At 40.5% G+C, this 116712-nt stretch overlaps 1 protein-coding gene across 2 annotated transcripts; it reads right to left on the bottom strand.

Annotated features, from left to right (window-relative positions):
- Nucleotides 1-5204: 5204 nt before the first annotated feature.
- On the bottom strand, nt 5205-72304 carry sema3bl (sema domain, immunoglobulin domain (Ig), short basic domain, secreted, (semaphorin) 3bl). Of its 2 annotated transcripts, none has more exons than XM_035158676.2 (16): nt 72005-72304; nt 52128-52288; nt 44680-44739; nt 34248-34367; nt 25507-25597; nt 22773-22889; nt 22078-22220; nt 20196-20310; nt 20006-20075; nt 19404-19548; nt 14399-14630; nt 14161-14252; nt 13956-13997; nt 13628-13853; nt 11364-11494; nt 5205-9598 (listed from the first exon to the last, which is right to left on the bottom strand). In XM_035158676.2, exons 1-16 carry the CDS (start codon nt 72102-72104, stop codon nt 9086-9088), a joined length of 2358 nt encoding a protein of 785 aa, XP_035014567.1. In that variant the 5' UTR covers nt 72105-72304; the 3' UTR covers nt 5205-9085. The 2 variants fall into 2 exon arrangements, with proteins under 2 accessions (XP_035014567.1, XP_035014568.1); XM_035158677.2 differs by having other exon boundaries at nt 11364-11491.
- Nucleotides 72305-116712: the final 44408 nt, after the last annotated feature.

Here is a 116712-nt window from a genome sequence, read left to right as displayed (position 1 = left end):
TTAGGCATGCCTGTCATTGTACTTACTTACTTACTTACTTACTTACACACACACACACACACACAGAGTCTCTGAGCTCCACTTCACCAACTCGCATAAAAAAAAAAAAGCAGTGGTTGGTAAGAAATATAACAATTATTTTAGCAATGGCCTCTTTGCCTAATTGTCTAAAATGTCCTATTATCATGGTGAATTCAATGCTGTGTTTAAAGGTGCAATTTAGGTTTGGCTCCACTACATAGTCAACATCAATATAACAACGGTTCACCGACCAGTTTAGAAGAAGAGCTGCAAGTCCATACATTACATATTTATCACACAGACAGTTTATAAAGATGGACGACACGACTGCTCCCCAAAAGTGAAACCAAAGCATCTCGATTGCCACCTGGTGGCTGGCTGCAGTATAGGTCATAAAACCTGCCTCCTCCATGTTAGCAATGGGACGTGGGCCAAACTATAAACTCACGTCAAATACATTTTTGCAAAAGATGTCATGTTAGGTAGTTGTTATCACACTGATGTATGTTCAAGTGTTCATCTTTCCAGTGTCTGGGATATTTTGGCATCACTGTTTCTATACAGTCCATATTTATTTGGAGTCAATGTTTCAGCATAAGACTGTCAATTGTAAATATTGTTTTGCTGTTTCTATCACTTCTTCTTCTAAAGTTAGAAGAACACACAACATTTTGCAGAAGTAAGTCAGTCCCACTGTTTAACCCACAGATATAAAGAATTATGGATTAAAACGTGCTTAAATTGCCTTTTTTTTTTTACTGAAGAAGCAAATAGTTGTGGCACTGTCATCTCACAACCTGGAACTGAGCTGAGGTAAGCCAAAGAGCAATTATTCAACATATGTAGTGGAAATTACAGCAGTATAGGAGAGGGCAGGGTCTGCAGTCAGTCAGTGTGAGGCTGATACTTTACAGAACACAGACATAAAAAGAAAACCTCATGTCTCCAATCAGGATCAATGAGTTCAGCAGACTTCTCCAGTGGGTACGATAACCAGAACAAAACAGAAAAACTGAACAAGAGGGAAATTGTTTGTAGTCGGACATAAAGTTAACAGGCTGACTGGGAGAACGGCCTCCGAACAATAACACTCCTGGGAGGTGCTGTAATGAAACCGAAATCTGAGGTTAGAAAGCTGCTTTATCCAACAACGTTGAACGTTAAAAGTATCTGAATTACATCTACACGAAGACTGGACACAGGGTTGTGGCTTCACGCATCTCGAGATCCCAGCAGACACGGGAATGCAACAAAATGTTTGGCCTTTGCAAAGGAAACAGAGGAGGTGGACGACAACAGTCATGTTTTGTGTGTGCATGTGAGTGGGTTGCTATAGAATCAACAGCGTTTTAAAAAACACTTTAAAAACACATTCTTACACTCCTCTTATCAGACCATGTCATTGGAAAAATTCCCACAGTGCATCAACTGCTAAACAATGAAAATGGCGTCATTACAGTAATTTAGTTCCCTTCATGTCAGGCCATTATGTCTATTAAATGTATGCGTGTAGACTTATTTAATTCCCTTAAACCTTTGAATGAGACTTATTCTGAGATCTTGTTGGCCGTGTTTATATCAGATTGTCTAATGACTGTAAACTGCTCAAGTGTGTTTCCATATGGTTTCTCACAGTTTGGACAGCCACACAAGGATTGTATGCGACACACTATATGCCTAAACCTGCAAGTATAGCCCCAAGAGAGATTACACACATGTATCTATTGCATATACTCTATGTATTGATTTACAATAACAACAAAAATTTAACTAGAGCTTTATTGTGGTATGAATCTTCTTATCATTAGTTGGAGTATCTGTGTGCACATCAACAAACCCCACAAACACAAAAAGATGTTTCAAATTACAATACAAGAGGAGCTTGCACACTTGAATCACAGCTTTCACAACTTTCCCAAGGGCAGTAATTGTAGAGACCAGTCACTTAAGTTTTGTGAAATACTGGATCTTTGTAATACAAATTAGTTTTTTCAGATAATTTCCAAGCGGAATATTTACAGTTTTCCTCAGTGTTGGCCATCACCATGTCTATAGTGCATTTTACCACACTACAGAAGGCTAAAATCTGTTACATGTGGTTGTGCTGGCCGTTCGTCAGTCAGCCAATCAGAGGAGAGGCTCAGAGATCACAGGCCTCTACCACGAAGCTGGATTTGTGGTTATCGGGGTAACTTCAGGTTTACTTCAGGGTTTTCAGTCCTACGAAGCTTGTTCACTTCTTATCTGGCTAAATCCCCATGGTAACTCATGCCGAACAGCTAACCTGCTCCGTAGCAGGTTAAGCTGGAGATAAGAGATAATCCCTTAAAAAGGAAATGATCAATCAATTCCTGACATTACTGATGTGGATTCTCAGACGGTCTCTAGGGAGGACAAGGGTCTTCAGAGACCCACAAAATCCTTTTGCCTACTCTGATGAGTATCTTAATGAAAGATATAGATCCTCATCGGAGGGAATGATAAACCTTTGTTGCTGAACATAACAAACCTGACACGTAGGAGCAATGTGCTCACAGTAATACAGACTGTCTGCATCGCCCTACACTCTGATCGTAAGCAGGAAAGCCTTGGTTGACTTAAAGAGTTGATAACCAGCTTCGTGTGACTGCTGAGCCTGACTGCGTTTCTTAGGTTAAATCAAGCTGGATTAGAGAAATATATCTGGGGTATGTTGAACTCACTTTGTAGTGCAGGCCTCAGGTCCAAAGAGAAGCGTGGATGACAATCAGGCAGTAAAGTAGCTCTAGTAGAAGCTTTTTTTACAAAGAAATATAAACAAAAAACAAACAAACAAAAAAACAAAACATATAATCAAACCACCAGGAACAGGTAAATGCACATATAAAACACACAACCGACAGATACTATTTAAATTCTAAGTAAAACAGGAACTAAGAGTCACTCTGAGAGGCAGATATAACACAGACATATGGCAAACTTCTTATGGAAACAAAAAGATTGAATAAAAAATAGGAAAAGTATAAAATATGGAACATTTAAAAGTAAAGATTCACTGAGTGTTTGAGACATGTGAGAAAAAAATAAAAGCAGTGCGGGGTGAGTGTTTGTTTTCTCAGAAAAAGTGAATTTACTGGAGACTGAAAGAAAGATAAAACTTCCCAAAAGACCGGTAGGCCTATAAGCTGAGGTCTGCTGCTGCCTAATGATGTGTGACGAACACACACACACACACACACACACACACACACACACACACACACACACACACACACACACACACACACACACACACACACACACACACACACACAAAGAAAGCACATCAATTATTAATATAAAATCCACAGGTGGTTCTGCACACTCCGCTGAGGTGACTGGGATAAATGAACAGATGCAGATGTCTGAATAACAGCTGCTGTTTTTTCTGGTGCAGGTCACTTCACTTTATAGGACTCCAGTTAACAGCAAGTCCCACTGATTTATGTACTTTTCTTCTCCACCACAGAGCTGCTGTTTATGGAGGAAATGATACAGGTGTATGCATCACTTCGAGTGCATGGACAGTGGGAGATCAAACGAGCTGACAACATGCAGCAAACACATGACCGGCTGAGGAATCCCCAGCAGTAATGCTACTGTTAGGAGCATGACAAACTGGGAGATGTGATAAAGAATCAAAAACTACACACTGAAAGGTTTTACATTCAGAAAGGGTCACGTACATGAGCATCCAAAATGGCAAAGTCAGTTCATTCCAATGCATTTGCCCCGATCAGTGGATTTGCTCACATGAGGAGAAGCAAGTGAACACACATTTCCACATTGAGAACTTTGAGAACTAGAAACTTTTAACAAGGCTTGATCCAAACTAACAAAAGTGTTTACACAGTGTATTCATCCATCAAAAGTCCATTACAACTGACATTCTGGAGTTTTTACACAGGGCAAAGTGTGGGAACATTTGTGCGTGTTTGTGGGTCTTTTTACACGTACTTCTTCACATCTGGGTGTGCCAACCATATACGTTAATTCTATATTTGTGCGTGTTTATGAGGCTGCAGTAAGAGTCAGGGTGTGAAGTCGCATTGCAGGTTTGTTTTTTATGAGATGGTCTGTTTAAGCGACAAGCGGCCATTGTTACTGCACATTTCCACAGATGTTACAACCCAATTATCCTCCAATCACACGCATGACCAGACCCAGTAACTGGGCAATCTAATGGGCCAAAATTGGGTCTGTAAATCTGCAATCACACACCCCCACATCTTCCTGCTAGTTTGAACACAAAATCTCACAAATACCAGCAAGAGGTTTTGTGTTAAACCTACATGATCTGAATTCATTTTCTAACCCAAATGTTTTTTAAAGAATATTTTGACATGTAGAAAGAAAGACACACACACACACACACACACACACACACACACACACACACACACACACACACACACACACACACACACACACACACACACATACACGTGTAAGTCTCTGGGACTACAGAGGACATTACATTGACTTACATAGATTTCCTGGAGACCACAGTTACGACTTGTCTAACATAGGCCTTCAAATAATACTTAACTTAAACCTAACCTAACCTTAAAATGTTGTTTCTTTAAAATGTAATGATTGAGGTTATGGGGACATGCTGTTTGTCACCATTATGAAGACAAGTCCCCATTATGTGTCCCCATGAGTAAAACCTGGACCACAAACACACATTTCAGTCTTAGTGAGTATACATACCATAGCCCCTGACCCTAACATAAGCCTTCTTCAAACCATAAACCTAAAAGCAAGTCCTACTCCTCAAACAGCCCAAAGAAGGTCAGAAAGTGAGGACCGGCCAAAATGGTCCTCATAGAGATATTAGCACAAGAACACACACACACACACACACACACACACACACACACACTAAATTAAAGTAGACATGGGAAATGGAGCCGGTCTTTTCCTTCCTGACATTAAATACCAAACAGCCTTGTTGCAGGTGTGCAGTCTGCACATTGTTGATTCAGTATTAAATAGAGCATGTCTTTCTTTCAGTGGGGTAAAAGCTATAGTTTATAAAAGTGGCTCATTTCAGGCCGCTGTTGTTTGGTCTCTGTTTATCTCACTGGCGCCATTAGTCTTATCCAGTAGACCCCCAACTTTAAGTTAATCTAAATCTTTAACATATTCAGTCAGGAACCATCTTTATGTTAGAAAATCAACTTTTAATGTTGTTAAACAGCATACAACTACACAGCATGCATGGTAGAAAGACACTTAAATAAAACATAAATACACACTTAAATTAGGCTCTTTGTGTGGGAGACCCCACAGCCAGCACACATTTCTTACAGTACAATAAAGGGACATTACACCAAGATAATGTTCATTTCTGATCCAACCATCCTTACATTTTTCAGTCTAATTTCTATATTGTATCTGGTATTCAAAAAAAATATCTGTACAGAAACCATGCTTGTTCAACCTGTCAAGTTCAAAATAATAACTGTAGTTTGCTAGTTGGACTGCTGCCAGAGTCGTGGAAGAATATTTAAAAAGTTCAAATGTTTTTATCGCAGTCTCTTCTTAAGGGTCGGGTCTCACATAAGCAAATATTTCAGAGACAAACCTTTGCCTTCCGTTTACCTTCAATCCGTGAGAGCGAGGAAGCGATTAAAACAGTTTCTTCCTGTGACGAGGCAAATCGCGGCTTCGCATGGAGTTATGCTTCGGTGAACTTTGATCAGCGTTATTTGCTATGCATTAAGTATATGTGATGCGGCTCTTATTCTACCACTGGCTGAACCTCCTGACTGCTTCCTGCAGAGCAGCCGTCGATGTCAGAGCATGTGCACATATTAATGAATTAGCTCAGCACAATCAGGAGGATCAGCTGATCAGTGAAATCGTCTGCTGTAGTTTAGCAGGACTGAAACACTTCCCCAGTTTTACAAAAAGTACGACAACGTCCATGAGTTTTTGAATCCCTGACAAACAACACATCTATCAGCTGTCCTTATACATTATACACTGTAAAATACTGCAGTTCAACATTAAGGCAAGACAAGTGCTTTAAATCAAAACAACTTTAAAAAAGAGTATTGAGAAACTGAACTGAACACAACTAGCTACAGAGGTAAATATATAAAACATCAGATGCAATACCACAACACAATTTGTACAAATGTACTGAAATGCTTTTGATATTTAGTTAGTGATGGCGCTTGTTTTTCCTGCTACTACTTATTGAAATGTGTTATTGACTTCTCCAGCAAAAAGAGTGTCAGCATTTATTGGTGGATCCATCTCACAATCATTGTTGTGAAAGTTACATTAAAATCTTTTCTAATGACAAAGGAAATTCAGGACCTAGAAAGGCAGAAGCTCCAACAAATCTGGTACCACCACCACAACATACAGATAAAAGGTACGATTTTGTTATTATCTTAATAGACCAGAGCAGATTCCACGAAATTATGATAAAATTAAACTATAATAAATGTTACAGAGAAAATGAACTTTTATTAAGGATTTTTTTAAAAGATCAAAAAGTTGATTTCTTCCCGGTAACTGCTGTTTTTACAGAAATGATCAGAGTTGCAATTTTCACAGCCAGTCTCTCAATCCCCGAACTAAAAACAAGAAAAACTTTTTTTTGTGTTTTGTACAAACCAGGGAGAATGTGTCTCTTTTTCATTCTCACTTCATATTGATGAAATGGGGGATATTTAATTAGGATTATTTTGAATTGTAAATACAGCATTCACAAGTTTCTCATAGTACCTTTATTTTAATCTCTCACTCCTTTCTTTGTTTCATCTCTGTTCCTCCTCTCGGCTCATTTGACCTCTTGAGAGGCCATTCGCACGCCACAAAGGTCACAAAAGGTCACCATAGGTGCAGCGTTGCTTCCTGGCTAGTTTTAAGCATATATAGGGCTCACAGAAAAGATATACCATCCTCCATTAAAATGATTTCACATGAGGTAACACATTGGCAGCCATGTTGGTCATCCTCCGGTCTTTGGCTCCTACTGTACATGGCTACTTTCTGATTGTGTATGTAGCTGTTTTAAAATATATTTCAAACACATATAACTTTAGAACAGTTTATAATTGTTTATTTATTATAGTTTTTTCTGTTCTTCCCTCCTTTAATAATTATTTTTATTATTTATTCTTCTTTTTTGGGGTGAAGGGTGGGGTTATATATGTTTTTAATATGTCGTCTTATAACAATAGTCACATCTCTCCTTATTCTAAACCAGTTTCTTTGCTTTTTCTTTATCCTTATTGTTCAGTCAGATTTTATAAGTAAATGCTCTCTGTTCTGCTCCACCTGTTACCTGTGGACAGGGAGACCTTGTGTTTATTGTGTAACCGGGAAAAGTTATATTTTCGCAAAAAAAACTGATGACAATAGCAAGGTGGATTATCATATGTTCAAATCATTAACCCTACTTAAAACCAGTTTTTCCAAAGCAGAAAGAAAAGAAGCATTAGTCATTACCTTTGACCCTTCCTGTTCCCCCCACTGTCACTGGAAAGCTACAGCAGACAGAGGGACTGTGGGAAAGGGAGTTCAGCGGCTGATTCACATGTGAGGTGAGGTTAGTTAAGTCTAGCTTGTTGACTCATCAGTTGGTTTATCACCCAAATTATCATTACACTTAACAATGAAATCTTACTGAAGAAGTTCAAAAATGATTCAACAGATCCAACCAAGGTTTCCCAAGAAAGCGAATATTGAGCATTGAGCGTGAGCTTTAGGTACATTCCAAGAGGGCGTATGGTATGAAAACCAAAAGCATGAAAACAAGCCTCTGTGAAATATGCCTCTAAGGGTCAGTGAGGAGAGATTTTGATCCCTAGATGGTGTTTAATGGAAAGCCACTGCAGTGAAAATAAAGCAATGTGCCTTTAATCTGTTGAACTATCAACAGTCGTCTCATGGTAGCTTCCATTCTGAGTTAGATGAGTTTATGTATTCAGTGTTATGGGTTAGTGGGATGTCAGTTTATGTAAGAGAGAAGAGAGAGAGTGAGTGTGTGTATGTGTGTTACAGAGTGTGTTAAATATGTGTGCTTCATTAGCTTCATTCGCCTTTAACAAATATACATCAAAGGCAGATGTGTCTTAGAATGAAATCATGCATTAGCATGAATTGTATAACTATGTCGAGAGCAGAACAAGCGAGGAGATATGGTCTGTTAAAGACGAAAGAGATTAATCCAGTGTGTGAAATGTCACCAATCTGGTTGTCAGGGGAAAAAAAGGTAAATAATTGTGTGTGTCCAAACTGCATTTGACAAATTTGCTGTTCTGTAGTCCGAAGATTCAAAGGTACAGTATGTAGATGTACCTTTCCTCTCCCTCCAAGCACCAGTTTTCAATTTAACTGGACCTTTACATTAAAAAAACTGCCTCGTGCAGCTTGAAGTCTCAGGAGACAATTAACACAATAATATGAGCCAACACACGGTTCATCAAAGAGTCAGCAAGGCTGCAAAAGCAGACATTAAACAGGCTCTGCTCTTGGTAAAGTCAATCCACAGACATGCATACATTTTTTAAATCTGAGGTTTGTTAAGTGTTGAGGGTTTTCTCAGTGAAGATTGACTGGTATGAATAAAACAGTTCATGTAATTTCAAACGTATACATGGGCAAAGTTGTGAGGGGGGGGGGGTCCTTGGTGATTAGGATTTTCAAATATCATCCTCAGAGTGTATGTGAACGATTGTCTCTTATTTCCTCTTTATCTGCGTCAACATCTTTTCCGTCTCAGTTTGTGCTGACTTTTCAGACAACCGAACACTTGTCTTTTTTGGGCTACAGTCAAATCCAAGCTCAAGCATCAGACCTACACATTAACTGATTTCATGAAATCTATTCTGTTTGATGAAGGTTTGATGACCAGCAAAAGCGGAAAAACGGTTCCTTATTCTGAAGAATTCTAGTGCCAAAGCTTCAACTATGACGATGGTCTTGATACCCTTGTTCCCCCTTTTTCTTGTCCTACGCTATAAACTTTCTCTGTTTTTAGTCTTTCATTTCCTCTTTCTTTTGCCCCCCCGTACTGTCATCATTACTCGTCCCATGCGCTCAGATCCCGCGGCGTCCGGTTACGTTCTCCGGAGCTCTTGCTACGAGCCTTCCTAGCACTCTCCTGTGCCTGCCGGTACTTCTCCAGCATGCTCTTGTGTTTCCTCCTCAGCTTGTCGTTGCACCACATCCTCTCGCAGTACTCCTCCACATGTGGCAGGTTTGACGGCCCAATCAGTTGCATGATATCTTTGAACCATGTACGCGATTGGCCAATTTGGCTTGATGAGCCAGCCCTGGTGTATGAGCTGCACGACATCCATGCTCTGTAGCTACCTGTAGATCTGTCTTTCAACGAGTCAGAGAGGCCGCCGTTGTCACGAGCCATGAGCTCGTCCACGGTCTCCCCCTGGAGGACTTGGAGGGTGAAGCGGGCCAGGGTCTGTGTGAAGCCGTGCTCTCGGGAGCGACAGATGTACACACCTTCATCTTGGCGGAAGAGACGACGGAACAGGAGACCCTGCTCTGTAGACATCACACGATCGTCTAACTTCACCTAAGGAAGCCAGAGAGAGAGAGCTTTTACTTAACTTAACAATTGTCTCACATTAGGCTGTAGTTGTCTATCATATTTTATACACATCTAAAATTGACGAAACAAAGTTACAAGCCAAGTGTAATATTTTAAAGTTTAAACTTAGTTGCTTCACTTACACATTGTGAATGTCACAAAACTCCATGTGCAGTTAACAATCTGAGACTCAGAGACTCAACATAAATCCGTTGAGAATCTTGGTGACATCTATGCCCCAACGATGAACTCTGTTTCAAAGTTATTTAGATTTCTTCTTGTTACCATCTTGATACAAAATCTGAATCAGCTGAGCCTGCTCAGCAGTTGCCAGTGAGCATGATTGGATGTTAACTGTTTAATATTGCCATGCAGTGCTCCTGTGTGAAGGCATCTGCAATCGTTATGTTTCTCCACTCATTTACTCATACTTGTCTGAAGATGTTCCAAAGCCTTTTGATCATATGTGGAATTACTTTAAGCGGCCAAGTGAATAACATGAATGCAATAACAAATAAGACTTTTAAAGCCACTCTAAATTATTTATAAAACTTTATTAAATACATTTTTAGAAATTTAAGTAAAAAAGATGGTAATCCACCAATCTCAGAGCTCATCTGCTCTTGTCTGACAATGAATTTGCCTCTGGGGGCAATAGCCTAGGTTTTGGGGCATCCGGTGATGACAGCCAAAATCTGGGCCTAGACTTAGTCTTCTGTTCGCCGTACACCATTCACAGTCCACCTAGTTTCTTTTATAACACTAGTAAAACATTTCCCCCACGCAAAGCACAAAGATCAATAATATAATTTAATACAAATACAAATTCTTGCTCTCCACACATAACAAACGAAGCCTGCTCAAATGTGATTGGTCAAACTAGAAACGGAAACCAGAATGTTTCCAGCCCCAAAATCTTGTCCCTCTCCTACAGCATATTCACATGCATAATCTGTTTCTAGAGATTAGTTAAATAGAATCAGAAAAGAAAGACCAGGAACAGTCACTGTTAGTTTTTACTCTCTTTTCCTTCCCTTTACTCTCATTCTCTTTGTATTTTCTTTCCTCTTCCTGCCTCAACTATGTCTCCCTTGAACTTTTCTTTATCAACCTCCTACCTTCTCATCTCACTCCATTCGTTCGGTGCCAACACAAACATGGCTGCCCTGTTAGCTAGAGTGGCAGCCACATGTTTATTTGCAGGGAAATGAGGAGGGGTGGTAATGCCTTAATTCTTGCATGGCTCGCTGAGGTACTCAGTTAAGCTTGAAAAAACATAACCTCAAACAGATGAAAAATTACTATGGGTGTGGGCACACATTCAGGACAACATAATTTTCAAAGAAGTAATTTGAAAAGGACTTTGCAACACCGTGCTGAAGTCACAGAGGTTTGTAGCGACTGAGTGACACCACAGCTTTCAGTGGCATGTGGGCCATGCTTGCAAAGAATTCACTGTTTATTCAAGAGTAAAAGAGCGGCTGTGCACTTTCCTTTGAAATATAACTGCTCAATTTCAACCATATGTCAAATGGCTGTCAAATGTGTCGGCCAAGTGCCAAATTCACTCACAAATCTCAGTTTTTCAGGCAGTAAGTCAGGCCACTGTTTGCCAGAAGTTTCATATCATCCATTGCCTGTCTCTCAAAACTTCCCCCACCCCTTCTACCTATCAGAGATACACAGTTTTTTGATTTGCAGCAATTACATTTTCTTGATATTGATTTTGGCCATTTGCTTGCTGTCTTACCTCTTCCTTGTGGTCGTGCTGTTGGACGAACCAGGTTACAGTAGCCTGCGGAGAGCGAGGAACACACTCCAAGAAGGTGCTGTTGTTCTCAGTCCCATACACCACTCTGTCCTCCGTCATGTCAAGGTCTTCTGGGTGAAAGAGAGAGAATTAGGGAGGCTGTGTCTTTGCTAGTTTCAGACTGACACAGTTGTCATTTTCCGTCCAGTGCCAATCTTGTTTGCATAGCAAACGTACGTCCAACTGAGCACCCATTGCCATGTTGATCTAAATATGAGGTGCGGACAGGTGGATTGCACTTTTGACCAACAAAAGACATTTCAGTGGTCAGTATTTCACTGTTATTTGGAGGCGGCACTATCAAGATAGTAATACAATAGGTCTATTCTGCTTGTTACACACATTAAAGATGATCTTCTCATATGCAAACTGTAGAAAAACATTCTTTTATTTTACCCGGCAAATCGGTCCTTACATTAGCAATCCATTGCAATCCAAGTGCAAGCGCACCTGGCTGGGAATGGGAGATGGCACTGTAATGAAGTTTTGACCCCTGTCCATTTGTTTGTTGGGTGGTTTGTTTGTTTTTTAATCAAGATAATACAAAAACAACTCCACAGATTTCCACAAAACTTGGTGGAAAGATGCTATATGGGTCGGATAAGAACCCATTTAATTTTGTTGCATATCTGCATCATGGGTCTGATTTCTTTCTTTAACGTTGCAAGATATAGTGATTTTCACAATTTGTCCAGGGAATAATTCCTGGATCTCTATGAAACTGCAACTGCTTTCTATGAGTGTGTGAAATTTGGTGTAGCAAAACAGATATTAGATATCAGATATGTTACTTCTTGATCTTTAAATGTGCTGGTAGTAGAAAGACTTTGCTACAGGCAGTGACTGTCTGAGAAAGTGGAAATCTTACTTTAACAACATCCTGACACTTGGAACAAAGGAACCTTGTTGAACTCAGGTTCACCCAGAGACTTGAATGGAGGCATGTCTCATCACCTGCTCTCCGTTCCTACACTCAGGTGAGCAAACACAAATTCGACACCTTCACACCCCCATTTTTGAACTGCTTCTGTGCAGCCTTGTTTCTCTCCTTTTAGCCTGTGCTCACTTTATCCTTTCCTCACCTCTGCATCACTTTTGTAAATTGTCTACCACTTATGTGTCTTTCTCAGTGTGATAGTTGAGGAAGTTTGAGGTCATTTGTCTCTCACCTCCTCCTTCCCTCTCTCACTCTCTCACATACACATACTGGTTTTCATGTTGCATGGGGACAACATTTTGATCATCACTGGTGGGGACCACCTTGATGCATGAAAAAATCAGGTATACACAAATGCACACACTATTGTTCATTAAAAACAAATGTCTCACAAAACCCAACAAGATCTCATGTGAAATAAGTACTAGGTTGTAGCAAAGTTAACATGTACTTTCCTCTGATTTACTGCACAACAAACAGCTTCAGATCAACTGACTGACATCTCACATAAACACTCTTTGCCTTTCATCCTGAGAAAGAGGCTCTGACCCTTACAGACACAAACACAAACAATCTTCAGTACAACATAGGTCTTCCACGTCTCCCCCCTGGACCACACGTGCATTGCATACTGTATACAGCAGAGTGGAGTCTCACTGGTCTTCTTCCAATCTATAGCCTAATAGTTTATAGAATGTCAAGACAGCTGTGCCTTGGTCTTTATGGCACCTGTAGTGTCCTTGAAAGGATGTGGAAATCGGTTTTAGCTGATACTAAAAACATGACCTTAAAACCAGGACAACTCAGTCAGCATGAATTAGTGGTGATATGGATAAGTTCTCCATGAAGGATGTCTAACAAGTCAAATATTTAGTATTTGTGTCCTAGAATCTTGACAATGTGAAGAAACATACTGGGAAGTGATATATTCATACCTGTCTTTGAGATTAAGTTAATGTGGGAAATGTATGTATTTACACACTTTATACACTCTAATGTGTGTATTTTAAATATGAAACTACAGCCAGCTACCAGTTAGCTTAACACAAAGACTGAAAACGGGGGGAAACAGCTAAAGGCTGGTCTAAAAAGTAAAGTTGTGGTTTGACATTGAGGCTGGACATTTTGCTGGGTACATTCCAGACTCTCGCAGTCAGCAAGAGGTTGCCAGGAAACTATCTGAAACAGCAGGAAGTCAGAGGAAGTAGGCGAGTCTCCTGCATAATGAACAAAGAGGTCACAGAAGATGAGAGGTAGTCCCACTCACCACTCAGGTTCTCATCCACACACTGCAGAACAGGGTTTCCATGCCTGATGTCCTGCCTGCGGTAGCGTCGTTTGTTAATGGGCGCATATCGTGCGCATGATGAGCCATCCCAGGCGCAGTAAGGGTCTCTGGCCAGGCAGCACTCAGCACAGGCTTTCCCATAAGTCTCGCAGCGATGCAGCTTCACCTGCGCCACACCTGCCGGAGAGCCCACGTACACGGTTTGCTGTTTAAAGGGAGGAGAGGATAAAAAGGGAATAAGGCATTAAAAAGATAACATCTAGTATATTGAGTGTGAAAGTAAGAAATTACAGTCATATCAACTTACCCTTTTTACGGATATATCCATGGATGTAACTGGAGTTGGCACCTGCAATAGTGAAAATAATTCAACTCAGGTATTTCACAATGTGAGAAAACGCCTCCAATCTCTTGAGAGTAAATTCATTGAGGATATTTCTTTGAAAATGAGGAGACAATGAAGAGACGTGATTGACTTGCATAAAGACTTACTGAGACATGGTCAAACTTACTTTAAAGACCTGTAGCTCCTCCAGTGTGACCTCCTCTGTCTCTAGACTGTTTCCACCGTGCAGAGTGATAACCTTCAACACTGTACCAACGTCTGAAAGACAAGGAGACCCATTGTATGGTCCACATTTAGCCCCATGTTCTTAAATAATTATTTAAGACTTCAATAACAATTCAGAATTTGACCAGTTTTCTGATTGATCAAGTTTCTGACTCTGGACAGGGATCACATGCACTTACCTGTGCCGATGAACATGACATCATACTGCCCGTCCTCCGCTTCCACCCGGTCCACCACAATTTGCTTAAGCTTGTAGGGGATGTTGGCTTTTACGAGCACGGGCTGGCGCAGGGCTGGATACACCGGCCGCCACATCAGGGGGTGACTGCGGGCGAAGTGCAGCACTGAATCAGGGAAATCCTTTGTGCTGCCAAACTCCCTGCCAGGCTGGTTGGTGATTTTACTGGGGCACTGGCGATAAGGAAGGACAGGGATAAATAGATGGATGTGATACAGAAGGAAGAGCTTAAAGCAACAGTCTTGGTATTTTCTATTTTTTTTTATTTCCAACATTTTCCAACATTGCTTTCCAAACTAATCCTAATGACGGTCTTAAAGTCTTCTCAAAGAACCCTCATTTGTATTGTGTCAGGAAAGTTTGGATCATCACTTTATGTGCTTGTTGTCTGTAAAAAAAATCTTCCCTTTATGTGTGACTGTAGTCATAATAAAATGTGCTCGTACTTGGCTGAGATGTTGTGTCACTCAAATAATTACAGAGGCTGAACTCTCTCCAAACGAAAGGAATTTACACAAACCATATGACCTCTGACTTCACAAATGATTGAGATCAGTGATTCTTTGTGAAGCAGCCAAAGTCTTTGTCACGCAGTCTGCGCAGCAACTGTTTAACACATGTTTAACTGAAGCAGGGGTAAGAAGAAGAAGATGTCAACTGTTCAGAAGCAAATGGCTCTATTGTCTCTGCTGGTGGCAAAAAACACCATGAGTGATGTTTGCCTGGTCCTCCACTGAAAACTGATTTACTCCTTTCAGAATATTGCGTCTTCATTCATGGTTCTCATGCACTTACTCGTCCTGTCACAGATAAAGGATGTTGTAACCTGTTAGGGTTGATTTCTGGCACGTCATTAGGAAATACACAGGAGAGCTGCAGCTATAGACAAAACCAGATTCGATTCATCAGAGTCAGGCAAGACTCAAGCCTTTGTGTGCTACGAATACTTTCCCATTGACGCAACCTTAATTTTACAAAATATCTCTGTCCAGACGACTACAAACAAGCGTGCCCGGTCAGTAGGTGGCGATAAAGTCTCCACGAACAATCAGTCAAATACCAGAGAAGGAGGCTGTGGTCCAAGTAATAGTGTACGCAGATGCATGAGAATGCAGTTATTGTGTTGCAGTGAGGCTAAATTTAGGTGCAAACTTGTAAATAGATCTGGCAGTGCTAAGTAAATGTATAGAAACCAGTATATATCAGCCATCGTTGTAGTCGTTTCTTGTGCATGCTAATTACACAGAGAAACAGTGGGCAGTTAGCAGTGACATCATTGTTTCCGAAACACTGTTTTGCATGTTCACAGACACCAGAGTTTAAAAAAATCTGCACTTTAGAAGCTGTTTGACTTAAAATATAGTTTGAATGTGGATCGTGGTCGGGATGCAGAGGATAAAGTTTGTTTCGTAAGATATCCCCATTAGTGTGGACGGGGCATCAGGCTTTTAATATTGATCAGGATCAGATCTCCTTGAAGCTTGACTACTCCGTGCAAGTGGATGATGATTTCACTCAAAGAAACAAAGGATGAATCAGGAGAGAACAGAGACCATATGATGTTTTGGGTTAGACCTTAGAAACAGATCATTACATGACGAGGGAGGTTGAGGACACAGAGGGATTTGGGTGAGATAAGTTCTATTAGTAAAATAAAAAGTAGCAGTGACTGACTAGAATGAAAGCATATGTCAGAGTCATGAAGGAACTTTGGCAAATATGAATCAGGACAAGTAATGGGACATTTAATTGAGATGTATCATCTTACGCAGAAGAGAAAGCAGATCATCTTATATGAGCAGGTTAAATATTTATATTAAACTTTTTTATTTGCTTGATATTGCTTTTCCAGACTGTATTTCCATATGGTATAAATACTGTTACTCTGCCTTATAACAACAGTAACTAATCCACACAATAGCCCTATAATGGTCTGGATTCAATTTCAGAGAGGGGATTGAACTGTGCTGGGAGGTTACACTCAAATATGCACAAACGTTTTGATGTATAGAACGTTCCTCGGAGTAGGCTTCACCACACAGCATCACGTTATTGCAGAGGATGTGGAATGTGCAAGCAAACCTGAGCTCAATTCTCCAACTCACTAACTTCAAATGCTTCCTGAACAAATACATTTGTTTGCAATTTGTTTGCAATTTGTTTTTAATGATAAGTGGTGCATAGATTGCGATGTATATAATTCAAAGGGGGAGTTCAAGCACGCATGTGCTTCCCAATCTGTAGGGAATCTGTATGTAAAATCAATGTAATTGTTATTTTTACCATGCACAAAGAAAAAACTGAAAACGTGATCTTTTACACTTTTTGGAACTGAAGAGACTATTTCTTTCCATGTATTTGTCAGATTTGCTCAACTTTCACACAATTACACACTCACTCATGCAGCTCCCCCGTGCACATCCTTGATATGTCAAGTTGTTTCAAAACCACTCGCAACACTCATCATTATCTGTTTGCACATACAACCTAAACTGGAATAGCTCCAGAGTCTATTCTCAACTCATCCAAACTTTTGCTGCAGCACTTCAACTGCTTTCAATTATCATCTTCGAGCCATGTGAGAATTAATTAGAGGGAGACGGGGTGAGCATATTTGGCAGACAGCTATTTGACTCTAGTATCACTGTGGATGTAGATGTTACTCTTGTCTGTTTCTGTTTATGTGTGTTACAGGCACTGTATGAAATGTGTAAGCCCTCCTTTGCTGCGTATAAGACGTTGATCCATTTCAACAAACAGACCCAGAACAGGAGAAGGAGATTGGCTGATAGGCTGGGAAATGACTTTGCTCACTTCTACATGCACTGCACCCCTCTGACTGGGGTTTCACTCATTTGCACTTGAGACAAAAACATTCTTTAAATCACCAAATATGGGATTATTCACTTCCTGTTCATATTAAACAGAAACACAGCACCACAATGATATATAATATAATATAATGTAATATGATATATAAGTAATGTGATGCAGGTATTGATATTGTTGGGTCTTATAGTGTTTGACATTTAAAAAAGTGTACTACAATATCAACACAATATTTTTTAAAGATAAGACCGCTTAGATGTTATTTATTGTGTCTTTTATAGAAGAGAAACTATAAAATAGTCATGTTAATGGATCATGGTTTCAAGATGTTTATCAGCATATACTTGATAACAGTAGTAGTTGTTGTATGTGTATGCCATTGTGTTGCTGTAGAGTGGTGTATGTCGTGTGCACAGCGTTAGCAGTAGCCTGATGGCTTGTGGGTAAAAACTGTCTCTGAACCTGATGGTTTTGGTGAAAGGTTGATACACATTGTGTCTGAAGTCACCGTGGACATTCCCTGAACCTAACCCAGTGCTTTGAGTGTCAGAAAACATGTGAAAACATGTTGTTTTACAATGTCAGTATGAATGACAGAGACCAGCAGAACAATACAACAAAGTACAGAGATGAATGACATGTTAAACCAAGGTCCTGGTAGGATCACTAAAGATCTGGTAAATCTGCAATATCCCATCACTCAGTCTGTTACAGGATGAGTTCTGACACAAGTTTAAACAATGTACTCTGATATTTCAATCCCATACAAACGTCAAGGGACAATACAATCACAAAATGTCTCACATAACCCTTTCAGAGTGAAACTGAACTTTTATTTTCCAATCCTGGCTGAGGTTTGACAGGCGACTTAGGAGACATGATGGATCGGCATCATCAAGCCGAAATCTGTTACATAGAAAATCACGAGGAATAAGAAGGGACTTGAATGTTTAGTCTGGTGTATTTGAGACAGAAACAACAAACAACAATTAAATGACCCTCTTTATCTTCTCCTTCCTCTCGTCTTCCCCTCTCTTCTTCCCATTGCCTACCCCCCACTCATCACCTCTTTTTCTTGCTTCCTCCATTTCCTCCTTCCTTCCCTCTTTCTCTCAGTTTCAGGCCAAGACATTCCTGTTAATCAGGGAGTGAGTGGAGTGAAACCACAGAGGTGTCTGCTCTCTTCTCACATTATTCATATTCCTTCTGCCTCCATACTCTCTCCGTCTCTCTGCTAATGAGGGTGACTTGCTCGCGCACGTGTGCCTGTGTGTGTGTGTGTGTGTGTGTGTGTGTGTGTGTGTGTGTGTGTGTGTGTGTGTGTGTGTGTGTGTGTGTGTGTGTGTGTGGGTGTGTTGCCTACACGCGTCTGTTTGTGTGTAGAACGAGTCTGAATTTCAGTGATGTGGTTGAGAGAACATGACAGATCTCCGCTGAGAGCGCGGATGTAAACCAGAAGAAGGTTCTGCACTGTATACACTCACCACAGCTGCACCAGCACATACAATAGTTTACTTTACTGATATGGAAACTTTCTTCACCTTTTTTAAGAGTTTTTATGACACACAGCTTTTTCTCTCCTGTGCTCCGGCAAACAACCTGGGTCCAAGCAACAAGCTACAAATGAGGCATTTGCACCAAACGCAACGCAAATTCCGCGTGCAATGAGATTACAACATCAATGCAATCGCGAATGGTGCGTATGACGTGAATTTTGCGACATGATAAATGCGAACTTTGCGTTTTACACTTCACTGAGGGAAGCACGACGCAATGTTGCAAAAACCAATCAGCGTTATTGGTCACAGTAAATGATCAATCAATATCAGTGACGACTCTCTAATCATAGTGTAGTAGCAGCTAATTCTAAAAGTCTAGTCAACTCTGAAACAACTAAATAAATACATGATCTTTTTTTCTAATTTGTGGGACCCAATCTTGTTTATTCAATTATAAATCATTCTGGACATCCACGAATTAATGTCGTTGATAATTGTTTATGAAGTATCATCATTTTGAGGCTAGGATATATACTATATATTCTTATAGTGTTGCCAAGAAGACATATTTATTATGCTATATATACTGTAGGCTACACAAGGTGAAAAATCACTCACCACCCCTGGTCTGGGATATGGGACTCTGCCTTCATAAGCACCCCACTGGTAGTCGGGACCCTCTTTATGAGCGAAGGGTCCGTTGAAGGCTTCTCTGATGTCAGCCATACGGTAAACACACACAGCAAAGCCCTGGAACACATTGCTGTGGAGGAGAAAGGAGAGATGTCCACAAATGATCTCAACATTTTGGTTTCGATACTTTACAAGAAACGTGAGAGTCTGAGACAAAAGAGGAAGAAAAAGGAAATAAATATATATATGAGTATAGAAATTGAAAGAGTAGTTGGTCACATTGTGTCTTTGAAATCAAATCGCAATAACGTCATCGTTGGATTGAGGTTAATGCATTTTTAACTGGTTTCAGATCCCACATCACCTCTAACCACACCCACTGTTAATAACCCTGTCAGCAGAATGGACAGGTGGGGTTCACTTTCATATCACCACACCAAGAAGAGAAATCGGCCACACACGATTCTCGGCTGATGTCAAGTTGTTTTTTAAGTGTGAGCGGAGAAACACAAAAAATCCACCAAACCTTGAATCAATAGATTATTTTCTCTGGGTATAAAACACATACGAAGCTTATGTGGATTTACCTGATAGTGCTAAAGATTGCATACACATCTGGGTTCCTCTCATCCTTAGTCCTCAGGAGGAAAACATCCTCTGTTTTACAGAAAAAGACAATGCCAGTTAATGTGTGTGTGTACACATGGAACACTGCTGCAAGTTACTGCATGTGTGTCTTTACAAAAGAATATTTGAACAGACTTGTGTGTATCTTACCCAGTTGGTTGAAGTGTGTGTCGATGCCATGAGGTCCTGGTACAGAACAAACCAGTCTGGCTTTGATGAAGGTACTCCACTTGTTCACCAGCACTCTCTGGCCTCCAACATCATTCTGATAAATATAAATGGATTAAAACCTATAAAACACAGCTGCAGATTCATTTTCAAATCCACATTTTTTATTGTTTTGGCTCTGTACTTAATGTTCTAGATGAAAGGAAAAGTCCTGAAACAATCTAGAAGTGAATGGTAAATGTTCTGTGTTTATATAGTATATATATTCATGATACCTTACATGGAAATCTTCTTTGTGTGTATGTATGTCAACAGTGATAAGAAAATTGGCTTCCTGGCAAGTATCACCACAAGGGAAGCTTGATAAATGAAAAGTGTTTAGATTCGCCTGAGGGAGAAAAATAAGGCTGAGGGGGAAATGCTATAACATATGTACTGGGAGAGAAGGGGAGACAGATGGAGAGGAAGCAGGGGAGCAGAGATGGAGACCAGGTTGAAAGAACGTTATTATTTGAAAGTTGGAGGATGGATTTTGTCTTAGAAGTTTGTGTAAACTTTTCTGGCAGAGTCAAAAGTCTCTGAGGAAATGCAGCAATTTGCTTGTAGCTTTCTAAGCACACCTGCGATTGTGTGCGATGAACACGATGCATGATAAAATTATAGTACACAGCAGATGGGGATTATGGTTGGGAAATTTGAAGGCTGTTTGCAATTTGCACGTTGAAAGAATTCATATAATTCTGAATATTACGATGCCTTTACAGGCTTTTGGGAAAATGTAAATATTTGATTGACTCAGACATTTGTCTCTTCCATGTGAAGGGTTTGGAACTGACACAGTGAGACGAAAAACCATTAAAACCATTACCTCCTGTCCTGGGAAGTTAATCCCACAGTGTGACAGTATCCATCAGACTTAAAGACCTGCTGTAGAGTCAGATTTTGGATGCCTAATGGATCTTCCAGATAACAAAAAAGCCCCAAAGGGCTCAAAGACTCTCCCAGATCAGAACTCTACAACCTCATCTTCGAGTGGAACACCCCTGCAGATGGCTCCTCTCAGGGACTGGAGGATGTTTTAAAGAAGTGGATTGTGCAGCTCACCTGACCATCTGGCTTCACTTACTCCCACCTATCTCTCACTCTGTCTGTGTGCATCTGAATACTGTAACTGAGGTCTTACCCTGGGCATGTGGGATAATGTCTCTGGAAAATCATAGGTTAATTTTTGATGCTTTTAGCACCACTAATCAAATTAATCTCCTTTAATCTCCTTTAAGCATAAATCCTGAACTGCATTCAGACATGCACTGAACTCCGGATAATCTCCAGACATGATCCAGAAGGGAACACAAAAGGCCGAATGAGAGGCTCCGGACAGTCCCCTAATAAAGAATCTGGGATAATGTCCGAGTGAGCTCATGAGAGAAACACGTGATCTCCGCAACGGAATTTAAACCTTACGTCGTGCCTCCTGCCTGCTGCACCACCCCTCACCTGAAAGCTCAGAACATTATATATTTATATATATATATATCAATTTGTATAGCCCTTGTTCGAAAATCCAGTAAGGAACAGTAAGGAAAAACTACCAAAAAACCCCTATTAACATGGGGAAAAAACCTCCAAACCTCAGAGAGAGCTGAGTTCATGTCTGAAAACTGCTTTAGTGAGACATATTTCAAAGACCTCTACATATTGAGCAAGTCCAACTTTTCTATACTGCTAAATACCAGTTATGAAAATGTGCTTTAATTAAGTCGCTGCAAAACAGATGCAATAAATGCAAGTTGCCTGATGAACGCTCAATGGAAGCATCGCTGTGCACTGGCCCACAAATACACAAACAGTTTAAGTATCTTACCGCGCACACTCGTCCCACACGTGAGTGTATGGCCCCCTCCCTGTCCCCTGCCTCCGTGGCTTTCTCCGTGAAGAAGAAATACACTTTGTCGTCGTCTCTGTCGTCGTTGTCCGGGATGAGGTGGGCGGCGATGAATTTGGGGTCTGCAGGGGGAGATGGAAGGATGCAGAGACTCAGCAGTGTTCTTTGTATTAGCAGTATTTTAACACATTTCTTATCTCTGACACTAAAACAACAGAGATCCCCCTCACTGCTCTGATGCACACTGATGAGGATAACCATGAGTCCTCCTCCTCACTCGTTTCCCCCAAGAAACCTTTAGCTCTGTTTTTGAGCCATAAACCAGTTCAGAAGATCTCTTGTGAAATCTGACCTGGTGGCACATGGAGGTGGATTATGATTTATTGTTAAAATCTGACTTTAACAGCTGCATTCTCTTACTCTTCAACATGTAAGTGGTTTAATGAAGCATCATATTGTGGTCTGGTGTTGATTAAAGTTGTGTATATGGTACAGTGTATTAAACAGCATGTGACTATAGAAACTCTCACTCGTAAACTGAACCTAAATGTGAGCTCATTTTAAAATGAAGAAACATTAGGAGCTGATTAAAGACAGCTTGCCCTCTGTCTGTAACATAAGAATGTATTTTGTGTGTTGACTGTAAGAGACAGACTGAAACAGTGAAGCGTTACCATGCAGAAGTTTCTCGTCAGTCTCTGTCCTCATGGTGGAGCGACCTCCCATACTCCTGAGGATCACAGAGTCTCTTCCCAGGAAATCTGCCGTCAGTCCTGTATACAGCTCTCCACCTGCAGAGAGGGAGGCATGAGCGTCAACAAGTATTATACAAATGCAGGAGGGAAGACAATGTGTAAAGCAACAGCAGCAATAAAGGAAAGGAGATTATGAGGAATACAAATGTTTGGCACTGAAGACCAATAAGGAAATCACGGGTGAGAGAAAGAAAAACTGCGGTTCAGGCAAATGAGGAAAAGAAATTGGACAAATCCGTAACAGAACAAACTGGGAGAGTAATGTGAAACCACAGCTCACACACTCTTATACGAGACATCCTCCACTGAGACTGACACCATCAGCAGTGGACTCACTTTCAATTTCAGCAATTGAGAAAACAGATTTCTCTGGAAGTGGAAATAAAATACCGAATCTGTCTCGCGCCACGTTTCTTACGCGATGCTGGAAAAACCTTTAGCAGTCACGCTTATCCGTCATTAGCTGAGACAGCAGCCTCAGCTGGCTTGGAAACAGCTCATGATAGGAATCACTACAATACCTGTCGGATAATGAAGAAATATGAGAGATAGTCTTTCGCCATGAGCCCATTTGTTTTTTTTTAAGAACACAATACAACTGTTTCTAATTTGTTTTCCTGGCATAGTTGCTGTTGTAGAAACAGAATCTGGCCGTGGACGACTCCCCGGCGATCTCATGGGTGTAAATGAACTCTTCTTATCTCATTCAGCTGCATAAAAGGTATTAGAGACACACGCATCATCATCAACAGACACACTTGCAGCTTGTGGGATAACATATTCACACTCGCAGACAAAAACAGACAGAGAAATAAGTGACAGGGCCTGGGGAGTTCTGCTTTGTATGTTTTGGCTCAAGATCCTAACACTGAAGACAAGTCTCAGAGTGGGAAACCTCACTGGGTTGATAGCTGACGATGACAATTACTTTCATCAGGTTTTACCGTTTCATTTTTGGCAAAACCTTTTCTCTTAGTTTTTTTTTTATTTTGTGTTGTAATGAGATGATCAGTCTCTATTAGCATGCCTGCAGTCGTTTGTCTGTGGTGGATACATTTTCTTTTTTTCCCCTCCTCATGGTGAAAGTGTGATGATGATGCATGCAAATAGGACTATGCCAAGGCAAGGTTATGATTGGTGGAGTACGGTATCCCTTCAGCTGATTGGCCTGCCGCTACCTATGAGAAGACCAAAGAGAGTGGGGTTAAGCTGCACGTCCTGCCACGTCATCCTTTTCTCCTCTGATTCTGCATTGTGCTGGTTTTGAGAGTCATTATGGGTGAAGTCACTTTTTTTATTTTAACCATGTGTTCTCCTGTTTTTGGTTTGTTGGGAAGATTATTTAGGCTTTTGCAATTTGATTTGTTCATATTTGGACATATTATATTGATATTTTTATTTATGTAGATGTGTTTGTTTATAGTTTTGGCCTTAGTGTTAGAGCCAAGATACTACTTAGATATTACTACTTAGATAGATATTACTTTATGTTAAACAATTGTTGATACTTAATACATTTTTCCATAAGTACAGAATTGTTCTGTGTCTACTTGGGGCTGAGGGATGCGCTCATGTTGTGTCAGGGACATAACATGAGAGGATGGAAATAGGAGTGCATTGTGCAGAAAAGAGGCCTTTTGGCTTTTTGTAACCCATCGATCCCTGAGAGGAAAAATCCATGAAGAGGTCAGTGTTCAGTGTCAGACACAGAATACAAACTGGGAGTATGGGAAGTCTGTCAGACTCAAGGACAGTCGCGTGTAACAGGAGCTTGAACTCGAGGCGTCGGATCATCTTACACAACCTGACTCAACATTTTCCACTATGTAGCTGGAGGAGCAAGTGAACTGGTGCAGGTGAAAAAACCTGGAACAAATCACCATCTGCTCATGTGCAATTTACACCATTATATATCTTATAGCTTTGGATCTGTCTACATCGGTCATTATACTGCTCGTCTGAATCTCTACGATGTTGCAGAGCCAGCAGCCTTCCTCAGCAGGTTTGTGTGCACTGCTCTGTATCTATGTGACAACTGTACGTCTCAGCTGAGGTCCAAACTACTCAGGATTTTGGCTTCATTTTAACCCCTTTCTGGCAAATACTATGCATTGGGATATATTCTGATCCTGAAATCACCCAGCTGCAGACAGGGGAAGGTGACGGGTTGCAAACACACACACACACACACAGAGAAAGAGAGAGAGAGAATTCACTGGTATAAATCAGCATCCTTTCACAAGCTAAATACCTATTGACATCTGGAGAGAAACGCCCGGAACTATTTAACCTAATCTACAGAGAGCGTGTGCACATGTATACGTGTGTCGGGGCCAAAGAAGTTCACGTTAGTTGTTTTTCTTGGGGTTATTATCATTTCAACATCCAGCTCAGATCGGGGTGAAAGGTGTGGAAACACACGATCTGTGTATGTCATTTTAAATAGTTGAACATGGCAGATAAAGAACACAAAGCAACAGAAACGACATAAATCTGACATTTGTCCAAGCAAGTTTTACTTTGTGAAGGTGGACACATGCACACATTAAGAATCCAACACGTGGTTCAACCTCTTTGGATCTTATATCCAAGCTATTTCAATAAAACATATGCATATCACAGTTATGGAGACATGGGACAACATGGGACGTACCACTGAAGGTGCTAGCAAAGGAGAGGCTGGGATCATGAGGAACTTTCCCTCGTCCATTCTCCACATTGGTTGGGTCCATTGTGAACACATGCTGGAAAGGAAAGAGACACATGGTTATATTAAAGCAGGATGTCTTCAATAATACAAGTTTAGCCCCAAATATAAATGTTGCCCTCTGCACATCTACAGTGAATGTGAATAATCATCAGGTTAATGTTTGCTTTGCTTCCATTGAAACAAGTAATAAGACTGTGGATCATTAAAAGGTAATTGCCCTTCATATATTAGTTTTCATCATTTTAGTTCCTGATCTGAGATTTAAAGAGTCCATTACTACGGTAGACAAGACTTATCACACAAGCACATTAATGGAATGCAAAAGCCACAACACAACCGCAAAAGCCACCCCACAGAAACACAACCACTAAAGTGACCAACACAAGTTGTTGAAAATGAAACAAGCAGCTAACTTTCTTTGGTCAAGTGAGCAGTCGTTTGTGAAAACCTGTTCAAGCCAGCGGCCGCTTGAAATGGGACGCTTGTCTATTTGAGGTGTTATGGTGCAGGTGCTTGGCGCGCCCAAAAAAGGAGGAACACACCCACAGTAACTCTGCTCATTTCATTGTCAACAACTGTTGTCGCTCACTTCCGTTGTGGTTGTTGCCTTTGTGTGAGGAAATTCCAAAAGGTTTGGCCACATATTTACCCATCAGGCCACTGTCCCATTGTCCACACTTATAAAACAATCAGGAGATTTATTTGTCCTCCCACTGAACTCTCTGTCTGTGAGAGACAGACACTGTCTCAGAAACAAGCAAATGCAGGATCAGAGCAGATGCCAGAGTTTAGAAAACTTTCCCCCCCGGTCCCTTGTGTATTTCGACTCTCATATTGAGCAACCATCAGGGTAATAAAGGAAAACAGTGCATATCACTGTTATCAAATAAAAACTACACTTAAAAATCCAAACGTTATCAACAGAAAAATAATGCTGATTGCTGATATAAGACCTATTTAATGAGCAGTGTGTCAAAATTCCCTCAACACATACTGACCAAGTAATTATATAAAGTCATCAATCATGACATTTCAATGTAAGAATGTCTTCACTTCGCCAACTGATACGTCCGTCAGAACAAACACCTTCTTTATGAATTTTTTTTTTTTTGTCTGGTGTCAGATTTTTTTTTTTCAGTGAAAAATATTATACTGCTGTCAAAACCCTTTCGTAGTAAGGAAGCAATTAAAACGAAGTCAGTGGCTCTTTCTTCGTCACTCAACAGTTAGTCAAGTTCACCTGGTGAACACTGGCCACATCCTCGGGTTGTGTGATTTGTCAGGTCAGAGCTGGGTTAGTGCGAACAAAAGGGCTTTTGTTTTTTGCCTTTCTATTCGACAGCGGTCTCTGACAGAGCTGCCTGGGTGTGATCAATGTGGGTCCAAATGTAGCCGACTTTCCGGGACAAGAAGAGACTGGAAGGCGACGGGACCCACGCTAAGACCTCATGTTTGATTCAAGTCCACAGTGGTGATTAAAGTGTCCTCACAGTGAACTCTGTGCGTCTGCGTCTCTGTTCCTCTAATAGACAATGGAGTATTGTCAGTGGATGGGTGTCTTCAACTGAACAGAGGTCACAGGGGAGATGATGACATTGAAGTCGGCGAGTTAAAAATAGTTAAAGAAACACAGCGGACAATACACACACTCACGCACATTAGACTTTGTACCAACACATTGTGTAATAATGCATGTTGGGCAACATGGTAACAAATTGTTACCGTTAAAAAGCCACAACATTTATATATAGGCTACATCGGCAAAGCCAACAGGTTTCATAAAATGAGATGGTTAAATATTTCATTTGATCCATATGTACCTTTATGAATGTACACAGGGAGGCTTGAATACGTTTTTACAGATGTTAAAGTGAACATGTGCAGCCAACCGAAGCGCACAATGTTTACACACTCTATCATACTTAATTACCTTTTCTGTGACATGATGACAGATATTTACAGAAGTGCCCTGAATCTTATCACGGCCTGATTTGAAAAAATCGTCCAGCCCTGTAATCAATGTAGTTTATAAAGATGTATTTCTGACAGTTTCACTAGACTTGCACGCTGCAATAATGTGAAATTCAACATTGGTCTACAGACAAATCCCTGGATGAGGATCATAGCTTTGTGCATATTAATATCACTGAGATACTGAATGCATCTCTTATAATTGATAACTTTAAAAATGTGCCAAACTTTTCCCTTCCTTCCTCCATTTTCATCATTGCTTTCATTCTCTCTAAATCCTGATTTTCCTCTCTTCTCTGTTTTTTCTGCTCTACATCCGCTCTCTGCTGTCGTCTTTTAGTGAACTCATTAGTCATGCTTATTCCTTCATCACCTCCTTGCTCTCCTGTGTGTGTGTGTGTGTGTGTGTGTGTGTGTGTGTGTGTGTGTGTGTGTGTGTGTGTGTGTGTGTGTGTGTGTGCATTTCTGTACCCACGTTTCAAAGTACAATTGTGTATCTTGACTGTGCACGAGACTGTACATTTTGTAGTGTGTGTGTGTGTGTGTGTGTGTGCGCGCGCATGCGTGTGCGTGTGCGTGTGTATGTGTGTGTGTGTTATCTCATTATGATCTGAAGGAATAGTGTGGCTGCCTGTAGCTGATTAGACTGTCAGAGTCGCTTTGGCCCAACTCTGCCAAGACAAATATACACAAGTGCTGCGATTGACAGAGAGCGAGAGAGAGAAAGAGATGGAGGGAAAGAGGGAGACGTGGAAAGAGAAGCTACTTTGTATTCAGCTGTGCCAAGTTAAATACATCAGGAGCCCTGCTACAAAACCACGAAGACAAGGGACTACTGACATAAATACTGTAAATTCACATTTGCATCATTCAACTGAGAAACCTCATTAAGTTTGTTCATCTAATAACTTACATTATTATAACCTGACCCTTCTCCAAAATCAGAACCTAATGCTGGCTATATGATATTGATATTGACCACTAATCATTTGATACCAAAATTAAACTAAGTGACCTTTATAAGACACAACAGCACAGTTTCCCTCTTAAAGTAAAACAAGAGTTTATTAGCAGAACAATCATATTACAGAGGTTTCCTGCTACTGTACAGCCTCACTCCGTCTGGTATGACCACTCCAAGTGCTGCCGCTCGGGCTTCGAACATAATCCAAATAGTGTAACCATATCAGCCCTGTTTTCGCATCCTTCCACTGGCTGCATGTTATTTTAGGATTGATTGCAAAGGCTGGCCCCTCCCTATATTTCAGAACTTGTCTCTTTCTACAAGCAGGCCGCAGTCTGAGATCCTCTGCAGGCGTTGCTAGTCATTCCAAAATCAAGGCTGAAAACCAAAGAAGACAGAGCCTGTGCCATGAGGGCATCTACACTTTGAAACAATGTGCCAGAAGAGATGAGACTTCCAGAATTGGTTTCCCTTTTAATCTCACTTCTTAAGACACATCTTTGACTGTCTGTGACTTTTATTATCTGTATCTTTGTTGTTATTATTTTGACTCTGATCGTTTGTGCGTTTCGTAATGTTAGCAAACATACATGACTCTTTCCATTTAAACTACAGTTACACTATGTTTTAGCAGTTACCATTTTCCTGTAGTTGTCACTTTTGGCAACAGTTACTGCTGAACAGCAAAGTTTATAAAGCAACAATCCGTGATAAAACACTAAAAACCGAAAGAGTCGACTCTTTGGACATCTTTCAGCCTACACATAATTACATCTGAGAAGGAATATGGAGTTGGGGTACTGACATCTTGACACAATGTCCCTTCCATTCTGTTTTATAAGATAAACATAATACAGGAGGGACAGGGAGGAGGAGAATTAAACTTTCACTTTGAATCATATCAAACAACCCAGTCACAAAACAGCTTCTTGGCGGCTGCTCCACTGCCTGTCCTATCTCTCGACCTCTGTCTTACTGAACAAACCAAACCAGACATCCACTTTTTGTACTCATTGTCCTCCCTTCTTGTCCTCCCTCCCTGTTAATGCTTTGATGAAGACGAGTGTGCCTGCCCTTTTTCAAATTAATGATTTGAATCATTTGTCAGAACCCCTGAGGTTTGTCTTCAAACTGTCCATACTGTCTCATTTAACTCTAAACCAAATTTGATTTAAAAAATGTTAAATGGCAAAATGTCTACTGGTCTTCAGTCTGGACTTATCTTAATGGCATCTTGACCAACCAACAGACCTCTTGCTGTTGTGTTTGGTCTTTTTGCTCATAATGGCTGGGCTCCATCTCCCCTCACTCAGCTCTGAATTTTAGGAAACCGGAGAATCTCTGTCCCCTGTTAAAGAAGATTAAGATTAAGAAGTCCTTTATTAGTCCCGCAATGGGGAAATTTGCAATGTTCCAGCAGCAGAAAGACATCAAGTAGCATGCAGTACTTGGGTGAAGGAATATAAAGAAATATAAATATACAACATACTGTATATCTTTATATATATATATATATATATCTTTCCTTCTTCACTCTTCTTCACTCTTGAGGACACAGAAAAGGACAGAGTGTCTGAGACAAATTATGGGAGACAGTTAAAGGCAGAAAAAAAAGGACGGTGGTAAACTGTAGTGGGACGAGGACAGATTAGGAGTTATGGAGATCATAACTGGGAAAATCTGATGCATAATGCCAAGGAACATTATGGAGTGAAAATGAAAAGCAGTAAAATAATCATGAAAGAGGTTTCATTCATCTCCAGTTTGTAGGGCTTTGATCCAAAGGCAACATACATGGGAGAAATAAAAAAGTGATTCATGAGCAATTAACTGGCCAGTATGCTTGAAGTATTTTTAGTCCATATTTTATTCATATTAATGCTGCACTATGGGCCCTGCTGAAGAGTGTTCTTTCTCTGTCCTTTCTCCTGCGTCCCATATATCCAAGCACTTAAAAGTGGTTGTAATGGACATCTGTGAGGAAGTGAGCGACTTAGTAAGTGACTTTGTAAATCTAAAAAAGCTGCTGTGTTGAGGAAAAAGGGGCTTTTACTAAAAAATTTAGCATCTGAACTGCTTCAGGCTAGTCTGTGAGAAAAGGCTCTTTTCTGTGTTCTAGTGTGTGTGTGTCCGCAAATTTGTTTTAGTGCATTTTTATTTATGTTTGAATGTGCATGTCTTTCATCATGTTTATGTGGGTTTCTGTCTGTACCGCTGCATATTTATATGTTCAAGTTTGTATCATTTGTTTTTCTTAACTCTGTGTGTGTGTGTGTGTTCCTGTACCTCTTACTTTGTGAGGACCATTTTAAGGACATTTTGTGTGTGTGTGTGTGTGTGTGTGTGTGTGTGTGTGTGTGTGTGTGTGTGTGTGTGTGTGTGTGTGTGTGTGTGTGTGTGTGTGTGTGTGTGTGTGTGTGTGTAGGGTTAGGGTCTGAGTGAGAAACACAGACTCAAGATGCAGATCATGCATTTATATCTTGCAGGACATCAGATGACCACCATGTGCGGAAGATTAAGCGAAACAACCAGAAAACGTAATGGTTCTTAAAAATAAAGAAACATGCTTTAATCTTTTCCTGGTTGGTGAGATTAGATTAAGTCTAAGTGCACAATAACTTTTAAATGTGAGAAACCAGAAACATAAACTCCACTGACATTTCCTTCCATTACGAATATATTTGAATTGATGTGTGTACTAGGTTGCTACTGAATGCGTCTCTTAGTTTACATGTCTGCATGAAATCATGAAAAATAGTCAAGATTGCCTAACACTAGAGAACAATAACAACTCGTCCAATACTAATAAATTTTGTCGAAGAATTGCTTGCGTGTGTTTGAGTCTGGTTCTTTGATCCAACACAGCTGCACCCACTGCGCACAGTTTTTCTTGCAACATTCACACGTTTGGCGACAGCAGCACAGGGCCGAGACAGAAAGACAGAGGTGGCATGAGAAAGTCACAGGGAGTATATGCGCTTCTGCCGCTAACTGAGATGAAACACGTAGGAGGTCAAAGTTCATCCCACCCAGAGTCCAGTGTGAGGGCTCGCAGCCTCTGTACCCTGGAGGTCAGACAAACAGACGGGTGTGTGTGTTCTCCACCAGTTAACGATTGGTTAAATAAATGAACAGGCTCCCTGTGGTGTCGTCCATCCTGAGAGACACACTGACCAACTGAAAGGACATGGCTGTGGTCTGAGTGATGACACACACACACACACACACACACACACACACACACACACACACACACACACACACACACACACACACACACACACACACACACACACACACACACACACACACACAGTCACACAACCTGTTAATCATTTCACACACCTGTTTATGCAACTATAGAGACACAAACACTTCATCTCTCTCCCTCAGAAACACATACACACATTCCCTGGAGTAAATTAAACAAATACAGCGATGTCTGTGAAGAGAGCTGCACCATCTTCACTATCAGGAACAAGTAAACAACACAAGATTTTACAGAGTTGGACTCCAACCACAACAATTCCAAACATGGCTGAAACTCTGTTATTGATGAAGGGCTGTCTGACTAAATGTGGGTGGTTCTATTCCTTAGAAGCAGGTGTTAACAAGTGAAAGTCAATGTAAGCCTCGAGTAATAGTGTTAAACCATCACTATATCAAATTTGAATTAATCGTAAAAAAAAACGTACAGCACAAATGCAGTTCAAATGCTTTGTTAAGAAGTTCATGCACTTCAGCTCCTAAGTTTCCTACAGGTCTGTTTGGGTTTGAACAGGTAACCTACTTTTTTCATGAGATATCTGCTCTATAATACTGTATATACAGGATACTACTGACTTCTTTTCATATCTTTTCAATTTTTCTTTTTCGTCACACACACACACACACACACACACACACACACACACACACACACACACACACACACACACACACACACACACACACACACACACACACACACACTGTATACCATTTCTACGCTCAAAGTTATTTAGCACAAGTAAAGGAAAGCGTGTGCAGTTTTTCACGATGTGCCATAAAAACCCAGATTCCAAAAACCGCACTGACAATGACAGATTGAGAGGAAGGCAGAAAATAGCACCGAGGAGAACACACACTGTGACAAGCACCTAAATCCAAGAGAAAAAGCAAGACTTTGTGTCGCAAGCCACACAATTCACAAGCCACACTTATACGCAAACACTTCTCCCTCTCTCAGGAATGAATCGCTGGCATTCCCCTGCCCGTCTCCTTTCTCTTCCTTAAATCTATGCCAACAACCAGCTTTCTCCTCACCATATGTCCAGTGTGACCTTCTCCCGCTGGGCCAGGCGGGGCGCCACACCGAGCTGTGATCTGTCGGGCCGCTGTCGAGCAGCCAGCTTCCAGTCTGTCTTAGTGGCTCCATTAGTTGATCCATGTCTTTTAAATGGCTCCAAGTGTGAGACTCTGCAGCGGGTCCCCCTGATCTGAGTGGCTGAGTAGAGAGCCAGTCTGTGCAGTTGAAACGATGTATACGGGGCCTGGCTGAACGGCTGAGTACTGCTACAGAAGGACCCATGGCAGAGCTGCTTGCTCATGCTTGACCTTGAGCCCCAGGGATCCGAGTGTCACATAGGGCCAATCTGAACCGTGTTTCTCTGAAAAACACATCTGGGCTTAAACCATGTTTGTTCAATTAGCCTAATTTCCACCACAGAGCTGCTTCGAGGCCACCCAGTGATTCTACATTTTTTCATCATGATGCTGTGGGACATTGTATCCTACTTTGACCACCGTCCTTTGAGGCTTAATGTAGATTCTACTTCATTTGAGTTCTACTAAAATAAATTCAACCTGTCTGGTGTTACAGAAACACTTTAGGCATCATTGAGCAATATATTTGGTGATCTAATGCATCACTGTAATGTGAGACGACATCAGCCTTCACCAATCCCACAATGCACCACTACCATAGACAGTCATTTCCTGCAGTAGACCAGATAATTGCACCTTCACTGTCCAGCACCAAAAGGTAGAAACACAAAGCCGTTTGTCTAAAGAGCATTTAGCCCCTAAAAACCCAAGTAAACCAAGTGTGGAGGCCGAACCAGAGCTTAGATGAGACTGAATATTGAGTTATATTAATCTGCTTGACAGTAAATAAATGGATGAGTATACATAAAAAAACGGGTTCATAAACATTAGCTGATAGATTATAAGTTCTTTATCTTTGAGTTTGTGGGTAATTTTGTTCAGTTGGAGGCACAGTGACGTCCTGTTCAGTTTTAATGGTCACTTTAAATCAGTTTCTTTATCAACTAACATTTCTCATGAGTTCTTTCCAAATTCGTATCATCATACGCTCAGTTGAGATTTATATACAGTATGTAGTTGTCAAATTCTGTCTGTAACCGATAAAGTAGAGTAATGACACTGGAAATGTTGATACTGGAGTGATTCACCTTTTACTCTGTAAATAACAAGTAAACTGCACAGTCCAAACTGAACCTGCTTTGTAATGGTGACACAGAGCGTGAAATATTTATTAGTTTATTTGAAATATGTATTAGAGCGTCCAAACACTTGTTTTAGACAAAAAACTGGTTAAAAAAACCTGCAGTCATATAGTATTTCAGGATGGTAGAGTACAATATAATCCTACTCAACTGTGACATCAGCATACACCAGAGTCGATATGCTTGTGGCTGCCAGTACAAACACACAAATACACACACAGCTTATCTTCACACAGCCTTACCTCGCCTCTGTGCCCCACATAGACAAATGCACACATGGGCTGGAAAGCACCGGTGCCACAGGCCAGGAGGTGAGTGCGGTTGTACGGCTGCAGGAGACGGACAAAGTTGGCACACTCCGTCTGCAAAACAAACACAGTCACACAGAGTAAAACCTCAAAGAAATATGAGAAAAGGTTCAGTATATGTTGCAGGGCATTTTTTGCATTGTCCACTTAAATACACAATTCTTTTGATCTCAGTACCATGACGGCCACAGTGAATTGGTCCCTGCACTATTTGGGGAATGGATTGCTTTAAGTTCTTGATTTGGGTATGTGGCAGATATTAAACCATGAGTAACTTTCCATGCAACATTAAAAAAAATGAAAACAATAAAAGTGGCAACCATAAAATTCTCAGGGTCAAGCAGATAACTTCAGCCCAGGTAAATAATGTAAAATTTTATACACACACACACACACACACACACACACACACACACACACACACACACACACACACACACACACACACACACACACACACACACACACACTTAACTCTTAAACTCTTAAGTGAAATAACACAGTGCAACAGTGTCCAAATGCAGACAAGTTGGTTTTCTGGGTATTGGACTGAACCAAAATCTTTTTTTTTTACACGGTTTATTGATCCCATATGTTTGCAATGAGGGACAAGAAAAGGGCTTTATTAGAAGACATGCGATAGCCTCGGTGTCCCCCACAGGAATTGTATCTCCAATTTTTGGATTTCTGCCAAAGTGACGTGCTGATGTTGTGGAGCAATTTTCATCACATGCGGGTCAGACGAGCTTTGACAAGATGTTCTGTGGAACATCACAAACGCCTCTGTGCCAGCGCAGAAATGTGGTGGATAATTTGGGGGTTTAAAGCTGAGATTTGTGGAAATGACAAACACATGATGAAGACACCAATGATGAAAATGGCTTTAACTTCTGTGGTGCAAAAGGGACGTTAAATTGAAAACAGGGCAGCTCAGGGTAGAAGGGGAGATAGAAACTGTCATTGCTTCACAAGACACCCTAACACATTAACTTTTGTAACTCAAATACAACTGAAACAAGTAAAAAAAAAAACTCCCTTGGATAATTGTTTTAGGGTCCCGGACACGGACATTTAAACACACAGTGGAGCGAGAACAAATGAAGCAGTGGCTGAGGAAACATGAATCAGGACTGTTCTGCACTACGCTGAGGTCCAGAGGAAGCAGAGGGCACGACTACTTCCTGCTTCTTGACTGTCCCAGCACAAGCAGACAAAACAGGTGTCAGCAGAGAAGGAAAGGATCGGGCCGGGTGTCATTCTCTCAAGTTAACAAGGTCAAACTAATATCTGCACAATAAGCGTCTGGTGTTTCTCTTTGTATTCGCGTGCAAATGCAGATAAATTCATTAATCTAAGGGTTTTGCTGCAGGTTTCTTTTTTTTGCATTTGCATTTTTTCTGTCCACGTGCCTTTTCTTAATTTCTCCACATCAATGCGTCTTTTTTTGTTTTACAAGTACATGTCTTGTGTGTGACCAGGTCTAGTAAATCTGTCATCTTGTGTTTGTGTGTGGCCTGCGTCCCTCTCAAAGACGCAGTCGGGCGCTCAAACACTGTTGATGGTTTTCTCTGGGGGGTTGCAGACCTGATGTAAACCATGTCACCGCGCTACGAGGAATAGTTTACATCATCATACGGCCGTTCCCCGATGGCTCGTCTCTCTACCCAAACAAAACCAGACCAGTCATAAACTAAACAGAAAACCATTTGAATTCAGAACGTGTTTAATAAATCTAAATTAAAGACTAACCATTCAATGTTAATAAAGACGAAGAATCTGGAGTTGAAAGGTCGAGATTTATGTTGAGGTATGGGAGCTACCATCACGCAACTTTGGCAGCTTTATTTCTGGCAGGTTTTTACCCCCTAATTATTTAGCACAAATTAATATAGGCGGACTTTACTCGTGCCAAACCGCTGCAGAATTTATGCCCAGGCTACTGGAACCATCATGCGGCTGGAGGCCACAGTCTCTATGTTCTTTCAGGAGATATACGATGTCTACCAAGTGGACTGAGAGTGAGCAGAAATCCGTCTCTCCTGTATTTCCGTTCCTCCACTCAGGGAGTCGTCTTGGAGATTTGTGTGTGGCCGAGGAGAGCGAAGGGTGGAATGAAATGTTGAACAAAGAAAATGCCTCTCTGTTTTTCCACCCTGGGATTTGGGGGTTTTACACGTCTGTGTGGTCTTGTCAGAGATTAAGTGGCATTGAAGGGAGTTAAACTGAAGATGAAGTGGTTTGATGGTTTTGTCTCTCTGGGAGATTTAAGTGAAAGGTTTTAAACATCCAGCCAGAAATGAAACTGGAGATTTAATCATTGCTTAAATATCCACATTCAGAGCTATTTTGTGAAAAAAAATCAACAATGTTAATTTATTAACCTTTTCATTTTCAAGAGAAGGTTGGCTGACCACATACGCTTTCCCAACAATACTCTGCTGTCCATTCATACAGATCTGACTTAGAAGCTGCCCAGTGAAACCACAGCTTTGTGTCTTGGAGGTTTAAAAAGTGTATATATCATTTTCAACAAAAACTGATTGTTACATTTGGTCCGAGAGGCATTTCTAATTAACATAATCAAACAAAATACATTGCCAAGGCCTCTCTTGGCCATTATGATGCACAATAGTCAGATTTTGTCATTATTTAGACTGCACAATGTGAAACATAAAACAGGACGTCACTTCGCTTCCAAGAAAGACGAAAATCACTTCCCAAATGTCCAACAAGGGTCTAACCACTATATTACTTCTCACCAGTGAATTAATGAAACCTTTATTTTACATCTGACCACATGACAACTCGACATGCACATGTTTATGTTTTTCAGAAGGAGAATGAGAAAGTTCGGCCAAAACAGCAGAGAAGGTGACTCCAGAGAGCAGGACTGGAGACAAATATCTTCCTCATAACACAAAGAAACAGGGTTTATGTCAAAATGTGGTCTTTATTTTGAGAAACATGAGCAGTAACGGCACCACAGGCTACAAATCATTTAATTATGGTTTGATTTGTTTATGCTAAGTACAACCTAGCATCGCAATTTGGCTCTGACACATGTTAAGTAAGCCGCATGTAGATGCAGAAAAGAGATTTGCCTAAGGTCAAGGAAAATGTTTCTCAGAAGTTGGTCCAGGGCTAAGAAGTCTGACCTTTCAACTTCTTGCACATTTCTGATACTTTGGGGAATTTAAAGGGGGAAATGTAACAGTTACCACCAAAATAATGTATTGATGAAGACGTGTGAGGAAACTGGTCTCACTTCAAGGGCTGCATCCTTCGGAGGCTGCATTTGAAGACCAATTGTGTCACAGTGGCACAACTCAACTGTCCCATATCGAAGGCTCCTTCAAATGTGGCTGATAAATGTGTTCTGTTCTTTCATTCCCTAAAAAGGAAGACGCCAATGGGTGGATCCTTCACAGCCAAACCTATCCCAGGGTTCATTGTGCTAAGGCGGCGACAAGCTGTTTTTCAAAGAGGTAATGGCAACGGCAAGTGCATACAAATACATGTTGTGTCCACCATTAGGTCTGCTGCTACGGGCAACAGCAATAAGGGTGAGACTAGCTGCTGACGCTGATGGAAACCCTGTAGACCAGACCATCTCATTTCGAATTTGCCTCCTTGGTCTATGTAGGCCATGAAGACTCCTTTTTTGGGCTGAGTAGACTAGATCTTCCAAAGAAGACGGGCCCGAAAATAGGAAACTATTTGTTAGTTTATTAGTTGCTATTAGTTGGTAAACCTAAATTAACCCAATTTTTACTTCCAAGGTGTTAGTATTTTTTTTCCTCGATATGAAAAATGGAGCCGTCATAGAGTTAACGTTTGGCTAACAGCAGTGAAAGTTTCAGCGGCCTGACCCGGGCAGGGAGCGGCAAGTTTGGACAAGGAGAGTTGTTTCCAGTATAAACAACCAATGTTCAGGGGAGAGAAGTCAGAGTCTGTTATATTAACAGGAAATGAGGAAATACACGCACAACTATGCACATTTACAAGGCACAACAGTCAACAGGACCTCAAACACAATCACAGACTCACACAAACACTATGGAGGCAGTTCAAAGCAGAACAGCTGGATGAACTCGTCTGTCTAATCCTTTGGTCTCAGCAGCTGTTTAATCCTCAAAGAAACCGGTTTTCGATGTTTCCCTGAAAACATTCAGTCATGGGCAAAAAAAACTCGCGCCAAAGCGTCTGAGGTGATTTTTGCAAATATCTACCGACTACAACATGTAACCAATCAAAAATTCATTTCAGGACAGAAAACCACAATCACCTAACTTGGCTTCCTGGCAGGCGTACGAGCTGTGACCAACATGAACCAGCATCTTGGCAGCAGAAAGAGCAGAAGACTGGTAGAGACAGATGAAGCTTGGTCTCTTGCCTCTGCAGCATCTTTTTCTAATTAATATTAAAACAAAAACCATTCAAGAGCCATTAAGAGTTATTGCTGTATCCTCCTAAATCTGGAGCCCACATGGTACTGTCAGCTTTGTATTATGTCAGTGTAAACAGTAGAGTATGTTTTCAGATTTAAGATATTTACTGTCAGTTTGAAACATAAACACGATTTATCAACGCAGTCATTACAGAGCATACGATTTTTGTGAAATGGCAAATGACATTTTCTAGCCCTTCTTTAGTCCCAATAATAACGCAATTATTCAAGGAACTATGTTTCAGTACATCTGTTAATCTGACCCACCCTTACTGCAGGTAGCCATCGGCTCCTCTGGACAAACTGAAATGAGAGAAAATAGGCATAGGGATACTGACACGCAGGTATGTGGAAGAGATGGGCATTTTGGTTTTGGCTAATTTAGAGAAAGAATTGGAGGTAAGGAAGAGACGGTTGAGGCAACTATATCATATATTGATGGCTATAGCTGCACTCTGATTACTGTGCTGTAAGTACCCCTTTCTCTTCTTTTTTTCTTATTTGCTGAGCAATTGCTTCCAGCCATAAACAACATTTCCTGCTTGCACTGCGTTTTGCCATTTTGAGAAGAGTCAGTGAAAAAAGTTGCTGATAGTGGGGGAATCGACTCATGAAGAGCCTGAAGACAGTCGACCAACATTTCTGACAAGTTATAAATTCTTCTGACTGTCCATACAGTTAGTTTTGCAGTGATTTGTTTCAAATATACAGTATTGCATATCCAACAAGTATAAATAGTAGGGTATTTGATTATCTACCCATTAGAGTTGAGAGGGAATTAAGGTTAAGCAGCTAAAACTACCTTAAGGATAAGGAAACATCGACTCCATGGTGTAAGGAAACAAACATTTAAAGTCTACCGTAAACAAACTATAACCTAAAATATGACTATATTTTTAGACAGGATCATCTTTAACTTTTCTGGACTACTATACCAAATACTAAAGTCTAGATTGACTTAAAGTGAAACTGATCACATCTCTGCTGATGAAGTTAAACCAAAATAAAGGCATAGTATCAATCCTGTCATGAAAGAACACAGACCTGAGCTAACAAGTTGATTGTTTGAGTTCACGTAGAGAATCAGTCGCATTCTCTAAATGTTTTACTTGCTCTCTCTGATCCCTGCTCTGTTTTCAAAATGATTTTGTGTCAGCTCACCATGCGCAGCGATACAGTTTCAGAGGAAGTATCTATATGATCAGATAATAAGTCCGATTACATGTAGAGGATGAAGCAGAAAAATGTGTAAACAGGCTGAGCAAGACAGAACACGCTTGGCTGAAATTGCTGAGAGCCTCCCCTCTGCCTGTTATTTATTTTCCTGAGCTGTAATTAATGACGGTGAAGGTCATGAGGTTGTGACTCTGGGAGGAAGCGCTATCAGTAAAAACATGTTTAAGGTGGTCACCAGTTGTCAGTAGAGGGAGTGGAGACAGAGACTTTCATGAAGGAGATAACAAGGACTCAGCTACAGGACGAGCGTGGTGTTATCATTTGCCTAAATTAAATAAGACTTAGAGAGTTCGTACATTTTTTTTTCTCCTTTAGTTGCCAGGAACTCTTTGTTTCTACACTATCTCTCTCACATCGTTCCTATAACTCTCAGCCACAACACACACGCACACACACACAGTCCAAAATAACAATGCGAGGACCTTTTACCTTTTAACCTCTCCCACTTTTTGTCAAACTCAGTTATGTTTAACAGACACACACAGCACACATATGAGATACAACATGTGAGTGTGTGTTTAGTGTATGTGACTTTTGCTTTGTAGATGCCACAAGATATAACAGTACTTCATCTAACTTGACACTAAGAAAAACAATGAGCCAAAACTAAAATACTTGAAGGAATGCACACAGTTGTGTAGTTTGACAAAAAAAGTCAAACATCTCTATCTGTTATCCACACGCTTACTCTCGCACTTGCTTTCTCTCTCTCTCTCTCTCTCTCTCTCTCTCTCTCTCTCTCTCTCACACACACACACACACACACACACTAGGAATTCTTTAGGCACAAGTTAGAGTTACACACAGTGTAATAATGCGTGTGATAATGCACTTGACTTCTTTTGTCCATGGACAGTAGCATGTGCACACACTCAAACACACATACGTACGTGCACACACACACACACACACAAAACACACCTAGTGCCATGTGAGCCTTGTGAGTAGTGTGCAGAGGAAACACCTAATAAAACTGATATGAGACACCCAAGACACACCTGCCACTTCAAACAGAGAACATATACCCACATCCACACACACACCTACAGACACACACACACACACACACACACACACACACACACACACACACACACATACACACACATACACACTTTCTAACTTGTTCCAGATGGAGGTGGCGGTAGGACTTCCTTCCATGAGCAGAAGATTTAGGATTCTCATAACAGTGTGTCTTCATTTTACGTGTGTGTGTGTGTGTGTGTGTGTGTGTGTGTGTGTGTGTGTGTGTGTGTGTGTGTGTGTGTGTGTGTGCGAAGTACTAATTAGTGCCAGTTTCTGAGCGCCACTAAAGCCACTGAGAGCTCCTTCACCAACTGAGACCAAATTTAATGACGTCTCGAAAACATCAAAGAAGAGACATCAGTAGTCTTTTCCACTTCCTTCCTGTCTTCCTTCATTTACTCCTTCCTTCTGTGTCATGTCTTTAGTAGCTTGTTTTCTAGGTTTGTGATCAGAATCTAAATAGTCTTGCAAGTATTGGGTCATAAACCAAAGTACTGGGAAAATTCAATTTTTGACTTGATGGCACTCGACAAAAATGTCATAATTAGATTAAAAGTTATAATTAATCCTGAAGGGAAAATGAACATGTGTACAGAATTTAATGGCAATCCATTGAATATTGGAGTACCTCTCTCAGTGCCATTACCATCCAGCTACTATTCACACCCCCCCAAAAAACTGATTCCTGCTTAAAAACCTGCCAACCCTTATTAGTCATGTCTTCCATGTTTATGATGCTTTTAAAACCATCATCATCTCCATCCTGTCCTTTTACCATCTCCTCTCTCCTTCATCATCTTGAAGGAGCTTCTCTGAGGCCTCCAGGCGAACAAACAGAGAGCTAAATCAGCTTGAGAGGCGGTACACAACTCAAGGTGCTGACACATTCATGGACACTGGTTGCATTTTTATTACAGAATGCATTTTCCAAAGCTGAAACATTATTGACAAAACTCCCTTTGTGGTTTCTTCTCAAAGTTTCCTCTCATTTTCTTTAAAGCAATTTTTTAACCTTAGAATAACGGCATTAAAATCATTTTGATGGCTTTATTAACTCTGGTGCACCGTAGAGGAAAATTTGCAACATGCTTAACAGTAAACCTCAAACACCAACAACTGCAAGAACCAAACTTGGTATGGAAATGGTGCCATCATTTGTGGGAAAACACCTGATTTCACACAAAAATGTTCACTTAAGTACATGAAAATAGTAACAAATGAACAGTTGAATTCATTGTTATATGTTGTGTTCTTATCAGCAAGGTTTTGTACTGTATCGCATGGCTCAACAATCAAAATAAAAGCTTTTATTCCCCTGTATCTCTGTATTATTCATTGCACTGCACTGAAAATGCCGACTATAAAACCGGAGCCTTTTTTTTCCCGCAATCAATTGTCAAAGGTATCTAGCATGTAGTCAATTACCATTTTTCCTGTATCACTGTTCCAAACAAACTGTGATTTAAACTTATAAAGCCTACATAAGAACGGTACTCATTCAAATACTGATTTGATACTGTAAAATCAAGGGCATGTTAACACTTGCCTCAGTTACAGCTAAATGTCTATCTATACTGACTACAGCATATATGTGATATTTTATTACTGTAATCCATCATTGCACATGATAAGAATGAGTTGGAATTACCCCTGAATAATGATAATAATAATTATATGCTAATAGCAGATTTCCTTTACATTGCGATTTTCATAACACAAAGTTTACTAATACAAATATTTATTGTTACTGACTAAATCTCTCCTTCCCAGCGAAGGTTACAGGAAGATGCATATTGTTTCAGCTGCATTTTCAACCTGCCAAAAGTGCACCTGTAGGGGGGGCCTAATTGTGGCCGAGAGCAATTCTTCCATTTTGTTGCTTTAAATCTCGTCCCTCGTTCCCTCTGTATTTAGATTGTTTGTTAAGAGATAGAGTCCCTCCTCCCTTTACGCAACCACAGAACCAATAAAGGTTTAAAATGACAACGCTCCTCTGAAAGCATCGTTCTGGCCTTACACATGGCAACTTTAACATTTCATTATGACTATTAAATTATCTTGAGTGCGCTTGGACACTTCAGAGACTAATTTTATTAGTCTGCTGAGTCATATAATTTACTGTACATTTTTCATTTATGTTGGGCGGCAGACTAACTGCTTTAGGGTAGGAAACTGAAGAGTCAGCAAAACACAACATGTCACTTAACTGATTAAGAGCGCTATACAGGGTGAAATGCTGAAAGCACATTTTGTATTTCCCGTCATATGTGCCATGCACTCTGGGGCCGCTGTTTAGAAAAGTAATGAAAATGCATAGATAGCTTTTATCCCATAAAAATGGAGCACTGTAATGAACTGAGCAGAATCTGAGCGAGTCAGTAAAAGCAGAGTAGAGGAGATGCTGACGTGGCCTCAGGATTCGGTTGGTGAGAAGCCAAAATCTCTGAGCGCAGAGGGACCAACTTGACAAGCAAGAGTTTGGAGGACACACTTGCCATGGAGAGAGTTACCTCACTGTTCTGTAACTGGAGGCCTTCTGGCTGCTCAACAGCATTGGTAAACCCTGTCACTTCATTCATGTAAAAAGTAGTTTGTTGGGTTCAGTTTGGGCCAGAATTGAAGTTACTGGAAACAGGAATGAGAATCCTAATGTTTTGAAATTATCGCATTATGAACATATGGAGGATCTTAAGATACTCTTCTCTATATATATATATATATATATATAAAAAGAATTTGCATCACAAACCACAGGATATTACTAAGTTTATTGAGAAGCTAAGTACCACTTCACGCCTCTCATGTGACCTCAAAAGTTGAAACAGTGAAGAGTGGCATGGAGCGTGACTTGCTCTAATGTTAATAAACAAAAGCAAAAGGTTAAGCTGTGGCTGAGGGGTAGAGCGGTCGTCCTCCAACCTAAAGATCGGCAGTTTGATCCCCAGTCTTCCCCATCTGCATGCCGAAGTGTCCTTGAGCAAGATGCTGAACCCCGAAATTGCCCCTCATAGAACAAAAAAGTGCTGCTAATACATGCACTGTGTGAATGGGTGAATGTAAAACTGTACTGAAAACTGCTTTGAGGGGTCATCAAGACTAGAAAAGTGCTATATAAATACAAAACCATCATCACGGCTTATTTAGTTTTAATATCTGTCAACAAGAGCACGCAAGCTGAATGTAGTCTCTCTTCTGCAGCTTTGGGGTTGTCAGCACTGTCAATGTAAACTGTTCCAGTCTCTCTGTCCCTCTCATTGGCTGTTGTAGTTCAGCACAAGAGGTACTGACGTTAGCATCCTAATACCAGATCCTAAATATCAAACATGTTTGATAATTATCGGGGCAGCCTCATCGATATTACGGCCAATTCAGGAGCTTTAAGAACAGCTCTATGACCCTTCACAGTACCAGATACTTTGGGCCAGACATAGATACCGAACAAGGTACCAGAGCAGATTTCTAGGGATTAAATTGGCCGGAAATTCTTGTAATTTGAGTCCAGGTAAAATATAGTTGCACTGACTGAGCTTCAGCTTTCTGAAGAAAATGTTTCCGAAAAAGAAAGAAAAAGTTTTGGTAGAATGAATCATCCATTACTCCTGAAGACAAATATTTGTTATATTTTAATTGTATAGAAATTAACTGGAAGTCGCTTACCTGCTCCTTTCCTGTTTCAATACACTCCTTTCTGTTGCCAGGTAACGGGGGCCAGTAGATCTGTGAAGGAGGACAAAAAAAGAGAAAGACAGAAGAACAGAAAAAGAAGAAGAAAGAGATGATTAATGACCTCATAACTTGAAGACAAGCGCCTTTATTCAGCCATATTGCAAAATGTAATTGCCACACAGGCTGTGCGTGACTGTTTGTGCAATCCAAACATAATAATCAGCCGCTGTGTCATTAAATTTGAATTATTTTCTCTGCAAATCCAACTTTATTGTAATTAGAAGCAAATTGAGCAGAGCGGATCCCCTACACATGTTGAAGAAACAGTTTTGGAAGACTTGGAGTGAACTTTTGGCTTGTCAAACTGAAATCCTGATTGAGACATGACTAACACATTCATCATTTCAGTTATAAAAACCAGAAGCACAAGTCAGTGGATATAGGTCGGTTCACCCAAATTACTAAATAGATGGGAGGGTTTTGGCCAAGCACATAATTTAGGTTTTACGTGTTCAGGTTGTGAGATCATCTGCCTCCAAGATTTCTGCCTCCACTTCAATACATTAGAGGTAAAAATGATTTCTTTTGTGATTCTCACAACTTTAAAGTAATAGATTAAAGGGATGCTTCACCCAAAAATGAAAATTCACTCATTATCGACTCGCCACTATGACGATGGAGGGGTGGGTGAACTGATATCTGAAATCGAATATGATAATTATTCAAATTTAATTTTTTTTTTTTACAGTTTATAAGCACTATACTAATAATAACTGATGATTATTCTCAGTTGACACATTATTTGGCCAACAATGTGCATTGTTTGCTTTTTATTCTATAAAATAGAATGAGGCTTCGTCTGTTTTGTGTCTGGAAATGAAATTAGACCATTTGCTCTAACCAAATGGGAATCCTGTGCAAAATGGATTTTAAGTGTCTCCATCTGAGGCCTACTAAAATGAAGAACAAGATATAAATAAATAAAACAATTTACAAGTCAAGTTCTCACAGGATGGATCCAAGATTTGAGGATTAGGAAAGTTCCAAGGCCTTTCTCTCGCTCTCTTTACAAATCCGATTTGGAGCTGAGGTGAAAGTCAGATAAGCATGAAATAAAAAGTTGGACCTGAAACAATGGGGCTAGTTTTCACACTGCTCTCTGCAAATGAAAAAATGAAATCCAACTGCCCCTGAAGAGGAAAGTCTTACTCTGCCGCAGTAACGGAGCTTCAATGAAGTGTGTAACGCTGCAGTTTCATGCCGACTACCAGAGGCAGTTTTTTCGGAGACAATAAGTCTTTGTCTGGTCCAGTAGGAAACATGGCTTTGTTTTGACTAACCTGGAGAATAGAAACCAGAGAGCAGCACTAATGTTCCTGACTTACATTACCATGTCTGTGTTCAGTGCGTATGGGGAGCATGTGTGTGAGTCCGTGGCCTATACAGTAGCTATTGTGAATTGGAACGAATGGGTATGAATGAATGTCAGTTTCTGAGTCGTTGGCTTCAAACCAAATCAGATTCTCTTCTTTAACTCTTCACATCTTCAATTTGATATCAGCATATATTTCATCTTGTCCATCAAAAAAAGAAAGTCTTCACAGGCAGAATAGTGGATTCACTGTAAATCACAATGACTGAAACATATTGAAAACTGAAATCTCACCTCTTAATCAAAGTTATGTGTGAATACAGTACACTCTGCCACTCAACCCCGACAGTACCTCGACATGTATGTTCAGCATTGTGTGTAATGCAGCACTCACATGTACAGTATGTGATCCCGACAACAACAATCAAAGTTTCATGCTTGCAACATACAACATAGCCGGCTCTCAAGCTTATGTACCATAATACCTATCAATACAATGCTAAAGAGAAGTATATGGGGATGAACACACCAGATTCACCAGCTGCCTCAGGCCCCTCGATCATGATTTGATAGGCTGATGCTTTCATTATGACAACTGGGACACAACTGAATCACATGAGATCCCCCTATTCAAAGTGAATGAGCATCATATTCATTTAAGCCTCCAATGTATATGTGTGAGTCCTGCATAATGCATTCAGGAATACTTTGAGATTTAAAAAAAAGAAAATTCATCCATATTTCGACACATTTCCATTCTTCCAGCTTTTTTCTGCCTCTGTGTTATTCATGACTGGAGGGATTATGTTTCAGCTTGTCCGTCCTTCTGTATATTAATTCCATTTTGTGATATCTTGGTAAAGATGAACAGATTAGATTTTAGTGGCTAAAGGTCAAAGGTTAAGTTAACTGACACAAATGTCTGATAGAACTAAATGATAAAGTGATTTATACCCAAATGGTCAAAAGTTAACTTCACTGTGACATCATAATGTTCTGCAAATACAATTTTCTGGCCATAATTCAACGCCATAACTCAGGAACCAACGGGGAGATTGTGACCATATTTCCTGCAACTTAACTGGTTGGCGGAGGCGTACAACAGTGGGGTAGTAATTCAAGTTTTTTTCTGTGAAAGGAATGAAAATGTGCAGAGAATAAAAAAAAAGACCCTCTAGATTCGTAAACTGTGAATTTTTTGACTGTGATTTTGAATGTGTTGCTTCAGACTGGAAAATACTTCCACATTTATACAGCTAATGTTCCTCCTCCTCAGTGTAACTTGGACATTAAACCTTACGTTCAATTCTATGATTTTAAACACAGAGAAGTGATACTATGGCTCCATATAGTCAGAAATCCCTCTATTTTACAATTTAGAAAATGAAATCCACTCCCAGCAAAAGTTTTTAAAGTTAAAGTTAAAGTGGATCAATTTTCTCATCTAACTCTTGAAAAGAAAGAGAACAAGCATATTTTCACAAATTTTCTAATTAATATTAAACTAAGTTTAACTGCAAATAAAAACATTCCATGTAACAAATATATATATCAGTGTTGGTTCAAACTCTCAGCATAAAATAAAGCTTTATTGCTGTTTTTGAAAGACAACTCCACCATCACACCATCGAAGACATGACCTGATTTTTTTCCAGGGGAAAAAAAACACAAGAAAAAAAAAAACTGGCTTGCAACAGTTGGAATTCATGAGAAACAATTATTGGTTTCATGCCACTGAATGAGAGTCGGTGTTGAGCTTGGCCTGAAGTGGTTATGATCTCTTGGTGAGGTCCTTTGTGATGATGCTGGACTGATATGGACGTGTGCCCACTGAAAGGCCTGGCTCACAGTCTGGCCTAGAGCAGCCTGATAACACGCCTAACTTACACTGATGATATCAGACCCTGGCTAAAACCTGGCTGACAACGGTCTCAATCACATCCATCATCCAAGATTCCTGCTCGACACACATTGTGGCTGACCTCCACCAGCCCTCCATGTGTTATGTTCCCTCCCCTGTTTAGCTGTTTCCTGACACGTCATTGGCTGTGACTGGGCCTCTTCAAAGGCCTCTTTAATTTTTAATCCACCTGGAAAATTATTAACACTTGTTATTTCTTTGATCACTTAACTTAGCAGTGTTTGTTTCAAGTGCAAAGACGTAAAGGACAACAGGTTGTCCATTAACTTTACTCTCAATTTGGTTGTAGCTTTCGACCGACCCTGTGAACAAACTGGATCTTGTCATAACACCATGACACAATGCTTGAGCTGGAAGATATACAAATCTTTGTTCATGTGCCAGCTGCTAAACATCCTAGGAGAGATCAAAAGTGCTGCAGTTTTATTTTTAGTTCACAATGTACCTGAGGAATGAGATTAAACAATTGCTGAAAATCTGATGAACCACAATTAGTTCTTACAATATGGGTACAACCCGAATTTACAAATCAATGCATCACTTTTATCAAGGTTGTCATTGACCTTGTGGCCATTAATGTCACAAAAACATTCCCTGTCAACTTTTGCTTGTAGGATTTATGTGCAGTGAACTTATACAGTAACTCTTACAAACAATAAGAGGGCTGGACTGTATATACTATAGTGCTACTGCATATACTGTGGCTACATCATGTTGCTACACACTGATGTAAGTAAATCCCTTTCCATCTCGGTCAACTCAGCCGTCGTTTATACATAAAATATCTCAGTGTTGCTGAGCCAAAACAAAATGTAGCAGCAGCAGCAGATAGATGGCAGGTGATGAGATTATGTTTTACTGAATCAGGATCAAGGCTAAAAATCCATCCAGCCACTATCCACACCGTTTATTCTTTGAGGGTAGCAGTAGAGCTGGAGCTAATCCTGAGGATGGACACACCCTGGACAAGTCGCGAGTCCATCACAGGGCCAATATAAAGAGAACAGCAACCATCCATGCTCAAATTAACACCTACGGGTAATTTAGAGTGAGCAGATCATCATTGTAAGAAGCTTGAGAACTTGGAGAAAACCTACACAAGCACAAGGAGAATATCCAAACTCAACACAGGAAGACCCAGACTGACCAGCAGGTTTCAACACAAAACCTTCTTACTCTGAGGCAACAGTGCAAACCACTGCATCCCCACGCCGCCCAACTGCCTGATTTAAATAACTGATTGAGTCATTGTAATAACCTTTGACCAAGTCAATCGTAAAACTAACTCAGAAAGCTTCAAATCTCAACGCAACTTCTGATTTAACACCATATAATTCTTTTTACACAGTTTTCCGTTGAGGCGGAGCGGATTACTCCGACTTCACTAAGTAGGTGCCAGCCACCATCACCACGTAACCGAACACTGAGAAAAACAAACCAGTCATTTCAAAATGCTGAAAGACATGACAAAATATTTGACACTTGCCAAACACATTTCCAAAAACCAAAAAGAAAACATTTTATAAACAGCAATCAAATATTGTATACCAAATACCTCAAATTAATGTTTTAGTTAGGAAAATTTGACTATTTATTCCATCATTTGAAACATTTACTTGGGCTAAATCTGAATTTGTTTTACTGTTTTTCTGGGTGGTTTCATGAAGTGAAATGTTTCCCCTCTCAGATGTGACTCAGTCAGTACTGGATCCAGTTTAAAGCCTGGGCAGAAACACACGATGCACTGACATAACAGCATTTGACTTATTTTCAACAAAAGCCTTGTGTTGAGAATTTGATCGTACTCCCTTTTCTTATTTTACTGCAGTGCTGGTCAGATTTATAGTGGAAAGAAAGGATGGCAAACATGTTTTTGATGCCAAAGTGAAATTGAAAGCTGTGGTGGGCAGAGTTTGAGCTGGAAAACTACTCAGCTACCAAAACATATTCTTCTCAGGGGTTTCATTCTGGTTATGAAATTTCAAAAATATACACATTTTTTATCAAATGCACAAAAATTGATGAATAGAAAAGTCATAATTTTCTCAATACCATAAAGAAAGTGAATATGTGAAGTGTTTGTTTCATTCCTCAAGAATCCTGAGCAAGATCCAGAGGTTGTGATTTTATATAATGATGCAGGGATCACGACTTTTCACTGGAGCTGCTCGTCATAGCAACACTGACAGATAATCCCTTATGTCAAAAATTGTTTGAATTCATTCAATTATGTTTCTTCTCCTTCTGTTAGCAGTGGTTTATGGTGCGTTTGGCACACGTGTGTAGTCTTGTAAACATTTGTTTCACTGAACTGGCATCGCTGAAAGATCTCACAATGGCTGGCAGTGAGAGAAGCGTAGGCATTAAGTATCAGCGAGCGTCATGTGTGATCATCAGCCAAGAGAACAGTGAGAGGAGGCTGAGCGAGGGATGAGGGAGAATGAAGGGGCGGACGAGGTGGGCGGCATCTGTCAAAGTCTTCGACCAAGGAGGAGCACAGAAATTCACTCATTCATTCACACACACACACACACACACACACACACACACACACACACACACTGACACAAATACAGCTCATACAGTGGTTGAAGCACACTGGGGAATTCTCTTTTCCTCTTGTAGAGATGTATTTCTGTTCTCTGAATACTAGAAACCAGTTTTTTAATGGAAAACAAAATACACTGGTTGCCCAACGGCTGAGAAATATATGCTGCATATTTTCTTCTGATGACATGAAACATTGTTCTAGTTCAAAGGGATAGTCTTCCTGTTGTTTTATTACGTCCTTCAGAAGAGGTCACCGGTTACTTCAATTGTATTGGATTCGGCTGCAACGCTGTTTACCCCTGGGACTCCAAAAGTGTTTTATGGACTCAAACACTTCAGCCCCCCTCCATCGGCATAGTGGTGAGTAGACAATGAGTGTATTTCCTTTTTCTGTGAACCATCCCTTTAAATCTACTCATGTGCCTGGTGTTGAAGCCTTCCAAAAACTCTTAAGATATGACTCAAAGGAGAAATAACTCCCTAACTCTATAAATCCCAGCACAGCTCATATCAACGTCTGCTGTTGCACTGAATAAATTACTCTGAACCTGAATTCCATAAGAAAATGAGACCCATATTTTTTCCATAATTGTTAACATACTGTATTTGGCCGTCTTGATTTAAACCAAGATGCCAAATCACTGCATCAGTGACTTGAGACATTCATGTGATTCTTCTCAAAATGAATACACTTCATTCAAAGAGCTAATCAATGATGTAATATTTAGGATAAATGAAACAATAAGATGAGAGCATACGTCCCTGTTGGCGAGACCCACTGTGTTTGATGAAAATGAAACTGGATCATAATGATTCTCTCATGTGTTCCTGGCAAACCAAAAGAATCTGTAACTGCCACAGTGTTTGACTTGAGCCTTAATGACAAATTCATACACAGATCAGAGGTGAAGACGATGGAAACACAATGCTTGATTTATGGCTAGCTGCACTTTTACAGGTGTTACAGCAATGGTCTCTGGAGACTGTGAACGTGTGTTTGGTAAAGGAAGGAAGGAAGACATAAAACTTGATTGAAGAGTATTTTTGAAGGCTGCTGTTTATAGATCAAGAGCCCGAGGTGCAAACAGACATGATAACAAGACGTGGTAGTGTAACAGGTTCCTGTATCCACAGATTCCACAAAGAAGCTATCAATTAGGAGCAATTTACACAACAAAGCAGATGTGTAATCCAGTCATTCTTAGCTTTACTTCTAAAACACAGGCTATTTTTATTTTAATATTTTCATCACTGTTTGCTGAAACTGTTTCACTAATGATGCAATAGCAGTAACATAAAATAAAACGGTTGCTCAAGTTGATGGTTGATTTATGATGAGGACTGTTTCACCAGATGTTCTGCGTGAGCGAACACAGGGAAAACACAGATTTCTATGCCCATCTCTCTAAGCTGTACATCATGACTGACACCTCTTAAATCACTGCAACTTAAATCAAAATGTAATTATATACTGTACTGTATGTAGGCTATACTGTAACTAACCTTTTAATGTAAATCAATCATGAAAACAGAACAGAATACATAAAAAACAAGAGCACTTTGACTGATATTATTTACTGTGTTTAAAAAGCTCACCTCTTTAGACTCGCTGCTGGCAGGTCCCAGCAGGAGCGAGTACAGGACGTCTTTGCCTCCCAGGAAGAGGCGGTCGCGGTACTCATCCAGGAAGACAGTGGTGAGAGAGAGTGGACCGTGGTGACCGCTGAAGACAGAAGACCTGTTGGTGGACAGCAGGTCTGCAGAGAGAGGAGAGGAAAGGATGAGCAAATGTATTAAATGGAATGAAGGAAGATAAAATGAGGAGGAGAAGAAACTTGGGGGAGATAATGATGCAAGAAGGAGACAAATGGATGAATGGAAGTATGAGCTTTTACATCCACCTACTAATTCCACAAATTATCCGCTTTACACTTGACGTATGTATTGTAAATTGCCCAAGGAAGAGAAATGTGGAATTCCGTGCGATTTGCACACACAATACTTTCAGTATTTATAAACTTTGAACAAACAGGCAACCAGCGCTCTGTATCTGTCAGTGGGGGTGGGGTAGTGGGCCTTTCAGTCTTCTTCTACGTCCTCAGATAAACTGCAGTGGTCAACAACTGGTCAGACCTCAGGTCAAAATCACTGCCAGACCATTTTGATAATTTGTTTTTCTTATTTCAGCATATCAGACTGACCCAGACATTCATGGTTGCTGCTGCTGCTGATCTCTTTCATGGCAGCAACATTCATGGATCGTTTCCTCTATTATTGCTGCAGTGCTTTATAATGAGGTGAATTAAAGAGCTTTTATTTTGAAAGGTGTGAATTTAGGTCAGCAGATTGTGTTAGTTGCTAAACAGAAAATACAACAGCAGCTCAGTCAATCATTCAAACTTACATATAAGCTATACACATGAAATGTAATAAAGTAAATTCAGTTTCATTTTATGAAAAACATTGACTCTAAAATCTTCGCTGCAGATAAACCAGAAAGGATGAACACAACGTATTTCTAACTTCACTCTGCACCATAGACTGTTTATAGAAAGCTCTGCACACAACCTCCAGCACACAAACAATAAAAAGTGACAGTATATTGTAGAACTGTTTGAGGAGGACTCACTTATGAAAATGAATAATTCTGAAGTAGCTCCAGAGCATTAACACAGGACAAGAGAGCCGAAGAGAACATTCTATACAGGCAGGTTTAGAACAGGCGCTCTACTAGTACAATAAAAAAAAGCCGAACTGAGCTATAGGCTCACTACTTTGATTCAGTTATGCTAAACCTGCTGCAGAGCACTTCTGGTCATTTTTTGAAGTACATGACTTTATGTGATCACATGCACACGTGATACACAACCCCATGTAAGTAAACACATATCAGTGAGGGAGCAGTCCTCGGTCCATCTGTACACACCAGGATGCACCTGGCTCTCCTCTGATCTGCCAGCAGCTTCACAGTCAAAAGGTTGAAGCAACCACCCTGCAGGAGCGGGTTGAATTCAAGTTCAGCTACATGTCGGGTGTCCTCCTTCTCCTTTACACACACACACACGCACATGCACAAACACACAGTATGCATACACCAGTGCATAAACACAAGCACAAGCCTGCTGCTTCTCCGCCTCCTGCAGCTTCCACATCTTCCACTTTCTCACACAAACACCTCTTCTTTCTGCTTTCGTACTGTCACTTCTCCTGTATCACTCTCTCTCTCTCTCTCACTCTCTGACACTCTCTCCGTCTAGGTAACAAGATGTGGAAAGAGAGATGTGTGTAAGAAGACGTCATTGGTATGTCAAACTTGGTGGAGGTGTCCTTCGTCTGAATCGTCTCTCTGTCTATCTCTCATCACTCGTCTGTCACACTCGTTATTCCTCTCTCTTTTTCACTTGGTCCTAAACACACACACACACACACACACACACACACACACACACACACACACACACACACACACACACACACACACACACACACACACACACACACACACACACACTCACACACACAAACACACACAACCGGTGAGAAAATAGCCTCACTCACTTGCCACTCAGCAAAGGTATTGACTGAGTGAAGCACAGGGGCCCTGCACCAGTGACACCCATCACTGAGGCCTTCACACACACAAACAGTTGATTTTTTTTTTTCTTTTCTAAGAAATCTCAGTTCCCCAAATCATCCACTCCCACACACATACTACATCATCACTGCAGGGCCACGAGTAAGAATTATTAATCCATTTATCAAAATGTTATTATTAGATCACTTGATTTACTAGTCAAGCTACAATTTTTATTTGAAAATAATGAAAATTGTCTATTACAATTTCCCAGAGCCCTCTGACATCTTTAAAATGCCCAATACGATTATATTTACAATAATACAAATATATAAACTGACATTCAAACAGCCTCTCCTTCGGTCAACCTCATTACCAGAGCAGAGGAAACTTTAACAGTTTAACATTTCATCATCTCTCTACCGCACACAAATTCCCTAAAGGATTCTCGGCAGCAGACAAATCAAATCCACTCGAAAAATCGGGTTAATCATCACCGAGGCGTACGTCCATGCCTGCTAAATGCTCTAAAAACACGTCTGAAGACAGCCATAAGGGGAACAGCTTTGTTAGAAAGGGAGGATATAAAAATTTAACACTGCTGGGAAAAGAATAGCGCTGAGACACACGAGCAGGGAGGCATCAGGGAAGAGGTACGGAATAGCACAGTCAGAGAAAGTTGAGAAAGAAAGATAAAGTTGGAGAGAGAAGAGACGAGGGTGGATTTTTACATCTGGTAGGAGTTAGAAAATAATGAGTAGAGAGAGAGAGACAGACAGAGAGTGGTGTGATGTCTGGTGGATTTATTGGGCCCTGGTAGAGGAAGATGAGGAAAACACAACATATTTATGAGATGTAGAGAGTAAAACTGAACAACTGTTTTGAATAAGATAATGGCAATGTGTGTCACTGATCTGCATTTTTATGTCAAATGTGTTGTTTTCTCATTATAGTTTAAAAATATTTACTTTCTTGGCTTTTGAAAAGTAACATGTAACATTGTTCTGCAACTTTTTTTGTGAAAAGCAGATCAAGTTACAATATTGCAAACTGAATATAATCCAGTAGTTTAAGTAACTTCACCACCTGCAGCACAATTCAAACATTAAAGCTGTTTTCAGACGTAAAATTCGGAAGATCTCTGAAAAATTAAAAAAAACGTTCATTTATTGAAATCAGGGTAATACTTTGACATAATAATTCAAATACTGATTTGAAGTCATATCGGCCAGCCCTACGCTTTGATATGTTTCCAGCTGTATTCAGACATTTTCTGGACACTCTGGGGCTGAAATACTCCTGAAAATGTTCTGAGCAACTGACTTGGACAGTTCTCCCTAAACAGCCCCTCCTGTCCAACATGTCTGAAAGCACCTCGATACTGTGCACCGATAGCGGCAGATATGTCGAATCCAGATGTTTCAGCAGGAAGGTCTGATCAGTGTTTTCATGATAGCTTATCAGCAGAACATGAGGGCGGCTCTACACGTCTTCAGCTGATGACTCTCTGTCTCCTCGGGGTCAACAGTTTCCACACGGCTCTGAGGCCTGCGATGGCCTGCAGTTGCGGGGAGAGTGATGAAGACTGACAGGAAACCGTGTGTGGGTGTGTGTGCGTGTGATGAGACGAGGATATGGTTTTGCATGTATATCTGTGTGGGTGTGTGTGTGTGTGTGTGTGTGTGTGTGTGTGTGTGTGTGTGTGTGTGTGTGTGTGTGTGTGTGTGTGTGTGTTGAGGCCTTTCACAGATATCGGGTCAGGATTTAGTGTTCACAGCACACCTCTCTGTTTTGACAGGAGAGATTACAGAGGATGGATACTCTCAGGTTACCAGGGTACAGCTATTGAATTTTTGTAAACTATGTGTTTATCAAATATGACTAACCGAAGGACAGAAGCCCTGGGATGACATTTAAATAATGAGCAAGAGAAAAGACAATTTCCTTTTGAACTATGTAGGATCTGGTGGTTAGGATGTGAACCATGAAAATACGACTCTGCTCCTGCTTCATTCGTTTTTTTTGCTTCATTTTTTTTAATGAAACTTTACATGTAGAATACATTTTGTCATCATCCTATTGTTCAAATAGAAATATCATGAGGTTGCCAATAGGTATGGATGGACAGGTGCAGAAGAAGGTGCAAACCAGACTCTTCGGTCTTTATGCTAAGCTATGCCAACAGCCTGCTGCTGCTAACTTCCATAGTGTACCTTCACTAACCAGAGGGTTGGTGGTTCAATTCCTGGCTCCTAAGTAATGCTGTGTGAATGTATGTGAATGGGTGAGCAAAGTATTGTAAAGCCTAGAAAATCGCCATATAAATTAAGTCCATTTGTCAAATATGTCTTTGGTCTATTCCCACGGAGCGACACATACGGATGTCTAGATAGAGATGTCCTCTGATCTGCCGACGATTGACAGGATAACGCCACCTTTTCAAAACTGTTTTCAGACTTTTGTTTTACAATTTGATGTTAAGGTAGTTTAAGGTGATAAAAACAACTTTGTTAGAGTTAAGGTAAGATGATGGTTTGGGTTCAAATCAGTGCTTCAGTAGTGAACCTGTGTCGTCATGGTTTCTATAATAAACACAAAGTCACAGTGGAAAGAAACCAGCTTTGACTGGAATTGGCCTCTAGTCCTCAAGGTCACATAGCACAACCTCCTCCTTTGCTCTCGATCAACAAGAGTCATAATCACAACGGCCATTAAAGGGCTTTTTATTTGAACATAGACAAGTGACATTTTTGGGGTATTTGCTACAATAGATGATTCACAACTTTTTCCTGGGAGAATGGGCATAACAGCATTATCTCTTTATCAGATTTGTGTCTCATTGTGCGTCGGTTGTATGATCACAGTTTCATCCAGTTTCCTTAACTTTTATCCACAGATGGAGAAAGTATCTCTCTGATTCCCTCTGCCAGGTCTATTGTCCTCTCTGATGTCTTCTTCTACCTTTGAATATATAAATATATACCAATCTAAAAACAAAAATGTAAGCACATGACGTCTACAGACACACACACACACACAGAGACACACACAAGTTAACAGCTCCCATCTGTAGCTTGTTATCACTCCAGCAGCTCATCGCCTCACTGTGGAAACCACACCACAGCCTCACCTCTCACCAACCTCTCTTTCTCCTGCTGTCTATCCATCTTCACCTCTCTTCCATCTCTCCATTTAACCTCTCTCTACCCTCCATCATGTTCTGTCTCTTCTGTCTATGCATCCTTAACTTCCTCTCCGGTGTTATTTTCCTTACGTGACTTTTGAATCTGTCTTGTGTTTCACCTCTCATGTCTCTCTATTTGTCTTCCTGTCTCTCTCCCCTCTGCTTCAGGATCGCTGTCCCCTGTCTCTCTTTTTATCCCTCTTGTGTCCTGTAGGACCCCGTCCATCTACAAAATCTCTGACGGCGTCCTGAGGGAAACGTCTACATCTGTCTCCAGTGCGCCCAGTCACCCCTGAGCGCAGCCAACCGACTCCGCATTGACAAACAGCAGCCGTGCCAAACCAAAGCGACACGCCATAGAGCATCTGGTTTCACTGTACGTGTCAAATCTCAGCTATGGCATCACGCAGTCCGAGCCACTACAAAGACATGTGCGTAATAATTCATTCTGAGATTTGTTTACATACTCAATGTTCTGCTCAGTCAGGCACATACCTGCCCTGGTGTCTGTCAAATCTGAGACTCAGACGTGTGCACCTCTAATTTACTGCTGCTGATGAAAGACACTGATTATTGCATTTTTTTCTTAGATATGGGGAGTTTGCGTAATCCTTTCTTCACACAAGGACGAACGAAATATAATCAAACTTCTGATTTAAGATAAAGGAGAAGATGATGAAATTAAGGGGCAGCATTATGACATAAATATATTTACAGTTGCGCCCCCAACTAGGACGTATAAAATGCTTTTTGCATCACGTTGAATGTTCTTTCAGGGAGAAGTTTGCATAATCTCTCTTTGTCTGCACAGGTTTCCACCTGGTCTCGTTTCCCCTGACAGTCCAGAGAAATGGAGTTTAGAGCATGTGGTGACAAATGTAGATGTGAATATTTGTCTGTATGTTTCCATGGTGTACCATGCCACTTGCCAAATGCATGCTGGGACAACCCTCGTTCCCCTCCAGTTATGAACGGCACTGCAGCACATAACTCATCATGAAACCACAACTGGTTGCTTTTACATTTTCCTGTAGGGATTAAATAATAAAGATTAAATATGTTGATTACTGAGCTTTAGCAGAGCTGGTTCTTTTTTTTATTTATTATTATTAGACTAGGCTGTCTCCCCCTGATTTCAGTCTTTATGCCAAGCTACACCAAAAGCTTGCTGCTGCTAACTTACTCAGCGTACAGATGTGAGAGTGGTATCGATCTTTTCATCATTTTCATCATTTCATCATTTCAACTCTAAACAAACAAGTTTTTCCCAAAATGTCAAACTATTCCTTTGGGCCTATATTGTGCTCTGTGTGAGGTAGATGTGCAGAAACACAAACAGCATCATAAGGGATGTTGTTGTGCCCTTGTGATGTTAAGATCGGTTGCAACAACAATGGCATCTGGTTGGAATAGAGCGAAACGAAAGATACATAAAATAATATGTGTACCAAACCATTATAATAAGCAGACTGCTTGTTTTGGGAAATGCTAAGAGCCTCTAAACTCCACCAAATTAAAAACATCTTGTCCAGAGCGTTTACAGCACAGACTCTTCTTTTCATTGTAGATGGCAGAGAACACATATTATCATGTCATTGTTATCCTCTCCAGGACCTCGTACACAGGCACTCATGTTAGGAGCATCACCTAACAACCACAATGAAAAATCTCCAGCTGTGTTTGACTTTGATGACTGCAATTAGAGAAAAGCCCAAATATAAAACAAAGTTTTTAAAAGTAAGAAACCCAGGTCGTGAAACATGAGTAAAACTGTGCTCAAGTCAGGTATCAGGAGAAAAACATATTTTTAGAGCTACAGACAGAGAAAAAGTTCACGTGTCATGCTGAACTCTGTGATGTGCATCATGAGCACAGACAGAGTGAAAGATACGTTAAGCAGCAGAAGACACACACACACACACATGCACATTCAATAGTACCAGTGCGGGGGGGGCACATCTGAAGCCTATTTAACCCCCTGTGATACAAAATGCGTACCAGAAACATACACCACACAAACCCCCTGGTTCAGTCACACCTATGACTCGCTCAGCTGACAGAACTTAGCGTCAGTCTCTATCTCTTCAGATTCCTCTCCGATGCACAAACACACACACTAAAGAGACTCATTAGACTCATTGCAGCGCTGACAGACTTCCCAGGGTATCATTACGTCTTGGCTGTATATTGTCGCAGTGTGCCAAGTATTTCTGGAATCTGCCGCTTTCACAAAAAGTAATTTCACGCCGCTTCTCCTTCGCTCTCCACTCCTCATCCTCCTCACCACAGTCTCATATTTCCCGCTCTTCCTTTACATTCACTTATAGGGATCTTTGTGTCTGGTTATGGAGCTCTCTCTGACCTAAAGCCTGAATTTAAAAACTGTCAAACATCAAGAATAATATAATTGCGAAGAAAAGCTGGATACATTTCTCCTTTAATTTTGGCCCTATTTTTCATTTGGAAAAGTGGAATAGCTTTGCCATTAAATTAGATACAGAAATGTACTGTATTAACACAGAGGATGACTGCTTATGTCTTTGATGATCCTTCGATTTTTCCTCTGATGCCAAAAGCAGCACAAAAGTGTCTTATCCAGTGGACTTTCTGAACATTTTGAAGAAGGACTCTCAAAAACTGATTTTCCACAGGGTGATTTGGTAATCCAATGCGAAGGGAATTAAATCTATTGACTAAACCCAAATGTTTATTACGATAATACTGGTATCATTGTTATAGAGCAGGGATATTTGTATTGAAAGTGTTTGGGGTACAGTTTAGCTGCTGCTGAGAAGTTCAGCTAACTTTTCTTTTCATAATGGTTTTTCCTGGCAGAGATGCCACAGGCCAGATAAACCATGACAGAGTAAATCCAGGGATTTCCTGCCAACCTGTTCCTGCTCATCACTGGATGTGACATTTTAGCCAAACAGCTCACATTTTTAACACATTTGATCATGTGATGAAACCACGAGAGACGAGGGCGGCAAAGGGAGTGCACACAGATGCACACACATGCACACAGACACATGCACGTGCACAAAATCACTGACATAATCAAGGCATCTTCTGCCTCCGCCGTCTCAGAATGCCCATCAGAGTTCCTGTTATCCGATCTTCCCTGCTGGGCCAATCAAAACACAGTGTACAGGGTGTTACCTCATCACCCTCGATCCTCTTCAACACTCACCCTCCTCTGCCTCCCTTTCCTCCCTCATTTCATCATGTCTCCCTCCCCCCTCTCCCTCTCTCCTGTTTCTTCTCCCCCCCCTTGATGGCCAGTTGTTTATTTAATTTCTATTCATCTCTCTCTTTCGTCCGCTTTCATCTTTTTTCCTCCCATTTTGAATCCCCTCTCACTCCATTTCTCGCACACACACACACACCACACACACACACACACACACACACACACACACACACACACACACACACACACACACACACACACACACCTCACTTTATCTCTCTTATCCAAAATTATGCATGACAAACTTCTCTTCTCCTAATACCTGCTTTCCCTCATCCTTTTCCTCATCGCTACTTCTTTCCTTTCTTGATCTCCCTCTTCATGATTTTATCTAAGAAATCACTCATCCGTCCTCTACCCTCATCCCTTCTCCCTTTCATCATCACCCACATGTATATTCCTCCCTCCAAAAGGAAAAGTGCTGTCTCTCTCCCAACTCTCTTCTTAGACTTCACTCTTTAACTCTCGTCCATCTCTCCCCTGACGTCTCATCCAAGGCCTCCAAATCTCTAAATTGCTTTTTGCTTGTCCTGATTAATCACACACACACTCTGATAATTGAATGTAACAGATAGCTGGAACTCTGAACAGTACATTTCTCTTCTTTCTCAATTTTAGTCAAAACTATTGTTCGCAAGCCTTTTTCTGATTATTACAACAAACATTTCATAACTGTATATATTTACATTTTTAAGTGTTGCTGATGGAGATTGCAAAAAAAAAATAAAAAAAGTGAATGACTCTACAGGGGCATGGCTTGTGGTCAGCTATTATTAAATGTATTTACAATGATATAACAACGACAGAGAAAATCAGCTTCTTTTGAGCAGCTCGTTTACAGAGTGAATAACAGCTCAAATGTTTTCAGAAAGATCTTGTGCCCCTATTTGAAAATGCTTGGTTGAGTGTTACCCTGACAACTAAAATGCACAAGTCCTATCCATGATCTATGTATCATGTCATTTGAATGAATAAGAAGGATAACAAGAACCTAAAGAAAAATAGAATAGAAACAGGCAATTATCTCTCGACCCTACCAGATTTCAGTATTTCATCAAAGATAAAATAAAATGCTGAAAGTGTAAAGCTGATGCTCTGCTCTGCAAAAAGAAAGGCCATTAAACCATCCGGCTGCAGTGCACATCCAGCAGCACGCTGTGTGTTTACAGATAAACACACACAGATGTATTCACATATGTGAACACGGTGGCTTTTCCTCTAGTGTCAGCTCAGCGTAATGTTTGTGTGTTTGTCAGCTACTGTTTAATAGACACGTCAGTCCACAGTGGAGCCATTGTGCTCAGCTCGTCTTGTCAGTGGCTCCAGTGGAACTAATTGATTGCTGACAGAGAGGCTGCGTTTGTGTTGGTGACAGGCGCAGCATCTCAGTGTGTGCGTGACATGTAACGTTTCCCACCCTGCATGGAGAGGGTACCCGGCACCTCTGGCCTGCTCCTCTTTTGCTTTGCATTGCTTCTGAGCCAAAAGTGCCAAACGGCAGGACACCACAACAACATGAGAAGACAAGAGGACCCTCTTTTTCTGTGCCATGGTTTGTTCTTGTGTGAAATCATTTTGTGTGATGTTTTCGTTGTGCTCTTGCTGTGCTCTGCAGGAATGTCCAGCTGTACCATGTGAAATTGTCCGTTAATCCTTTAATGTCTCCAGTGAAATAAATACACGAGCAGAACCGAGGATGTTTTCACAGAACGACTGGTGGAGGGTTCTTCCTCAAGCTGCAGCAGTAAAACTCAGCATGCACTTGGCCGACAGTGGCGTACAAGTGGAGGCCGAGTTCAACATTAGTCCAAGTGAACAAGAAGTTTTCACAAGGTGTTATTGTGAGCTGGTGGGAAGTGTTAAAAGCTTTGGGTGGACATCCCAATTACTTTTCAAGGCACCAGTTTCGCAAAAGACAAACGAATGTCGCTCACAAACTACTGATACATTTTTAAGTCCTACAGGGGTCTCGTGTGACATGTTTGATGTGATGAGTAAAAACATGTCAGAAAAACCAAGAAGAAAGGTATGCAATTTTTTAAATCACCATTTGCATTTGATGAAACCTCAGTCGCCTTAACTTTAACCTGACCTTTCCTCTCACGCCACAACGAGGTAGACATTCTGTTAAATGTTCAGGATGATGAATGTGAACATGTTAAACACATTGGTTCGGAGCAACACTTTGCCTTAGTGCAGCTGTAGATTTTTATAATGAAATTATTAGTACTTTGATCCCGACCCATCTACTGACATGGAGACCAGGTGGTAATCAAGACACTATGGCTTCATTTTTATTAAGCCAAAAACACTGGTGTGGCCATAATGTCTTCTTCACTATCGTTTCCAATTAACCACATAGATTTAATGTTTATTTCTGTCACTCTGCTCTACCTAACCAACAATAACCACATAAATAACTGAATTCAAATGTCGGGTTGCTGCAGGAGAACAGTCAAAAACATTGGCTTTGATCTTCGTCGACATCAACCTTTTCAAAACTTCATGGGAAACAGTCGAGTATGTGATTGGCACTCACTGGCACAGAGAGCACCGATTCAGCAGCTACTTTCAGAAGCTTTGCTACCTTGTTGTTTTGAGTGCTCGTATTACCCAAACATTTAAACACCTTTATTCTACAAAGAATTTTTTACAATATCAGAATAATAAAAATGGGCTGTAATCCAATAGAAACTATACAACACTGGGTTTTAAATAGCATGTGGAGCTGACACAGAAAGGAAATGAGAGGAACAGGGCAGAACAGAGCAGAACAGAACCTAGTGGTACAGACAGAAGAAAAGTGACCAGCGCAGAGTAAAACAATAGATCAGATGGGCTCACAGAGGGCGGGTCGGAGCCCTGGAGGACAGCAGGGAAGTGAGCTGCTGCGGGTCTTCACTTTTCAGGGTGTGGCAGAGTGTAGAAAGTTTAGATAAATAGTTTTCCAGGACTTGAACCCCCTTGGTGCGTGTCTACTGCTGTGATTTGTAGCGCTCATGTTATAACAACTGCCATAGCTGTAGACACTGGGGTTGGCTTTGGAACACAAACACACAGACACACACAGACATACACACACACACACACACACACACACAAGTGGGGTCCTAAGTAATCTCCATGGTCAAAGCCACTCTGTCTTTTCCTTTCCTTTTCATTTTCTTATCCCCTGTCTGTCTTTATTTCCGTCCATTTGTCTCTCTCCACCACCATGACCTCTTTTAAATCTGCTCTGCTCTGGTATTTGCATCTTGTCTAATGCTTGTTTTTTTCATCCCTTCATTCATCCTCTTCCTCTCTTTCATCGATCCATCCTTTGTTTTCTGTCCACATTCACAGATCTTTCATTCATCATCCCCCTCTCTTCCTCCTCTGTACCCCTCCCTCTCATGTTTCTTTAACCTTCATTGAAGTTTCCTCTCCTTCGCGGACATTTCCCTCTTCTATTCATCTTCCATACTTCTGCTGATTATGTGTGTATGTGCTGTGGTGGTTCTGCTGCGCGCTGACCTTTCTATACTGCAACTAAATCCATCAGCGGATCCTTGGACTTAGAGGAACATGGTGTGGTGTTAGATTTATCCCCCAGATCATCCCTGAGGTAGCTGGTAGGTGTTTAACCAGAGGCCGTCCAGCCTCACAGTGTAAACTCGGCACTAAGGAGTTTCATTTTGTGAAGGAAAACAAGGACTTCTATATAAAATACACAACTTTTATTTCTCTAAATTAGATGCTGAGGCTGTGACTAATAAGTGTGTTTCCTGTCCATTTAATAGTGTGGTCAACCACAGTATCACAAAAGAAATAAAAAGATTTAGATCTACCAAAATGTTTATTTCATTCAGCAAGCTAGCACATCATCACCATCACTAGTGATGAAACGCCATGACAATCTAACACGGTTATCAGTGTTATCACTTACTGTTAAAATGTGCTGAAAATATTCTAAAACAGTACTGATACACTAACTGAAGTAACTTCACCAATTTTTATATTTATATAATGTACATTATCAATACAAATATTAATACAGCAGGACTAAGATCAACTTTATTGTCCGACTAAGTTTAAAATTTGTCTTGGGCTCTTCACCCATGCTGCAGCCATACAAATACATGGGTAATTTCTAAAGTTATAAGTCATTGATCTTGATGAAAAATATCTAATATCTAAGCGTGGGTTGAATTTGTCAATCAATATTATTTATTCAATTTTGTCTTCTTAGTCAAATGACTGAGGTGTCATTTCTCCACCACTTCAGTGAGAATCATGAGACCGTTCAGAATCTGTTTCTACTTTATGCTGCAGAATGGACTCAATCTATTTTCTTTTTCAGGTTCATTTCAAACCTGCTGTGCCAAGAACTGAAGAAATCAACCAAGAAACCAACTTCACCAGGAAGCGATGAAGAAATGTGGTCCTGCCCTCACTGATAACTAATCTAATTTCATCCACAAGCAGGAGGAACAATGAGAACAGTCACAGGAGGAGGGGATTTCTTTATCAGCACGACAGTTGTGTTTCCAACCCTGCAAATAGAAACAATCAAGGACAGATTTTATCATCCTCAGTGTTTATATTGGATTTCTCACGCTAAATTTTCCTTTTAACGTCCCATTTTTTCCCCTTTGTTATCTTATTCTTTCTTCTTTTCCCTTTTTGCACTCTTCCCTTTACTTTTTCTTTTTCCTCAAACATCACAGGCACCTTCTCTCCCTTTTTAAACCCTGAGCTTCCTTTCCATCTGTGCTCATTGGTCTGACCTTGTTTTTATCTCCCTTTTTCAAACTCCCCCTCTCTTGTACATTTACTGTCAATTTCCCCTCCCCATGTGTCTAATTCCTCCCTCTGTGTGTTGTCTGTGCTCGGGCCAGGACGCCATCTGTGGGCTGTCTTATGAGAGATACCGTCGACACCGCACACATGAGGTGACACCTTGAGACACACGCATGTCTACATCAGATGCAATTACTCTGTCTCTCTGTCACAGACACACATACGCAATCACTCCACCATCACTAACCACAGTTAACCTCAAACACACACACACCACAGACACAGACACACACACACACACACACACACACACACACATACACATGCATTCAGCCACACTGGAGCACATTTTGCACACCTACATGCTTTCCAGATCAAAAACACCTCCACACTGATGCCTCAGCACACACACACACACACACACACACACACACACACACACACACACACACACACACACACACACACACACACACACACACACACACACCTACAGATATTCAACATTATCTCTGTGCATTTCTCTTTGTCTCACACACCCCTCACATCATGTGTCAGAAACATGAAGTGCGTTCCCTCTGTCAGCGACTCTACATACCGCACAGAAACTGTAGCTTCCAAACTAAATATGGGGAATTTGGACAAAGGGCTACTGTGCTGCTTTCATTACAGTACCAATCATATGTAAAACTAAAATATAAAATAAAAATATATTTATTATTGTACTATACTTTACTAAAAAGTTTAGTAACATGCACGGTCTATGTGTTTTGTTTATGAAAATGAAATGGATGTGTGTTTAATAGGTTTTTACAAGGCCGTATACACTTAGGGTAACAAATAGCAGCCCAATCTCCCAAAATCTTTTATTTTTTATTTTTCAAACAATTACAAATTCAAGCTCTAATCCCCTGAAAATTTAAATCCACACGTCAGTTTATAATATTGAATCATTGTGTGTTGTACAAACTACCTGACATTTTAACTTTTTTGGTCTTAAAATAAATGTTAACAACTTCAACAAGAAGGAGAACGTGTTGCCTAGCAACAGCTAAAGTTACCGACCTTAAAACTGAATACTACGAACATTATTGAGCTGCCCAAACTTGCATCAGATTAGTAGACGTGTGTGGAACTTTCCTTGCTCTCACTAACATTAACATGCTTTCCCATCTTCTCTTTAACATTGAAATATCTGTCAAACTGTCTCAGCTTCTTCAAATACACTTTTTCATTAGTGAAGTAGATTTTACAGCCTGAATCAATAAAGAATTAAAAGTTTGACCTGGACCAGGTCTCTTTCTTATTATTCTAACTTCTTTCTTTTTCTTTATGAAATCATATAGACCATATAAGTCATGTACTGTCAACTTTAAATAAGGGCCTATGGGCTCAATAGTCCCATGACTAAATATTCAGAACTTAAACAAACATTTGAAATATAAACACATGTCAACCATGACTAGAACCTTTGAAGCCTTCTCTTCCTTTTAATATTTCTTAGAGCTGAGGCTTCGTAAAAAATTGTAAATGTCTGACAAGTTGGCTGGGTTCTTGAGCTTTCGGGTTTGTCCTTTTTGTTTCCTATTTTTCTTTTCCAGGGCTGGGTTTTTGGTTGGTCCAGAGGCCTGGGACCACTTAAACTGAACTCGGGAAAAGCAGCGGAGAGGAAGAGCAAGCTATTACACGGAGCAGTGAGGGAGAGATGGGTGCGAATTGGAAAGAAAGATGAGAAATGAGAGGAAAAGAGCTGGAAGATGAAAGGATAGGGTTCGCCCTACATTCCAGCAGCTCCCGCGTCTCCAACAGACTCCCGGTGACAGATTATCCTGCTCCGCCTAAGAACAACTAACACCCGTCTGCATGTGTGCATCTGGGCAGCGCTGACTGAGAAAACAAACTCATTAATTCACAGGCTGTAAGCGAAAACAAACAGAAGCCCTCACTCTAGGAACTAATGCAATCGGATCAAAATAGGACGCTGATGTGAGTGTTTGTGCTTTTAACTGCCTTTGGTGAGACAAAGTGAATATTGTATTAGACAGTGTTTGTGTGTGTGTGTGTGTGTGTGTGTGTGTGTGTGTGTGTGTGTGTGTGTGTGTGTGTGTGTGTGTGTGTGTGTGTGTGTGTGTTGTGTGTGTGTGTGTGTGTGTGTGTGTGTGAGAGAGAGAGAGCATACAAACACACAAAGGAGATTTAAATGAATAAAAGGAGCAGGCAGATTGAAGAGAGTTGGGAGACAAATGAAGGACATGCGGTGACACTGAGAGAAAGACAGAGAGAAAGGCATGATGGGAGGTTGGGCTCGTCAGAGGTCTGGGAGTCCAGCCAACCACACACATACACACCCACGCACACACACACCACCCACCTCAACACTTTGCGCTATCACCTAATAAGACACACATGAAACAAGCACATTCTCACTGTTGTTCAGAGTTTGCATTTTCTCTCACCCAGAGTCAGCTGTGATTGGCTCCAGCTAACCAACTGTGACCCTTAAAGGTTCAGTGTGTAAGATTTAGGTGAAAGGGATCTATTGGCAGAATTTGAATAGAGTGATGGTTTCAGTAATGTGTGATCATCTAAATAAAACATGTACAAAATAGTTGTTGTCTTTACCCTTGAATAGGCCCTTTATATTTAAATACTTTATATTTACATCAGGTGCGGGTCCTCTCTCGGAGTCCGCCATGTTTTTACTGGACAAACTAAACACCTTTTGAGTTTTGGAAGGGAAGAATGAGGTGAGGTGTGTTCAGCTGCAACACGCATTCTCACCACTAGATGTCACTAAATTCTATACACGGAACCTTTAAAAACCACGCAGTATAGATGATTTTCTCTGAATATTATTAAAGTCTCATAATTACAGTATCATAAGAAGGTGAATCAAATAAGAAAAAAAAGGCATAATCTCCCAAAATGACTGAATTGGTCAAGACACATGAGGAAAAACCGAATGACGTAGAAATTTGATTTAGTTTAGATAATTTGATTTAGTATAGTTATCGACCCACTGTAAAAGAGTATATTTTAACATGTACTGTATTTGGGGCACACATGCATGGAGAATATAAGTAATATAAAGAGGATTCACTCTACATCTAAACTTACCTTAGGTTTATCCTGGGTGTATTTTTATCTGCAAATAACTAAATTTCGGTCAGACGACTTACGTTTGAAATGTTTATTGCAGCAGCGGAACATAGGTAGAGTTTGCTGTCTAGGCTCGACTTCATCACACATTCAATATAAAGGGGAGTGATGAATATCTTTGGCCCCCTGTCAGAGCCTACATGAGGAGGTGGGGTGGTGAGGGGACGGGCAGCGATTCTGACGCAGGGCAGCAGAGGCATAGTCAAGCAAAGGGAGAGATGGGAAATCTTTGCAGCTTAAATAGAGTGCCACACTGGAAGTGTGTGAATTGTACAGGATTGTCGAGAGTGAGGCATGTCACATGATTTGAGCAGAAGCTAAATCTGCTGCAGGCAAAGTCTAAATGAAACAAAAAATCAGGAAAGGAGAGCAGTGGACCACAAGTAGCCTATTCTAATAGTTGGCAGGTAAAATGGCCTTCTTCCTGCTTGAACTTCCACCCTCTAATTGATTGAAATGAGATAATGACAGCTTTTCCTGTCAACAAATTGCCTCTACGTCCTCCTGGGAATACAAACACCCTGTGGGCTTCTCCGGGTTGTAATGAAAAAGAGGGAGTGAAGCCACAGCCAAACAAACACAAATGAAGAATGCTGATGTGAGAAGGAGGAGTGAGACATTAGACTGAACAGAGAGAAGATGAGACACATTAAGAGGTAAAGACAGATTTACCATTGGACATGAGACAAGAGAAAGAAGGACTGAGTAACTTATATAAAACAGGGTGAACTGTGGGATCATATTTGGGGTCATGTATACAGGAAGTGTGGAACCACGGCGTCCTCGATAATGAGAATCTAATTGGCCGAGTTTCTTCCCACACTCCTCGTCTTGCATGCAAAAAGAGAGTTGAGCTTTTGTTTTTTAGGAAACAGCAGTTTTATATGGCGTTCTTTATTGATCTACCACGGTGAAAATGTGGGAGGCTGAAAGGAGGCTTTTCATGTGTAAAACACAGTCAGTCAAACTGTTTTTCCCACCTCTTGTGTTTGCCCAGGGCACCACTTTGTTTGCTCAATAACAGAAGTTCCCTCCACTCTGCCTCCACTACTCAGTTGTGTTGCACTATTTCCGACTTATTATCTCTGTGACAAATATCATCCAGGGAACTCCACAAACTCACCGAAGCAACTCCACTGATTAATGATTGCAGCCTGGCAAAATAGAATGTATTTTATGGAATAGCATGCAGGAGTAATGAACAACTCTCATTACGTTGAGACATTGAGTAAAAACACGAAATCAAGACAAACCAAGGATCCATTTCAATGTTTCTCCCATTTTGTCAAACAAAACCATATTTAGAACTACTCAATAAATATATTCCACAACACAAGAGTGTTGAAACATCATGCCAACAATTCTGCTGTTCAGTCTCAAGCATTGTGAGTGGTGCAAGAGGAAAGGCCATAGTGCCAATCAAATAAATTCCCATGAGAGCAAAATGTCATGGTCATTTATCCATTACAAAATCTTTTGTGCAAGGCTGATCAGCCTGGATATGTCACAAGAGAAAAAGTCCCGGCATGTTTTAAAATGGAAACAGTTTGGTTCCACAAATCTGCTGAATAATTTCTTTGGAATTTTTCTCACTAAATGTTGATATTTCTTATGCACAAATGTAACATTTTGGCCCAATAGTAACACGAGAGGAAAGATCAAAGGTCTCACCATAAACATCGAGTGCAATCCTCTGTGGGACTCAGATATCTAAGGCAAAATGCTGTGATCTGATCGGTAATTTTCAAAATATCAAAATGTTGGAAGGATGGATAAACTGAAAACCCACTAACATTCCCAACCTCAGACCCTGCTACCAGCTGAGCAGAGACAAATATGTGATGTAAAGAGTTGATCGCACTTTCTGCGTTTCATGTCCGCTGAGAGTTACATACTTGCTCTGGTCACATGTTCACGCCCACAGTTCTATTCATACTTAAACGAGGATCCGTATTGATCTGGCGTTCTTTCCTTGTGTACCTGATCCTGAATTCTTCTATTCCAGTGGGTGGATGTATTGTACCTGGAGCATGCACAGCTGACATGTACAGTCAGTGCGGTCAAAATATATTTGGGGCTGCACACGGACATCCGGTGGACATGGGTGGATGACGACATTTCGTCAGGAGGACCATAGCAAAGAGACACTATGTGAAAACTATGACTTCATATGTAAAGCAGACACTGTGTAAATAACTGTTACCAAGTGACGGATCCCTCACTTTCTACTCTCCTTAAGGTTTCCTAAATTTGTCCCATCAAAAGATAGTACCCCTATAGTCGAGGGGTGAAGGAGTGAGGATGTCGTGCCTTGTACAGATTGTATCTGTGGCCTTTAACCTAAAAATGTGTTCAAAACCCTTCTCTATTCGTCCACTTTGATTACTTTATCAGTCTCTCACTCTCCCTCCCTCCAGGCAGTGTTTCCAGTCCAGGCAACAGGAAGAGCAGAATAGCTCAGATGGTGACTTTTCTCCTGAAAACAGGAGGAAATCCTGTGTGATATCTATCGCCGATGATGATTGCAGAGCCGCTCAAGGCTTGAGTGAAGCGAAACAATGAGAACAGCTGGCAACAACACAGACACACACACACACACACACACAGCCATGTCTTCATGACTTCAGAGGACATCACAGTGACTTAGACTGATCGATGGAGACTTACTCTGACCTCACTTGCCTAACCCTAACCCTTACCCCCAATTGAATGATTGTGATCATTGAGACTTGCTTTGTGCCTATAATGTGACTGTGCAAACAGACAACACACACGAACACACCTTATTATCACTAAATCAGTGTGAGTCATGTCCAGCAGCAGCAGGATGTGAACAAGATGTGAACAAGCCAAATAAGATGCGTTATATGGCAATGATGCAACTTTGGAAAGAAATCAGAACCTTTTATAGAATGAGCACCAACATAACAACCTATAAATCAGTGCAATCCTCCTGTCATCCTCAGTGTAACAGCAGGGACCTGAAGACAGGTGATTATCCAGGTTTGACCTAATGTGAGAGAATGTTTAATACTAAAAACATCTGTGCTGATAACAGATTGTGTAACATCCTCCCTAAGTATTCCTTAGCGGTTGTCGCCCTATACACTTTTATAACGTATCCAGCCGCAGAGAGATGAAGCTCCGCCAGACCCTCCTCCTGAGGCTGGATACCCTGCATGCGCTGCACCTCCGCTTCATAACCTGGAGACCAGGCAAATTAACGCACATGGTAAAATACACAAGACAGTAGCCCAAACATCGACTTCGATTTAACGCCTCCAGCCCGGACCACCGTGAAGAGGGTGTGAGTAGTGCACAAATAATAATAAAAAGGAAAACGCCTCAAAGCTTCGTAAAAAGGAGGATGTTAAGTTGCTAAATGCGTAATTACTGAAAGGAAAAGCAAAGAAGACTCCAAATACTCCACACGAGATGATCCCGACCACTAAATAAGGATAGATAGATAGATAGATAGATAGATAGATAGATAGATAGATAGATAGATAGATAGATCACTTAATTACCTTTATATGTCAGTCTCAGCCGTGGTACATTTAACTTGGTCGCTGAGACGATAGTGACAAGTAGCGCAACAATGTGGAAGAAATGCGTAAATTCCTTCATTCTGCTTGAGATTCAATGCATCTGTTTTTCAGCTGATGATTTAAAAACGACCAAATTCCAAGAGAATACAGTTGGGGGTGGAAATAGGCGTTTTCAGGTAAGTTCCCCCGGTGCGTAAAAAGGATCGTCTGCCGAGCAGCCGCGTGTCCACTCCACTGGTGAGGTGATTCAGTGACTGCGCTCTACAGACCGGCGCTCAGTCACTCCGCTCCCAACAGTGAGAGAGAGAGAGAGAGAGAGAGAGAGAGAGAGAGAGAGAGAGAGAGAGAGAGAGAGAGACCACGCCTTGACAGCATAGAGAGAGAGAGAGACTTGCGCTCCTTTACGCACAGCTCCCGGCAAACCAGGCGCACTTGGAGGCGCGCTCCTACAAGTGAATCACAGCACTATTTCAAAATCATCTGGGAGTGAGTTGCATTTAATAGCATATGATACCATGATAAATGTGAAGAGAGGCTACAAAAACAGTTCAGCTCAAACTAAATCCAAAATAGATCTTAAACAATGAACAGGAACGACTTTGGCTAACAGGAAGAGAATGCCCTGCAGTGCTCACACGGAATCAAAAGTTGTTGGGATGGGTTAAAGGACAGCTCGTGATGATTAAGCTCTTTTTTTTCAACAGATTTCTATGTGTTGCGAAATAGAAACTTCAGTCCAATTACAAAAGTAGTCTGATTCTTGGATTTTGGGTGACCTGGCACTTTAATGCTCCACGTATGAGGAACAAGCCTCCAGAGGATACAGGTGTGCTGCACCTCGCAGTTCTGTTAGACCAATGCAGAACACTTGACTTTTATTTAATCCATTAATTACTACTCTCTTACACTGCACTGTTACATTCATTCATTCATCTATCTCTATGTAACTATTTTTTTGATTTCTTTTTTGCATTGTCTTATGTTGCCATAATGCCTTTTATATTTAACTAGTACAGTGCCTGTTGTAAACCTGCCTGTTTGTAATGTTCTGTTCTCTTGTCCTGTGTTAATGCTCTGGAGCTACTTCAGAATTATTCCTTGTCATTAGTGAGTCCTCCTCAAACAGTTCCACAATATACTGTCACTTTTTATCGTTTGTGACGTTTTGTGCAGAGCTTTATATAAATATATTTACAGTCTATGGTGCAGAGTGACGCTGGAAAACTTTGTGTTCATCCTACCTGGTTTATCTGTATTATCTGCCCCCACTGACTTCTACAGAGCGCTGGTCGCCAGTCTATTCAAACTGTACTAATATTGAACATATTACACGTCCAAATCCCACTAAACTTGGCACTGCACTTCCTCGGCCAATCAGCAATACACATGTCAAGTGTGAAGCGGATTAGATGAACGCTTCACGAGATCATTCCACAGAGAGACAGAGACAGATGTTTGTGGAATTAGTTGGTAGATGTAAAGCACCTTGAATTGCCTTGTTGTTGAAGTGTACTTCACAAATAAACTTGCCTTGCCTCGCCTTTTAGCAAGTTGTAGGCCTGTCGGACAACTGATGAAGAAAGACGCCCTTCCATCCGACGTTTTAATGAAACATGAATAATGAACAAAAGAATGAATGAAATTTAACAAGATGAATAAACAAAAACTGAAAAAAAACATGTATCTCCCTGTCAGCTGTGAGCCCTCGGCATACTTGGCCTTCCTTAACCCCTTCAGTGGGATGCACACTAGGACGTGCTCAGTAGTTTAATTAAGTTGAGGGGTACCTTCCACACAACCCCCCTCCCGTGTGCATCTATTCACTAGCGAGCCTACAAGTGAGCACAGGGGTCACGACAGGGTGATAGAGAGCCATTGAGGGTGTCAGTGTTACCCCGACCCCGAGTCTTTTGGGAACACTTGTTTGTCGGAAAGAGGCTCTCATACATGTTTGATAAAGGCTCGGAGGCAGAACGCGGGGAAGGAGCGGAGCGTCAAAGTGTCGGTGGGAACGCTGGGTGCTCGAGATGACAGCGTGTCATGTAGCAGTGCTGAGGGCTTCTTTTGTCCACTATCTGTTCATTCATGTTGTGAGGAGTATTCCTGCCCTGGGCTGAGACAAAGAGACGATCTTGAGTTTGATTCTCCCTCAGTTATTATATATCCCTGCATATATATATATATATATAGTGAAAGAGTTTGATTGAGATGAAATGGATCTTTGGTACATGTTGAACTCTTCACCTCAATAAGATGCGCTATTCAGAGAACAAGATATCAAATTTTCTATTTATTATCAATTATAACACATTTGCAAATATTTGCCAAATTTTAGAAAAAGGCATGTGCCGACAAAATCTTAGATATAAAACTGGAAATGTATATTTAGTTTTGGAGAATATTGATATATAATCATTCTATAACCGACATGTTTTTATCCAAATTATTTTATCAATCTCCACGATACAAGTAAAGAAAAAAACATAAGTGCCTGCAGAGTAGTACATTAAGTATTTTAAACATTATTGCAGTATAAACAAAATGATCAAATTGCTGACAACACACACTCAACTTCATTCCAGTGGTGCTGTGCTTCTCAAAATTAAAATCAGGTTTCGAGTAATCACGAACGCATACTGATGGAATAAAGATGTTGCTACTTGTCTTCAGGCACGTTTTTCTTTTTATCCTGTAGATGACAAACATGTTTGAAAGGATTTTGCTGTGCCATCATCAGAGACTCTGAAATATTATCTGCGGTTTCTGTGTCTGCTCTTGTTTAGTGCAATCATGCGAAATGAATAAGAAAATCAGATACAGTGGCACGTAATGTGAAAAGCTGTGTGGAGGCCAAAGGCTGCCGGTGGGGTTGTGATGATATTCATGTTGTTTGTCATCATTAATTTGGTATTAATCTACTGCTGCCTATGCTGTTTTAAGATATTTGAGACTAGATTGAGAATCCAGACTGTTTTTTGATCATCATTATGCTCCTTGAAAAACAAGTTAATTCATTCTAAACCAAACAACTGATTATGCAGCCTTCAAGTTCAAACGTTTAAAAACTGTCTGTGATGTATTTATTCTGTTTATATGTTGACTATGCATGCATAAACAAACCAAATGTGACTTACTGCACACTGCAATTTAAAAGAAATATAAAAAAAGTGAACCAAGAGTATGTTATCTACTTTTTCTTGTCTTGTCTTTTTCCTAAACCACAGTGAACATACATGTTATTTGCTGGAAAACCACTTATATTCTAAATTTAATTTGCAATAAATAATTGTTTTCATACAAAAACAAAACAAAACAACAAGTAATTATAGAAATCAGTGAGGGCTGTTTTTTTTTGAGTGAAACGCTCTTAGCTGGCCTTTGATTAGACGACACTTGTTTTTGAAGGACAAGCAGACGTGGGAACACAGCAGAAGAGGAGGCCACAGGCAGAGCGGGAGTTCAAGAGCTGAATTAATGAATTTGTAAAACAGCTGCCAGCTTAACATCCCTATTCTTGTGTGTTCCCTGTATTTTTCCCAAAGAACTGGTAACTGGAAATGCCTCTTAGAGAAGAAATGCCTCTTTAGCCGCAGGACGGTAAGAGGAAGACGAGGAGCATGGGCTGATTAGACTAAATGAATTTCCCTTGGCCCTGTTTCACTCTTCTCTCATTTTCTCTGTAAATTCCTCAGTGTCATTACCAATCATAGACAACAGTAATGTGGGTTTCAAACATGGTGATTGCTCTTCAAAACCCCACATCAGATCTTCCTGCGCCTCAGCTCTACCATCCAAACTCTCAAACAGTGTAATTCAGTCTGAAGGGAGCAACATACGTCTCAGAATTCACTGTGTTTAAGAACTGCGGTCAATTGTCTGATTGAATTGTCCTGTCTGAGCGAAGGACCTTCTTTGCGCCTCACAAAATCCTACTGGGGCCGAGTTATGCTCTTAAAGCTGTCAGTGGAGATGAAGCGCAAGAGCACTTACCAGCATCTTGACATTGCGTCACTTTGACAAATCAGACTGGCGCTCCTTGAGTGGTGATTGGGAATGGCGGGGCAGAAGTTCATGAATTCACAATGTGGGAGGTATAGAGCAGAAGAAGTGGATGGAGAACAATTTTTGAGGCACAAGACAAGGAGACAGCTGGTGTGTTTGTGTGTCTGCCTGAGGGCTCATAAATGTTTCATCTCTCTTGGCCCTGAGAGGAGAAACCCAGATAATGCAGTTGACATGAGAAGAGACACAGTGGAGGACAAAGTGACTCAGGAAAGTCACAGCGAGTGGCGAGAGAAAAAGGGAGGTTTGAGACAGAGGGAGTGGAAAACAATGTCCAGTGTGTTGTACAATGACCTGTGTCCACACACAGGAAGCTCCAGGATGAGCATTAACATGAGCAGTGCTGTCAGCATCAGAGTGGTGCACAGCATTAGGATTAAAACTCAGTGGTACTGCATGAACACGTCACTTCTAGAAGTGAACTACACTTTGTTACAAAATCATATAATGACCTTGTTGGGGGAAAAAAAGTAATTGCTTCCATTGTCTTGACCGACATTCTTAGCGTTTCAATTTTCAGAAGCCATGAGAAGATTCTCGTGAAAAAACTAGAAGGGAACTTGGAGAGTGAGTACCCCTGCCAAGGCGAACACAATATCTTGCATTGTTAAAGAAAGTGGATCTGCTCTCTTTATCGAATCCGTTCCAAAAGATACAGTGTTCTTCCCTGACACATATCCCAGCCTTCAGAAAAGTTTCATAAAACACTCAGGAGTACAAAGCTTCCCCAAGGTCCAACACTCTTCTCTAATTCAATCAAGCTGCAGCAAATTTCAGACACTCCTAATTTAAACATCCCTGTTTTTCTATCTAGATCCATAAATATAAGAATGTACAAACAGGAAACAATATGAAATATCAAAATATTATAAACATTAGAAAAATGATTGACATTGGTGAAAACATAAAAAGAACACAAAGGGGTTCTTCCTTGGCCTGTACCCCACCCCTCTGAAATGTTTCAATGAAATCAGATCAGTAGTTTTGCAGTAATCCTTCTAAAAGACAGACAAGCAAATAACAATGAAAACAATAGCACTCATTAGAGTGTAAACCTCCGCCAAGTCCCCATTAATTGACTCAAGTTGCAATAAATTCTGCACACTCATAGATATCAGGCTGTGTATGCCTGATATATTGGTAGATCCATGCACTATTTGCAGGGAAATTGGTGAAAACGTAAAAAATGGAACATTAAGGAAAGTTTTAAAAAAAGCCTTGAGACACACCAACATTTGTGGGTTCTTTCCTGACCCATACTGCGTCATTCCACTAAGTGGCAATCTGTCCAGTAGTTTTTGTGCAATGCAGCTAACTAACAGAAAAGCAAGATAGGCAAAAACATATCCTCCTCCGCGGAGATCAGCGTAAGCAGTTGTCCACTCTGTTTGAGCGGTAGTGACTATTTGCTGGAAGCAGCACGTAACACTGAAGACCCAATGTGTGTGAAGCTCCAATAAATAATGTACTGAACAAAAAGTCAGTGTTTCATTCTGGAACATGACCCCACTGACATTTTCTATCAATTATTTTCCATGCCTTTCACTGGACATTCAGCATTCGTTACCTTGAAAAACTCCCAAACTGCAATTGAAAGCCAGTCTATGTCAATGCCAGTAGCAATTACAGGAAATCGCACGCCTGACATTTTCCAAGATTCTTCTGAGCCAGCTGCCGAAATAAAAGCTTTTCAACAAAAGACATGTTGACATGATAGGAAAATCACTGAAACTGAAGCCATTATACATTTTTATTATTTACTCCTGTGCTCTTCCTATACAGTGAAAGTTAAATGTTGTCCTTATAAGATACAGTGTGTTTAGTTCTTATTCTACTTGTGCGACACACTACAGACAATGCGTGGCCTGTCTAAATTCTACAGAAGGTATGACTGCATAAAGAAAAAGCCTCAACTCTCCCTCGTCACTACATTATCATTACAGCTTTGCTACATTAAAACCCTAACCCTAACCCCCCACACTTTGCTAACACTTTATATATATATATATACTATACTAACACTATACATTGGCACATGCATATGCTGAATTGAGCTTTGTCTCAGTTCAGGGGCCACATCCCTCAGAGGCTGCATTTGAAGACAGACTGCATCACAGTGCCGCGACAAGGCTTCTTTAAGTGTGGCCAACAAATGTGTCCTTTCATTCCCGTGCAACAGAGGCTCAAACAGGTGGATCCTTCTCAGGCCAACCTCGCCCACTGTGGTGAAGCTAATGGCGTAGCAGAGCTCCAGTAAATGCAGCGGCTCAAACCATCTAATGATGCCATGGTAGGAGTGGGATAAGCTGAATAGGAAATCCTAGTCTCATTTTGTTTTGGCCTTTGTGGTGTACTGTGTGTGGCCCGGAATGGCCCTGTTGACTGTGACCTCAGCAGGAAGCCCTGAATTGGGACACAGCTATGGTGTGGTGATGAACATCGGCACGAGGGAGAACGGAGATGGAGGCTTATCCTTTATGCACTCATATCTTCTATGACAAACACAGAATAACAACAGATCTTTGACATTTCAAACCAAGGCCACACACTGAATGGGTGTATTGTTTCAGTCAAATGTTTTAGAAAAGGCAGAAGACTTGAAGAAGTTGAGCAGCTGCTGCCTCTGGGACAAGGACAGTACATTGGCCCAGTTTCTACACTGGCCCACATGTTTGGCCATAAGGTTTTTAATAGTTTTTTTCAAATGTTAATTTTTTAATACAAACTGCACAAAGAGACAGATGAGGCTCATGTCTGGTCCAAGCATCTGTGATGATGAACATTAAAAACCGGATACTTGTGTTCTGTTCCATTATTTTCCTCATTTGTTTTGACCCAAATAATTGGCTGGAAAAGATGATGGAGAAATGATTCGTTCCCTCAGTGAGCCAGCCGGAGGATGGAATTGGAAAGTTAACAAGCCAACAGTGATTCTTCTTAAATATTCTACCAGAGTTTATGTTTCTAATGCACGAAGCCATATAGGTACAATTACACACCCAGGACCATCTCTTCCCCACTTGGATTATTTTGCTCTTCAATAACTTTACATGCTGTAAGGGACGGGTCATAAAATGTAAGAAATCCCAACACAAACACAGCTGCAATCATTCTTTCCATCATCATACAAGTTGAGGAAACTAGACAAGAAATCCTCACCTCGTTCCAGGAGGAGGTGGGAGCTGGATGTTTTCGCCCTGTAACTAATGCCAACACCACAATTTGCGCAACAGTACACTGGAACTTTTGAGCCATTTCAGCATGACAACAGGTCAGCAAAGACATCTAGTCACTTGGTTTGTTCAGTATTTTCCTCCAGGATGAAAATAAATTAAAACATATATGAATTTCTGTAAATTATTGGTGGATTCCCATCGGTGAATTACTCACGTACCTTTCCTCTAGCATTACTGATTGGTGAAAATCTGATGTAGCGTGTTTTGATTAATGACCAAACACCAGATAATCCAATGATATTTTAGACAACACCCTATAACCAAGATGTTTAACATGATAATAAACCACATTATTCGTTTTACTTGATTTTTCTGTTGTCGGTCTGCTTCTTAAATCATTCATTCATCATCATTCAATGGGAATTTAAAAGCTAAGTAATAGGGCCAAGAGACAAATAAAAATAAAAGTCAAAATGTTCAATATAAAATCTAATATATAAGAATAAATCAAAACTACTCAGGTTAGCACACATGCCTCTACAAAATACGTCAAGTAGATTCCTTAGTGAAATTGTTCTTCAGAATCTGATTAAGATACAAGGAAATATTTTCTCTTTCAGCTCATAAACACAGTGTTGATCAGTATCAGGACTGAAAACAGCGTCTGTTCTGCAGGAGAAACAAGCTGGACATGAGCTGTCTGCATTCACGCAAACTGCAATCACTGCTGATGGACAAACACAAGGATATCGATTGTTACGGCAACACTCCAGGGATGTAACGCTCCGGCAGATCACACAGCCGTCAGTCACTCCTCTAACTGGGTTTGATGGACCAGAAGAGTTGATTTGATTCTCAACATATTAACTTTAATTCTGAAATGCCTAAAATAATCTTCTTCTGGTATAGTTTGACTCTATTCTCCATATTTTGACACTATTCTTGACATGTTAACTAAAAATACAATTTTACTCTTGTTTTTTTGTTAGGCCTAGCCCTAATATTTTTCCATACAAGGCAGGATTTTTCATTGTGTAAGAAAATTATGTAAAATGACAGAGATGCATTTAATGAACAGATTTTCAGAATTTCTCAAGAGAAAACATTTGTCAGCGATTCTTTGCAGTGCCACACACAAACTGTCCCTTTCTGCCTGAGTTAATTCAGAGGTAGAAGGAAAGAATGAAAGACACATGACAGAAGAGAGGAAAGAATTAATCGTGAGGAAAAGACAGAACAGGAGAGAGATGGACAGAGAGGCAAGGAGGAAGGGAGAAAAAATATGAATCCATCCAGAACAAGAAGAAGAGAGGAAGAGGGAATGTGGCTTGAAAATAAGAGATGATGAGAGAAATTAGATAATGGAGGAAAAGTGGGGAAAGGACCATAATAAATGGAAGAAAGGAGTGGAGGTGGACAAAGGATGAGACAAGAGGGGATAATACAAGAAAGTAGAAGAAAAGAAAGAAAGCAACAAGGAGACGATGACAGAGGGAAGGAAAAAAGGAAAAGAGAGAGAGAGACAGGTAAAAGGTACCTGCACACACTCTCACACACACACACACACACACACACACACACACACACAGTCCCCTTAAGGACTTTTATGTGCCCCAACTCTTCATTTAGACTGATTAGAGTCTGACCTTAGCAGTGAACTCTCTCTCTCTCTCTCTCTCACACACACACACACACACACACACAGGAGGACTCCTGCCTGTCCTGATTAAGCGGTGACCCTGCCACTGACCACTGGACACTAAACACTCCCAGACCAGGATAAAACACAGCTGACGTGCAGGAGAGGCCACATGGGGACATCCTCGAAGCTGAAAGAACAAAAAGGAACAAACCTAAGCTGCATGAGGAAATCATTATATTTCAACTCACTGGAGCAGGAGGCAGGATTCAGAGGGGTTCTACTACGATGACATTTTGACCTTTAATACTCAAGGTTTTCAGTGGTTTCATCTCCAGAACAGCTTCTATGTTACAAAATAGTTTCCTTTGAATTTAAATTACTACTTCATAACACACTTTTATGTTGCTCTTATGTTACTCTCTTTAATGCATGTTTGGACTTTTGCTCTGTTAGATCTCACCATATATTTATATATTTTTTTAAAAAGTCAATAAAATACAAACCATATAATATGTGATTTTGTTCTATTTTTCCACTGTGTATTTTTTCTGGAAGAGCCTGAATGTGAGTGAGGTCATTTTCATACATATGTTGCCACCGCAGAAAAAGTCCCTGTGTGTTTATTTACAGCTCCTCGTCATCTGAAATGAAATGTTCCTATGGAGCAGGAAAGGAACAGCTTTCTATAAACAAGTGGACAAGCTTTAAAATGCAGAGTGAAGAGACATCAAACAGAATTGCTGTGTTATAGGCTACTATAAGTGTATGATTACATATTTTATCCTCACTTGTTGATGCCCTATATTGTACTCCACCATTAATATTCTTAGAGCATAACATACTATTAGCAGTATTTAAAAAGTCTCACATATATATAACCCACAAAACATAACCTGGGATAGGTACAGAGGCAAGTATGCCCAGGATATGTGTTCAGACTAAACTCTAACTGCCAGATAATAATAAATAAACAAATAACTAAATAGAATCAAATTAAATCTAAATTTGTGCCAGGTACTATTCTTACATTGTAGTTTTCATTGTGCAATTAAAAGTATGATATGCAAATATAAAGGTTAAAAAGTGCATTGCAGCTCAAAAGGATGATCCTATTCATGTATTCCCAGGTATGTTTATTTATTTAGTTGTGTGTTTGGTTTGTTTATTTGTTTGTTGGTTAGTAGGCTTGTTTGTTTGTTTGTTTGTCCATCCATTTCTTAGCTTGGTTGGTTGATTTGTCAGCTGGGATAAACAAAAACATATGTACAGTTTTCGATGGAACTTGGTTGAAGGATGAGACATCGGCCAAGACAGACATGTTATCATGACTCTGGATGATAATAATAATTCATTGATCTTGATGTAAAAAATCAGCCATGTTTTTATGACTGATATCTGAGTGTCTGTAACTTCTTGCATGTACATGTATCCAGCAGTTTTGAATGTGCTTTCTTTAGGGGACTTCAGGGCTTTGGTGGAGGTATGCGCTCTACTGAGTGCTAAAACAGAACGACATGTTGACCTCCACTCCCTCTTATTCTCAGAGATAGTTTCTTTTTTAATTTGTGATTTACTGCTGGTTTTTCCCAGAAACCACCTGGGTTGTGTCCTGTGGTGGGAGAAACAAAGCTGAGTCAAGACAGAGGAGAATCTTCTTCACTGATTTACAGCAAAAACACCTACACACGAACATAAACTCTCTAATGTACAATATATTTCAGGAATGACGTGTCCCTACCATGTACCTTATTTCTTCAGTTTTCATTCTTAGTCTCACCTTTTTTAGCTGATGCCACACAAAGTCAAGACTGACAAAAATATTCTCACATGTTATGCATGTGTTATTCTCCCTATGCAGAGACTTGGCTCTTGTAATGGACGAAATGCAAGGAGACATGCACAACCAGATAGCTCAATCCTGGGTTAAATCCCAACTGAGCAGCCTCTCCTGTCTTCACCCTCCTCCCCCCATCTAAATCATCCACCGCTCTTCTCTCCCCTGCAGCGAGCTCTCAGTTAGTTTCCAGTCGAATGCATGAAAACAGCGTGAGAGGAGGAAAACAACCAGTGACAACCTCATCAACTTTATCACGACAAGACATAAGTCGCCAATTTCCTTTATTTTCAATTTATTTTTAAATGGAAACATTGTTCCTTATACACCAAACTACTCCCTCAGAGGCCTTTATCGTCCACTTTGTATCAAAGAAAGTAATCCAAAAAAAGCTTTATCTTTAAGCCTTATATCTAATTAATATGTACCTTTACGTTGGTTGCCAATAAACCAAACAAAGAAGAAGATGATTTAGCTTATTCAAACATGTTGTCTTTTCTCATCTTAAAACAAATTGTCTATGTTTTCAAAAATTATGTAACTGTACAATGATTTCCACAATGTATTTAATCTCCTACATTCTTTATTTCTTTATAGATTGATCCTGTTTTGATTTGAATTGGTTGTAACTTTTGCCTTGTGTCAGTGATGGCTTGTATGAATACAACACACAAAATCTTCAATAAGTTGTATATCAGTATAGAGCACTTTGGGCATATATTAGTATAACAGAGACAGAAAAGGAAGAATATATGCCATAAATACTGTCTACATTTTCAACACATGCAGCTCATGTTGGCTACTCCGCTTTTTTTCAACTTCTGCACAGTCTCCTCCTCCCAGTGGCTCTCTGCGGCCTCTCACCACTGTTTACCGTCTCCTGAAGCAGAGAAGACCTGAACAATAATCAGTAAATTAAAACAAACAGCCCGGTCGTGTGTCTGCTCGGTGAGGACAAAGTGATGATTGTTGTGTGGTTCCTACAACACGCCAAGGTCAAGACCCTGCACTAGAGATCACAATCCCTTAATGTGGCTGATCAGTTTGACGGTGTCATTAGCACGCACGCACACACACACACGCACACACACACACACACACACACACACACACACACACACACACACACACACACACACACACACACACACACACACACACACACACACACACACACACACACACACACACAGACCATGGTCTACAACCTCTTGACCCAAAGATCACGGTGCCAGATGTTTATTTGTTGATTCCCTCTATCCTTGAAGACATCCATCATCACTGTCAGAGTGGAGCAGCAGAGTGTGTGTTTGTGTGTGGGGGCGTGACTGAAGCATTACGGGTGCTGAGTGAAATGCTGTGTGTCAACATTTAGCTCAAATAAAACTGACAGGGGTGGCCGTGGAGGATATTTCTAGAAGGTCAGGTCTGATAGCATTGTGTTTAATTTTAGGTTCAGGTTAGGGTATGTACGTGATGATTAAGGTTAGAGGGTGAGATAATGTGTTATGTCAATAAAGGTCCTCACTTGATGAGAAGTATGGATAGAGGGGGGTCAATACACACACGTCATACTGTCATTTAGCCTCACCTTTACTGCTGCCCTGCAGACAACGTACACACACACACATAAACAGTCTACACACTGCCAAAAGACTAAACAAACTTTCGTTACACAATTTAACACTCCCTAAAGATTCCTATAAAACATTGAAAAATGAGCTGAAACACGGGAAAAAAATCCAGATTTTAGGCACTCAGATATTTTTGACTGTATTGTCCTCATCAGCATGATACAGGACTCTGGTTTTAGCTCTTTTGTCAACAGGCAGGTCACGTGACTCCTCCATGATTAAAGTCTGGAATTAAACTAAAAGGGTGCTTGGAGACACCCTACGCCAATTAAGGCTAACGCTCTATCTTGCTACGATAAAGAATGAGAAATATATTCCTGGATCAACCCATTTATCCAGATCTGCCCCATAAAGTTCTTTCTTGGTTCATGCCTCCCCCTCCAGAAATGGATCTTGGTTCGGTAGTTTGAGTAATCCAAAGTACAGACAAACAAACAAATGGTGACGAAAACACAACCTCCATAGCGGAGCATACAAATTAAAACCATTCAAAAGATAATTTTACCAGTTAAAAACAGAATGTGTCAATCATACTTTCTCTAGTTTAATATACAAACAGTAATCAGCTAAAAAGTTGAAGCAGAGTGAAAATCTTTCCAAATCTTAATGTGGCTGTTTTAATCTTTGAAGTTGGGTTTAACAATTAGAACATCAGAGCAGAATTATGAATTACTTTGTTATTAAATGATATTTGACTTTGATATTTTCAGTAGTGTGCTACCAGCAGCAGCTCTCTCTGTTGTTAATGGCCAGTGAAGTCACCTGCTGTTCTTTAGTGTGTTTCCTGCAGCCTCACATTTCCAAAACCAACAACTAAAGTGGATTGACTGAAATAATATTTTTCTGGGTTGCATATCACATTTTTCAATCCTTAACTTGCAACTGATGAACACACACTCCAGACACAACACACAGCCCGAGGTTCCCGGCCAACTAAATCAAACTTACAGGGCATATTGACAGAGAAAAGCATACAGTTACATCAAACCTTTCACTTCCAATTAAAAAAAACAACTGTGAGTCAAATTTGTAACATTTCATTTCTTATATATTATTTTGCTTGGAGATGATAAACACCAGTCCTGCTGCTGTTCCTGCTGCGGTCTGACCCCAGGCTTTAAAGGTGGGCTGCTTAATGTACCATAACCCTCACAGCATAATGGTTTTCAAACCTCTGAAACAAGGAAAAACACAGAGCCACCTTAAAATTTATGAGATATTAAATTTCTTTCCATTACATCCCAGTCAATCCATCACCTTTGAGACTTATAAAAATAATCTCCAGGCCTTTGAAACAACTTAACGGGTGTTTAAGGCACGGGGAAGAGGTGTGTGTGTGTATGCGTGTGTGTCGTTGTGCTGATAGATGTAATGAGACATGATATAAGCTTTATATATTCCATATCCTCCACTCTGAAATTCCTTCACATGATTGGATATATTTAAATCATGCTCAGCCATATTTAACAAACAGAGTCACTTTTCATATAAAGATGAAAATGTAACATTCCACTGTAGGATGTTGAAAGAGTTAGGTGTTACCTATTCAGACAGAGAAGAAAGTGAGTATTAGTGCGAAAGTATCCTCCGCCATAAAACTACTCATTCACAACGTTACCCAAGATAAAAATAATAATGAATAATAGCAGTTTGGTAAATTCAATCAGATAATGCTGATAATAATTCTGGTCTGTTCACACCAAATAAAGCATTGGATTGTTTAGGTGAAGTCATTCTGCATCATCTGCACATCATCAGGTTCCATGAGGGAAAAACAAAATTCTGCACTTTGAATTCTCCTAATGTGTATATTTATGGTGGCTGGTGTCACAAAGAGCTCATGAAGAAATAACAGATTATGAGATTATTATTGTAGACTGCAAATCAATCTCAGTTAATTATAATGTCATACATGTGGACATAGGACAAAAAAGAGACGTCATGGACAGTAACATTCAACATTCTGGTTGAAGGCGACAGAGAACCACTTTTCAACAAGTCTTGGTCCCGCTCTTTGATTCGCACCAGGGTCCAAGCAAAGATTTTCTGTCCCGCCCAAATAATCCATACTAACCAGAAAACACACCAAAGCTCATCTGCCACTCAAGAATAGAACTGTTTGTATGAGTGTTTCGTGAAGGTCCAATATGATTCATAACAGATAGCTGCGGAAAAAAAAGATGCAAAAAGTAGAGACATTACAATTTAACAACATATAATTTAACAACCATAACTCTGTATAACTTCTATCTTACTCCCTCTGACACTTTGTAACTTCTGATCTCACCAACTGATTTGCAGGATGTTTCTTTGGTACAAGATAAAAGAAAGAGCATTACATAGTAGTAAAAGTAGAAAGACATGCTCCGCAGAAGCAGAGTGGTTACTGACGGTGATCTAATGAAGAAATTAAATTACACCTCTTCATGTTTCACTTTCCCACCATCCTGTGACTCTCTTTCTCAGTTCCTCTAAGCACTTATATAAAAAGTTGTTCTGCTTTACTGGAGCTCAGTCGAGCGCCTCAGTCTTTCCTTCCCCCTTAAAAGCCAACACTGCCTTTCCTTGTCGTCAGAGCGAGCCAGCGGGTGCTACAGAGCATGCCCAGCAGAGCCAGATCACAGCTCCCAATGGTTTGTGCCATGCAGATCACAGTTACACTACAAAGCAGAAGAGAGAACAGTCTCTACAGTCCAGCTCATTGTAGCTTAACCCAAAGTTGTCACTTCTAAGGTTGGAGCCAAGTTTGGACCTTTTACTGAGGCATTTTGGCACTGATCACTTGTCAAAGGGATTTACAGTGTTGCCAACTGTACAGGAACAACCAGCGGTCACAGTCACAGTGCCCTAATCAAATGTTAATGCTTATATTGTTTTAATTCACAGACAAGTAGAAGGACCCTCAGAGAGAACATACCACCAACAAGGCTCACGCCCCTTCCTCTCCATGTTGAAGAAAAACAATTCCTGGATCCACCCGTTTAACCGGATCTGCTTTAATGGGTTCCTCCTTGGGTAATGCCCATAGTCTGCATATAACACAATATGTAGTTAGTCAGTTTACATAAAAATCTATGAGAGAATGACCCTACTCCCACTTCATTTATAAAATCTGTAGAGATTTTTGTAAGGAATAATGTCTCAATCGCTAGCGTCAAGTCCGCTTCAATACAACATGATGTTCAATTTTTAAATTATGATCCCATTTAGCCTAAAATAGAAGATAAAGCACCATGACATTGGGGAGTGGATACCGTGTGATTGACAACTACTATCGTCCAATGGGTGCAGGTCAAAGGAGTAGGTGGGCGTGCAGTATCCTTGATCTCTCAGTCAAGTTCAACTCGCGCCTCCAAATATGATTACTAAATCCAAGTTGGAAGTGGGCAAATCGCCAAACTTGAGGCTTCAAAACAGCCGATGGTTGACATTATGGTGGGTTGGCACTTGGTTGCACCCCACCCCTCCACAAAAGTTCATGGAAATAGGTTGAGTAGTTTTTGGGTGATCCTGCTGAGACAGACACACAAACTAACAATGAAAAAATATCGCCATTGACAGAGGTAACAAAATGTTTAATAATGTAAAAATGATCTTCATGAAGAAGAGCGGTCGCAGAAATATGGGGAAGCCTGGCACAAGTTTAGCCCCAGCTGGTCAGATTTTCCACAGAAAACTGTATTTGACAGATTTCTGGCTAAAAAGAAGCAGCATGTTTTACTTTGATCGCAGCACTGTGTCCGTGCTCTGACTTGACACTCGTGGTTTAGAGAAGCCCAAGTTCAACATGGGCCAAAGTGAACATTTATTTTTGGTTTACCTTCAAAGAGTCAGTAAAACTCCTGCAACTTGTAACTCATAATTGCTCTTTTCCTGGAAACACCCTGACCCAACACGGACCCAGTCACCCATGACTCACCGACACTACCCACGACTAAAGGTTAATTTATGCCTTTAAGTACAAAAAGATTAAAAAGATTCGCCCATTGGCATAGTTGTTAGGCAATACATCCACAAGTGGGCAGCGCAAAGTCGAGCGGTTTTAACAACAGTAAATGTAGCAACAGTGGAGGAGCTTGTGATAATGTACCTGTCAATGCTCATTAATGTAACACTAAAAGGAAAGACGCGAAATCGGTCGCATTGTGACAGGCGGAAGTCAAACTTACCAATAACTTACTATTTGAAATATTTGCTACACTGCCCCCACGATTTCTGATGGTACTCATCCGTTTCACCTGTTTCGTCCATCTGTATTGAGACGTGCCAGAATGTAAATCATTTACAGTTTAACCTTGCTTTCATGGCTTCAGGAGGCTGGCAGCTGCTCCCCCCGTCGCCAAGACATGTCAAACACAAACTGCGAGCCAAGACAATTACATGTACAGTGAGCCAGCAGGTGAGAGTGTGAGCCAGAAAGAGTGTCAGCGAGAAACAGAAGAGAAGCAGTGACACTGGAGAAATAAACTGAAACCAGTCAGCCATGCTCTCAGCGACTGTCAGTGAACCACGACATACTCAAAGTTGTCTCAATGTTTTTGTGCAGCAACTTCCACGATGAGTACATTTTCCATGTAGGCTTCGATTCTTCCCTTGAAATAATCTGTGAACATGAGGCGAGGAAAGGCAGTTTTATTTATAAAACACTTTTTATACACAGAGGTAGAGTCAAGGTGAGACAAACTCAAGAGATTTGATTTAAAAATCAACATTTTATTTTATGCAAAATAAAAAGTAAAAAGATGAAAAGAGGTAAACGTTATTAAACAGGATACATCTGTATAAACATTCAAAACGAAGTAAAAGGAGAAAAATAATACAAGGGAAATTGATAGAAATAGGTATAATAATAAAATGAATTAAATACAATGACGTATGACCTTCGATTTTGTAAGATAGTTTACTTAAAGGCACTTGCAATGGAGATTAGTCTTTGTCCAATTGCTGTCCAAATGTTTGCAGTAGTAAACATTTTAAATAAAATCTCACCTGTGACGTCTTCTTCAGAAAAGAAAAAGAACGGTAATAGTTTAACAGGAATTAGGATAATGTGTTCTTAGGAGTTATGATGTTACACCACAGGCTGACAAATTGTGTAATTAATGTATAACATGTTGGCTTTTACAAATGTTACATGTTTAACTTTTAGCTCGTTTCCTGCTCTTTCTCCTTTCGTCGGACACTCTGTCAATCACTCTGTAATTTGCTCTTTTTGGGGCCCAAAGTTTATCTTCTTATCTACTGTTGTCTCTTGTTAGTTTTCCAAAGCTATCTCTTTTTTCTTTTTTTGTCACCGCCAGCCTCTCTCTGACCCCATTCATCTCCCGCTACCCTCCTTTCATCACCAGCTATAGCTCTCTGTCACTGGTGTCGTCAGTATTTCCTTCCTTCCTCTGTCTGTTCCTCTTTTCCTCCCCACTCCCTTTCATCTCCGCACTATCGTCTTTTTTTTCTACTCTTATTAGTGCGTCTCAATTCCTCGGCTCTGTATAATATCCACCAGCTCCGTCTTGGCACACACACACACGTATGCGGAAGCACTCCTGTCTGCTCCTTTCTAACATCACACACATTAAGAGCATTAAAGGATCATATAAATCTGCACTTGACCACATCACAGCCTCTATAAAATCCAGCATGAATACATTATTTCCCTGCTGCTAAACAGCTTGACTTGCAGACACAGGGATTAATTAAAGAAAGGTGAAAGTTTATGACTGCACTGTATACAGTATATGTCTTTTTGCTGATTTAGTCTTTTCTGTGAGTTTGGATTGGAGCCCATTTGGTTATTCTTATAAATTTGTCCCTTTTCCCTTTTCGCAGTTGCTTTCCAGCATTGTCCTTTTTACTTTTCCTGTGTCATTTTAAAGTGTCAAATGCATGAAATACATGGATACATCAATAACTGATCAGGAGTGTAGTTGGTAATTGTGTAGACTGCTTTTAATAATAAACCTCTCCTACTTTTGTTGACATTTTTGTCATGTTCACTTTTTATCGCTAATCTTTTTCTGTGATCTCTGTGCTCCACATGTTACCAATCTATTTGAACATACAGATATATTACACCAGTGTGTGTGTGTGTGTGTGTGTGTTCGTTCGCACATCCCCACTCTGAAATTGAGATGGTAAAAGAAATACTCTCCCATCATGTGAGCCCAAACCCTCAGTGATTTACAATCTATGTCCCGTACAATTACCTTTACCACATCAGGGCTTCACTTTCTTTTTCTCTCTCTCACTTTCACACACAAACACACACATGTTTCTCAAGCTTTACTGCACCTCTCACTGCACCTGAGAGACCCGGGTCACAAGGTTTATGGCTGGAGGTAAAGAGAGAGCGGTTCAAGAAACTGCAGAGCTGAAGAACATTGAAATAGGTGAATGGAGATAAAACAGAGAATGGTGGTAAAAACTGAAAAGTGAGAGTGGAAAAGGAGGGAGGGAGGGAGGGAGGGAGGTCTTTTTCAATGACAACTCATAAGGAAATTTGACAGTTTGAGTAAAACGGAGAGAATATTATAATATTGAAAAAGAGTAGAAGGCAGGAATTACAAAGAAAGTGTTGGAGGTGACGTGTATACAACCATTTCCAAGACACACTGAAACTATTAATATTTCTTTTAGTGGCAACACCACTGTTGAGGCAAACAGACTGTTCACTCTCATTCTCCTCTCAAACTCTTTATTTAGCTGAATAGTTGCTACTTCCCCACTTGAATTAGAAAGGGGTGTCAGACTTTTGGACCCAAACTTGAGGTAAAACTTTCATCTCCATATCTCAGAGCAAACTCCATATCTCATATATCTCTGAACTCCATATCTCAGAGCAGACCGCTTCAGATACTGTGTAGACCTGGTAACTCTGGGATAATTACTCACTACTGAAACACTGTTACTGGTTCAGGTGGTTTAAAGATAAGATTCAAAAGCGCCAAGAGCCACTTAACCATTTATTGAGGTTGTAATAGGTAAACGATGGAGGAATGGATGGATGGTTGATTTTTCTAGACAATAAACAACATGACTTAATTCATTGACAATGCGTGCCATTACTAAACAAAAGAATAATAAAAGGATAACAAAATGAATAACATATGCCTAAATGCTGTGCATCCACTAAATCAACAGAGCATCATCTGGAGGTTATATCAGGAAAACACATTTCTCTCAGATCACGACCAAACGTTAGGGATTATTAGGAACTAGTAAACGTCAAAAACATTAAGTGAGTTAGAGGTTTGGATAGAAATAACTTCTCGAACAATTGGCACAGTAAACTGAATCAAACTTACTGGTGCAGGGCCGCATGTTCTCAAACAAAGGGATTTGTCCGGATACACCCAGACCTTATACAACCTCCCCTTCAAAACTCCATGCAAAGACCTGCACTGGCAGGTGAATCACTCCTCCACGCTATAAACTATGACAATCATCATAGTGATGATTTGCCATTTCCGTAAGGAATCAATAATTGAAGGACTGATAAAAGATACAGGCACAGCAGCACGCTGGTGCACTGTTAAGCGCTGTCATCTCACAGCAAGCAGGCTCCTTGTTTGAATCCCAGCTTGGTTGGGGCAGAGATTGCACGTTCTTCACGTGTCTGTGTGGGTTTTCTCTGGGTACGCTGGCCTCCTCCCACAGTCCAAACACTTGCAGATTGGGATTAGGTTATTTGGAGACTCTAAATTAACCATATGTGTAAATGTGAGTGTGAATAGTTGTTTGTCTCTGTATGTTGGACCTGTGATACTCTGCCGACCTGTCCGGGGTGTTCCCCGCCTCTTCCCGAATGAGATTGGCTCCAACCCCCTCTGACCCTCATACTATAAGCGATATAGGTTCAGGTTCACACTGCACATTCCACTCTAATAATGAGCTTAAAATGGTTCATAGCTATAATGTAAATTATGTAAAAACATAACATGAAAAAAACAAGCAGAACAGATTTTGAGAAAATCTGTAGTAATCATTCTTTTGATGGTTTTGATGCAGAGCAGCTTTTATCTTTTAATTGGTTTTAAACCTCCATAAACACACATCAATGTGTTTTAATGGCTGTTTTTAACCAAACAAACTCCACGGTTGTATTTAATGACGATGGTTTTACTTATCTAAACATGGTCGTGTAATTTAATGAGCAGCCACATAAGCACTAAATGTGTTTTTAATGGCACCTTTTAACCGTCTGTATATGGGTTTGTTTTCTTTGCGGTTCTGACACTTCTTCTGGTACTGCCATCCCTGATGAAGCACAGACCGTCCCTTTAATCCCACACAGCCCCCCTGCCTCACCTTGAAGTCTGGCTTTTTTAGTATGGCAAACATAACTCACGCCCTCCGACTCGTAATGTGTTCTTCTTGTGAATTAAGCCTCTTTAATACTCTTTAGAAGGTCACATAATGAAGTAACGCTGAAGTTGACTGGCTCAGTTTATGTCTGCATGCACTCACACTAACACACACATGAAATATATGCAGACAAGCCCCTCTCCATGTGCAAAAGCATCGCGCCCTGCAGGCAACCACGTCTGCTCCAAATTATATGTTTATATGCAACTCTTCTGCCTCAGTGATTTAGGTGAGATGAAGTGGGAGATGCGTGTGAAAGGCCTCGACTCAAGTGGTTTCCGTCCTATCTCACACTGAAACCATCAATGTGTTTGCGATTTACTTTTCATGTTTTCACTTTACTATTTTGCTGACAATTTTTGGACTGTCATTGGTCTCCATCATTTCTGTAAGACATTCAAATCCATTGGAGGACATTGGAAGCTGTATGATCATGTGGTCAGCATGATAGTTCAAAATATCAACTATTGTATTGCAATTCATTAGAGTAATGCTGTTTAAGTGCAGATAGCTGAGTGGCTTGCAGAATTGTTAGCTGCATAGATTATATTTAAAGACGGACAACATCTCGATCACCACCTGGTGGCTGGCTGCAGTATAAGTCACAAATCCTGCCTCCTCCATCTTAGTGGGTGGGACATGGACAGAACAAAAAAGTGCATGTCAAATAATTTCTCAGATGTTTGATGTCATTTGAGGTAGTTGTTATCCCTCTGTCGAATGATCAAGTGTTCATTCGTCCACTTAGTCTGTTTTTAAATAGTTATTTGATTGGTCAAGCGAGTGTATCAACGGCTCAATCCCTCTATCGCTACTGCGAAGACGCCAAATGCCCAAATGTGCAAGATGGCACTGGGATTCACTTGTGGATAGCGTGAGGAAGATGAGACATGTCATCCATCTTTACATACAGTCTAAGGCTGCGATGACAAGTGTATGCAATTTGTAGCCAACAGGCAAAAGTAGGATTGAAGGACCACACAACTCTAAAGCTCTATGTCACTGTTACTCATTGTGCGACTTGAAAGCTGCATGCGTCTCACCAGGCTTATGGTGGCTCAAATGGCGCCTTTAACGATATGATACTACAGTATAGATGTCGCCTTTGACAATGCTCTACAGTGGTGATTGTTCTGTTGGATGGGTGTGGACTGTTTCTCCATTTTGAAACCACCGGTACAAAAAGTGAGCACATACATGCGAGTCATCATTTTCAACCATATGAAACCATATGATCAAAATGCACATCTTGAACGCCTCACAATAAACAAACAACAAATATGACATGAAGTAGGTCAAGGGAATGCCTGTGTTCACTTATCCCAGTATTAAGGTAGCCCTGCTTTTGATTAGGATTGTGGGATGATAATCAGGCTTAAAGGTTAGCACGGCTTTTGATGTTTTATAGATTCGTCCTGACAGTGCATCCTGCATGGTAAAAATATCAAGAATCACGGCTCTCTGTGAGAATTAGTGGAAAAAACATCAGAATTCTAACTGCAGTGTGTTGCACTTCCAATGACCTTCACAGTAGATTTAGACAAATAAAATGCATCAGTTGCTATTCTACAGTACAATTCTGTTCCAGTGTATTATGTGCACAGATACTGGGCCTGTCTCCAGTGAGCTTGTTCAGTATTTAAGACAGAACGCGCAGCAGGGCTCACTGAAGATAAACAGATGCAGCTCTGTACAGCTGTTCAACTGGCTCCAGCTCTGTGTTGGATGCAAAAAGAAAAGTAATGCGGGACACTGAGCAAACAGCAGCAGTGTCAGAGGTCAGCAGCCTGTGGGCTTGAACAGCGTATAATTATTTTACACGTTAACAAAGGTTCATCTTTTGCAATGGATCAGTTTTATAAACTCAAAATTGTAGTGATTTTAATCCGAGTCCATCTTAGCTCCTACATAAAACACGTTTGGTGATTTGCATACAGTATCTCTGAATGTAGTAAAGGAATAGTGGGCACATATGTTTGTATTTTGTATTTTTTAAGGGAACATAAATTTCACCTTCTGTTCACACACACACACACACAGACACACACTAAATCAATTTCAACTGATGTGCACACACCCCGCATTCTAGTACCTCTTAGTGAGGACACTCAGTGGCATAATGCTCCCCTGCCCCTGACCCTCATCTCAATCACAACTAGATGCCCAACCCTAAACTAAGCCTAATCTTAACCTTAACCCTAAACGCAAACCCTACAAATATATAAGTACAATTAAGGACACACACACACACACACACACACACACACACACACACACACACACACACACACACACACACACACACACACACACACACGCACACACACACACACACACACACACACACCTCTTCAGCCCCCAGGCTAATTTCCTATTTCCACATTTCCTAGTCCTAATCCTTGGTTTTACTCTGGAATGACTCCGGAGGCTAAACCATACACATACAATCAAACTGCTAAAGACACAAACACACAAAGACATCCAACCTTCCCACCAGCAGTTCATTTCTACATACTTTCGATTGGACTGTGTTCTACGAAAATAGACAACAACATTTTCACTATTAATATAATAGAATGAAATACAGTACGGGACTTTTTCTGCCATCATGAATACTGCACACATGCTGGGTGCCAGTTTCCATGATTATCTCTAAATGGATTTCAACATGCCTTAATCCGAACTTGTTTGGATATAAACCAGACTGGCTGCTCTTGGTTTTGAATGGGCAACTTCTCCAACAGTGCCACAGAAACCAGCGTGACGTGAGCCATGTGAGCCAAGTCTTTGATCGGGGGCATGAGGAGGCTAAACTTAGCTTTTGTGCATTAGTGTATTGTTTTGAAATTTGAATTTTTTAAATCTTCTTAGTAGTAAATCTAACAGTGGGTATGTGCAGGGAAAAAATCCTGGTTTTGCCCACTGATCTGGATCTGCACCTAAATTGAATGGGTTCTTCCCTGACCCTGCATCCTTCCAGACGAAAACCTAACCTCCTTATCCGAGGTAATGAAAGCTGCAGAGTACTTCGCTGACAGGTTATATCTGTCAATCCAGATAGTTTGGGTGAGATGTTAAAACATGGCATTTTTATGCTCTTTTTACCTTTTCCTGCACAGAAATAAAATGCTTTGAGCAGCAGAATGGTGAGCGGCTCATCGGGGTGACATTGTCCATGCTGCACATTTGACAGTAAAAATTTAATTCCACCATCTATAAAACTCATCCTAACCACTCAAATAAACTTCAAAGAGCAAACTGCTGTCTGCTCCTAAGCAAAGAGACTGGATAAAGAATCTTACGCTTATTCAGTATATATATACACACACACATTAACACATTAACACACTCACACACGGTGCTGATATTTCACTTCCTGATGTGATAAGTCTAATTCACAAAGCAGTGGAGCAGGCAGAAGGGCAGCTTGGTTTGCACAGTAGGAGGTCTGAGACACACACACACACACACACACACACACAGACACACTCTTCATACAATTCATTCCACAAGCTCAGTCCAGTGATGGGCTCTGCAGACTCCCTGGGGACTCAACAGATTAGCCTTGGCCAAAGCCACTAATCCTCTCACATACCCACACACACACACACACACACACACACACACACACACACACACACACACAGAAACACAATTGATTGCTGTTTCACTCTCTCACTTCTACGTATCTTACTCAATGTTAAGAGAGTATTTTTTGTTGCCGAATTAAATTCCACTTACACTTGGGGATAATTCTAAATCTCTCTGACACAAAATCTATATGAAGTCTGAAATTAAAACGTTTAACCAAATCTCTTATTAAATATTTTCACACAGGATATAATGTTGAAAGGGGCAGATAATGGTATTATGTCTAATTATTTACCGTGCTCAGACAATGTTGACAATAAATTATTTCTTGCATTTGTTTGCCTACATTCTCTCATTCATGTGAGATTGTTTTATGGACACAAACTGGAACAAGTAGAACTTTGGACATAATGCAAGAACATTTAGGTTTTGCCCTTAACAATGGCTCCAGGTCAGATTCGCCCCTATTTCATCTTTGCATTGAGTTGCGTCAGACTGATGATTCACGACCGTCGTGGGAGTCATATTCATAAGCCACCGAAAATAACGTATCTGTCATCCAATGTCCTGCCAAGTTTATTCAAAAGTTGAATTTAATTTAGATTAAAAAGAGAGACGTACAAACTGAGCTGCATTCAGTGTTTCGTATACAGTGTATGTATATATATCTGCTTAAAAATGTTTGTCATTATTATCCTATATTAAAAAATCTAGTATGAACTATTATTAACTATAATTGTTGTATGCTATTTAGGTCCTTTATTTATCCGAGTAATGAAACATTAACCTGCAGTGTGTTGTAACAGTTTCACCAAATATAATAGATACGTGCAAAGCTCTACATTTCTAATTGTCACAAGAAATATTACTATCTATATATATTACTAAAAATGAATGTGCTGTGTAACAGAGCCACAGTAGCACTTCACTCAGGTAGTTGGCTTAACAACACATAATCACTCCCTGGCTACAACTTTACCACAAGTATCTGATGGTTTCACAGCAGCTAAGCTAACTAAGACGAGGTCACAAGGTCAAAGGTTAAAACCACACTAGCTCCTACTGGGAGATTCAGTTCCTTAAGGTGTTTGTGTGTGTGTGTGTGTGTGTGTGTGTGTGTGTGTGTGTGTGTGTGTGTGTGTGTGTGTGTGTGTGTGTGTGTGTGTGTGTGTGCGTGTGTTTATATGCTTTGTTTAGCCACTTCAACACACTCTCCTCCTGCTGACCACCAGTTCAATATCCTGGTTATGTTGGCTCAGAGATGTTTGCTTCTTTTCTTCTCCCTCTTTTTTTCTTATTTACTTTGTCATTCTTTCACTCGTCTCTCATTACTTACAATGTATCTCTCATTATTCCTTTTTTCCCAATTTTTACCTGTGTGTGTGTGTGTGTGTGTGTGTGTGTGTGTGTGTGTGTGTGTGTGTGTGTGTGTGTGTGTGGTGTGTGTGTGTGCGTGCGTGCGTGCGTGTGTGTTAGAGAGAGAGAGAGTTTCATTATCATCATCCAGTCTATCGCTAGTTCTTTCACTTTTCCTCCCTCTACTACAGGCCTTTTAATTCTTCCACTAATACATTCAATCCATCATCGAGACCTGCTCTTAGAGACCCCGATGCCTGTTGTGGGGGAAAGTCCAGTAGCAAACTAAAAGCAGATTACACTTCCTTCTGAAAACAGGGAGATGAAGAGAAAGAACGAACAAGAGCCCGTCCACTTTTAAAGGATTATTGGTTTTAGCGCCTAGAGAAAGAGAGGGATACGCTTCCAATTTTAACGGATTTAATTTGTCCCTAGAAAGAAAACGGACAATGGTCAGGGTGAAAAAATTCTGCCCTGAGGGTTCTAGTTTACTAACAAGAAGTGCTTCAGGATTATGATTGCATTACATCTCATCGGTGACCCGTAGGTGGTCTGTTACACAACCTCAACACAGTTTCATGAATATGCCACATTACAAAGGAAGTTATACTTCGACTATAATGTCACAAAAAAACTCCTCAGCAGATACTGTCGACCTTTTTTGGGCAGAAATCCACAATAGTAAATAAGATCGAGATTCACCAACCAGATCTTTCTTGTGTTTAGAACTGACACCACCTACAGCGTAGATAAGACTTTTGTCTCCCATGCTGAGGGGACAGTAGAAAAGGAGGACAAACTTGCGACTACAGTGTGAGGGCTTGTTGTTTTTCTTTTATTACATTTTTCAGTACAAAACCCTAACCCTAACCCTAACCCTTGTTTTGCAATCACCAGCTGATGACACCAGTCCATGTTTGTTTGTATTCTGAAGTCACGTTTGATTCAGTTTCTGTGAGTTCCCAAGTCTCTGGTATCACCACTCAAATCGTTTGTTTAAACGCCAAGTGTGTGGTCCCGCGTCTCAACTGGGTCGTCTATTGTGTGCCTTCTCACAATTTAAATATTTAAAACCTGTTACATCTGTCATTATGTCTGTGGTCTCCCACAATTCTAAAATCATTTAAGATTAGAAAATGTGTGAAGCATAAAATTCTCAGGGATCTTCATTGGCAACAGTACAACAACCCAAAAGGCCCAAGTCAAACACACTCTCTCGATAACAGTTCAAATTCATATCACTTGGAGAACTGAAAGTTTAAAATACTGAATAATATCTTTTTTAGCGTCCTCATTGCACATTTTCACTCCAATGGCTGATATATATTTCATCAGCATTTAAAACCACAAAAAACTTTTAGCCAATGTGATTCTTTTACTAATCTATAGAGACTCTATACACTCATGGTGTACTGAGGTAAAACAAAAAGGTACTAAGAAGAGAAAAGGCAAAAAAATGAAAAGAGATTAAAAAGAGTGAAAATGGGGGAAGGTTTGGGATCAGACTGGATAGGCAAAAGAGTGAAGGACAAGTAGATGTGACAAAAAGGATGAAGAAAGAATGAAGAAGAGATGTAAAAGAGGGGAAGAAGGATGAGAAAGGGGACTATAAAGACAGTGGGAGGACTCTTGGTATCCATGGAGGTAAATAATGAGAATCTCATGACATGGGGCCTCCCGGGAAAGCGTCCCACTTTTCTTTATCCTCCTCCCCCCTTTCTCTTCCTCCTTTTCTCTCACTGAATCCCTCCTCCTTTTCTCTCACTGTCGTTTTGATCCGTGCCCCTGATGATTTGCCTTTCCCCCTCCAAAATCCTTCCTGTCTTTCTCTTAACCAGCGTCACACATATGTATGAATTAATCTTGGCATCATTTACATAAGGAAAGAAAATTCTAATTTTTTTCATTCCTCATGGAGCAGATCCGAGACGGTCATTAATGATTAAAAGGTGATTACTGACATGTCTGCCTTTTGGCTCTATGTGGAATGTCATGAATAAAAAAGCCAATGTGGGGCACTGACTAGCTTTGTTAATATCTGGGTCTGTCTGGGGGAATGTAAATGCTGCTTTTCCCTGTGTGACCGTCTGATGATCAGCTGTGCTTTGTGTGATTTTGTTTACTTTCAATAATGCAAAGAAATTGTCACAGAGAATCTCCTGCGGATCTCGGCCTGCTTATTTGCTGCAAGGACAATTTAAATCAGATCCACTGTGCCCTGTATTGAATTAATTGTTTAAGTGAACTAGATGAATAGGAAGACGAAGAATAGGACAAAGAAAAAGCAAAGGGGGACAATGAGAGGAAGAGGGTGGTGAAGTGAAATAGAAGAGTGCGAGGAGGAGGAACAAGAGGGAGAGGAGGAAGGAGGGGGAGGTGGAGGAGAAGAAAAGGATGCAAGAGCCACAAGAGAAGGAAGAGGGAGAAGAGGGTACGAAAGGAGGAAGGGAGGATGAAGACGATAGAGGCAAAGAAGATGAGGAAGAAGAGGATAAAGACGATGGAGACAAAGGAGAGGAAGAAGAGTAGAAAGAAGGAGGATAATTGAACTGTAAAGTGATTTGAAGCAGTACTAATTAATTTGACCACTAAGGGGCAGAACAACAACTCATAACAATGAACAGATACAGTAGCTTATCAAGCACCAACATCAAAATAAAACACAGCAATAAGAGCATCTCTGCTAAAATGAAAGTCCAACATCCACTGACCTCATCCACTTTATAGTGTTATTGCTCTGTTTGCTCCAACAAGTGTTGAGGGAAAGCACGAGGTTGTTTTTCCTGCTGGACTTTAGTCACCAGCTACTTGTTTATTTAGGCTCTCAGCCACTTGGCATGTGACTGTTAGTTCCTGTACACAAGGGAGTGGCTGAACTCATTTACACAGAGAAGTGCACTTTTGTTTTTGATGGATCAGATATTCAACCGCTGATTTAAGTACACGTAGCTGTTTTCTCTGTACCAGCACAGTGCCTGTTTTAAACCTGCAGCCTGTTTATAATGTGCTGCTCCCTTGTCCTGTGTTAATGCTCCAGAGCTACTTCAGAAGTATTCCTGTGAGTCCTCCACAGGCCGTTCTACCGTACACTGTCACTATTATATTCTTTGGGTGATGGACCTTGTGTGCAGAGATTTATGGTGCAGTGTGGACTTTGTGTTCATCCTACCTGGATCATCTGCTGTTGAGATTTTATAGTCAAATGAAACAGTTCCGTGTGTTTTGTTGAATGATTAACTGAACTGCTGATGTTTTTTCACACATTGCATGTTGGCTATTTCAGAGGTTCTGTGAAGCAGGCAACACATACACTGCCTGTTACAGAGCAACGTGTGACTTGAACTGAACGCATCACATGTCCAAATCCTATCCAACTTGGCACTGCACTTTCTCAGGTCATTTATAATCGACATGCCAGGTGTGCAGCAGATTAGATACATGGTTTGCGAGATAAGCGTTTCCACGTACAGACAGAGACGCAGACAGAAAGGTGTTTGTGGAATTAGTAGATGTTGGTTGATTCGTGAAGGGAAACTCTGTTGTTCTGTCACATTTAATCTGTTCAACACGTTCGACAGTAAAAGTTGCTTTATGTTCATCTCTCCCTGCACTTCATGCTGACTCTTCTACACGACTCACTGTAATACACTACGAACATCAGCCTAAAGGTTCATCAGAGTTTTATCCCTCGCCTTCAGTTTCGATGTTTCCAGGCCCCCCTCAGTCTATTATCCACAGAGATAACATTTTCTTAATTTCCGTCTCCTCTCCACACATATGAAGCCTCAACCCTGCCTCCTTTTCCCAAATCCCACCTCAGCCCCCTAACCCCTCGCTCCCCCAGATCCCTGTGCTGTAAAATTCCTTGGGGCTGCTAAAGTGATGATAAGACGTCAGGCTCTCTCTCCCTCTCTCCTGATTGTATTCACTGCTGTGGGTGTGTGCATTTCTTCGTGCGTGTGTGTGTGTGTGTGTGTGTGTGTGCGCTGATGAGATCATGTGATGATTTAAAAGTGTTCAGACCTCTGGACTGACTTCAGAGTGGAACCACAGGTTGAGTCTCCATAAACCTTCTGGAAACATCCCCAGACCTGCAGATGTGTGCGTCTTGTCCATAATGGATGTGTCTTCACGTTGGGGTCAGAGGGGGAAATTCCCCCCCCCCGATAGGAATGATAATCAGACCCATCACTGCAAGAGCAATCCTACAGACATGTACACACAGTTATTAAAGAATTGCTCTTTTCATTTTAAAGGACTGTGGATGATAATCTTACATTATATTTACTTACATGTCATCAGATCCTTTATTGGATTTTTCCCAATATTTTTGTGACATCCTAACTTCAGAGCCTCAAAGATATGTAAAGAAGCTTTTGCTGGATTAAGCTTTCCTTATTATTATTACAGGAAAATGGTCACCAGCTTTTTGTGAGCAAAAATATCTTTTCCTGTTCAAATATGAGCAAAGACCTACCTTTCAGAAATATTAATATTTAGATAAAGGCGCTCCTGGCTTCTCTCTCACAGGTACAGCAGTCAGCAGTGTAAAAATAAACAATGTGTTATATACACAAAACTAACAGCAAACAATGTCAGTGATGTGTGCTGACACGGATAAACTACAGTGACAAATACAATGTGACAAATGTCCTGTAGATGTTTCACTGTATATTCGCCACCGTGCACCATGGGAAACATGTCCTGTTGCATGTAGAGATTTGACAATGGTGAAAATAAAGAAATACATTCAACATATACCTCAGTATAAACTTTAACGCCACAAATATGCAAGATAAAATAGTATGAGTCACAGTAGTAGTTATGCTAGTGACCAACATGGACACAAGACGCATTTCCTAACAACAAATTGTACACCTGCTTAACTCTTTCATACACTTCTACAACTTCTACCTAAAACCTTATTCTACTAACTAACCATAAAACTAAGTCATAATCCCTAAACAGACCTTTGAAATTGTGAGGAACAGCAAACAATGTCCTCGCTACAATAGTTTTCAGATAAAATGTCTCCACATAAATATAAAAAGGCATTTATACACACACACACACACACACACACACACACACATAAGCTGCATGTACAATATTCTCATATGTGAAACAAGTAGTCACATTTACAATAAATACTTTTACAGACATTTACCATTCAGAATGGTACTAATGCACATATATACTGTATACACACACACACTTACACTCTTCATTCCCCTCTCTCATCACCTCGGGAACTGAACCCAACTTTGTTCAGTGTGCGCGCTCTCCCCTGATGAGTGACAAATCTCTCTGCCAAAGAGGCAATCCATCAAACCTACACACACACACAGAGCGCGAGAGAGAGAGAGAGCGAGTGAGGTCCGCTGTGTGTTATGAAGATTGAATATCACAGTAGCTTCATATGATCCAAACTGATTCTCATCCTGTATTCTTGTACCAACCTGCAGCCGATACACAGATCACAGCAGGAATGCGTGTTAAAAATGATCCAGACCAGAGTTTGTGAAGTGCACACACACACACACACACACACACACACACACACACACACACACACACACACACACACACACACACGGTAGGGAGAGGTACAGCGCAGAGCCACTTGCACATGCTTACACATACATACCAGTTGGAGCAGAGCCCTGTGATTTGGTCCGCTCCGCAGGGTGTCTGTTGTCACAGTGAGGTTTCCCATGGCTCGACTTTAACGGGAAAATCAGACTCAAAACTTTCTTTCACACCCCGAGGCTCAGTCGAACACTGAGCTTTACACACTGACTAGACACAGAAATTGTGCCAAAAACCCAACAGCTAAATGACATGTTAGGAGAATTTTACATATGAATTGTTTTTTGTGTATGTGGTTTTTCTTCATTTTAGTAAATTCAATCCCATCGTGCATATTTTTTTTAATTATACATAGTATACCTTATAAATTGATTATATATATAAATCACTTTCAGAGAGTTAATTTTGAGAAATGGCACTGCGACAAAACAATGACTGGCAGGAGCTACAGGCTACTCATTGTAATAACACAGTCCTAGGAGCAAATACCTGTGTCAAGGTAGCCTGTAGTTTTAAGAAAGTGTAAAAATATGATCTGGAGAGATATTTGTTTTTAAAATACAATCATGACACGCAAACCACAATGTTTTTCTCTCAAGTATAAAAGTGATTATGGTCTAGATGAAATAGTACAGAGAAAAAAATTGGCAAAAACTTTATTACCAACTTCTGTCTCAAATGAAATGGGTCTCATGTAAATGACAGATCCACTGTGCACAGGATATTGTTTCCAAACAAAGAGCACTGGAAAACTATTTTAAGGGCTTTCTGGACCTTCAGATTTTTTTCCCAGCTTTATTAAAGCATTGACAATTAGTTTGTATTACTATTCCACATGTACACTATACATGTGGGATGTTTCACATTACATTGAGAATAATTTGTAACGTAGTACAAGTATATTTCTTGACATTAGTTCACTAATGTACACATGTGTACAAATCACATATCTATAGATTTATCCCATTCTGAAGGAGGTGACTCTGAGATGTGTCGACAGGATGATTCTCAGAGGATCCGTCTCCAGACTAAAAGCTTTAGTCAGAAGCCCCACTGAAAATAAAGGTCACACAGAGTCAGTCTCCTATTTAGTATCAGCAGAGCAGCTCCAGGTTATACATCTTAATGGCATTCAATTCTCCTCTCCTCTGGCTTGTGGCTTTGGATGAGTGTAGCTCATGTGGCTCAATGGTCTGTCCTAAAGACCCAGGTAACACATTTAAAAGCTGGTATGTGCCTTTCTGAGTTCAGCTGGTATTTGCCTTAAAGCTCTTACCAGCATTTATATAAACATGACATTACAGAAGGGCAGAAACCTCCCCGAGTGTTTATTTGTGTTCACGAGGAGCAGGGTAGTCTCACAGCACTTTTCATAAGCCCAGCAGATTACCGAGGCTCAGAATTTACGCAGAAACAGAAAAGTTATTCTCTGTTATCTTTCCATCACTGTCCTGCAGAGAGGAATCAGACTCGGATTGTTTTCCCTTTCTTTAGACATAAATGTCTGCTGTACCAAGTAGACACTACTGTACTGTGTACTGTACACTCTGGACACACACACACTTTCACCCATAACCAAACCATCTGCAGCACTCACTGCTGCATTAAGCCTGCAGGTGTGTCAAACAGTGAATGGGGGTGATTTGCAGTGTATGTTTGAACATTTTGAACATTAATCACACTTTCTGAAACATGATTATCCTTCCCTGGGTATGTCGTCCTGAGGGGGAAATTTATAAGACGCATGGAAACCGTTTTTAAGGGATTTTGGTCCTGCATACTGCATCAATGATTAGTTTAGCTGATTTACACCCCAAGAGACAGAGTACTTATGTTGGACATACGAACCTGCGGCTGCTGCTCCATATTTCTTTTGTTTCCAGGGGTTTTCTGCCGGTCAACCTCCATTTAAATCTCCACGCTTCTATTTTAAACTTTTTCACTTTGTATTATTTTATTGCAATGAAAAAGAATGGGAGGGGCGATGCATACACAGTGTGTTGGATATACCCAAATCAGGCAATGCGATTTCATAATAACATATTTTTTATGATATGATAAAGAATGATTGGTTGATCTAAATAGGATATAGATTGTGTCTTTAATGTTATTGGTTTGAGAAGTTAATGCAATTTTCTGACTTCCTAGTGACATCATAATGATGTAATTCCTATATGATCATAAATACATTTTTGATCTATATAATCTATATAATCTAATATTTGTTTGTATTACATGTATTATAAAATGTGAATGCTGCTCTGTAAGCTGTCCAATTTAGGAAAATCTGATTTAAAGGTGTTTATGGAACTTACCCTATTCATTTTGTTGCCGCTTTCATTCAGTCATCAAAGATGTATCTTGGCATTATTACCAAAAAGAGTAAATTGATTTACTCCGATCAGGCCCAAAATTAACACCAGTTACCAGCGTAACACAACAGTAACACCAGTCACTGATTTCAGATGACATCAATACAATGTGACTCTATTTTCGTCAAATGAGGGGATTTTGGTGCACTATTAAGAGCTGGGCACGTGGGACTTTGCAGTGGGAGAGCGTTATTCAAGACTATTTAACAGACATTTTTATTGCCATGTCAATTAATTTGTACCAGACATTGGGACCGTCGTGTTTGGCATTTTAGTGTCATTAAAGAGCACTTTACTGTTTTAACCCAAACCCCATTGTTTCCTCTGACACTTACCAAGTGGTTTCATCCCTGAAGAATTTAACCTAAAACACATGGAAAGGGTTTCACTGCACACAGATAGAAACTGTAAAGCTGTGTTGTTTGAATGCAGACTGATGAGCAGGGTTAGACATGCTGACACATGCACAATGACACTCTGGGTTTTAATATAAATAAAACGGACAAGTGATAAATAACAGCTGAGGTAGATAAGGTGATTTAAGTGTGGTAAAATCAGTAAAGGACAGTATAAAAGTCAGTGCAGAATTATTACAGTAAAGCAAATTTAAACTTTTTTTATTCTTGTTGTCTTTGGTTTGTAGGATTTAGGAAAAAAGACCAAGTCCATGTTCTAAAAGTTAATAGTGTTGTTCTGAGTGTGGTTCTGACTTCACCGTGTTCTAACTCAGGGGCATTGCAACGCAGGCAATTGCTTGGGGCCCCCGAGTGGAGAGGGGGGCCCGGAGAATGGCTGATTATTTTTGTCCCCAACGGTGACAATTTTGTGAGAACCCCCTTAAATGTTATACACAGGCAATGACACCATGGTCAGAAACCCCCTAACAAGGCCCCATGGCACAAGCTCTCTGCCAAAAGCTTAAGAGGTTTGATTGAAGACCAGAAAGTCTAAATGCATGCTTTTAATGTGCATGGTGTGGATGGTGCTGGTTGCACTTAAACTTAGATGTAGGGCCCCCAAAGTCTCTTGAAACACTCCTGCCTTAACTCCAGGGGGTCTTGTTATATACTCCATTTCCTTGCACAATTTAGAAATAAGAAGGAGTTAAGACAGGTGCCAATCATTTGTAATATATTTCTACACACAACACCGCTCCTTCCCAGATGAGAAGTTTGCTTTTCTAAACTGCACCTTGTATTTTTAACCATTTTATAGTTTACAGTGTCCAAATCTTTCTGAAAATCCATAAAGACCAAGCCCAACAACATTTCTTTATTCATTTGATTCTACATAATCTGTAATAGAAAAATCAAGAAATCCCCCTGTTGGTAAAAGACCAAAAACCTGCACATTTTGCACCAGTATAACACAAAGTAAAATATATTCGTACTCATACACAGCTGATAACCGTAACTTTTATAATGTTTCTATATCCTGATCGTAAATTTTGTGTGTTCGACATGAGTTAATGTTGGTATTGACCTCATCCTACGCTTCTCTGTCTGTCCAATTCTTGCAGGAATGAGGTGAATCTGAACAAACGTCTTTATCCTACAGATATTTACAAATGAATCACACTGTTCTTCAAGCTGGTCTCCAGCCAAGGAGAAAAAACATACTGTTGATTGTATTTTGAAGTCCCAGTGGGAGTTATTCAAAGCAGGGTTCCCAAGGCGCTGACCCTCTCTCAGACCTTTTCACCTCTTCTGATTTATCACCACATGATCCAATTTTCCACAGCAGTGGAGGGGAAGGGAGGGACGGTGAAACAAAACAGAAAAGGAGGGAGAATATGACAGAAAGAGGGAAACATACAAGGTAAAGTGTAAAACAAGAAGAGGAGTGACCACAGGTTGGATAAAGGAGGCCTTGGGAGATGATAATATGAAAATATGGGAATGATGGGAGTGAAGAGGAAGAAGAGGAGGAAAAAGGAGGAGGAGAAAAGATGAGAGTGAAGGGAATCTACTGTATATCCATAGTAATCATGTGAGTTCTCCTCATGAAGAAGTTTGAACATGTGTGGTGCTCACCTCAGCCATTGTGGGTATCACTGCATACTAGTATCTGTTGATACAATAAGACACATTCTTCCTGAAAGCCAAAATACTGTATGTGGGGGACACTCCCAGAAAATCTTACTTAAGTAAAAAAAAAAAAAACATTCTCTCATGAAACAAGTTCAATACATTAGCATTAGAACAACAGGTTGCTGTGGCAGTGTAGGTATAGAGATGAAGAGGAAGGGAGAAGGAGACAACACAAGGTAGAGGTGAGTGTAATGGGCTGAAAAGAGGAAAAAGAGAGGCAGAGTAGATGAAAGCAGGAGGGAGGGATGAAAAGAAACAAGGACAGCGCTCGGGGAATAGAAGCCATTTCTGAGGTGATGAATGTTGTTTTGACACGTGTGTATCCACAGGCCCACAGGTCACAGTTTAACAGAAGGAACGCAGGTCAGTTTAAAGTCTGGGTCAAGTCAAATATGATTCCCCAAGTGACAGCTTTGGAATTTAAATATATGGATCAGTGACACTGGTTTGACTGCATGATGGGTCAGGTTTAGCAAAGTGAGCATAGTGGTTGTAATGTGGAAAGTCATCCACCATATAAATGTAGATAGAAGGAAAGCAAGAAGGGAGGAAGGAAATGCAAAAATATATGTTTCAAAATGTTGGATTGTACAACATGTAGGAAATAAAGCCAAGCGAATAACTACAGTAGATTTTTAGAGGCAAAGGGGTATAAATGGGAAAAAATATATAAATAGAAGTATGAGGGAAAGAAAGTGGGAGTACTGCAAATGTGTCGATAATTTTTATTGTTGCACCTTTGACCAGTGTGAATGCAGACACACACACACACAATCTGGAACCAATTACTCCTTACCTGCAGGCTGCAGGCGACCCTCATCGCACACGCTGTGTTTGGACACGCGTAATCAACACTGCACTTTATGTGAAAAAATAAGGAGCCAATCAAAGACTCTGGAGTTGTTAGATCTGATGTTAGTGACCTGCAGGAAACACGGACAAATACTCAAAGTACAAAGTGTTAATTGCCCACAAAAGACACACACACACACACACACACACACACACACACACACACACACACACACACACACACACACACACACACACACACACACACACACACAGACTGACTAGGATTCTTCTGTACTAGCTAATGTAAATAAGTTGATATCAGGGAAGATAAGAGAGATAAGTGAGACTGGGTCTGACATCATTCCAAGACCACATCTATTTTTTGGGGGGGTTTTCTTTGTCTCCAGCCAAAATTGTTTTGGTCTGCTCTTTGATATGTTCTGTGTCCTTGTCTCGTATTTCGACCAAACGCTTACACAAATAAGCTGAAAGACTTGCATCAGAATCACAATACGAGCTGTCTCTACTCTTTTGAACTGTGCGCAAACTCGTTCGGTTTTGCTGTTGACGCGACTCAGGTTTGGCCCGTCTGTGTTTTGACTTGGCCTTGAGACGTCGTTGTCCCTGGAGGACGACTCAGGCCGAATGAGAAAAGCTTGTTTTGAAATCAGCAACGGGTTGTTACAGTTCAAGATCACACACATCATGTTCGACTGGGGAGGAGAGGGGGGGGTGCAGCTCCAGCTTGGGTATGAGCCATCATATCGCCAGCAGCGTCAGGCAATTACACACTAGTTATTACTTGTTGAGAAGATAATCACATTACTTAACTAACTACTCAACAGTAGAAGTAATTACTTATATTACTTTCTGTTACTCCTCCCAGGTTTTTACAAGGCACTCAAAAGCTCACCACAGCCACATCACATTTTCTGTATTTAACCCATGTGGAAATAGAAACCATTGGTGAAACACTGGCGGTCCCTCTCCTTACGCCATGAAGCCGAGATGCTGATGCCCCACTGATGAAATATACTCGGAATGCATTGCATGTTTGCTGTATAAAAGTGGTTGAATAAATATTTACAAATAAATATATATATATATATTTGCCAGCCGGCCGATACATGCAATTAAGACAACTTTAACCTTGAATATAATATCCCCTTCTCTTTTGGTGAACACCTGAGTGCCTTCTTATTAAGGTATTATAGTCCCTCTTTTCATTTTAAGATACAGTATGTATGTCACGTAAACCTTTAGGGCTGCAATTAAAGAATGACTAATCAAAAGACAAAAACTGCTTTGATATGAATTAACCTAAGAAAAAAAAGTCACTGCAAAAGGTTCTCGACCGTACATTAAACACACAACATTATAGGACAAGAGACTCCAGCCCTTGTGATGAGCTAATCCGTCCTGGATCAGTTTTCCACTGAGCACACCAGGATTTAAACCCCGAACAAACTGCTCACGAGTCAACAAACAAAGTGTTTTTTCAAAATGTCCAGGTAATAAAATATTCATAGGAGCAGAACAATAAGAGGTCTATAATGTCTACTACTCTCCCAACACTTATTATAGAAAAAAAAGCATCATTCATAAATAATAGAAACTTATTCTCAAAAGTCAAAAGTCCTGCGTGTGACCAGGATTATTAATCCAGCACAGATCTGTTGCGTTGCTGACGTCTTCTGATTTTACAGGACGAAACGAGAGCATAACTTTTTTGAAGATCAAAAGTATCCCATTATTCATAATCTAGACAACATTTCAAGGCTATTGTGGTTTAAAATTTCCAAATAAAAAACTATGACTCAGCCGCATCTGGTTTTATCTAAAGTTTGAAGGCTAAACCTGGTTCAAAGCTGATTGGAGCTCTTACTGTGCAGTTGTGTTGTTTAGGAAATTCATGCTGCATGTGTCGTTTCCCCACTTTTCTCCTGAGTGACAGAGACATAACTTTACAATGAGCTCTTTCCGGGGCTTCCTGTCCTCGGCGAGACTGTGCGCTACGTCTCTCCCCACGAGACCATCATGTGGGTGTTTCTCAGTGCTGAGTCCTGTTTGAGATATCTGGAAGAAATACAACCAGTCACAACAAACGCAGTACATACCCAGTTTATAAATATGACACTGCTGTGTTCATGTAGGAAATCATCAGGTCCTTTATCCCGAAATACAATCTTCCTGAGGGTCATCATTGTTTTCTGTTCCTCTCTGTACACATTGAGGATCTCGTTAAGATACTGTGGGTTCCTTCACCTCTTTCTGTTCAAGAGATCAAACCTAAGCCTTAATATATGAATTATTTAGCAATGTCCCTTTCATAATAAATAAGCTTTGACTAAACCATCTCTCTATGTTTGAGGTTGTATTTATTTGTGCAATGGTTTCATGTAAATTTCGAAAGTTTAAAAGTTAAAAACCGTATCGTTACTTAAAAGCTGAGGGTTAGTAGTGTGGTAAAATACAAAAGAAAGTAATGTTTAAACATGGTATATAAAAAATGTAAAAAATGTTTTGCTAATAAGAGATGTACTTTGGATTTGGTGGCATTAACATAACAACACCACATTTGATGTGTTGTTCATTTCCCATTCAGGATGTGTGTGTGTGTGTGTGTGTAAGGTTTGTGTGTGACGGTGTGTTTATGTCTGGATTAGTTGTGACAGACCAGGTCGTATATCCCTCAACACTCTTCAGCTTTCCTCTCCATCGTGACTGTCTGCACTATGTTTTTGTGTGTGTGTGTGTGTGTGTGTGTGTGTGTGTGTGTGTGTGTGTGTGTGTGTGTGTGTGTGTGTAGAGAGAGAGAACAGCCAGATCATAAATGAAATGGTCACTGCTGTATGTTCTTAGCATGTGCTTCACATGAAAGAGGGAGCTGTTACATGAAACACATGTTGGCTCTGTGATAATTTCTGTTATAAATCTACAAACAAAATGACGGTGTCAACACACTGCAGTTTAAGGTGACACATGCAAATTGACAAATCGCCCTCACCAACTTGACACCACATAGTTTGCAGCACAAGTGCTATCAAACTAATGAAAGTCGTCTGTGTTGTGCTGAGAAATGAGGAGGTGATGTTGTGATGTAGAGATTGATTGGTCGGGATGATATTCGTATCCTGATGTTAGCGACTTTGCTACTTTCAGACAGACGCAGGTGTCACTTCCCATCTTCCCATTGTCTAGCAAATGCACTTGTAAACATGTGAGTGTCCACGTCCAAGTTTGTCTGCACACGAGGTCTGGTCAGTTGCATTGTTACTACATGGTTTACTTGAGGCAGTGGAACGTGATATGTCATGTTTGACCACCAAAAACCTGATGTCACTTGTTTTAAGGGTGCATGATCAAGACAGTAAAATGCCACTACTATAGGCAGGTTCACAGTGCACGTATGCTCTGCTTGTTGCACACACAGGTGGTCTGCTGCAGACGGTGTGAAAAGAGAAGCTGGTTTTCAAAGGGAATGGGAGATGACACTGTGATCGTTTTCTTGCATTTACGCCCCAGGACACACCCACGATTAATTAAGAGACTATGTACGACATTTTTGAACCAGGCAGTGATTTTTTTTTTCTGCCATTAAACTGGCAAAAGTAGTCATGGGTATGTCCTATATGCACGTATATGCCATGGTTTTCAGACCAGATTGACAATATGCTTAGATCATTAAAATAAAGCTCTAGAGCTAAAGAGTTAATAGACAGGTATAGTTGAAAGTAGTATCCCGTCATCAATGTTTTTAATTTGCATGTGTTTTTGTAAGGTGCAGTGAGCTGAGCCACCAAAGACAAACAAGATGCATAAGAGAAAAAGCAAAGGAGAGAGAGAGAGAGACAATGAGAGAGAGGAGGGAAGCAGATGAATTGTGAATCAATCACAGTTTAACTTTGTGGGATTGGCCCATTTAAACCCACCAGTGAAATAAATCAAGTGGTACCCAGTCGTACAACAGACAGACACAGGCCGGCTGTGGCCACCCATGAGATAAATGAGGGAATAGGGACCTCCAAGTCGAGAAGCTTTTAAGTTTGACTAGGACAAGAGTCTGTCAAATCTTTTCCAATCCTTTAAGTTCTTCCAGGGCTTCAACCCAAATTCAAAATCTCAAGTGCACCCACCCACACACACACACAACTCTCAGCCATATTCAGACCAATCCGTTTATATGTCACTGATGATTTATGAGTTTTGAGCAGCTTCATGTGTGGTCCAGATACTCTAAGCTAAATGATTTAAGCTAATATATAGTCAGCATGGTATTACAACATGAACATCTCATTCAAGTAGGTCGATGAAGTTGTAATGTTCAAATATAGTTGGCCATGCGTAGATGGTCTGTGAGGAGCTCATATGCCTGGAGGGTGCCTGGAGTGGAGCTGCTGCTCGCTTGGGTTAGAAAGTAGCCGGTTGAGGTGGTTCAGAATTTGATCAGGATGACCCCTGTATGGCTCCCTGTGGGGCTAAAAATGAGATTCAGTGGCAAACCCAGAAGACACTGGAGGCCTGGGAGAATCTCAGGACTCTTCAGACAGAGCTGCAAAGTTGCATTGTAAAGTTATGTCTCTGTCACTCAGGAGAAAAGTGGGGAAACGACACATGCAGCATGAATTTCCTAAACAACAGAACTGCACAGTGCGAGCTCCAATCAGCTTTGAACCAGGTTTAGCCTTCATTGTGTTGTTGTGAGCGATGGTTGTGAGCAAACTTTTTGATGTGGAGGAGTTGCTGCAAACTGGACCTGGACAGCCGTCAAAAACTGAATAGATGCAGTAAAAATATCTGAAATATTTAATGTAATACTTTTATTGTGACAATGAATTGACCGTATAGGTGTGAATTTGAGAGTGAATGGTTGTTTGTCTCTACATGTCAGCCCTGTGACACGCTGGCGACCTGTCCAGGATGTAACCCTCCCCTTCAACCCAATGTCAGCTGGGGTTGGCTCCAGTCCCCCTTCGCGACCCTTAAAGGAGGCTAAGTAGCAAAGATAATGGATGGGTGGATGGAGGTTAATACCTTGGTAAATAATGGGAAAAGGATAAATAAAAAATTACACGTGTTGAGGTCCAACCACAGCAGCTTAACATTAAATCCAATTTACATAATGTGGATGACCTGACGGATAAAAGTTTTAAAAGATTGTTGAAGCTGCAAGACATTTAACATTTAAGAAGTCTGCCAATATTTCCCCTCTGCATCTCACAGTTAGTTTAAGTCTTACATCTTTTTTTCCACGGAGTTCAACAGAGCATTGAAAACATGGTAGCAGTGACATCATTCTTCTTTGGTGAGTCTTAAAAATCATAGTGCAGCCTTTTTTTATCGTTTTACCCTCAGTGTGGAAAAGGAAAAGACCCAAAGACAGCGATGAAGTATAAATATGTGTGTGTGGACTTCTACAATAATGTATCAATGCTTCAGTACAGAAAAACATGTACATTTCTATACTAAAGCATTCATATATTATATAATAACATATAAATGTTTCAGTTAAGAGTGGCTTAGTGCTCTTCCTCCCTCCCTCTCTCTTGTCCATTCCTATTTTACCCCATCAGGTCTCATCTAATCATTTAAGTACCAAAGGGGGTGACCTCATCACCCCAGTGCCATGGTAACGCCCTGCAGCCGTGCACCCTGGGTCCCGAGGATCCTGGGAAGGTGGAGGAATGTGGAATGTGATTGGTCTGTGAGAGTAAATGTGGACGCACAGGGTGGGAGCTGAGCAACCTGAGGATGGATGGATTAAATGACAGCTTGGGTATGCACGCACATGGACGCGCACGCACACACACACGCACACGCACACGCACACACACACACACACACACACAACGCACACGCACACGCACACAACATTGTTAATGCAAGACAAAGACACACAGGAAAACACACAATATGCAACTTCTGATCGCCAAAGTATTAGATGACATAACACACGACCCTGCAGCTACACACACTCATATTAACACACAACCATGTGATACCTGTGAAACAGCAGCTATCAGAGCCTAATTCACTTTGTCTGTCCAGGCTGCAGGGCAGAGGTACGAGGTGATGGAAGTGAAAGGTGCTGAAAGCCTTTGTTTTCATACATTCACACAATGTCAGGGTTTAAATATTTCAAATAGCTGAGTTGTACTTGCTTTGCTGCAGTTTACTAAATCACATGGCCATTACAGCTTCCTTTTAAACGGTTGAGGTGCACTTCATATTGATGACCCTGTTGCTGAATGGGGTTTACGTTGGACGTGAATCACTGTTCTGAATGAGCATTCAGGTTCATGTTGAGAGAAACGTCAACGTTTTAATATTTGGTTTTGGCTGAAAAAAGAGAGTGAAGTCACAAAGAGAAAGTCAGCTGCGGAGGAGAATAAATCACAGGTCTCCAGAAAGGTTTGTGTCTGTGTGCTGTGTGTATTCTTCATGATGAAGTGCTGTCTCTCTTACAAATATACCAAACTTTTATTTTATCTCAAATTCAGCATCTTATCTACCTACTAATTACACAAAATGTTTGTGGAACGCACATCTTGTGAATCTTTCATCTTATCGGCTCAACACTCTGCATGGTGGCCAAGGAAAGTGCATTGCCAAATTTGGTCCTGTTTGGACATACGCTACGTTCAAAATCAATAAACTTTGAATGAACAGGTGACCAGCACTTTGTTGCAGCAGCTGCTGGGACTAATCCACATAAGTCACGTTAAGTCGAGCTTCACCAAACTTTAAATGAACAGGTGAACAGGTATTTGTGCAGCAGCGGTGGTGCTTCTTAGTATAATGATCTCAATTGCCTCTTGGTAGTAGTCTGTATATACACACTGCACCGACAGGATCTCTAATGTGGATCTTGCTGTAAGAAAAATGTAAGAAATCGTACACATCTGTATGTCTCTGAGGGATCACATAAGCAAATCAAACACAATTAATCTCCAAGGTAGAGCGAGTTGTCCACTAACCAGAGGGTTGGCAGTTTGATCCCTAGTTTCCCCCAATCCACATGCTGAAGTGTCCTTGGGCAAGATACTGAAACCCAAATTGCCCCTGACTGTTTGAGCGATGTGTGATAGAGGAAGTGTTGCACATGTAGATGCGTTGTATGAATGTGTGTTTGAAAAAAACTGTAAAGAGCATTTACCATTAGATCTTAAAGTCTCCCAAAAGAACTATTTAATGAAGCATATGACCAAGACTTGCAAAGATTTTTTGATCAGGGCAGGAGGAATTCAAGTTTTGCAGCTCAAAAGCAGTGACATTCACACAAAGTCCCTTGTCTCCATCCAGCAAACCCACACAGACGCTCATTCATTCCACTGGAGGCTGGCATAGGCAGCTCCCTAATCAAAACAAGTCTTCAGAGACAGGCAGAGAGAGCGAGAGGCGCTCCAAATGTGTTGTCAATTAGCTGCAGCAGATCAATGGTACAGAGTGAAAGAAGCAGGAACAGGAAAGGTCCTGAATGAATCAAACAGGTCTGTTGTTGTTATGAGCTCTGTGATGTGGGACCAGGACTAAATGTTCAGCTGTGAGTTTGTCAGCCTCTTCAAAGATTTGGTCAAGAATTAGGTTTATGAAAACAATGAGGCAGCTTGTGTAAAGAGGCCTTCACTGCACTGGTTGCCATATTGTCCCAGAACGTTTCCTTTCAGTTCTCGGTTTCCCCCTCCCTCCCTTTTCTCTTTCTTCTTGGCCTAGCTTTCCTTCAGGCCTGCCCTCCATGGGTGTAATTCATTATCGCCTCACGCACATGCAGGCAGACTTGCACATACCAGCAAACGCTGTGAAAGACACACATGAATACATGGGGAGAGACATTCAAACTAACTTTTTAAAAGTATGTGCATGCACGTGTTTGTGTTTTTTGGAAGATGCATTTGTTTAAAACATAATGAATTGATACCTTGTACAGTGATTTCTGCTTTTGTAAATAAAGATTTGAAAATATGCATTGGACCTGTGTCTGTTTTAAGTGCGTCACTCTGCATAATTAGTTGATTGGCCCTGGACAAAATAAGAGTTTCTTGTTTGGGATGAAATTTTTAATTATTTTGTTCAGGGTATTTGACAGTTTCTCTGTGCTGTGTTTGTGGGAAGGCAAAAATTGGAATTATATTAAAATGAACTGTGCCGACTGTGGCATTGTGCACAATAGCTATGGTTGTGTTGC

Source organism: Hippoglossus stenolepis, chromosome 6 (assembly GCF_022539355.2).
Source record: "Hippoglossus stenolepis isolate QCI-W04-F060 chromosome 6, HSTE1.2, whole genome shotgun sequence".
NCBI lineage: Eukaryota > Metazoa > Chordata > Actinopteri > Pleuronectiformes > Pleuronectidae > Hippoglossus > Hippoglossus stenolepis.
This window is presented reverse-complemented; position numbering and strand designations above follow the sequence as displayed.

Bases quoted from the DNA above. Each gene is read 5' to 3' on its own strand.
- sema3bl (XM_035158676.2), bottom strand. From the start codon at position 72,104: ATGAAGGAATTTACGCATTTCTTCCACATTGTTGCGCTACTTGTCACT. The intron at 22,890-25,506 runs GTACGTCCCATG...CCCTCTCTGCAG, and splicing joins CTTTGCTAGCACCTTCAGTG to GTGGAGAGCTGTATACAGGA. The intron at 13,998-14,160 runs GTAAGTTTGACC...TCACTATTGCAG, and splicing joins AGGAGCTACAGGTCTTTAAA to GTGCCAACTCCAGTTACATC.